The sequence below is a fragment of the Clarias gariepinus genome, chromosome 3, assembly GCF_024256425.1.
Source record: "Clarias gariepinus isolate MV-2021 ecotype Netherlands chromosome 3, CGAR_prim_01v2, whole genome shotgun sequence".
Lineage (NCBI taxonomy): Eukaryota > Metazoa > Chordata > Actinopteri > Siluriformes > Clariidae > Clarias > Clarias gariepinus.
In genome coordinates, this window is record NC_071102.1 from 23,838,817 (window position 1) to 23,960,890 (window position 122,074).

Genomic DNA, 122,074 nt, shown 5'->3' on the forward strand with positions numbered 1-122,074 from the left:
GGGTTTCCAATAGATTTTAATAAATATGTTTTTAAAAAACATTGCAGCTTGTATTGTGCTCATTGCTATATAGAATAAAAATAAAAAGAGTGATATCATTTTTTTTAAATGTGCAAGCAGTAGTACCTTACCTTATTTTACCTCATGTTATCTTCCAGCCTGCATCTGGCATTTCAGCTCTTACTGCCATCTTGTGGCTCGTTTTAGTAAATCCAAAAATGACCATGTGTTGTATAATATTTTTTTTTACTGCTGTGCATAATTTCATGATTGCATAATTTCACGTTGCCGTTGTTGTTTGTTGTTTATTGTTGTGTTTATAGTCATCTGAGAGAATTTCTGTGATAAACGTTTATAGCTCATCACTAACATGTCGAACCAACATGATTAAGGTCATTAAGTTTATTATACTTAAATACTTTTATAAAAAAAAAGCAATATTCTATAGTTTTATCTGTTGCTAATTTAAAAAAAAATCAATTAATGTATTATTTTCAGTAGAAATTCAATTCAGAATTTGCGATAGTTGTGAGATGTTTCCAACAAACAGCGTTAACAAATGCAGGTGTTATGCAGACACACAGGTCTTATCTTGTAAAATGTTTAATATTCATTCAATTCAGACAATGGTATTGTGCGCAATGCAAAAATGTTAATGTAAATAATTAGACCTACAGTAATAGTCTGGAAGAAAAATAATATTGAACATAGACATGAGAATACTTACTGAGTTTTCTAATTTGATAAGGACATTTGATTGGATTTGATGAGTCTGTTTCTCCACACAGGATATCTCTGGAATATTTAACAGGATTCTTCACCCCATTCCAGTTTTTTTTTTTAGTGGAGTTTAGTTTAAAACACAAGCAGAACCATTTCTTTGGTATGTGAGGTATTTTGAATGGATCTGTGATATGTTGGATCATTTACTTAGGAGTTTCTGTGTTTGTAGTTTAACAGAGGTATATCTTTTTGCTGTACTGTATATTGCTGTATGTACAGTATTGGGATTCGTAAAAGTTCCTAATGACATTCAAGTCAAGGTTATTTCTTAAATGACCATGTACCCACTTATGCCAAAGCAACATGTAGTGTTTGGGATTGTTTTCTTTAGAAACAAATTCATATATTTCCAGACAGTGTGGCCATATGTCTTTTTTTTTTAATAATCAATCATAATTAAGGCGCTTAGTCACTTTAATACATTTCTATTTATTTATTTATTTAGAACTTAAGCATCAATTCTTATTGTGCACAGGTTCATCACATCCCCATCTTTTCCAACTTCTTAGTATTGGTTTAGAGATGTAACTACGTAATGCTATGTACATGATTTCACCAAAAACTGCTAGAATCTGGTGTATTTGGCATATATTACCTATGTGTTACCCATGAAACAGGAGGTCATACATTAATCAGCCATAATATTAAAACCATTAACAATAAACCACCTGGGTTTTGGGTTCCCCCTTGTGCCACAAGGGCGGGTCTGACCCCTAGGGGTGTGGTTCAGCAGGGCTACTGTTGTGCGCAGTGGTGGGTTTTTTTTTTATTGGGTGCTGTGCTGTTGGGCGTCCATGGATCTGACTTGTTTCCAATCGGTGCTCAATCGGATCAATTAGGATCTAAAGAGTTTGGAGCCCGGGTTGGCAGCCTAGAGCTTTTTGCCTGCTGGGTATAGTTGGTGATACAATGCTGTTCAGTTCCCCTTGCGGCGGTCACAATGTGATGGCTGATTGGTGTATAATCCTGTCAGAGCTTAATATAACATGTTCAAATATATGTAAGATGTGGACCATCCAATAATTAGAAAGCAAATATTCTGTAGAGAAATGTCCAGTTGTGAAGATATTTTTTTCCACCTAAACCATCTAACACATCTCACTTGACCTATGACCTTTGTAAAAACATACCCATAATTCTTGAGAAATTAAACATTGCTTCTCTCTGTGTGTCTCTCTCTCTGTCTCTCTCTCTTTCTCTTCCTCTGTGTAAGTGTGTGTGAGATAAATGCAGTCTTCATACACAAACATGTCGAGCAGGTTGTTGTAAAGAAACAGCATATAAAATACACAACATGCTCTAATAATCTGTCAGTAATTGGGGAGAAGAGAAATCCAAAACCCAAAACGCTGACAGTACTTGAAGGCACCAGTTTGATAGGCACTTATTAAGGTTTATAATCAGTTATATATTGTGACATAAAATACTATGAAAGATAGATACAAAAGATAGATAGGTCTGTTGTGCCTGACCTACTGAATAATCACTATACCTTAATAAACATGTCAATGCTGAGCCGAGACCAGATGCATAGATTTAGAAGTAGTTTCAGGGGTCTACACTATGCCTGATGTTAAAGCTATGAAAATCATATAGCTTCAGATAAGAAGGTTAAAGATTAAGCAATAAAATATCTTATTTAAAAAAGAAATCACATTGTAAAGAAATGATAAAGACATATAATTTGTTTCTTCTGGCCAATAGGCCTACTGTGGCCAAAACACATTTGTGACTGTGCAAAGTCCGGTCTGGTCTGACGTTTTTGCTTAAAGAAAACCTTATTACAGTAACACTGCGCAAATTCAGCTTACACAGTATTCATATACTTTTAAATGTATCATTGCTTTTAATATAATACTTTAAAAGAAATTGTCTATTTACTTTAAAATGACTTGAAGATTTGCACATCATCCCACATACATTCATTCAGCGACTTTGTATGAGGGTCTCATCTGGAAATCCCTTTTAAAACCCATTAAATTCACTGGATGAGGAGCCATATAACTTTACACGTGCTTGCATCACAGGTCCTCTCCTGGCTGGTATTGTGGTTCAGTAGCGGTAAAGTAGTCCTCCAGGAAGCCCTGCAGGTACTCGAAGGTGTGGCGCTCGTCTGCATCCTTCCTCCAACACTGCAGCATTAACTCGTGCAGAGACGCTGGACAGCCCTGTGGACATGGCATACGATAGCCACGTTCCACTTGTTCCAGGACCTCCCTGTTATTCATGCCTACACGCAGACAAAAAAAGCAAATCATGTCAGTATTTTTGCATAACAATGCATCAACTGGAAATATCTCTGAACGAAAAAGCCGTTCTTCTGCTTATGTACGGCTATTTTAAAGGAGCGATATGCAGTTTTTAGAGCTGTCTATAAGAGCAATTACAAGTGCATTGAAAACGTTGACAAGCTTTGATTTCACCCCTTTAAATTCCACATAAATACTTTTATATTTTTATTTTTTGAAGGCAATGTAAGTATTTGGTAATTGGCAAGTTTTTAAAGCAAAACCTTTTTACGAGACCACGGGGTTCCAAGTCATAGATTTTACTATTGGTACGCAAAGCACTTTAAGTTTATTGCTGTCAGTATAAAATATTACAAAGATTAACATTTATTGCAAACTGATGCTTGTAAATAAAAAGATAAGACGACAAGAGGAAATAAAAGCAAACAAGACTAAATCAAGAAGCATTTTGAGCCGCTTGAAATGTGCCTCCATAATGACACACACACACACACACTCACACACACAGACACAAACGCATGCTGAATATACCTGGGTATGGCACTCTGCCTTTTGTAATGAGTTCAGTCAGTAGGATGCCAAAAGACCACACGTCTGATTTGATGGTAAATTTGCCATAGAGAGCCGCCTCTGGGGCGGTCCACTTTATCGGGAATTTGGCTCCTGTGGAAAACCGAAGTACAGCATTAGTTCAACACAAACAAAGTGAGAAAGCAGCATAAGAATAAAGAAGTACAATAGAATGTAGCAGTAAAAAGGAATGAATAAGTAATCCCATTTGAGGTTAGGGCAAAGCGAAAGAGTGGAAGTTGAGTGGAATAGAGGAAAAAACAAGTGCAAAAAAAAAACAATTCAGTGAGAACAGTTGAGTGTTGGGTGGAGTCAGAGGACTGAGTGACCTTGTCTGGCGGTGTATTCATTGTCTTCGATGAGTCTGGCCAGCCCAAAGTCGGCAATCTTACAGACCAAGCTATCTCCCACCAGGATGTTGGCTGCTCTCAGGTCTCTGTGGATGTAGTTCATTCTCTCGATGTACGCCATCCCAGCTGCAATCTGTTAGAAACACATGCATCATGTTATCACTACAAAATACCTCAAACACATACCTAATAATGTATCACATTAAAAATAATAGTAATAATAATAATAGTAATAATAATAATAATAATAATACAAGACAAATATTTTTTTATCACACACTAACTTTTCATTACATTGTGTTAAGAAGACAGACGGTCCTTAACTTGCCCTCAAATGAACTTTTTGTATGTACATTATGTTTGCTTTTAGATTTATTAATATTCCATCCATCCATCTAGGAACCTCTGTAGTCCAACTAGGGATAATGGAGGTCAATGGTGAAGGTCGTGGAAGGACTTATGGTCAACATTGACACGCTACGGGCAATTTGGGAACGCCAATTAGTCTAATCTGCATGTCTTTGGACAGTGGGAGGAAACCAGAGTACCCTGGAGGAAACCTCCCAAGTACGGTGAGAACATGCACACAGACCTGACGCGGGAATCGAACCCGGGACCTGGAGGCAGAAGGCGCTAAGCCCTTATTATTATTATTATTATTATTATATGTCTTTTGCTATTAGACAAGACTGCAAAAAAATATGCTTAATATTCCTCCTGTACTCCCTTTATTAACATCATAACACACTGTTTAACATTAACTTTTTACGCATTATATATTACACATAAAGTAGACGTGTGATTCATGAGTTATTACAATAAGGCCTGGAACAATACTGTGTATAAATAATAGCGTTTAAAGTTTTAACCTGTGCAGCCATGTCAACAAGTTGAGGCAGCTTCAGATTTCTGCCATCTCCATCTTTGAGGAAGTCTAACAGGCTTCCTGAAACACAAACAAGTGGTTTTAATGTGATTAGCCTATGTTGGGGAAATTCATTGTGTGTGTGTGTGTGTGTGTGTGTGTGTGTGGGTGGGTGTGTGTGTGTTGTTCATGTGTGTATATGTTTACCTTGACTCATGAACTCTGTGATGATGTAGATTGGTTCTTCTGACACCACAGCATACAGCTGAACAAGTTTATCATGACGGAGTCTCTTCATGATCTGGGCCTCATCTAGGAAAGCCTCTGGAGACATGGTGCCTGGCTTCAGAGTCTTCACAGCCACTTTAGTAGTGCCGTTCCACATCCCTACAGACAATCAAAGTGTGAAGCAGTGTGACAAACACAGAGACACAGGGTTTATAAGTTAAGAGAGGGAGTTTGGGGAATTCGGAGAAGATGAGGGGTAAATGGTGGATATTGAAGGTTATTATAGACGAATATGAGGCAAGGACAAAATAGACAGAATGGACGGACACATGCACAAGCAGTGGCTACAGAGCTTTAGAAAAAGGAAGGTAATAAACTGGGGGATTTCATGCAAAAACATCAGTCACTATGATGGTACCTTCAAAGTTGGATTTAATTTTTTTTTTTTTTATTGTGGGGGAATGCATGTAACTGTAGAGACACGTCATCAAGGCCTTCAAGGGAACAATTGCAAAAAAAAAAGCCACTCTATGAATTGCTATTAGAATAGAATATGTGCTGTAAAAAGTTACTATTCCTAGTTGGTCTTCAACAATCAGTGTACCATGAAGGACATGTCTCTTGTGCCGTTTGGTAGAGGTCATCAAGGCTTGACCTTTAGGACGGCTGTTACACTCTGAGAGTACACCAATGTTTTTGCTACACTGTAAAACAAAATGAACACTAAGCACAAAAACTTGAGGATCCACATAAATAGTGCAAATAGACTTGTGAAAAACCAATGACTCTGCCCTAGGTTGCTAAGCAGCATCTTCTCAATGTTATCTATAGCTTTTCTCACAAAACTGTTTTTAAAAACACAGCGCAGATGTGCAACAAGGACAAATCCTGGTTTAAAGCATGGAAATACTTTATAATACGCGCTAGACTATATAAGCATAAGACACAAAAACACGGCCTCCACCAGACACAGACAGCAACGTTGAAGCTAGCGGGGACAGACACTGGGGACAGACACTGGCTCCAGACACCGATGCTAAGGATAACTATCTCACCCATCCAGACGTCACCAAAGCAACCCTGACCCAACTTCCTCTTGAGTTGCAGGGTGTCCCGGGGTATCTCCCAAGCATCTTTGCCCAAACCAAGGGTCTGGGGTGTGGAATTTGGACATGGAGTGGTCAAGTAGTAACATAAACCATCATGAGTACCTGAGGAAGGGTGTAAAAGAAAAACAAAGAAAGGGAGAAGGAAAAGGGTGGAGATGGAAAAAAAGAGTGAAATAGTGTAGCATGCAATGATACAAGGATTAGAGGAAGACAAAGGCAACTGCACAGCCTTGGGGTGATCCTCATGCTGCAGCTCAGCCATTTAACACTGAAGCATAACATGAGAATACAGCTGATCATCCCACTGTGCTTGTTGCTGGTAATCTTCCCCTTTAACATGCCCCAGTTCAGCGCGGTTCCTACCCATCCACACTTCACCAAATTGCCCGTTGCCCAGTTTCTTAATTAGCTGAAGTGACTCCCTTGGTATCTCCCAAACATCCTTAGTCTTCACAGACAGGTCAGCTAGTTTAGGCATACCTCGCCTACAGCTGCCCATCAGACGGCAGCAAAGCCCTGCTGCACGATCTGAGTCGAAGAGCATACAGAAAGAGGGACATTTATATACACACAAACACACACACACACACACAAACATTGCACATAAAGAAAATCAGACAAAGAAAACAAGATAACACCAAGAAAGACAAAATTCAAGTTACATACAGCAGAAAGTTGAAAAAAACTCAAGGAAGCACAACATAGCTCTGATACATGCGAACGAACAAAGAACAGATGAGTACTATCATAGGACAGAAGATGTGGCCTTGTTTTAGCTAAGGTCCACACTTTGTATTGACATTTGCACCCTGTTAATTGAGTTGATTGCATGTATTGTATATACAGTACATACAGGGTGTTTATGTCTGACTATGACCAGTCCTGAAATCAAAAGTGAAAAAAAAGGGAAATAAAAACAGAAAAAAGCATGTTGACTTTAAAAAAAAAAAGAACAAACTTTTTTAGAAAGCATGACAGAGGAGGAAGACGAGACAATGTAAAAAAAGTTGATTGACCCCAAGTACACAATGTTACCATAAAGTGGTAGACACTTTAGACACTCGGGTCACGAAAGCTGGAGTTAAGCAACCAACATTATACACACTTAAATACACACTTGTTGACCTATTATTAGGAACTTCTGTATACCTAAGACGTTACAGGTGTGAGAGGTCACAGGAGAATGACTGGACTGGGTTCGAGGGGACAGGATCCCACTCCTGCCAGTCAAGGACAGCTCAAACAATGTCTTGTCTTTAACTGTCCAGTTCCATATGAGAAGCTTTCCTGTCCACCATGTTTTTTGGGGTTTTTTTTTTTTTTTGCAACCTTTGCATCAGGATGATCCAGTCTGGATATTCTTTTACAAAATTTGTATATTCATTAATAAGACATCTCCATTATTAGAACTGTCACTCTTTTGAGTAAACTCTAGAGGGTGAAGTGTGTAAAAACCCCTTGAGATCAGCAGTTCTTGCTAATACTCAAATTAGCTTTCTGGCACCCACGACACTTCCATAGTCAAAGTCACTGAGATCACTAATTATAAATAAAGCTGCTTACTTATATCTTTATTAATTCATATGTTGTGTTGCTGCTACATGATTGATTAATTGATTGGATAATGGCAACTGTTCCTAATGAAGTGGCCATGAATGTATAGGTTAGGTCATTTTTATAGAAAAACCTACATACAATTTTACAGCTTCTCAGGTCGTCGGATATAACTACCAACCCCTAAACAGTATATGAAAAGCAATTTACATTGAGTAAACGTATAAAACTCTGTACTAACATACTACGTATATGCACCCAGAATAGAGAACATCGACACCACAAAGTGTGTTTCACTGTGCATGCAGAAGTGTATCGTGAATTTCAGTGGGCAGGAAGAACTATTTCGGCTGACCTGAATAATGTTGCACCAGTTGCTGAACAGTTTCGAACTGGCTCCGGGTTGTGATGTAATACCCGCCGTTATCGAGCTTCCTGATTTTATAATGCTTTACATGGTCACCCTTTGCCTCATCCCAGTCTTTGATAGACAGTGAGTATGCTCCTGAGGGACAGAAAGAAAGGCAAAATACAACAATAAAAGTAAATCATACATCTGGAACAGGCCCATTGAGAGCAAGGGTGAAAGATGCAGAATAGAAGTGAGAGATATCCCTTACCTTTAGTGGTCTCACTCTCTCTTATCAAGAAGGTCCCTCTGGGGTTGTTCTGGCCCAGGAGCTGCCTTTCTGCATCCTTACGGCCCATCTTACCGAAATACCACCTACGTAATTACATTGCTATAATAAGTATATATCTATACAATAAAATAAAAACATACACATTTTAGTCTACTTTGTAGAAGTGTAATCGCTAACTGCAGCCCTTATGTCTGCCAGCCAGTCCCTATCCATTTTTTGAGCCATTTCTTCCATACAATGTTAATCCCAAAAGTAATAATTTTCAATACAAATGTGACTTATAGAATAGCCCACGTCCCAAATAATATCTGTCTCTATGATGGTGAAAGTGTCTATAAAATGTGTTTAATCTCGACAAATGGGCTACAGTCAGTAACCAATATGGTAACTGTATTTGTTAAAATGGACAGTGGGCATAGCTATGAGTTAGCTGTAGTAGTTTAATGTATAACGTGTTACTCACTCTTCAGCCTGTATGGAATCCACAGGGGCCACATAGTTACTGGGAATGTATCCAGACTTCCCTGTGTCCAGAGATCGTGCTTCCCACCAATCACCTTCGCTGTAAAAGCAAAACAACAGGTTCTCACGGCTTCATACCCACAGAGTGGCAGTTGTAATGCACCATGATATGAACCTGTCTAGCATGTAAAGTTTAACCTTTCCTGTTTTTTTTAGGTGTTGGGTTACTGACCAGATTGCTGGGGTCCTCAATGGCATCAGTCCCCAATACCATAAAGTTGACACTGTCAGAACCTTGTGTGAGGTCCTTAACTGTATCTGCTCCAGGGATGCCATATCCAGGCTATATTATATCATGTGCACTAACTCCAACTTCCTATGGTATATGCAAATTTTACTATACTGTAAGGCTTTCTTCCTCTTTTAACCACCTGCAGCAGTGGCAATTATTTTGATACCTTTTTTTTCTGTAACAAGTGTGAGATACGTCAAGACTTTTAACCGACAACCGAACAATTTACTATTTGATATAAATATCAAATATACGGAACACTAGTACTACGGAACAATAGTATTGGAACACTATTCTTATCAAATACCACCTCATGTGGTCACTTCTCAATTGGTAGACCATCAGACTTTTAATCTGGGGGTCCAGGGTACAAGTCCCTGTTCAGGCGTGACTTTCTTTTTGGAAAAAAAAAGAATTTGGAGGAAGTTGTTTTTGGCGTCCAAGAAGACCATCTTGGATTAAGAATCTCTCAAAAGTGAAAACTTTGAAATTGCTGGCACCTTGCCATGGATTCCCACACTTCAACAAGCCAGTGGTGGCTCAATTGGTTAAGGCTGTGGGTTACTGGGCTATTGATTGAAAGGGCAGGGGTTCGAGTCCAGGCTTCCACTGTTCAGCACGGATCTTAACCCTGAGCTTCCTTTCCAATGTTAAAATTCTTGACTTTGCTGAATGTACCATGTGCATGGTCAGAAGAAGGTATATATTATACTTAATGTGCATGGCAAATTTTATATTGTATGCAATGAGTGTTTTCTTAAGTTTACTCACGTGTTATTGATAATGTGGAACTTTTCTCCCTTCTGAAAGCTCAGGTCATCTTCTGTTCGAGCCTCATAATCATATAGAGATATAAACATTGTCACCCCTCCTCCTGTAAGCAGGCAACCAGTAGCATACACACACACACATTAGCAATAGGGTTAAATTGGAATGTGCGGTCATTCTACATTTTTGCTATAATAACATAAATACACAAACCTGTGATGGCAGCTGACCGTGGCTGGCTCGGGTTGGAGGGGAAGCTGGATGTTGGAAAAGCACTAGAGGTGGAGATTGTGTTGGGGAAATCATTGAAGTTTGGGATGAGGCCGGCCCCTGAGTTCTGGGTGGGGTCAGCAATGTAACGCGAACTGTCCGTCGCCTGAGTCCCGCCCACTGCATCACATGTGTCACTATAGGACACAGCGGACGCTTTGGAGGCCTTCTTCTGCTTACAGCAAGCACAGCCCATACTAATCTTGATTTTCACAGAATATCGCTCATCACCCTGGAAACAGAGCTTCTGCCCAAGAGAGAAGAAAGAAAGCAGACATAAGGAAAAAAATAACTACAGATGCAACACGTTAAAATGAAAGACACTAAAGCTCGGATTAAAAAAATTATTGTATTTAAATAAAAAGGTTTCTACTGGTGTATTTGGCAATGTTTCACTTAATAGTCTAGAGAGAAGTGTATGAGGCAATAAAACATACTGCTGTTTTTGATAATTATTAAAAAATTAATATTTGTGAAACCCATAAAGCTGACAGTAGCGTTCTCGATTTCCCAGTCTTATTTAAAAATAAATCAATCAGGATCTTACCAGATTTTCAAATCATCTGTTCATCCACACCATCTCCCTAGATGAAGAAAGAAATAGTCAGAAAGACAGAAAGTGAAAGAGAGTTCGAGTTTCTGACTTTTTGTGGCTTCCTCTTTTTCTCCCGAGTTCGAGAAATAGGAAGTTGCTTTTCTCTAGCGCGGCATTACGATTTAAAATGTACAGTATACAGATCTTTTTTTTCAGTTTGGTTGGCCATCACTATCTGACTGACCATCAGTGGAGAAACAGGATGTCACTGCTACCCGTATTTCCTGGCGGTCCCGCTAAACCCTCCCCCTGTTTCCTGTACAGAAAGACTACGCGTTTCAGTGAGCCGAAACAGAGGTGGCTGCTTCTGATTTTTAAATATACCAATCTAAGATCAGAAGCACCATCACCACACTTATCTCACACCACAGCATAGTGTGAGAAACAGAGTCACAGCTTACGAACAGCATCAGAATTAGCACTGGAAGATGTGAAAGCTCTTGCAATATAAAAAGAATGTTACACCTTTTTTATTCATGTTTCTTGATGCACAGTAAAACCCAGGATATGTTGAACCGTATCATGCGTATCTAAATGATAAATATTTCAGTATAGAAGCATAAAAGAGTTTTTGTTTAAACCCCCATTAAAACTCTATAGCAACAAATACAGCTACATGTCTCTTTTTTTGAAAAGCTAAACAGCAGAGCGGTGCTTATGAATCTTATTGCAGCTAATGGACTACTATACTAATGTTATTTCTCTTAAAAATAAAATTATAAATAAATAAAAAAAATATATATATAAAAAATATATATATAGTATAAAATATATAGATATATACTTCAAATTAAAAAATTAAGGTAATGAGCAACCTAATGTCTAAGGTTGGTTCTTAGTCTTCGCACTCTGATCTAGCGATACCTCACCATATTTTACATAAAATAAATAAATCGTACATCGCGTATACTGTATTTTCTCTCTCTTTCTGAAAATGTGATTACAAACTAATAGTCATACATGTTTTCTGAAATGTTCCTTTTGTTAAACTTCTCGATAGCGTTATTGAATAGATCTTACTTTTATTGATCTTACACCTCTGTGGATGCATCCAAATTTGCAGACTCAAGGAATGCTTACTGATTTTTGTAGAATATTTAACAACAAAACAAATTAATTAAGAATTAAGAAATTATGACGTGCACACTGCCGTTACAAACTATAAAGCATTTTCATGTTAAAAACATATCTCATATATGATAAAAAATACACATCTCTGAAGCTCCTGAGTACAAAATACCCATGAGAAAAAGAAAGATGCACCAGAAAAGTGTTTTTATAAAGCTGTTTTTGTCATCTTATCAAAAAACAATGCTTAGCTTAAAAATAAAATGGTATAGATATTAATAAAAAGATGTATGTGATAGCAATGAACAAGTCAAAATGACATCCAGGCAGAAAAATAGCATAAGAATGAAAAAGGCTTTAACGTTTTTAGAACTATTGTTTTTGCACGATGCATTTTTTTACTGCCTAATGCACGCTATCATTGAATGAATAAGTAGTTAGATGAGGAGGTAAAAAGTTGAAAGTGGAGCACCTTTAAAAAAAATGTACAAAAATAAATGAAGACTTTACAAGTTAAAGCATTTGGTTATTGTGCCATTGCTTATGATAGCGGTGCTTCAGTAAGACAAAGAGCAAGTCACAGACAAGGTGGAGCCACAAAAGCCACGTTCGGATTACAGGAACATATGAGCTTTCTATTTAAGACAAAGTGCAATGTATGTGAAATGTTATTTTGTAACATGTGTCAAATAAAAATGATTAAAGTAAATGAAGAGTGCTTAGAGCTACAGTAACAGCTAAAAGTGAGTTAACATGGACCAATTATATCGTGGTCCAAATAATCCTTTTTTTTTTAAAGATGTTTTTAACTTTTTTGTGAAATAAGATTGTTTTAAATAATGTCTCTATAGTTGGACTGTACACACAAGTCATAAGTAAGCAGACACCCTGTAGAACACACTCTTTTGAAACATATTACATACATGTTGAAATATCTGTGATGTCCGATTCTGTCGTTAACTTGTTGGTTCATGCTGTATTTCCCCTGTTTGTGTGAGAAAAGGTTTTTTGCTACTGTGACATCACAGAATGAAATTCCTAGTACAATTGCACTAGTGTTTAAAAGTCAAACAATTTTCGACTATGTTGAACATAAGTGTAATAGGCAGGTTTCACTATTAGGTCACAAAAACCTTTTTTTTTCCCATTCACCATTTGTCAGCATTGTTTAAAGATATATATAGAAAAATGACAAATCCAGCATGAAATTCAGGAAGATACCGAAAGATACCAATAGAAAGTTTTGCATTGTATTTACTTTTACTTCCTACTTATCGCTGCTATTCAGTACATTATAAAACTAAATTCAAAACTAAAAATTTGTCTATTAAATAATATATATTTATTTATCATCAGTTAATTTAATTATAATAGATTATGCACCTTTATAAATAATTACATGTTATTTTTAATAAGTCTCTAGTATATAATAGATTTAATCTCTAATATCTAACAGCAGTAAAACCATGAACACCACATATTGATTCATAAATTTTCTTTTACATTTCCACGAAATTCATGAAAATTCATTTACTTACTCCAAGAGGATAAAAAAAGAATAAGGAATAAAAAAAATATCTTGTTTGCTACAGTTATATTTATCTATCCAGTTTCTGAGAGCTATCTATTAGAATGTAAGACAGTGTGAGCATCATTGTAGTGTCAGTAACCAGCAGCTACCATCAGGGTTTACCATCAGTAATCAAACTATTGGAATTGGCGAAGTGTATGGTTCTTTATATTTCTATATCTGCAATGGAAGACATCATACCCCTGATTTAAATGCAAATGTAATAATAAGGGAATTAGAGCCTGGTTACTTAATGTTGCAAGTAATGTTGTCCTGAACCATCGTAAGTTATAAGGACTTGCTTAAAATTAATTATACGGAGTGGTACGTACTATATCACTTAGATACCACCTTGTTCACTCTCCGTCTATTCCACCTGGCAGGAAGCTGCCTGGGTAGGCAGAATTTTAGAGCAGTATTTGCATGAGATAATGTCTGGCACTTTTAAGAGGGCAGAACAAGAACAACTGCCTTCTACAGTTCCTCATTTTAGACAAATTTGAAAGGAAGATCATATTGCTCAGTGTCGGTAATCTAACAGATCAGCTTACCGTACAATTCTTTTTTTTTATTATGATAATTAACATATTCTCATGTATATACCTATGAATATGTAAGGTACAAGTATAACACTAAGGCAGTGTTGTGTGGCAGATATGAAATGATCTTCTGGAGAGTTTGGAGCAAGAAACTTTGTCAGATATCATACGAGGACTGCAATAGCAGTCGTGTATACGTTTTAGACACGCATACCTAAATAAAATACCCAACTTCTTCTTTTATGAAGTTAACATTCCTCACACCCACAGATTAAAATTACAAATATACATTCTATAAATGAATACATGATGCTCTATCACTGCCGGTCATTCCTTAAACAAAACTGATGATAATATAAATGCCACCTATGTTTTTCTTTCTTAAAGTGAAATATCACAATGTAAATGTAGGCCAAACCTAAAACAGACGCTCGCTATGATACTTATATTACAACATGCCAACATAGTCGATTTTTATGTTCTTATACAATAACAGGTATTTCTATTCTTGTAAATCTTGTATCATCTGCCTAGATGTACAGTAAATGTGAAATGTAAGAACTGTTTTTTGGCAACGCCCTAGTATATATTGTGTTAAGAATAAATTCATCTCCAAATTATGACTTTAAAAAAAAAAAGATTTTACAGTACAATTGTGACACAGAGCTCAGCAATGTCCATGATACGGGATATGAATTTTACTATATCATTATTAGTTATAAAGCTAATATATCATTATTTTTAATATAATTGTAGCCCTGATTATTGTATTATGTTTCAGCATAAATTTTAAATAGAATAAAAAGTGATCATTTCATATATCCAAATATCATATATCCAAATATTGAGAAAAAAAAAAAAAGACAACCGCAGCATTGGGATTTGCAGGTAATTTCTTTCATTCTTTTTTTTTCTCACCAAAACTTACAAACAGCAACAAACCTCTCACGGTCACACCCTTTCCTGTCCAATCATTTCCACTAGATAAGAATTCTCCCTGTGGATCTTGGACACATGCTCACACACCTCTTTCAAGTGTGTGAATCATTATATGCACAGATGTTTACATCTTTGCCTACATTCTTGCGTTTTTGGCACTCTGATTCCTCTCTCCAGCTTCCTTACACCACTCCTTGCTCTCTAGCTGTTTTCTTCCTTTCGCCCCTTCCTGCGACAAAAGACCGGAAATGCAACAAATCCTGGGACAATCCTACACCATATGAATGATTATATATATATATATATATATATATATATATATATATATATATATATAATCGTAATCGTAATTGAATTATTTCGACCTATCATAACTATAAAGAAAACTTTCTTTTTCTATTTCACCTGCCTTCCTACACATTCTCAGTTTTTTTTTTTTCCCTCACACTTTTCCTGCCTGCCCTGTACCCCTTGCCTCTCCCCTTCCATTCTCTCTCTCTCCCTCTGGGACAGGAAGTTCCCTCCCCCTAACAGGAAGACTTGTGTGAGTGGAGCTGGAATGATAGGATACAGGGAAGTGAGCAGTCATTCTGCAGTGTTCATGCATGAAAACACACACACATACACACCAAATTCATTGTTCTGACAATAATTAAGTGTGCATACTAGTGTATGAGTTTACTCCTGGTTATGCATTGTCATATGGAGTATAAAGCATTTCCTATTCTAACAACACATCAGATATGTGTGAAAACACAACTGCTGCACCAGCATATAAAAATACTGCAGTGTTGCTTGAACATGGAGCAACGAAACAAGTGAAGTCCACTAGAAAAGTGTCACACACTCAACAACTTCCTTTTTACACATGAAAGTGTAGATTTTCAGTTGATGAATTATGAAACGAGTAAAAATATTTGTGGAAACCATTATCAGTACTACGTTCAGGTTTGGACTGTGCTGTAACTTGGCGGAAAGCCTGAACTGTCGGGTAATCCCACAGAAATGCCTCTTTCATACAAATGTATAGTAAGATTTTCATCTCGGAGCCATTTTAAGTACATTGCACAGGTCAGTTCAAGCTTGCTTGTGTTCGGACATTTCCCCCCGCGTTAGGAAAGAGACACAGGGCCGGGCCCACTTCCTCCCGTTGCGCCAGGAGGCCACAGTCAGGAAGTGACCTCGTAAAACGACAGGAAATGATGAACCTGGCCTAATCTGGTTCCAGTGACATTCCATTCTGTTTTCGCCCCAAAGCTATTAACTGTAATCGTCATTTCAGTATTTTCATTTAAGCACATTTCGACTACGCAACAGCTCAATTAACACTGAATATGGGCGTGTGCATGTGAACATTCTTGTGAACAGTAAAGGTTATCCAGGCAACGTTACCAGAAGCAGAATGGATGGATTGATTTATAGATAGATGGATGGATGGATAGATGGATGGTAAGCATGAAAAACATTACTTTTACAGATTCCAAGGTTACCTAGCAAATTGCATTGGAAGTGCTGCATTTCCAGCAACAGGTATGAAAGCCTATAGAAGATACAGAAGACAGGTGCCATTTAAGACCATTTAAAAAGAAAAAAAATCGAAAAGGGTAGAGGTTATCCACATCCGGAGTGAAAGGACGCGGGCATCATCAGAACCTGAGAGTCACACCTACATACAGTTACTCTATCAGTTTCATCAGAGTTCCAGGGTCAGTTAAAACAAGAAGAAGGGGCAAGGAGGGCTATTAAAACTTGAGCAAACATTGCATTCGTCTAAATGCATAACAGTGGAATATGTTTTCTCAGAGACAGACTGTAGTTCACACTCAAAGAGAAACAATACCCTCAACACAACAGGGAAGTGATACTAACCCATCAGCATGCACTCCGGCGCACAACGCCTGACCCGGGTCCCTGTGCCGGAGTTCGAACCGAGAGCCAAGTGTGGTTTTTACACACACCTTGTACGTACAATCACATCAGTATGAACAACACATTGATGTCTATGTGGACCGGATGAGCCAATCGGAGTCCTCGCGCGTTATTCTTCTCTCCCCGGTTTGGGACGCGTTTATACGTGTCGATACGTTCGATGCCCTTATTTTTATTCGCTTCGGTTTAACAAACAAATCAGAAGCATGAAACTCTGAGACTCACCTGAACGAACTTGATTTCCGGATCCCCTTAATTCCGCTATTCCGCTTTTTACGACTTGAAAGAGAAATCGCCGGCTCGGACCGCAGACGCGCTCGCGCTCTGTCAGGAAGGGCTGAAGTCTGCGCGCGCGCTCCTGTCCAGCGCGTGCTGGGGGCGGAATTGTCTCGTAATTCTCCACCCCTTGAAAACAAATTCACTCACACACACACACACAGACACCACACACAGCCAACACACACACGTTCAGAAACCAAAGGGGTGATCATGCAAATTCCACCCACACAGACCAGAAGTTAGAGTCTAAACCCCAAACCCGGAGGTGCAACTCAACAGTGCCAGCTGTTCACCAGGGTCTATGCTTGTAGGGTGTTCTCAATGTGCATTGGTTAGGACCTACTGTACCAAAAGTGGTCCAAGCAAGGACAAGTGGTAAACCATCAACTGCGTCATGGAGAGTGAAAGCTGGCCTGGTGATCCCACCGCAGAGCTACTGCTGAACAATTTGACTGAAATTTTAATAAAAAATAAAAGAAAAATGTGTCAGAACACATCGTGCATACCAGTATGTGTAGTGGTGGTGGTGGCACGGTGGTTTAGTGTGAGTAGCACTGTCATCTGGCATCCCCAGGGTCCGGTTGCATGTTTTCCCTGTGCTTGGTGGGTTTCCTCCAGGGTCTCCGGTTTCTATTTGGCGTTTCCAAATTGCCCATAGTGTGTAAATGAGTGTGTGTGTGTGTGTGTGTGTGTGTGTGTGCCCGCCCTGTGATGGATTGGCACGCTGTCCAGGGTGTACCCTGCCTCGTGCCCTAACCCTTCTGGGACAGACTCCAGGTCCCCGCGACCCTGAATACAGGATAAAGTGGGATAGAAGATGAGTGAGTGTTCCTAAGCAGCCTATTCAACACCAACAACAGATTAGAAAACTGCACAAATGAGCAGGTGTGTTCCTTATAACCTGGTCTGTTTTTTATCCAAATCAAAGTAACAGGAAAAACATACATTGTTTATAATATTTTCAAACAACTATGTTTGTCCATTTAAAACATTATAACATCAAGTGTAAAAAATATTGTAAAAATAATAATAATAATAATGAATTAATAATAAAAAAAAGTATACTTCTGGCTGAAAATTTGTGCAACTCCATTAATGAAAATAAATGGATAATAAAAGGAGGCGTCGACTGTAGAGGTTCCTTGCCCTACAAAAGTCAACAAAAGGTTACTGGCCCTTCTTAAGAAAATTTCTTATATTCCAATTCAAACAAATTTCCAAATCCCTTAAAAGCAAAATGTTAGAAATAAGTAAAGCTGCAAACAGTACATTCACCAGAGTGCTGAATGTCCGACAACACTTCTGGGACAAAGTTCTGACAGCCCCCCTCCCCCACCGCCAACAATTGAACAATATTATGTTTAGAGTTAAAAATCATTGTACAGCAAAAAATATAAATAAAAAATCAAATGTAAAACATGGTTTCTGTCTCAGTGCCTAGAAAAAGTAAAACATCAAAATGATCAAACCTTTTGCGGGACAATGGCTTGGTAGACCTGAAGCTTAAAGAAAGTCGAATAATGCAATAAAACAATGAGACTAACTCACACAAACACTATAAACAGAAACACTTTTGTAGTATAAAGCAAAGAGCCAAAATTTCCATCTTACTACACAAATACCAGCAAAAATGCCCACACAGTCCTTTAAGAGACCCATTTAAAAGTTGTGGGCAGGGACTGCAAAGGGTGACAAATTTTTTGACAAAGTGTGACAAAAGATTTCGACAAATTCCAAAATAGACCACAACACGATGTATACAGTAGAAGTGGCCTTTGTATGGCTTGATCATATGAATCCCATGTGGGACTATTGCAGGCTATACTAAAATAGGCCAATATCGATTTTCCCAACATTGGCCCAGTGCAGGTTTTCTATGTGCAGCCTGTCTACCAAACCCATGCATGATCACTATAGGCTAGCCTGTATGAGCACATTCCATCCATCTATCTAGGAATCTCTGTAGTCTAATTAGTGACCATGGAGGACAATGTTGATTACTGTTGTATTTCTTTTTCTATTTCTATGACCATGATAGGACCTCCGATCAATATATACTATAACATGCAGATTCCGAGGCAGTAATTGCTTCTAGATGTCCACACAGCTGAGTCTCTGGCAATCTTTAAACGACAACTTAAGACATAGTAGTTGAAGTAGTACTTGGTTTCCCAAAAATTCCTTCCCAACAGTGTTTGACTGACGGTACTTTGTTAGTAACCTAATACCCCAGTGTAAGGATCTAACAGATGGAAACTTAAGCACTTATGTAAGATGCTCTGGATAAGAATGTAAATGTAAATTAACCCTAACCACTAAGCCACCATGCCGCCATCAGCACATTAATGATGCTCATATCAGCCCACTGGAGATTTGCATATCAACATGATATTGCCCAATCACCATGGTATTTGCCCAACAAGGCCACTAGGGATTTGCACATTGGTGTATCATGGGTCCCACAGCATGGGCTGATTTAAGGTTTGCACATTGGTACTCCCATCTGGCTATTCTAATACTGATGTGGGCATGCTTGCTTAGGTAGCACTGCTAAATTTAAATTAAAGATGGTTCTACCAACTGTTAAACGCTCAGGGTTGTGCACTTTTTTTTACTGTTATCAGTTAACCAGTATGTTTAATAACAACTTGTTTAGCCTGAATAATTTGTCAATTATTATGACTAATTATGACAAATTGCATTTTATGGTCTGTAAAAGTAATGAATGCAAAAATGCATGAAATATTACAAAAATGCAATTCACAAACATTTGCTCGTAACTGTTTCTGGGAAAGTTTCATGTTGATGGGTTTTTGATTATGAACATAATTGCTCTGACCGAGGAGGGGAAAAAATTGGCAACTGGTGTTAATACCATGAAAAAAAATAATCAGGAAATTAATTAGACTGTGCACTGAAAAATAATTTTGAATTTCACTGCATTTGGGTACATGCAGCTAAATCCCCAGTGATAACTAAGTGTACTGTAATCTGCGTCACAAGTGATTTTATTGCAGTTTTTTTTGTTGTCCTCTAGTGGCCGCTCGCCGTCACTGCAAGCCATTGTAGATGTAATAGTAAAGGTACAAAGTACATAAAATACACTGCAATAATGTGCTTGAAAATAGTAAGTATAAATTGGAAACGTTTTTTTATATAAACTGCAGTAAGTAAAACAGTAAGAAGGTAATTGTACTTTCACCTTAGTCCATCATGAACAGTAAAAAAATATTTTATTGAACATAAACATACAATAAGTTTCAGATGTTTTCACCAAGAAAAAAAGTGCTTTGTTTCTTTCCGTAATCAGGCTAGCTGGAGTCCAGTCAGTATGGAGACTGTTTTTGCTATGTGCCTCAGGGACATAGTGGAGAGAATACTGCACTAGAAAAGTTACACACATTCACAGTTTGATAAGAGAGGTCAGTGAAAAAAAACAAACAAAAAAAAACATCAGAATTGCTTCCCAACCCCGTGTATGATCAAGCAGCAGCAGAATGTCCATGTAATTACAAGACGAAAAGAAACGTTTGCAGTGTGTGTGTATGTGCAAGAAAAAGAGCTTGCAGTAGTGCGTAATATTTTCTATCACAAGGTTCTATTATAGAATGTGCGAGATTAAACTGAATATTGCACTAGGTTTTTTTTTTTTGTATATTTCGTTATTGCTGATAGGGATTTTTAAGCTAATGCTTGTGTGCTAGGTCATGTAGCGGGTGATGGCTCGGAGTGCATAAAGTAAAGCTGCCTGCAGTCTCGCCTCCATCAGCAGCAAGTTCACGTGAACCTACAGAGAGAGAGAAAGAAAAAAAAGAATCATTATAATCAGAAACTCAGTTTTATCTTCTTGTCATTTTTAATTTCCATCTCTTTTGACCATGACTCCTCTGCACAAAATGAGGCCTGCTTAAAAGTTCACTTTATATAGCTAAGCTAGAAGAGTATTAGATCAAGTATGAATGGATTTCAATTACACTGTGTAAACACTCTACAGGGCAGAAAGAACTGCTGCCTCACCATATTCTAAAAGATCCATCACACAATCATTGGCATTTAGTCATTTTGGCCAAGGTTTTTAAAGTAATATAATAAATAAATTGATTCATGGACTGTGACAGTATATTTCGGATGGCTTGAAAAAATGTAATACAATAGTTAAAAAAAATAAATTCAGACGAGATAAGTGCATTAGACTGATGGCTATAACTTGTCTTGTTTGATGTAAAATAAAACTTTCTTAAAATTCCTCTTTTAGCTAAAAAATAGAGGATTAATAAAAAAGGGAAAAAAATCACTATCCATCATAAAGTATATTTGCTGAACATTTCTTCCGTATTTCTGTGCATCACATCTAAAATCAGTAACTATTTTCATTTCTGATATCTTTGAAACATCTCACACACACACACACACCTACCTTTTCTGATTGGCGGAACTGTCTCCAGAAATTGGAGTACATTCTAAAGGTCGTCTTTTCCGGATGACATGCGACAGTCTTGATATACACCTTCATGTTACGTTCTAACAGCTGGTTGACTTCGCCGTAGTCGTAATCATCGTACCTGCAAACGTTTTGATACTTTATTCACCCTAAAATTTTCCAATTTCACTCCTGTATCGAGACTCCGCAGAGTTGTTGTGGTATTAATACAGGTAAGTAACTGACCTGATGCCATATATGCAGTGTATGTAGTTCCAGACAGCTTTCCGGAGGGGGGAGGTGTCCACGTCTGTGTGCATGGCCATGGTGTGATATGTCAGGGCGCAAACCACCTGGAACTTCTCTTCCAGCAACTGAGCCATCTCTCCATACAGCCTGTTCATCAGAGAGAAGCCGTGGTCCTCCCACGAGTAGTCCTGGGCATTAACATATTGATGAAAATGAGCTCAGAGAGAAAGCATTACTCACATTTAGGACAAAGATATAAATGTTCGGGAGATTTAAAAATATTATGTATGTACATATAACATATATTCTGACTGATCATCTTTACACTAACCAGCCATAAAATTCTATCTTGATAAGAGTGTGTAGGTCCCTCTTGTGGCCCTAAAACAGGTATGAACTGTCGATGAGGAATCTTGAGGCCAAGTCAACACCTTGAACTCTTTGTCATGTTCCTCAAATGATTCGTGAACAAATCTGTTTCCATGAAGGGGTTTATTTCTTCAGCACCATTGTTTAGAATTACATGTCAAAGTAACAACCACATGAATGGCATGAACATTGCCCAGAGCTTTTGCACCTGGTCATGTACATGACGTAAAAGAAAACGTTATGCATTCATCAGTCCTGACCATAATCTTCCATTGCTCTGTGGTCCACTTCTGATGCACATGTGCCCAGTTTTGACGCTTTCAGTGGTCGACACGGGCCAGCGTGGGCACTAGAGAAAACTTAAAATAGCATTTACAATAGAGGTGAACCAATCGACCAGCCAGTGACCAGAATTGGCTGGTTTTCAGTTTAATTGGTCATGACCGGCAATCAGCCTCAGATATAAATGTGCAGAAGCTCCCAAGTGGTGCAACAGAAACATTTTCATGGCATCACATTTTCAAAAATCACACACTGTAAAAGCCTCCAATATGCCTTTTTCTCCAAACTCTGAGGGAATTATTCTCAAACTCACTCATTACACACACACACCTGTCTCAAAACACAGTGAGTGCCAATTAGTCTAAAATCGCATGCCTTCAAAGCAGCGCCCGCCTTAGAAGACGACCTTTCCACATTAAGTAAAATGTCGCCGTTTCTCTATAATCCTACAGGTAAACTATAACTAATGTTATAAGGAGCGGGCTAAATTTATTTACTTATTAAACTTTTTTTAAAGATTTAAAATTGGTAATAAAATCAGATGGAACTGTGATTTATAAAATCGTTATCCTTTTAGAATCGCAATTTCAATCGAATAAATCAGAATATCATCATATCAGGAAGTGACTGGTGATTTCCATCCCTAATGGGTCGCTCTGAGCACTGTGTGTTCTGGCACTGTCTAATGGAGCCAGCAATAACATTCAGTAATTTGACACACAGTAGGACTACACAAGCCAGCCTTCACTTTTCCCACATGCACTGCACATGAGTCCTGGTCGTCCATGATTTTCCCTCTTTGGACCACTTTTCGGGAGGTTCTGACCACCGCAAGATGAGAAGATCCCACAAGAGCTGGAGTTTGGGAGTGGCTCCGACCCAGCTGTCTGGCGATCACAAATCAACTTTTGTCAAAGTCGGTCAAGACTTTATGCTTGCCCATTTTTTCCTGCTTCCAAAACAACAATATCAGGGACAAAATTGTCACTTGCTGCCTAATATATCCCGTACACTTCCAGGTGTCATTAGAACAACATAATCAATGTTTTACCTGTCAGTGATCAAAATAATTTTTTTTTTTTTTCAAATCAAAAAAAACTTTTTAAAATTATTTTCTGAAACTACAGTCTAGTTTTACATATGAATGTGTGTGTGCGCCATACCTGTGCTCTCATGGTGGGTGGCGCCTGCTCTCCTCTTGGACTAAAGTCCTGATAAATGAAATCTGCATCCCGGACAAACCGTGAAACAGAATCTGGAAGAACAGAACGGCCCACTGGTGGGAGAAAGAGATTAGTTTTTTCCATATTCACAGGAATTTTTTTTTTTTTATAAAAATGGATGTTGGCTGAAGTTAATCAAAATCCTTTATTAAATCTTTTTCCTAAATGGCCGTCATATCTTTCCTTTTTGCTTGCTTTCTTATTTACTTTTAACCCAGCTGATTGCTTTAGGTAATCTGTTAACTTCCCAAAAAAAGAATGCGTTTTAGTATGCAAATTTGGGACTAAACATCATATAGTGTTTTACTGGACAAGTAGGTCACTGTGTAGATTGTTTACACAACCGTAGAGCAGGGACATACACTCACAGAACATCCACACACACTATAAAATCATTCGGATCATCAAATGTAAATGGAGGGACGAAATGTCAAGTCAGAGACTATGACTACTGGACTTTGCACTTTTTTTGTTTTTTTAAGAAACTGCTGATCTCCTGAAATTTTTCTGCACAACAATCAATAGAGTGGGAAGAAAGGAAAAAAAAAATCACTAAGTGACAGTTTTGTGGTAGAAACAGCAAATTAAACAGAACGGCACAATCAAAACAGCCTGACTTGTTGAAGCTCCCGAAAAACTCAAATAACCGTTCCTTACATCTGTGCGGCGAGCAGAGAAGCATCTCTGAGCATGTTTGATGTGCTAGACTCTCACCAAGAAGACCACATCAAGTTCCTCTTTTGTTAACCAACTACAGGAAACTGAAGCTACAGTGAGCTACAGTACTTACTGAAACCATCCGGCATTTGACTAAGCGCCAATAAGTGTACAGTGAACAGATAATAATTCTATTCTCGTTAACATACCCTCACATTCAAATTAGAAAACTAGCCTTATTTATAATACACCACCTTCAGCTGGTTCCAGTAAACTTTCAGTTCTCTCTCTCTCAAAGCGGGTAACCATTTCCTCCTGGGTGAACTCCTCTTCTTGCTGCTGAACCATCATCATCTTCTCCATCAACAGCTGCACTTCATTTACAGCCTCAGTCCACTGCATGAACACCAGACACATATACAGGTAAAGTGCTGTTCAAATGTATAACATTTTTAGCGATTAAAGTTTAAAGTAAAGGGGAAAAAAAAGCAACACCTTGTGTCGATGGGCACGGCCATCCTGAGAAGGCAGGGTTGAATTGTTTTCTGCAGAGGATGGTGGAGGAGACGTCTGTTCAGCTGCTGAGTCTGGCTCTGGGTGAATGCCACAGCCCCAGATAAAGGAGGCCAGAGAGTGGGCGTGGCTTATGAGGACCACGGCTTGGATGAGCTCTGCTAATGACCAGCGAGGTTCTGCTCCTGGACACACAAGTTCCTGTGGATGTAAAGGGTAGACGCACTGCTGGGAGATCATTTACCATTTCAATACTTTTTGGAGAATATTATTATTTTTTATTCAATTAAACATTTTTAACCATAAAGATTTACATCACTGTATTGAAACTCTCTTTGTTTTGTATTCCTACATAAGACATGACACATAATATTCCTAGGCATAGGAAGTAAGAAATAATAATAAAATAAAAAAAAACAAGTACTGTCTATGGAATTATTGTGGAAAAACAAGATAATCATCATGCACTCAATTTAAACATATTTCACCATAGCCTGCACTGTAATATACTCTGGGTGGGTTTCTGATAAAGTTAATAATTCATAAAGATATTTATACTCACTGAAGCATAATAGATTAGCATCAGTAATTACTGTAATTATACTGTAAAACGGTTTTCCAGTTGGCTTGTTTATTTTGACCTACATAATAGGATGATGAAACAGAACCCTTTAATTGCAGTTGAATGCTTGTTTTTTTTTTACCGACATGGATCAGAGCAAGAATGCCAGCCCTGCATTTGAACACACATATGCACTCCTTAAGCACTGTAATTTAGAACTCAAGTGTTTTTTTTTTTGTTAGTTTATTTTTAACCAAATATTCTCTAAATGAGTCAGAGGCAAATCATTAAAGCTGTACATGTTATGTATTATACAGTGCCACGCCAAAAAAAAAAAATAATAAAGAATAAATTATAAATAAATTACCAATGCTGATGAAAAAAAAAAAAAAAACATGAATGAATGTGATCAGAGATCACTTAAAACACATCGTAAGACACTGGCAGAAGAAGTCACAGCTAGAATCAATAATACAGGTAATCCCCAACTTAAGAACGAGTTCTATTCTGGGAGTAGGTTTGTAAGTCGGATTTGTTCTTAAGTTGGTATTTACATTTACATTTACATTTGGGCATTTGGCAGACGCTCTTATCCAGAGCGACTTACATTTTTATCTCATTATACATCTGAGCAGTTGAGGGTTAAGGGCCTTGCTCAAGGGCCCAACAGTGGCAACTTGGTGGTTGTGGGGTTTGAACCTGGGATCTTCAGAACCATAGTCCAATGCCTTAACCGCTGAGCTACCCCCGGCCCGATTGGTATCTGCTGCACTGCAGTGTCTATTTTTTTGTACAATACACGTGAGCTAATACCGCAATTTGTTCGCATGTACAAATGTTTATAGAACTGTTTTCCGTTTGTAGAATCTGCAGAAATTTGCAATTCAAAGGTTCGTAGGTCGGAGACTACCTGTAGCGAATTTAAGAGCATTTCTGCATGCAACGAATTAAAAAACACTGGAGTCGCTTTAATTGGTTAGGTCCAGGCTGAGCAAAGTAATATGGCAAAAAAACCTAAGTCAGCTGACTACCTGAATGAACTAAATGACGCAGAAGGTAGCCTGGGGCAGGCATGCAATTTAATTTCCATGCACACAGACCCTGGCAATGCGAAGCCACAGTGTTAACCACAACGCTATCATGCTGCCATCTTATAGTACAAGCTTTTCTGATTTAAATTACCATTAAAGAAAGAAGGCTGCAAAAAATTGAATTAAAATGCAGTATATGGAGATTGTTTTCGTTGCCTTTCACTCCTCTAGAAAGGCTTTTCACAAAATTTTGGATTGTGTGTGTGAGTGAGTGTGTGCGCGTGCACATGTTCATTTATCTACAAGGACATAAGCAATATTAGTGAAATCGTGTGCAAAAGACTGGGATGCGGCCTGTGTTTGAAATTCATCCCTACATTACACAATGTGGTCGAGGCAGGACATGCAATGTTTGTCCACACACCATTTCTTCACCTTTTGCACAAGGACATTGTTATACTGGAACAGGTTTGGTTCTCTTAGGGCCAGAGATGGGAATTTGTAATGCTGCAGTATACAAAGATACCCAAAACAATTATGTGCTTCCAAGCACAAAGCAGCAGTCAGGGGAAGAGAAACAAATGAGAGTGATGATCAACGTAAACATACTTTTGGGCATATGTATGTGACAATTAAATCTCATCACTTTTATACAGAGGTACCTTGGCATACAAACACCCTACCCTAAGAATTCTCACCTTAAGAACAGAAATTTTGCTTCTAAATACGAAGCATCCGAACCGAACGCCGACTAAAGCGAGTTTACATATTTTTTTTGTTTTGTTTTTTAAGATTTAGTGAAGACATAGCACTATAGGTCCCAAGAATATTAGCAAGGAAAAACTGAGCCACTTTCAGTTTAATTTTTAAGGCAGCCGGTCCGAAGAGAAATCATAAATGAAGGTTAAGTGAGGTTTAATGTCATATTTTTTTATTTCATATTTACATGTCTTTTGTAAATGTTTTGTAAAAATGGTAATATTTTGGGCAGGAACATTCTGAAACGTATTACCTGCGTTCACATTATTTCCTATGGCAAAAATGCGTTTCACAATACGAATTCTGGCCTCCGGAAGGGATTAAGTTCGTATGCCAAGGTGCCGCTGTGTACTGTATAATATTGCAACACATTTTGCAGTAGTATATTTAAAAGGTGGCACTCTAATAAGCAGTTAAACTTTGTCCTCAGACATCTTACTGGCACAGGTTCAACTTTTACGGTGCCAGCATTCAAATACTGTAATTGCTATCCAAGGCATTTGTTATGATCACAAAACAAATCGAAAAACAAAAGCCACACCCAGCAGGGTTTCGATGCAGCGGGTGGCTGTATTAGTGTCAAATGTGCATCGAGTGTTTGAGAGTCTTAAAAACAAAGTGATAAAATTTTATTGTACATTTTCAGTTTATGTAGAACAGTTCAGATCAGACTTACTTAAACCGTTTTACACAAGATGCAATGCTGCACATTGGCACGAGTGCACCCTGACCCATTTTCGTTTGATATTACAGTTGCGGTTGCCTGTGGCACTGAATTTGTGTCAATTCACTAGTTGGATAAATATACCATGCAAATATCAGTACTGCAAAATTAATATGAACATGCATTACTGTGATCACTTAAATTTTAACAAATTTTACACGTTAGACTGCGCCAGGAGGGGTGGCTGTTAAAGCAAGGCTGAAATACTGAGAAATACTCAGTAAAAACGTTTCACTATAATGCATTTGTCAAAAATGAACGTTTAAGGTCAGAGTGATGAGAAAAGCTTCATAAAATATTCTTCATTAATATACTACTCATGTCAAATATTATAAAAAGGCAGAAGCCAAAAAGCAACCGTCTCTGTATGCTGTTTGTATTGTATACAAGACACAATATTTACATGCTGCTTTTTTGCACACCTGCTGATACAGACCTTAAACCGACCGAACATCAACAAAAATTTTCGTTTCATACAAGAAGACTATGTGTACTGTATGTTTACAAGGTCTTATACCTGTATGTGTGCCTGGGTGATAAGCCACGGCCGATGTGCTAGAAGTTTGTTGAGTGTCTGCAGACACTGGAGCTTTTGAGGAGCACAATGAATACCTCTGAGCCAGGACTCGTCGCCACCAGCCAGCAGAAACGCAGAGCTGTGTAACTGCACCAGGTAGGAACACTGATGACGAGCAGACGCCTGCGGAAACAAAGCGAATGCATTATGACGATCAGGCAAAGAAAACTTGGCGTATCGATCAGAAAAACACCAAATATGGCAACATCTCATACCATTATGATAATATAGTGTCTCCATGATAGTGGCAAGGGCCCATCCGGCTGCAGCAAAGCATTCTGGGTGCGCAAGAAGCAGTTCAGGTAGGTGGGATGCATCCCCATTACTGCAGTGACGTTATCAGCATGAGTGACTGACAACAGAGTGTCTGCCAGCACCTCCTGCCCTGCGGCCTTATTCAGAATCTAAGGGACATAAATCAAAGCCTGGTAAACATGTTTATACGCCAAAGAATACTTCAAATCACTTCACATTCCTGCCTAATATAAGTATTATTTATGTGGCTAAATTTAAGGTACATTGTACATGCTGCTGTCTCGTGTAGTGGAATGCTGGCCTGGTGTATGATTGTCTTTTGTCTCTAAATATGCATGAGTTGCTATGTGTAGTCTTAATAACGGACCTGCATGTAAAAATTTCATTGTGCTTGCACATCACAGTGAGATTTGACTTTACATTTGACTATACATACTGATGAAACAAGCTCAAGTTATGTCATGTTGAGATCTTAACACATGAAACGCACATATTTTGGCAAATTAACATTTTAAACCCGGCAGACGCTTTTATGCAAAGCGATCTAAAGTGGCACTAAATGCTCTAAAGGGTGGCACCACATAACTAGGACAAAGTTGACAAAACTGTCCAATATATATTCTAAACAGAATACTAACACCAAAGTTCATTACTGTATTGATGTGTGTGTATGCCAAAAGTGTCTTTTGTTTTTACGAGAAAATACACACCACTTCAGCTGGAATGAAGGCACTGGGCCCAGAGGACAACGGCTGAAGGACCTCTAAAGCACCCTCCTCCTAGAAGAAACAGACAGAGAGATGAATGAACATAAGCAAGAAAGACAAGCAGAGGAAAGAACAGGGATAAAGAGACAGAAATAGATAAAGAGAAGAAGACAGGGAGAAATCGACAAGGACAAGCAGAAAAAGAGAAATAAGAATGGTGACAGGGAGATAAGTGAAGGGAAAGAGAAGGGGAGCATGACGACAAAATGAAGGGGAACAGAGAGACAAGGAGAGGACTAGGGATAGGGACAGAAAAAAATAAGGAGATGAAGAGAATGTGATGGAGAGAGAGAGAGAGAGAGAGAGAGAGAGAGAGAGATAAGCATAAACAAACAAACATGCACAGTCGGTCAGGGAGATAAAGAAAAATGCAAACACAGACAAGAATTTTTTTTTTTTTTTAAACAGGTACAGAAAGACCAGGAAGAAACAGAAACAAGGAATACTTTAAGACAGGGAAAGTGGCACAAGGGTGGAATGAAGGAGTAAGGGACCAAACGAGATAAAGAAACAAGGACAGAAAGAGCAATTTTTAAAAAATCAAGCAAGTTTCAATGAAAACACCAAGGTAAAGAGACAAGGAAGACGGGGTAAGGAGGAGCTTGAGAGACGGGGAGATAGAAGGGAGAGACAAGAGACAGAAATTGGGAGATGGGGAGAGACAAGAGACAGAAATCGGAAGACAGGGAGAGATAGAAATCAAGAGACGGGGAGAGACAAGCAACAAAAAGAGACAGACGGGGAGAGACAAGAGACAGAAAGAGACAAACGGGGAGAGACAAGAGACAGATGGAGAGAGACAAAAGACAGACGGGGAGAGACAAGGAGAAACAAGAGAGAGAGGGAGAGAAAAAGAAAAAAAAGAGACAGAGGGAGTGACAAAAAGAAGAGAGGGAGAGACAAGAGACAAAGAGAGTGAGACAGGGATAGAAAGAGAGGGAAAGAAAGAGACAGTGAGAGGCAAGAGATAAACAGAGGGGGACAGGCAGAGAGAGAGAGAGAGAGAGAGAGAGAGAGACAAAGAGAAGGAGACAGGAGAAGGAAGACAAGGTGTCTCTCAGACACTACCTGGACAACTCGTTTTATTCGCACCTCTGGTTTATAGGGACTAACAGAGAGCGAATGTCGAACCAGCAATTTTCACGTAAACATGATGATTAATTAATATGTAAGCAGAGATAAGACTCAGTGCTGATAAAGGCAGTAAACTGCGCAGCGCCTGAAGCTCCTGTCTGTGCGGAGACTCCTGGTCACTGAAACATCGTTAAACACCGATGACATGCTAAAAATCTTACCGCTATCTCTTTATAAACTCACCTTCATCAGACGAGCTCATGTGCTACAATTACAGGATAAATTTGAAAGGTCTGTGCGTGTCGATGTTTCCAGAAGCTGAGGAGTGAGCCAAGTGAATTAAACTCAGCACAGACTCAGAGTGCGGAAAACAGGAAGTGGATATGGGAGGGGGCGTGGTCAACCTGAACACACCGCGAACAGCTGTTGCATCATAAGCGCGAGCTGCAAAGTGACGCAACCGACCTGCAACCGGGGGTGCGTTTAGTAATGAGAGGGATAGCGTAACGATTTTTCTAGGCTGATGAGTGTACAAAATAAATAATTAGACAGACAGACCGTGTCTTAAGACCGTCCGGTTGCTCTGAAACGCTCCTTTATGTACGCGGTATATTCGCGAGCGCTCTCGGTACTGAATAAGCAGCCCGTCGTATCGTAAGATCTCGCGATATTTGGAAATACCCGCGCTCAATTTGAACGAGATTGTGGCATATACAGTACACTATAGTACTTCAGCGTGCACTAGGAAAGTTCTGTCACAGCGCTGCTAAAAGAATTTATTTATTCGAGTTATTGATTATTATTTTGCGTTTAATTTATGGATGTTTTTGCTTTATTTTTTTTTTACTTAGTGTAACTTTCTATTGTTCATGTAATTTCTCTGCGTATAGTCCATTAGAGGTGGCTTAGTGGTTAGCACGGTCACCTTGCACATTAAAAACAGAAACAAAAATTAAAACGAATAATAATAATTGTATCTCTAGGGTTTGATACCCACCTCTGGTTTTTGTACATGGAGTTTGCATGTTCTCCCCGTGCTTGGTGGGTTTCCTCCAGGTACTCTGGTTATCTCCCACAGTCCAAATACATGCTAATTGGTGTTCCCAAATTGCCAGTAGTGTGTAAATGAAAGTGTGTGTGTGTGTGTGTGTGCCTTGCGGTGAATTGTCCCTCTGTTCAGGTTGTAGCCTGCCCCCTAAGTCTCCTAGGATAGGCTCCAAAGCCCCCAGGAGACCTAAGGCACGAGGCAGAGTACAACCTGGATAGGGTGCCGATCCACCGCAGGGCAAACACACACTTACATACATTTACACAATCATTTACACAATACAGGCATGCCAATAACACCTAATCTAAACCCCTAATCTGCATGTCTTTGGACTCTCTGGAGGGAGACTAAAGTACCCGGAGGAAACCCACCAAGCATGGGGAAAACATACAAACTTCATGCACACAACCCTGAGGTGGAAATCAAACCCTCGAGGTACAATTATTATTATTATTATTATTAGTTTTTATTGTTGTTTCTGTTGTATTATATCTAACTTCGCTTTGCATAATTATTCCAATTGTTGCAGTTGAACCTTATTTGTTGTATATATTATCTTCATAAATAATCTCCTTATAAAAATATAAATAATATATAAATATACAATATCCTTTTTACTATAGGCCTAGAGGGTAAACTAGATTAATTTGTGTACATCTTAATTAGTGTAAAACACTGTGTAACCTATTTAACGCAGAAACAAACACGTGCACACAGCTTTCTATGCTAGTCTACTCCATTTTGCCTTTGTCACCTGGAGATCCTAAAGTCTCCTCAGTGGAGTTTTATTTCTGGTCACTTACCAGAATTAAAGCTGAGCTGGCAAACTAAATTATTAAAATGACTTTGGCTCATACAGTGAGTTCACTGAAGAAAAAAAAAATAAGGGGACCATGGACCTAAAGGCCTCCTGGGTTAAAACTGATAGAACACTTTTTTCACTTATTTGTTTTACTCTAGAAATGTCTATTACAGGGAATTTTACATTTTTGACCAAAATGTATGTTATATACAGTACTATACAAATATACAATAAAACATTTTATATTAAAATATAAATTTATGATGCACCAAACAGATGTATGTATCCAATGTTGTAAACATTAAAGCACTTTTTGTAAGTCGCTCTGGATAAGAGCGTCTGCCAAATGCCTAAATGTAAATGTAAATGTAAATGTAAATCAACTAAGCAATATCAATTTGCTCAGTGACCACCCTCTGTCTAAAATATCTTTAGTTTTCTCAGAAAACCAACTACACTGCAGATGTATGAGGGAAGCTGCTACAGTCATTCATGGGACTTTGGATGTCACACTAGTTTCTGCTTGAGAAGGTAGAATCAGCCACTGTTACATTTATTTATTTATTTTATGAAAAGCCTATAATCGGCATTGCACTGTTTTATTAGTTTTATGTCACATTTTTCCTCTAATGTTTTTAATGAATGTTTGAAAGTCAAAAAAGTGTATTAAAAATAGGGCACCTAAGACTTTTGCTCAGTGCATGACAGGCACAGTGTGTGCCTTAAAAATGTTTCTTTAGCAATATAATAATTTCAGTCATAGAATTTTCACCACAGTACTCCACAATTAGTACGTGTGTTCACAATTCTAAAATGCCAAGACCAATCTCACTCATTTACCAGGCACAACCAGGGTGTATTCTGTCTCGTTCAAGGCCACTGTGACCCACTGTAAAAACAGTGGATGTTTTTCTTGTCGTGCCCAATCATATGAATGTGATTCAAATAATACAGTAACCGCTGTGTTACTGAACATTCTGAAGGTAAAACGATCTGTTCACGCCACTACAAATTAACAAATCTGCTTCTCTGCAGTTCGGCAGCACAAAAGGCAGCTCTACGGACTGACTTTACCGCACCGTGCTGCATAAACATGGCACAGTGCAGTAGAAAACAGTTACTTTGCTATTTGCTTTTTTTCTATGCCATCAAGGATACACACACACAAACACACACAAAAAAATATCAATACATACAGACACAATAAGACAAACACAACAGATTTTTATTGAATTATAACAAGCAGTTAGATCTTAAAATGCTTGTCTAGTGTGTGTTTTTAAGTTTTAGTGTATGTGTGTGTTGTGTAATTTAATATCTTATCTCCTTGCTGTTTTTTTTTCAAGAAAGGAAACAAGCATTCACATATTTATTTCAAGTCAGAATTTATATTAAATTAATATTATATATATATATATATCTATATAAAATCCAGTATATTGTTTTGTTTGGTCACAAGTTAAAGTAAAAGAAGAAGTCACTGGCAGATAGAAGAACGAGTGAGAGATAGATTTACAAAAACAGCTTGTGGTAAAAGAGGAAAATTGCATTAAGATGGTAGAGGCTGATGTTTGAATAGCACCCATGTTTTCTATTAATTTTTAAATATAACACTTTCATCAGGGAGTAATAGTTTTGTATTGAACATGCACATATCTCTTCCCTGTGAAAGTGAAATCACGTATAAATAAAAACACCTTGATGATCACTGCTTCAGCCCTGGGAAATATAGTGATTTAAAGCAGACCTAGAGAGAAAACTGAAGAGAAAGGCAGCGAGAGGAGACAGACGTCACAGGAGGTGACTCAGCAGTAGTGAGTGAAATGGTGAGAAGTTGAGACGAGCAGAGCGCTCATCTCTCACACAATTTTGTTTTCCAGGGCAGAGATCCTCTTTGTTATTGCCTCCAGTAATTAGATTGTCAAAGAAAATTATTATCAACAAAATGTACAACATTTATAGTGCAGACTGTAACTGTACACTTTTGCAAAAAATGTTTAAATAATTACAAACCAGCAGTAAAAATCTTCCAACATGTAATATCTGTAATGGCAATTGTCTTAATTTTCTTTATTTTTTAAACTATTCACTATCATCATCATCTCCAATCCTGGTAGTGCCTTCTTTTATGGCCCTGGTTGCCATCAGAACAAAATTAATTAAGCCATCTGGAGCAACACAATCCTCTAATGTGCAAAAACATTAAGATGAATTTATAATTTTAAATGCATAATTTTGGTCGAAAGTTCATATACAGATCAAGAACATGAATGTCATGGCAATATTGGACAATGATTTCTTTGAACTGGTGTTTTTCTCTGGAAGAATTGTTGTACAACATACATTTTAAGTAAGATTTATAGAGAATTTGGAGTACATGATCTACATGATTTAATTGATCTATTCTGTATTTTATGTACACTGGCCTTTCTGAAATCTACACAGGGTTAAAATAATACATACCATTGATTTAGATTATTAATTCCTTTGCCAAGCCTAAGACTATTTAGATTCCTGTTAATGATTATAATCCACTATAGCTGGTAAATTCTCTGTGCCAACATAAAAGGGTTTGTTTTACAGCACTCATTGGATTGACCAATACACAGTACAATGGCAAGTCCAAGGAGCTCGGTGCAGAATGAAGGATAGGAGGATTTATACAATATAGGAATGTCTCTTGTAGCCATTCCTAATCAAACTCATATACATGGGCTAACTTTTGCAGCTTAGGACAAATAAAAAGGCTTTGGGAGGAAGGTTTTGACCAGAGGTATGTTTGGTGAGGCATTCAAGCCCAAGAACACTGTACCAACTGTTGAGCATGGTGGTGGTAGCATCACACTTTTGGGGGCGTTTCTCTTCAGGTGGAACTGGTGCATTGCAAAATTGAATGAAGAAATTAAGATGGTGGACTATGTCAGAATTCTTCAGCATAACCTCAAGTCATCAGTTAGATGATTGGATAACCTGGGCAAAATTGAATGTTCTAACAGAACAATGACCCTGAAGAAACACAGCCGGTTATGTAAGGGATGAAGCTTTTAAAGCCCTTAATCTAAATCAGCAACTCTGTCAAGAAAAGTGGTCAAATATCCAACCACAGATCTTCCAGAAGCTTGTTGGCAACCAAAAGCTTGTGTTAAAGGTGAACATTACTAAAAAAAAAACCTTCAACCAAGTATTAGGTGCGCTGTATATATGCAGTATACATAAAGGTCTTTATATTATTTAATATTTTACATATTATTGCCATGACATTCACTTTCATGAATGTATGGAAGCTTCTAACCACAGCTGCATCTATATAATAAAAAAAAAATTAGCAGCAATATCAAATTTTTGTAAACTCGATGATACCTTAATAGATAATTTTTTTATTTTTTTTTACACACATGCGCACACTTACCCATTTGGACCTGTAACCGTTTAACAGAAACAGAAAAAAGGATATATTTCTTTGATAATGCCTGGAGTGCCTCCTCCACTTTTTTCTGGAACTTTGTAAGAGACTGACATTCGCAGGGATTCTCAGGTACTGCAAGTGCAAGAACAGGCAAATTAGCAACCATAGGTCTATAGTGTATGGAATGTTTTTTTGTCTTACGTAGGGGTTTTACCTGGACAAGTGTTGATTTGCAGCTTTTTGCCGATCTCGTTCATGGCTTTGAAGTCAGCAGTATAGAAATAGTTTCCAGGTTCTGAGGCGATTTCCTTCAACTCGTCTTCGACTGCGTTTCCAACTCCTACAGCATACATCTTAAAGCCTAAAAAAAAAAAAAAAAAGACATTTTGAGAAACCAAATATTCCTTGAGCTCCAGTGTTATACTAAAGTCCAAATAACTAACTGTCCAGTATTGTTACCGTTGTCCTTGGCCTTCTTTGCAGCATCTCCAATGTAGTCTTGTGACCTGCCGTCAGTGAAGACGATGCCCACCTTGGCTGCCCCAGGCCTAGCACCATGGCCGGTACTAAAGCTTTTTTCCACCATGAAGTTGAGAGCCTGTCCAGTCATGGTTCCACGCTCCATGTAGTCCATCTTCCTCACGCCCTCCTTGACGTCTTTCTTGTTGTTGTACTTTCCAAGAGAAAACTCCTGTTTGACAGCACTAGAGTACTGCACCAGACCCACATGAACGTTTCTCTCTGACACATCCAGCTTGTCCACCATCTGGTTGATAAACTTCTTTACCAGCTCAAAGTTTTCTGGCCTTACACTTTTTGATCCATCAATCAGGAAGACCACATCTGTGGCAGCATCACTGCAGGCTGAGACAGCAAGAAGATGGAGCAGTTACAGGTGGATGCTTAAAGCAGTTATGGACATGGGAGGCCTTTTATTGCCTTCAGGTTAAACATTTAGCCAGTACACATGCATACTTACCGCTGCAGGAACGGCCATCTTCCCTGAGTGTGTAGCCCTCCCGGCAGGCACACTTGAACGATCCAGGTACACTGATGCAAATGTGCTCACAGTCATGATCACCTGTTGCGCACAAGTCGGACACTGTGCGGCCATGGGTGTCACGCACATACAGTACACACAGGATGGCAGGTGGGGTGAGTTAGAAAGGAGAGATAAATACTATGTTAAAAGAGAAATAAAAGAGTAAGACTTTGGGTCACATTTAATTATTTGCTGTGCTCTGTTCAGAAAACAGCAAATCCTTAAAACAGACTTATCAGAGGACCATGCACCTGAGGGGAAGTAGGCACCAGGCGCACCTTTTCTCCAGGTTATAATGTACAGTAGTTACAAGTGCCTGTTGCTCTGATACAAGTTTTCTATAGCACTGGTTCTCAAATCTTTCTGTTCTATATTTCTGATTAGTTTGGCAAGGACCAAAGGTTGAGAACCACTGCACTACAAGAGCTACATTCATAACATCGATCACCTGTGGTTTACTTGCCCCACGCCACCCCACAAGGGTGGTGTGAAATGAGCACTTAAAGGCAGCATGCTCCCAGTAACACCATGCCTTCTTTTGACTATATAGGGTTACAAATTTACTTTTGATGATGCTGAATTGATGACGGTGATCCTGCTTGGGGAGTCCATCCTTCCGTCCCTTCCTTACATTTTTTTTTTCCTCGCATACTCACCACAAAAGGCTTCCTTGAACTTCTGGGTGAGCTTCTCGATGAAGCTGTAGCTCTCCACATAATCAGTGTGCTCATCCAAAGGCTCACTGGCTATCTGCCTGAGCGTGTTCATGTCCACTCGGCCCACACCGATGGCATATATCTCAATGCCTGAGTCCCGTGCCTTGGCTGCAATGTCACGGATATTGTCCTGTGGCCGCCCATCTGTCACAATGATTGCTACCTGTGCTCACGTAGAAAAGGAATAATATTATAGAATTGTAAGAATATGCAATTTTTGTGTATTTAAGGCTGCTCATAGAGAATTCCTGACCTTGCTGATACCAGGGGATTTGGTTCGCGCACCCTCTGCTTCACTGAAGGCCACGTTCATAGCAAACTGGATAGCCAAGCCAGTCATAGTGCCAGAGGAGAGCGGCTCGATTTTGGATACCGCCTTGATCAGTGCAGGCTTTGTCTTGTAGGACTTCAGTGACACTTCATTCTTCACCCTGCTGGCATAGTTCACAACACTCACACGTGTGGCATCGGGACCCACATCCAGACCGTCTATTATTTTATTAAGGAACACCTTGACCTGCTCGAACTCGGAAGGCCGCACACTCCGAGAGCTGTCAATAATGAACACCAGGTCAGTAGGTTTGGTCTGACACAGTCCCGATGCTATGAGGGAAAAGGGAAAAAAATGACAAGAATTGAGATCATTCAACTGAAATTTTAATTAGTACAGTCAAAAGCGTCTACATAGAGCTGCAATCAAGGTGTCTATGGTAAGAGTGAAAAATTAAACCAAAATGTCCAATAGACAAATACAACTAGAATTAACAGCGACAGAATACACATATAACACGTACATGTCAGAAGGTTACTCGTCAGGAAATATGCAGCTGATTAAGCTAAAACATTTAACAAAATAAACACTGAGCCAATACTTTCAGTGTTTATTCACAAACACTGTCTATATTAGTTCTGGGTAACGTGATCGCTTTGAGTCCTATAGTGGGGTCTGTGTGAGTGTGAGTGTGTGGGAGGGGTGGCGGGGTGTGGGGGGCATGAGACTTAAGCTGGCAAGACTCATAATAACTGCCATTGATTATACACACTACCGCAGGTATTTGCACACAGGTCCACATACACACCTGGTGTAAAGGACCTCTTTGTACATGACTGTAGAAATGACAGGAATAAGTTTCTGTAGATTTTTGAGGATTATTTTGCCCCGCTTCTTCGTCAGCCACTGTACCAACTGTATATATATATATATATATATATATATATATATATATATATATCATGCTTTCTATCAATAATATTCTCGAGAATTTTAAATCTTATGTATAGGTGTAAGACAGAAGCAAAGTGAGGAAAACCAATAAACCAATGAGAGCCCCATAAGGGGAATATAAGGATGTTTTGGTTGTTGCTCCTGGTTGCAATATTTATGATACACAGTGGATCTGTATGTAATGTGTCCAGTGACATTGGTACACTGGATATATACACTGAAAGACATCCCAAACATACATAGAAAATATTCTTCAATACACTTATTGAAGCACACACACACACGTGGACTCGTCAGGTTCTGCACTCTGCCAAGACACACACATAACACCTACATATACTATATATATATATATATATATATATATATATATAAAACGCATACATTAGGGCTTTTAAAGGGTCAATATATATATATAGTTTTATCTTAATTTTTTTGCTTCTTCATAAGCTCTACAGGAAACTATAAATCATTAACTATACTTTTTTATTTACAGCGGAAAACACTTCTTATGCACTGTTCTTCATGTAAGCTCTCTATTTGTCTGTGTAATTCTCACCCTCTTCAAGTGCTTAGCTCTATTTGAAATCACTTTGGATTTGGAACCCAAATAAATTAACATAAATTTATATACCATACATACAAAAATGACAAATGTACACCAGTAAGTGCTAATCATGTGCACTCAATTAAACCTCAGCATTGACTCAGACATTTTAAAACGACAACAAAAAATGCATTTTCTTCTTTGCACAGGTGTATATGTATTCATTAATATGGATATAGTTGTTTATATCAGATATACACCTTTAAAAAGTGTTATACCTTAGAAAAAGGTTCTATCTACCGCCCTAAAGGATTCTTCAGTTTGTTCTATACAGAATAAGGCACATTTATTTGCCTTATTCTGTATAAAACTCTACAAAATAAGATTTCTCTTAAGAGAGCTAAAGCTTAGATGTAATCATCTGATTCTATATATTCATATATATTAGTTGTTTTTCTCACCCATGGCAGCAGCTTCAACCAATCGATGGTCCAGCGTGGCTTGAGCCCCCAGTATGCACAGTAGCATCACAAACCCTAGCAACGCCATACTGTATGTAGTACGAGTTCTAATGACAGTCTCAGTAACTAGCTGCACAGTGATTTAGATAGAGTGAAAGACTCTCAGGTTATCAGTGCACACAAGTACAGATACACTTCAGGTCTAAAGACGTCCCTCCTCATCGACAAGGTGTGTCTATAAGAGTTTATTGGAGAGGAGGGAGGGAATACCTGCAACAAAAATTACAGTTTGGCTAGGAAAGACAAACATACCTTGATCTATGTAATGTGTACGTGTGTGTGTGTGTGTAAGGTGGACCAGGTTCGTTTGGGGCTCTGGAAGGGTCTTTGACTTGGGGTCTGACTCAAATAAACATTCCGATGAATCTCTCTTTTCTGGCCAGGTTTCCTCTCAAGGTAATATCACACACACATTGATTTATCCACAGGATGTACGCAGGAATTATGAGTGCACTACCAACACAGGTAGCCCTGTTTAAGCTTGTAAGTGATCGTGTGTAAAGTGTGGGTACCATATAGAGCCTTGTAAGTTCAGTATATGAGAGCGTGCATGTATGTGTATGTATTGGTGTGCACACATGTGAAGCTGAAAGAACTTTTAGGAAAATGTTGGGATCCAATTATGGATTCACTGCATGCAAGCTAAAGAGAGACGTACAGACCCTGTATAAATAGTTTAAAATGGTTTAGTTGATAGTTCAATTGGTCTTTATAATTTGTGAGAGCTATTTACAATACAATGTTGGTCAATGTGCAGTAAATCCAAGTTCAGCATTGGTCAGACTCCTGAAAACAAGCTCAAATGTACACAGCAAACTCACACACAAACACCCATTTTGACCTGGCTTGGTAGGTTTTTTGCCCACTGCCAATAAGTCATAAGTCATACACTCAGTCCAAACCTTCTCCAAAATAAATCATATTTTCACACATTTATTTGCCTTATATCTGCCAGTATGCTAAAAACTAACATATAAAACGCCCAGAGAAACAAACTGTTCTGCTAAAACTTCCCGTAAAAGTTCCTGTAAAACTTCTCTGTTTGTCCAGGTAAATATATCTCTGTCAGATTAAATATTTCAAATACTTAAATTCTCTATAGGAACACCTGCATGCTGGAAATACTATCCATGTACTCTGTAGTAAAAATGCCTAGACAATATAACATTTGAAATTCATGATGTTTATTTTGTATAATTATACCTTTTTTCATTTTTTGATTTTTCCATAAACTTTACATGAAATCAGTTTTTTTTATTTCAAAAACTGAAGAAAAAAAAAAAAACAGCCTTAGCCTAAAGTTAACCAAATGTGGAAAAGTAGTTCATAAACTTGATAACATTCATATGTCTTTCTACTTCCGAGTACATCATATTGCTTCATTTATTTTAACCTCTAATTAAAACATAAAAGACCATATAGAATGTGATCTACTGTATCTTTGCCATTTCTGAGGTCCATAATCAGGCTTTTGTGTTGGCAGAAATCATGACCGGTTTAAAAACTTTTGTTCAGGTTCAAACCAACAGGAAGTATCAGTACAAGATTATAGTAATTTAAAATGAACTGTGGTAAAAATGGAAATAATACTGGTGTAAAGCATATAAAACCAATGAAAGCATTCCTGTGTATATTAAGCATTGTAGCCAGGAACAGTGGAATTTTGTGTCTTTTTATTTGTTCATAGATATGTGCCTCTGTGTATGATGCTGGTATACAACTGCATCATACACAAAGAATGCACAGAATGAAGTGCTTGAGATAAGTTTGTGTGCTTGCTTTATGCCTCCTGATACTTAGGGAGCATGGCCTCGGGTTTCATCTTCAGCGCCTCATCATAGGAGGGAAGTTTCACCTGTGATATAAATACAATGAATGTAGATTCAATACATGAGATTTATAATATTAGAGAATCAAATCTGAAAATCTGATTTAATCTGATGAAATAAGAGAATGAAAAGTCAGTGGATAAAAAAGAAAGGACGAGGAAAATTTAATGTATTTATAAATAGGGGGGAAAAAAAACAGGTGCACAAGTAGGTTTGTGCTACAGATATAGTAATTTCAATGTACATCTTAAAACCCACTCACCATCACAGAGCTTTCAGCCTCTGAGATACACTCTCCCTTCAGTGCATAGTAACAGCGAGTGGACACATGGAGCATATACACCTACACAAAAAAAGTCGTAAGTCCAAGTCGTAAATTATACACACTACCAGTCAAAATTTCTTTCTACACTGTAAAACAATACTGAGGATATTGCAATAATATGCAATATTCACTTTTCAACAGATGATATTTAGATCTATCTGCTACTTATGCTCTGTAAATCCTTCATAACGGCTCTAATCTGAGGTGCTGTTTGTTAATTAGTGATTTCTGAGGCTGGTGACTCTAAATGAACTTCTCTGCAGCAGAGATAAATTTTGGTCTTGCTTTCCTGGGAAGATCTTTATGAGAGCCAGTTTCATCATGGTCCATGATGGGTTTTGCAATTGCACTTGACGATACTGTTCTTGCATAAACGGTTTCAGACCCCCCGACCTTCGGGTCTTAAAATAACAACTGACCGTTGTTGTTGTTACTTTATTACCTAATGTCATATGTGTTATTTCATAGTTTTGATTAAAATCCAGTATTGTTCCAGAATGAAGAAAATAAATTCAAACTTGTGTCTGGTACTATACACAGAGAGATTGGTAAACAATAACCTCACGATAAAAAATAAAAGACACACACGATAAAAATGCTTAAACTAGTTCCCCTTTCTTAAATTAAATTCTCTATAACTGCACATACAGTAAGGATTTAATTTCATGTCAAGACAGAGCTCTTTTTGACTAAGTATAACTCCTAGCTCCACCTCCCTCCACCTTTCCTGTCTCTCAAACATTGCTCTTCTGTTTTGACCCAGCTGTAAAGCTGAAAAAGACCCCTACCGTAACAGTCAGCACCTATTGACAAAGGAGATGATGTCGTTTCTGGCTAAGCCCTTTTTTATTTTTATTAATATTTTTTTAGACGCCTAGCTGCTTAGAACATGAAGACGTGAATGTGCGATTGCGTGCAAACTACAGGAAACTTCTGTGTGGGAAGTGACATTAACTGTGGTGCACATCAAATTCTGAAATAGCTACAGATACCCAGATAGACATTTGGTCAAAAACCACACAAAGTATGAAGACCAAACCTTCAGCAGTATGTACATCACAAAGAGGACTCCGAATATCAAGGTGATGCGGCTCAGTTCCTCTCCATCCAACCCAACACCACCTTTGAGGTTTGACTGCAAAGGCATAGACATACATTAAGAGAGACAACACTTCATGTTATTTCTGTTGTCCTGTGGTTTAACATTAGCCATAAGTGTCAGTTGCTCAAAGAACTATTGATTATGAGCATGGCAGAGTGATATGTACCACTCCCAACACAAAATTGAACCACCAGTGCTTACAGCGTTATGTACCACTATACTGCTTATGTAATGTCAATTTACTTTACTTAGCTTTTCCTAGGGTTTTTAAGGGATTTGAATATTTCTCAGCTTTCAAGGCTTAAGAGAGTCATATATAGCAATACATGAGAGGTCTGCTAATAACAGAACAGACTGCACAGGGAAAGAAAAATTATCGCAAAATATTGATATAATAAGCAGAAAAGGCCATAAGTGATGATGATGACCTGAGGCAAGATAACCTAGCTGACTAAACAGTACGTCATGGCTTGGTGTTAGCAATGGGAAAGAAAGCAAAGGCGTTATTATTTGTGGTCAGGACATCTGATGCCAAGGGACTTAAAGTGAAGAAAAGCTGTTTGGAGCGTAAATATTGCATTGGGCAGGTACAAGTTTCTTACAGCCAGCCGTAGAGCGTCTTCATATGTGGGAGTGCCGGGAAGTCCAAATCGAGCATCAAACAGGGAGAGAAGACTCAAAGCCACATCAAGAAACATGAACAGCATAAACGGCATCACACACATTGGCCCCTATGATGAGAGAGAAATAGATGTTACGAATATATTCCCCTCATATACATATGCACACAAGCAGACACACAGGAAGAGAAGTAAATTTGTGTGTCTAATGTTCATGACCCAAGCCCATGTGTGGGTTGTGAAACAAGAGTTTTAGTATTCCCTGTTACACCAGATTTTTCTTTGTGACTCAATTTTATAGCAAATTGTGATGCATACAGCAGACTCATCAGCAGAGAACAGATATTAGAATATGTTCCAGTGTGCACGCACACAATTCTGAAATAATACGTAAACACGCATTCAGGGAATTATTTAAATTAAAATCTTAACGCTGTTGTGGTTCTTCACATTTCTCTAACACGAACTGCTGAGATCAATTTAGTGTTAAATATACTGACTTAACATCATAAGACAAGACAAGTGTATTTGAACCATTTAGATTTCATACATAGCCTGTCCATTATAAAAATACACACACACTTACCTTACGGTGAGACAGCATTACCAGTACACTGGAGAACGACATCAGAAGCAGTGTAATGAAGTTGGTGGTAATTTCAACTACAGACAAATATAAAAATAAAATACAAAAAACACAGTGTAACTAAACTGTATATATTTTTTATTATTATTATTTTTTTTTTTATTATTATTATTTTTTATGTGTATTATGCCATGATGAAATCATTAATAGAAAGATTGATCATTATTTTTCGGGTTAATCAAATTCCCAAAAATAATTTTGACAAGTAAAAGGTGTCAAAAAATAAAATAAAATAAAACATCTGTTCATGTTTCTAAGCACATTGGATTTTTTTTTTCATGATTCAAGTAATGAGATATTCTCATGAAATTAAAGTGTATTAGAATAGTATGATAACTAAGTATTTCATTACAAAGAGCTTATAAGTTATTTATTTTCTAGAATTTTGATGATCTGATAGATAAGTTTCTAGTGAAGTACTCACAGACGCAATTGCCATGGTTACGTTTCATTTCAGTAAGGGACACGGTGATTGGATCTTTCTCTTGGATTATTCCACTGGTCATATCCACAGCCACCAGCAGATTATACACCTACACACACATGCACACAGCTAGAATGAATTTGAGTTAGAGGGAATCAATTCATGAGTATGGTCTGTGTCTTTGGATCTGTGTACTCTGGCAGTAGGCATGTTTTCTTTTCTCTCTGTGGGCCAATACTAACAGAACCAGCACCCTGTGAACAGCGATTCATTCAGAAAAGCATGTAAAATTCTAAATTGAATAACACATACAGACAAGACAGAGATAGTGATGAAAAGCGTGCCATGGGTCAGTGTTTTGTCAGGGTATTTTAAGTGAGATCGAGCCGACTGAGGTTGCCAGTGAAACTGCTGACCCAGACGTGTTCTCGTTTAGAGTTTCGTCCAGCACACAGTGGATGTTGCACCGCAGTTCTATCTCCACCGCAGTTGGAGATAGAAAGTCCCTTTCTATCTCCAACATTAACTACTTATTATTATTATTATTATTATGTGGGCCTAGGTTCTAGTTCCTCAAACTTTGAACACCAAGTCAAACAGTGCTGCTAATGTGACTGTATATGGGTGTGTTGCTTATTCAAAATGTCTCCTTGCTACGTCTCTGCACAGCTCATTCTGTGCATCAGACCAACGTCAACTTCCCCTTCTGCCGCTAACTAAAATGAACTGATACCGTCAGAGCTGTTGATCAAACGATGATAATACACAAAAACAGGAAGAGCAAAGAACTAAAGTAAAGTACAAATTCATACACCCTTAAGTTTTTTTTTTTTCTGCAGTCAAATCTACGGACACACATCAGAAATCTACACGCAAACACATTGAAGAAGACATTTTAAGCTAAACTAAGTCACTGTATGTGACTCTTGATCCAGGTGCTGTAAAATGCTTTGTGTGGATGTAGGTAGATAAACATTACCAAGTAGAAGATGGCAGAAGCTCGGGTGGCCGTGTTGACATGGCAGCAGAGGGACCGTGATCCAGGCATGTTTCTCCGGTTTGCTTACACACACACCGTATGAGACAAACACTGACAGACACAGCCTTACAAACCACTTTCACACTTCCTGAAGCTGCTACGCATGCACAAAACACCGAGAGGTTTCGCACATGCATTGTCACACTACACTGTAGGCCAAAGCTGCGATACACATAGGAGAATTTAAAACTTTTTCACAAATAAAATGCTCGAAATGACACCAGTGTAACAACCTTATGGGGATTTCGTTGCTACAATTCTTTGAGAAAGAGTTAATTAGTATTTGTATCCTTTTAGGATCATTCTGTTATAGTATTTTTATTAGTTTTTTGCCCCACCCCCACTCTGTTTGGTACACAATTTAGATGAAATAGCTGAAAATGGTGTTCGAGTCAGCAAAGCTGTCTGAACTTAATATGAAGACATAAGAACAAGTTAGTATTAGTAGTCTACCCAAAGTTGCATTGGGAGCACAGTTGTTTTGCCACATGCGAAGAAACTGCAATAATGGTTATAATGTAAATATAAAGTTCTTCAGTAAAAGTGTTAAACAGTATACTTGCAAAATGTTGAAACCACTGAGAAAACATGTTCAAATTTTTCTTAAAGTTTGGAGAAACAGAGCCCTCTAGTGATTACATAATGCCCATGTCAGATCTTCCATTACAAATACTGACAGAACTCAAAAAAGACAAAAAAAAAATCATCTAGCCAGACTCATGTTTACTCTTCATTTGTCCATTACATCCACTGACACACACTAATCAAATGAAAAGACACAAGCTGAACTGATAAGAGATTAAGGGCACTTTAATTAAGCCTGCTGTCAACAACGAAAAAAATTGCACAAACTACAGAAACACACAAACATACTGCAGACTCAGATTCCTCTATTAGTGCTGAAGGCCCTGAAACACACAACAGGAAGTCATTTCACACAGGAATACACCCCCCACATAACCACAATTTTATCAACTTCTCAGAAGTCACTCGCATGCATTTAAGCAGAGACACATGAAAGCAGTGGTTTTATTTTTTAAATAAATCTCAAATGTAAACTATTAATTTATATATTTTTTATCATTAACCAAGGCAGTGAGTGAGTAGATTGGGGTCAAGCATTCAAACGTGCTATATATTATTTCAAGCGTTTAGTTACTATGAAACACATCCCAAGTGTTTTATTCCAAAAATCATGTCTACTGTATACTGTATATTCTTTAAAAATTCTTGGAATACCTTTCATGTGCTATTACTGTATAACCCACTCCTGAAATAATTATTTTTAAACAATCCTACAATCTTTTGCAAAAATTAATTGCAGTGTAAAATTGTTACCGAAGATGAATTACTGAAAATAACTTTTATTACTTTCAACTGAACCAGGAAAAATAATTTATAAAAGATGAATGAACACCATTACTGCATCAAATACCCTCCTATTTTATCATCATGTCTAAACACTAACTTCTATTGGTACAAGAGTGAAAACCACCTGCTCCTGCAACTTTTATTTTGTCCCAATGTGCCTCTCTCTTAAAAAATATGCTGTGAACCCAAGTATGTAAAATACTGGAGTTTTCTTCAGGAACCACTTAGGGAATTATTTGTACCCTTAAATATTAGCTTTAGTTACTCTTGTGCACAGTACAAAATCCCAAAAAGCACAAAGACGTGTCTCATGTTTTGAGTGATTAACCCTACTACCCTTTATCACAAAAATATATAAGCAACACTCAAGGCTAGTTCTGTTTTAGTAAGTGTTATGAAAAACAAAAATAATTTAGCACCATATAGCTTCCTTAAAGTACTCAGAACAGTCTACTTACACAGCCACACATTCACACACACACCTGTCAGAAGTGAATGGGTGAGAAATCACAGTGGAATATGGTGTCTGCCTCGCTAACTTTGACAAGCTGACTGTGTCCCGTTTCCTCCAGCTCTGTTTTGACACTGGCCAACAAAGGGTCAGGGGTGGCAGTTTTAGCCAGGCTGGGACATGTTCCCCCCTGAGGTGTAATGTAAGACTGGGGCGGGACCAGTGGAGGGTAGTGGCTCTCCCGACCATGGGATGAGAACTGGGGCTTTAGCATTGCGTGTGGAACTGAATGGCTGTACATGTCACCAGTCCATGGGTATGCCTGCAGTGCTGTGCAGACACAAGCAAAACATACAAATTTATCACAAAAGATCCTTTAGCAGAGCGAATGCATTTTCGCGAATGCATTTTCACACATGCACTTTTCTTACCCTGTAGCCCAGGCTGCAGTAGTATCTGGCTACTGTTTTGGCACTGAAAGTAGGCATGTCCTCCGTTGGTGCAGGGCAGCATGCTGCTACCAGGTCCTGGGTTCAGGGTCATACAGGAAGTTGCAGTGCCCTCACTCGAGTTCGGGGTCAGATATGGAGATGGAGTGAGGTATGATAATCGTGAATATTGTGGCAATAGTGTGTTCGGCTGCTGTTGAAGTATGTTACTGCTTTGTTGGGAAAGGAGTGTGTTAGGTTGCTGAGACAGTACTGAGCTGGACTGTTGGGGACATGCCATGAACTGGTAAGACTGATTATTTCCAAGACCAGAGGCAACAGCCTCATATTTAGCTGATGAGCCCACAGAATCAAAGGTAAACCTGCAATACAATAATTGTTTTTGTAATCTATCATAAATAAGCGAGGAAATTTATCTGTTTTGTGTTATTTATCAAAAACAGTGTAAGCATTTATTTTTGTCTTGCAAATAATAAAGTGTTGCAGCTTGCCATCTAGTGGTGTATGAGGGGGGTGCAGCTGTTGATGCTGCTGGTACTCACCCAGTGTCGGGGCGCATGCCGATTGACTGAGGCTCACTGTGCTCCGGTGTGTCCAGCAGTACAGACAGTGTGTGTGTAGGGGGGTTGTATGCAGCAAAGAAGGGTAGAGAGGCACGGCGCAGAGGTGGGGGACTCTGCATGAGGTGATGCTTACAATCCCCTGTGCTCCCCTGGGACGCTGTAGTTGAAACATCCATGTAGCCCAGAACACACAACAACACAACAATAACCAACCAGGATATGGAATTCAAGTGATGATTTACTGGAGTTAATGTAAACATAGGGTATTAACAGTAGTATTAGGTGTAATTTGGACAACTACGTAATGTAAATCTCACTTTTACACAGAAAATTAGAAAAGACTAAATCCAAATATTATAGTTGCATTTCCTTACATATCCACATTACTTCTTGTGAGACAAACAAACTGAGCTATCTGAATATAAATCAAGCTGTATACGTGGTAGTGGTGTAGGAGACACCTGGTGGGCTTTTGCAGCTGGTCAGCAATGTACTGTAAGGAGGGAGTGTGTTTCCTGTTTGGGGTGGTAGGGGTGCAATCGCAGGACCTGTGAAAATAGGAGGCCTACAAAACAGTTAACACAGGCACAATGCATACTGAATATGTATACTGTGAAAACAGCTTTAGTTTCACAAAAAACCTGTAGATTGGAGGTTGAGCAGGTCCCTGTGTCCGGGTGGCGGGAGGTTTTCTTGTTGTCATTTTGGAGGTTTTACGCCATTTGGCACGCCGATTCTGAAACCACACCTTAAAAAACAAACAAAAAAAAAACAAAACATGTGCTTTTATCTTCCCAATTTTTTATGAGCATCATCAAAAAAATAAAATAAATGAATACATAAAAAAAGAAAAAGAGAGACATTTGGAGGTGATTCACAGGACTGACCATGACCCTCTGGGGTGTGACACCAACTGATATTGCAATCTCTTTCCGCTTGTCCGCATCAGGATAGTGATCATCTTGAAACATCCTCTCTAGCTCCTCCAGCTGATCTACAAAGACATACAGAAGCTGTGTTCTTTTTCAATGACTCCATATGATACTTCCAATCAGAAGTCAAGCATCTTAACCACTGAGCTACTACTGAGCTTTAAGTTGATTGGAAGACAGTTTTGCCTTAAATGGAAAGCTCTAATGGGACTTTTTTTTTATTTTTTATATAAAACCAGAGTGTGGATTATTTTTGACTCATCCTCAGATATCTGTCTGTATACATATTATAATTTCCATCAAGTTGTTTTTGGGAGAGGTAACCCAGTTGGTCCGAGATAGAATGGTGAAACATTGCAGACACAAGGTGTTTACATGGTTCCAGATTAATCTATTTACACATTTACTCACTCACCAGTGCTGTAAGAGGTCCTGGTTTTCTTTTTGGGTGCTGGCGCCATCAGAGCTGTGTTGCTGACACATGGTAAGGGCTGGGAACCGCTCTCTGGAGGTGCTGATTTTAACGGCGCAGACCTGCTTGTGAAGCGGGTGTAGCGGCGTGTAGTGTACACCTGTTGCAGAGTCACCTCCACTTGCCCAGGATGAGCAAGTGTTTTGGACTTTGAGGGGCTCCTTTCATATACCTGCTTGCTCAAACAGGGGGCCTGGCCCACTGGCATGGACACTAAACTCTGGGTCTGAACCACTGGTTGTGTTTGTAGCTGAAGCACAGAGGGATTTCTAGGTGGGAGTGTGAGATGTAAAGGATTCTGGGAGGGGGAAGATATTAAGGGGGTCTGCGAAAGGGTTAGAGACTTGGCAGGACACAGCAGGAGCTCCTCATTTACACTCCTTTCAACAGACTCCTCACATAGCATCACTAGATTTACTGGGCTACTCTTCTCCTCCTGAGCTGGAGGGATCACATCAATCACCTTTACATCACACTTGCTTTTATTCTCCACTCTCTTTTCTACTTTACTTCTGCCCATTTCAAACACCATATCTTCTTCACAACTATCTTCATCATCATCATCACTCTCAACAAATCCTTTTGCCACTGTTTCTGTTTTTTCACTTTCCTCTTCATTTATAGAAATCAATTTATGGTTTCTTTTTAGCTCTGCTTCTTCGTCCACATTCTTTTGCTGTTCACTGATTCCGAGTGCCAGACAGGGTGTCTCATCTTCCTCCTCACATAAAGGACACAGACTGTCTGTAAACAAAGGACATGGTTTACTGATGAGCTATGAACCTTTTATCAGGTTTGTAGTTTTGGAAGACAATAATTAGGACTGCACTCTGATATCAGGTAACATCTCTAGAGTGTGTAATCATGTGCAATTCATACTAATGTAACAATCCATATCACTATACATTTTATTACAGCCTTAACTTTAAGCTAAAAAAAAAAATGTAGAAAACATAGTTGGGGTTTGTGTTAACAGTTGTTCCTACTACTCATAAAGCTATGCCCAAAATAAAAAAAAAGTATACACTATAGAATGAAGCTATGTTTTAAAATAACATACTGTATAAAGGCTTCCGTTAGACTCAGATTTTCTGAATTTGTTTCCGAATCGAAAAGCTATAAACTAACTTCCGGAAAGCTATTAACTAATTACCTCCTTCAATTATGTAATTATTAAATAATTTGTGGTCTAATTTAGGGTAATTTACGCACCGTAATCACTAGCAAACAGGGAGTCCTCGGCCATCTTGTTTATAACTCAAACTACCTATCTGTATTAGCTTAGAGCTAAAAGTACCAGCTAAACGCCAAGGTTCAATCTAAACCAGGTAATTAGTGAGGGTTAATTCTAGTTAACCTGAAACAGCTGGCAAAGTGTCGTCACGTGTCCAGTGTAAGGCGCGCGCCATGCCCAGCACGCGCACCACCTCACGGGTCTCTATGCTGTATCGCTCTCGCGCGCTCTTTCTGTCTCTCTCTTTCTCTTTCTGTGTGTGCGCGCGGTCTGTCTGTCACTGGCTGTGTATGTGTCTATGGGGGGAGGGGGGTAGAAAATGGGAAAATAAAGTCCATATTTCTAATGGGAAAAAAAATATATTAAAACAAATTGTGCATGTAATTTACATTGAACGCACATTACTTAAAGAAAAATGGGCTGGGCAGCTTTTTCAGGAAATCATTTTTGATATAGCCAAGAACCTCCTGAAGTCCTCCAGTGTGTCCTCCAGCATTTTCCAGGACGTTGGCTAGGACAATGTGGACCTCATGAACGGGCTCCGACAAGTCCTGATCTCACTCCATGTGATTTCTTTTTCTCCGACGAGCTACGCAAAGGAGAAGGTGTACAGGACAAAGCCTCAAGGACTTACTGGAGGCAGTAAATGTATAATTTGTTGTATTAGAAATAGGGTCTGGAGCCTATCCCAGGAGACTTGGGGCATGAGTCAGGTCTCCCTAGTCCACATCCCTGTCCGGTGTGCCAATCTATTGCAGGACACGGACGCACATAGAGAACGGGCACTTTGGAATGTCAGTTAACCTAATCTGCATGTCCTTGAAATGTGGGAGGAAACTGGAGCACCCAGAGGAAACCCACCAAGCACGGGGAGAACATGCAAACTTCCCCGAGGCGAATATCGAACCCTCAACCCTGGAGATGCAAAGACACAGTGCAGCCTTGACCAGCAATTATTTTATTTATTATTAAGATGGGGTATATTAATGTATACCTACTGTAAATGATATACACACCATAAGTGAAAGACATTCCTAAAAACAGTGGTTAGCACTTTTGTCTCACACCTCTAGGGTTAAGGGTTCAAGACACACCTTCAGGTCTGTGTGCATGGAGTTTGCATGTTTGATGGGTTTTCTCGAGCTCCTTCAGTTTCCTCCTACAGTTTAAATACATGCAGGTCAAATGGCTTTTCCAAGATTTACCCTGGGATCCAGGCCCCATCCCCCCCCCCCCCCCGCCACTACAGTATAATCCGTATGAAGAATAAGTTAGTATATCAAGCGTTGGTCCTGTAGGGCCACAAGGCCTCTTCATTTAACAGGAATTACCTTTTTTTTTTATCTTTTTTTTTAATCCACCCCATAATTTAGAAACCTAAATATGATGAATAAAAAAAATAGAGTGTTCTGAGATGTTTTTTTTAGAATAGATTATATTTGTATTTATTATTATTCTTAACTAGGAAAAATTTAGCCCACCACAAACTTAACTGTAGATATTACAGTCTACAGTGTCCCAAAAGTCTCCACATATTAGGTAAATTAATGCTTTTTAGCAAATATCTTTTAAAGTTTTTCATACTTTATTTTGCAAATAAACGATGTATTGAACTCATTCTCTTTGCTGGATCGGGAAAGTGCCTCATGTGTTAATTTCCCCTATATGGAGACTTTTGGGTATTGGGTCAGCAAGAAAGCTACATGTTGGCATTTCTATAGCTTAGCAGTCATTTATCTTATAGTGTGCTGGTAATCATTATTGAAAGTTTTGAAATGCCTTAAGCGTTCTTGCCTTTTTCTTTTTAGTTTGTTGTGTCTCAGCAGAAAGGTCCAACATTTGGCTGTAAACTCATAACAGGATGCCTGACTGCTAATGGCATACCTGCTGCTGAGGGTTGAGTGGGACAAGGTGTTGGAACATCCAGTAACCGCATTGTCAAGCAAGATGTTGTGTAAGTCTGGAGTCTATTTTTATTTAAAGTATCTTAATCACATTTTACGTTTTTGACATACTTAAAAAAATTAGCAGACATTAACTGCAGTTGAGGATAGTACATTTGATTCAATACATTTGTGGTATCACTCTTTCATCGTCTCATCATCTTATACTAATATACTAACTTCTATACTATCACTTTATCCTGTATACAGGGTCGCGGGGGACTGGAGCATATCCCAGGAGACTTGGGGCACGAGACAAGGTACACTCTGGAGATGGTGCCAATCCATCGCAGGGCACACACACTACAGGCAATTTGGAAACACCAGTTGTCCTAAACAGCATGTCTTTGGACTGTGGGAGGAAACCGGGTACCCGGAGGAATCCCACCAAGCACGGGGAGAACTTGCAAACTCCATGCGCACACAGGCGGGAATGGAACCTGGCCCAGAATCGAACCCAGACCATGGAGCTGCAAGGCGACTGTGCTTACCACTAAGCCAACGTGCAGCTGATAGTGGACTCAGATTTCTATATTTTTCTATATTCATACTTTAGTCTCATTATGAATGCATATTATTATTCTTTTTTGGTTAATAACATAAATGAAGAGTATACAACCACTAAATAAACACAAGAGACCCACGAGTACCCAATCAGGTCTTTTATTTAGAACAGAGTGGTATATTAGTGACAGAATGTCGCCCCCATATACACAAACCAAATGAGAAGAAATAAAACCCCTCTGCTCTTAAAAATGCGCACGTATAAAACACAATGGGCAACCTTCACATCAAAACCATGCTGGCCTGTGATTGCACACAAACACAGAAAGGCCTGCCTTTTATTTGGCCATGGGTAGAAAGTGACAGGTTAAGGTAGATGGCAGGGAAAAATAGCAATCAACCAAACCAAACTCCACTAAGACAAATCCATCCATTCAGGTTTAACACACAGTGACCACCAGACACTGCCCAGTGAATAAATGTGTGTTGATGTTGGGAGGCTGGTGGGTGTGCATTTGCGGTGTGTTGGCATTAAAATTCAATGAATTTAGGACATTATAAGCCACTGTAAGCTTGTAGCCATGCTGGAAATAGCTACATATGTTTAAAAATGTTTGGAGAATGTCGAAAAATTTAACTAATAGTCATGATGATTGTGAAGGCAATATATTATTATTATTATTATTATTATTAATATTTATGAGTGATTGCTACAAGTGTGACAATATTGTTAGTGCACAAAATCACAAAAGGTGCATGATCTGAATGTTGTCATAAGGAAGGACCTAGTTATAAAGCACACTGTGTGGTGAGTGTGTGTGCGCGAACATGCGCACGTGCATGAGTGCACGTGTGTTTTACAGTAATTAGTTCTATAAATGACAGCAGTAGGATGTGTCCGGGAAGTTATTTTAATGAAGTGAGATCACAGTTAGTGCAATCATTTTACCCATAAAACATGAAGCATTATTTGTATTGGAGTGTCTTGCTTTTGTACCATCAATTATTCTGCTAACTGAACCATAAAAACAAAAAAAGAAATCCTTATCTATGAAAAAAAAAAACATCATGATGGAAGAAAGGCTGAAAAAAGATAAGAACATCATACATTTCAGTCAGTGCATGGGCGGAGACATGCACACACATGATCTAACAGATTCATAGGTTGTAAGGTGCACTGGTGTCATACTGTACATCCACATCACATGATTACTTCACCACCCTAGTTTTTTTAAAATTATTATTTAAATCAGGGGGTCAGACTGTAATTTATTCACCAAATTGAACTAATGAAAGCTCTGGCGGTTAATTGAGTTATGAACTGGATTACAAATAAACCCGAATTCTGCTGTGGTGTCTGATATTCCTGCTTTAAATCAGCACACAAGAAGCTTTCCATTTGTGTGTTACTTAATCTATTGATGGAAGTATTACAGCTCTATATTAACGTGGTGTGTACATATATATATATATATAAAATGGGTAGGTTCGAGTTAAGAAATGTGGTTTAGTGCAGTCGAATAGAGTCCTAGCCCTGGCCTGGTCAACTCCCCTCATAGTGATATGTCATGAATTAGTTAGCTTACCTCCCAGTGAATTGCTACAGTGGGCAGTGAGGAACGTATTAAGTAAGCACCGCTCAGTGCTCTAACGTTGTGCTATGGTCTCGCTCATCTCATCAGCCACCGCTGTAACACAGGGAATGATACATGACAAACATGTAACGCCACTACAGCGTTCGTTAAGGTTACAATAAGGCGAGGCAGTGGAAATCTCCATGAGAGAGAGAGTGTGTGTGTGTGTGAGCGTGTGTGTGTGTGTACATTCTCCCTCAAGCAGCACTGGAGAGTGACAGCATTATGGGTGTGTCGATGGTAATAGCTGCGTTATTGCTACATCATGCACTTTCACCTAACTCTAACTGTGCAGCCGTTTCGTTTTTTTTTATTATTATTATTGACCTCGATGTCCAGCACTTTGAGACGATGTTGCAACATAATCAAAAACAACGTGACGAAACCTTATGACCTTCTCCGGATATTTTTTTTCCCCAACAAAATACCTTAAACTGACATTTCACTGTATTAAATGCAGGTCTTCTCGAGAACCATGACTTCCTGAGCCATGTCTCGTGGACACCGTCCATGCCTTTTAACTCTTAATTCATTCTGAGGACTGGACCACTAATGGTGTAGTATTGTGTACGTGTGTGTTTGTGTGTATACTGTAAATGCGTGATGGTGACTGAGTGTCAATGAGGAAGTCAGACACATTCTTGCGCGCTTGTGCTTTTTACCTGATAAAACATCAATAAAATACTGGAAACATAAGGAATGTTTTTTTTTTCTTTTTTCTTCTTCTTCCCCACTGAAGTAACGGACAAGAGGGTAATAAAGTCCCGGTTTACTTTTACTGAAACATCGGTACTGATTGATTTTTTTTGACGTGAATTATGTGTGCGCAGATGTTTACCACGGTAAAGGCATGATCTCAAAAAAAGCATGATCAACTGAAATAAACGTAATTAAAAAAAAAAAATTTTTAAAAGAGTTGATATTTACACCAGTAAAACTTTTACTGCACAGCTAAATAGATATCCTTCACTACTAATATTATCATCTCTTACCATCCATTCAGAACTGCTGATATATTACTGATTTTTTTTTTTTTTTACTATTGATAACTAATTATTGTCTTTGTACAGAACAGAGAAAAGGCTAATCCTGTTTTGTTGCATGCGCACCATCACAGCAAACAGCAAATGTTTCCTTAATGTTTATGTGCTGTGTCAATCAAAGTTTTTAAAACCTCCCTGCTCAGAAGATAAGGATTTCTAGTCATTTAGGCCAGTCTTGCTGACATACACTCTCACCAACAGAGGGAGTCGCACCATGTGCTAGTGTCTGTGTGTGTGTGTGTGTGTGTGGCTCTGGCTGTGTAACTGGGCTTACTAAGGTCAGGGATGGCAGCGACTTCACGACACCGCAGCCTTACACACACACACACACACACACACACTATTCTGTGGTCATGCTCAGCTTCTAGCACCAGGGGAATGGAAGGCACAACGCGACCCTTGTGACAGAAGCATGACCGTTTCAGAATAGTTTCGTCGCAGCCTCGAAATTCCTTTTCCACCTCTCTTCCTCTCTCATCCTGCCTTTATCGTTTTTTTTCTCTCTTTCCTTTGACCCATTTTGTCCCACCAGCCTTCTCAAACTTCTCAGAGCTTTCTCCCTCCTCACTCCCTCTGTCATGCTTCTCGACTTCCATGCTCTCAGCTGGAGAGGAATATTGTGCATTTATAGAACATGTGTCTTTACAAAAGGTTTGATGTCATAATTTTATAGAACAACAATCTTAAACATATCAATAGCAACATGTAATTAAAAAAGGTGTTTTTCTTTTTTTCTTTTTTTTTTGTATGTATGGAGTCCCTATCCCTCCCTAGCAGATCTGCAAAATTCTGTCCAAAGCCTTTTTTTTTTTTTTTTTTTAATAATCTTTTTATCCCATTCAAAACAAAGTTCGCAGAGTGGCAGGCACTCTCATGGAGAAAGGAGGGAGTCAGGAAAAAACAGAGACAGAAATGACAGGAAGAAAGGAGGGTCAGAGGGAGAAGAGGCTAAGAAGGATGGACGGATGCAAAAAACAAAAAAACAATGAAGAAGAGTGTGTAGATTTTTTGTTAGGCATAGAATTCCTCTTGCTTGTCTGGTTTCTGATAAGTGACTGTGGCTTGTTTGGGTTCCTCCAGAGTGTAGCTGCCTTCATCCTTCTTTTTCATCCGATATACAAGTAGCATGACCAGGAATGCAGCGAAGAGTGCGCCGACTACACCTCCGACAATCACCGCTAGACAAAAAAGAAAAGAAAAAAGGGAACAAAAAAATCTGTTTAATTATTAGAGCACGTACAAAAGACGTTACATTGGCTTTGATTTTGTACGATTCGTTCCTTGCGCAAATTCTACGTTTTGTGCTTCCACGTGACGATGTCGAAAGTTTCGTCACTGAGCATGATGGAGAGTGAATGCAGAAGTTTTGTAAGATGAGCTGGGCAGATTCGGCTTTGCTTTAAAAAGCCATGTCCCCCGCTCATGCTGGGGGAAATGCTGTCACGCAAAAAGTCAAAAGTGAGGTGTGAATTCATAGGAAGTTAATTAGGGAAATGTCGAAGCTTCTAGCGTGACCTTTCTCCCACACTTTGGTTATGTCATAACGTCACTTAAGCACATTCTTCCCTTCTTTTAACTCCCTAATTTGGTTACCTGCCAATTCCCACCCACTCGCCAGCTCTCAGCTATCACACCACAGCTACCAACGGGGTGGTTGAAGGCTACAGTGCTTTCTCCCATGAAGCCAGCTGCTGGATCTTTCTAGCTGCTCCTCATGCTGTGTAACAAACACTCTTGGAAAAAAATGTGCTATCTGACCTCTTCCATACAAATTAGTTTACAGAGGCTCATGATTGGTTAGTGTTTACCTAAATCACACCGGAGAGGCACATCCCTCCTGCACAGTTAAAATGCATAGATTCCATAGACATTCATGGCTGTGGCATGATTACACACCCAGGTTCCTGGTATGGTATACCATACCGTAAAACTATAAAAAAAAGTTTTTCCTCTGTCGAGAGACCTGTTTCCAACAACAACTGCACAACAACAAAAAAAACTTCCTTTTCATTCTGGTAACACGTGTGCAATTGCACGTCTGCAAAATACGCAGTTTCACTACTGCATATTTTGTTCAACCATGTTTAACTTTTTTTCATGTCTGAAAATGATTCCTCATGCTCCCAGGAACACTCTTTCAAAATTCGATCCCTGGAATATGGCGGTGACATCAGGGAAGAAAAAAAAATCCATTAACCTGGTCTTTCTGAACCTTTCGTCAGCTGACTTCTGAAGCAACCTCAGATCATAATACTACATTTTTTCATGTGCCTCCCTGCTTACCCTGATGCACCCATCATATGGGAATAGGGTCAATCTGGACTCATCAGACCACATGACCTTTTACAATTGCTCCAAAATCCTGTCTTTATGTTCGCTAGCAAACATCACCTTTTTCTTCCTGATAAGAAAATCACTTGTTAGTGAGACTAATGTCCACGGAGCTCTTTATTCCCATTCGTGTGAATACACACTGTACTGTGCGTTTATGCTTTTAGTTTCTCTATTTAACATAGCCGTGATTTCTGCTACCGGTTATTTACAGTATGATGCAACTTCAAGAAGCACTTAAGTGATCTTTACACTTTTACAGATTTTATTATTTAATTAATCATATTCCTTCTACAAAGCTGATGTAGTTCAGCACTAGGCCCTTCCGACAGCTCCTAACTGAATTCCACTAATTTGGGCATTTTTATTTCGTTACTCGATAAAGGCCAACAATCCGACACTTTTGAAAATGAGTGCATAAAACCTTTTTTTGGGGGGAGGGGGAATTAAATACCACAAATATTTATAAGATACACTCAGTAGACAGTTTATTAGATACTTACCTCATAGCCATACTCTCAGGCACATTTATTTTGGTAAATGAATTTACTATATAGAAATATTGGCAGGAATACAGTTTGTACATATAAGGAAGTATGCATTCTAGTTCCTTTTCTGATACACTGCGCCCTTTCAGAAGGGGGTCAAATTATTAGCCTGCATCAAGCACCTAAAACAATTAAGGAGATTTGCAATTACCGGTATTGGGTTAAGAACTGTCTGACACCTTATTAAAAACTTATAAGGACTCTGCTGAACCTTCAACTTTGTGGAAATGTGGTTAGCAAAAAAAACAAAAAAACAAGCATGAACGAGATCACTTTAAAGAAAAATGCATGTTAATGAGACTAATCAGAAGAAGAAAAAAAAACCCATCCAAATCTGCTAGGGAGAATCTGCTAAAGATCGGGCTCTATTCCAGAGTGATGTGCGCGTCAGGGTAAGAAGGGAAGCGCATGAAGCGATGTACCCGTCACGCATAGTGCTCACTGTACAAGCCTCCACACCGTTTCATGGCATTAAAATAAAGTCAGTTAAAGACCCAGATGTACTGAATGACCAGCGTATCACATCTATAAACTTTTTTTTCTTCCCTGATGGAAAATATTCAAGTTGTGAAAATGTGTTTCTACGGACATGAGGGATCATTTTCAAACAGACACATTTTCGCCACCACATTGTGCACCACAATCAACCCTAAAGGCGGTCAATGAAATCTTGGGAGTGTGCGATCTATTATGGTTGATACTCTACTCTTTCTGCATATGATTATGATCATTCGATCCAAGGACATAATGGCTACATGGTTGCATAGCAAAGGCTCGATCACTGACAAGTCCTGTCCTGCTTGCTCCTGTATTACAGTATATGCCTCAAATAGCCTTAAAATATACTTAGGAATTACGGTTATTATGTAATGAAAAATGTTTTAGACAATTCGACCTTACTGACCAGTGTTGGGGGACGTTACTTTTTTAAAGTAACTAATTACATTACAAAATTACCGTCTTTAAAAAGTAATCAGTTACATTACAGCGTTACTTTCAGTGGTACTTTTCCATTGCAGAAAATGAAAACTCCTTTGTGCTTCCTCATGCATGTTGTTTTCGTCAAGGCCTTTATAATTATTCTACAATCATCACTCAGCGAAGTTTGGCCTACTACTAGGTGGCCGAAAGTAGAGTTCATCATGATTCATCGCGAGTTTTGGCGCTGTGATTAGGTTTCCATCCTTCTGCATGTTGGTCCTCGCATAGTCAAACCGCATAGGTGAGATAGGGGTATAACAGCAGAAATAACAGATGGGGGGGGTATCAGGGTTGTAGGACGACTTTTACACACACACACACACACACAATAACGGATTGGGAATGACTGCTGTCTGTCTCACGGATTACATAAATTGTCTGAATAACTGATTACATTTTTGAAAAAATAACTGAGTACTTAAATGGCGGACCTAACGCGTTAGATTACTCATTACATCAAAAAAATTCAAGTACTCTAACAATTTTTTTTTCTCTTTACATGCTTTCTCTACATAATCCGTAAGCATGGTATTAGTTTTCATTGTTATGCTGACGACACACAGTTATACGTGTCAGCAAAACCAGATGAGAAAAACCAGCTTACTAAAGTTGAGCAATGTGTGCAGGACAAGAGATCGGATGTTAATTAATTTCCTTCTGCTTAATCCAGATAAGACAGAAGTTCTAGTCATAGGACCACATACAGCTAGAAGCAAGCTTTCTGATCACACTGTGATTTTAAATGACCTTTCTGTTACATCAAGTGCAACAGTAAAAGACCTCGGTGTGATTATAGGTTCCAGCCTTTCCTTTGAAGCTCATGTAGGTAATATTATCAGGATAGCATTCTTTCACCTCAGAAATATTGCCAAGATAAGAAATATATTGTTACTAAATTATAAAAAATTGAGAAAAATTAGTTTATGCTTTTATGACCTCTAGGTTGGACTATTGTAATGCCTTACTGTTTGGTTGTTCAAATAGGTGCATAAACAAGCTTTAGCTAGTCCAGAATGCAGCAGCGAGAGTCCTCACTAGAACCAGAAGATACGAGCACATCACCCCTATTTTATCTTCACTGCATTGGCTCCCTGTGAAATATCGCATTGATTTTAAAATACTACTTTGGACATATGAAGCATTAAATGGTCTCACGCCGCAGTACCTGAGCGAACTGCTAGTGTCTTACGATCCGCCACGCCTACTTTGATCAAAGGATGCAGGCTGCTTATCAGTATCGCGTATTATGAAAACTACAGCAAGGGGCAGAGCTTTTTCTTACAAAGCCCCAAAGTTATGGAATAGTCTTCCAAATAGTATTCGGGACTCAGACACAGTCTCAGTGTTTAAGTCCAGGCTAAAAATCTATTTATTTAGCCAAGCATTTTTATAAATAGATTTGCCATAGGTAAAGAAGCAGATCTGGGGGACTCATGGACGTATTATGGTGAACTGGTATGTTTGGATGCTTGTTTGTTGACGGTGAGGTGATTGGTCGCTTTACATCTCAGCAAGCCCTCATGTTTGTGTTTCCTTCTGGCTCTTCCTTTTAGTTATGCTGTTATGTGTAGTTAGTCCTGCCGGAGTCTCTGCTTGCACTCTGCACTAAATATACCTTCACTTTATACATTGTTTGACTGTGACCATACCTAACTATTATCTCTCCTTCTCTTCTGCTTTCTCCTCTTCTCCTCTCTCTTTTAACCTCTTCCTGTCTCTCTGTCAAGTTATAAATGTCGCTCCTAGTGATCCAGACCCCCTCTGCCCTCTGGACCTGTCTGACTCGTCCTGGTGTCCTGCTTCTGGTTGCAGATCTTGTCGCATGGATGCCCCGTGTGGTCTCCCTGGGATGCGTGTGGTGACTGGGGACGATTCCACTTTTCCACGAAGACGGTCCTGTCCTTGGCTGATGCAGACAGCTGTTCTCTGAGGACTTGTGACTTCAGTTGCTCGATAGTTCAGGACTGGAGTTTCCTACAGTCTACCCGAGCCTCCAATAAGCCTGAACTTCCAGTCTCACACAGTATGAATGCAGATCAATCCCAGCTATCCGTTCACCCAAATGAGGATGGGTTCCCTGTTGAGTCTGGTTCCCCTCAAGGTTTCTTCCTGTTATCATCTCAGGGAGTTTTTTCTTGCCACTGTCGCCGTCGTCCTCGGCTTGCTCATCAGGGACAGTCTTATCATTTTGATTTATACACGTTCACATCTCAAACGTAAATAATTCTTTTGATTGTGTACAGCTGCTTTGCGACAATGTCAATTGTTAAAAGCGCTATACAAATAAAACTTCATTTTGAATTGAATTGTAACACGTTACACCCAACAGTGACTGTGACCTTGACCATGTATGGATCAGGACAAAATTCAATGAGTTCATCTGTTGTCGATACTTTCACATGAAACCTACAAGCATTTAACCACTTGTTCTTGAGACATCATGCCAACTACTAAAATCTCAGACAGATTTACATCTGGAAAACAAATACACCGGAGGCGTAATGAGGCGCTGACAAAAGAAAGAAACATGGAAATCAAACTTAATACCTTATTGCAACAACTGTGGATTTTTAGAATGGAATGGAAATTTGATATCTTGTACATCTTTTTTTAATATATTTTATTCTTAGATTATTGCTCCTTATGTATGATTTGAAATATGCTACTGTGGTTTCTGTGTCTTACAGTTCTCTCCCCTACACAAGCACATAAACACAAGTCAGCAGAAGCTTGTTGGAGATCGATGATAATTCCATATATGGTGTAAAATTTGACTGTGTGTATTAAAAGACACTATAATCAAGCTGACGTTTAAAGATCACAAGAGCGCTGGTCAAGACGCTAGACAGAGTAGACTAAGGAAGTACTGTACACGCTGTTATAAAAAGAGCAAGCTAAGAGGAAGCTTCTGCACAGCTGCATACCTTTAATAGACCCAATTCCTTCAAACAATCAGCATGTTCCTCACCTATCAAAACTTCTTTTCTTTCCAGGATGTTCCTCTGAGGAAGCTGAGCAGCTGAACTTCCTGCATCTATTGTGTTGCCAGCCAAATCAGGACCCGTCCCCACATCATTTTTGCCATGGCCCACTTCATTTCCTCGTCGTCCTTCATCCTCGCGGATCTCAGAGTCCCCACTGGGACCAACAACTGCAACTTCATTATTTAGGTCAGCGTCTGGAGTTTTTATCTGATGAACAAAAAAAAAAAAAAAAGCATGTAAAAAGCAAATGTAAAACTCTAGAGGCTTTGAGATTTAGTCACATTCGGTCTATATGCCTATATAAGTCCCAAACGAAATTACGAAAATAAACACTTTTTATGAGTTTTTATATGCTCTTGTGACTGTTAATATTATAAGCTTTTGCTTTCTTATTTGTAACAACACAAACATAAACAAATCATATTAAGATGTTAGATGAATATACAGTTCGTTATTCTGATTACTTGTTCTCATGAGGTTGCGCTTAAAAATCAGCAACAAGCTGCTTCCTTAGAAATACTTTTAAATAACATTCTCTACCTGCTGTTTATTTCTGTAAATTACTACCAATGCATATTTTTCTGTTGTTATCATTTTAAAACAGTGGGCTTTCCTGAATATCATTAGCGTCTCACTGTAATAATGAAACAAATAATAAAAACTCATGTTTTTGTTTTTTTTGTTTTGATTTCCACCCGAAGACTATCACGTTTTTTACGCTAAGCCACGTGACGCCAGCCAGCCGCGTCTCTTTTTATACATCCAGAGGACAGCGCTATCCGCTAATTCCGCTTGATTGCGCTCACAGGCGTCCGCAATTGGCTGTAGAGCCGTCAATGATGTGAGGGCGCTTTAAATGCCTCTGATCCCTCCCCTCTGAGAGAGCTCGGCCAATCAGCTCTCTCTCTAGGCCCCCAGCTGCAGGAGGCTACAGGACTCGGAATCAAGATCTCCGGATGATAGGACGACCAATTTACCGCTGCACCACTCGGGTTTATGGCGTTGTGTCATTACCTGCACTGTAGAGGTGGGCACTGGGTGTGTACTTTCAGTGGCTGTGGCTGTGCTGGGTGTGGTCTGAGGTTTCCGTGGTCGTGGAGGAGTGATACTGGGCATCGGTTGAGGTTTCCGTGACCGCGGAGAGTGAGTACTGGGTGTGGGGGCGAGAGCCGTGATCGGCAATGCCGTAGTGGAAGCAATAGTGATGGGAGCCGCATCGGTGGTTGTTCTGTCACCGTTGACGAAGTCCTCTGTGTTGAGTGATTCCAAAAAGTAGGAATCTGTAGAGAAGAATATACCGTCCGCTTTGTCTGTGGTGCCAGGGTCCTCCGTATCCTCATCGGGAGTGGGGGTCTCATCCGTACTTATAGAGTTTGTGGTCTTTATTGAAATAAAGGGGATTCTGGGTGCAACTGTACTCCTCGCCCTCGCTCTCTCCTTTTCACGTTCGAGTTCTCTTTCACGTTCACGTTCTCTTTCACGTTCTCGCTCCCTCTCTTTTTCTCTCTCCCTTTCTCGTTCCCTCTCCCTCTCTCGTTCCCTCTCCCTCTCTCGCTCCCTCTCCCTCTCTCGTTCTCTTTCCCGCTCTCTCTCCATTTCCAGCTCCCTCTTTTTTTCCATCTCCAGCTCCAGTTCCCTTTCGCTGTCCATACCGCTCTCCCTTTCTGTTTCTGGCGCCGGGGAGCTGCTGGGCTCTGCAGCAGGTGGGGCCGAAGGGGCAGGTCCAGTGGCCTGTGTGGTTGAAAGTGGGAGGGGTTCTTTTGTGGGGAAGGACGGACTCCGTTCAGTGGCGTCTACCTCAATCGCTGAGTCTAAATGCAGAGAGAGAGAGAGAGAGAGAGAGAGAGAGCAAGGATCAATATCCACTACTTTAACTCGCGATACGATATCTTGATAAAATTTCCTGCATGGCTACAGTGTAGTTCGTGAACAATTATGTGGAGCAATTTGAGCTTCTCCCTCTCAGCACGCAACATTCATCACTAACACTGACATCATGTAATCTACGCATGAATATATAATGACCTACAATGTGTGTATACACATGCGCACACACACACACACACACACACACACACATAGATACACACACACATATGATGCATGATCTTATTACCAGAAATCTGATTAAAGACTGCAAATCAGACTGATCAGGATAAAAATGCACACACACACACACACACACTGCAAGTTATTTACAGAACAGATGAAATATATAATGTCGAATATTTTGCTGCCAGTGTGCGTTTATACTGCGTCAGAGCTGAAATCCTTATAAGTGCATGGCAAAAGGGTGTTGTGCTTTCATGTGTGTGACGGGGACGGGGGGCGGGGGGGTCTAGAAAGACGACAAGGTGTTGAGCGAGTCATACCAGCTGGTGTGGGAACTGAGTCCACACAGGACTTTTAAATAAGGCAGCTGCCCAACCATCAATTCACACTCATCTAGATTTGCAGCCCCATTGTCACAAACTCATTTTCTCACACATATACAGTGATAACGCTTGTCTCTCCCTGAGGGCATCAAATTTGTGTCACGTGATAATATTTGCGTCACTTTACAGATGGGTAATCCTGATAGTGGTCTTGAACCCTTAGGCCTGGTTGTTCTTTGTCAGAAGTGCTGTCCATCAAACAATGACTGGTGCGATGCACGAACGAAGCGGAATACCTGAAGTCAAGGCCTGGCCTTGGACGGGATTTTCAATTTGAATCTCGACTCATTTATGCTTCTTTTGTTCTGGTCTAGTATTACGGTAACAAAGCAGGTCTTGACTATAACCCTTGGTTACAATTTATATATATTGTTTATAAACCATCGCAACCATTCCATTTTATCCGGGCTTGCGATCATCACTGTACTGGCAGTGGCTGGGATTTTGGGCATTTGGCGGGAATTGAACCCAGGCCTTAAGGGTCTTGACTATAATCCTTGTTTACAATATATTTTTTGTTTATAATTAATTTATTTCATTTCTTTGCTCGTTGCACATTGCACATGAGGTAACTTTCAATAAGACTCTTTCATGCCTGGACATTTCTATTGAAATCCCACTTCATCTGCATATTAACGTTTCTATATCTTTCTATATTTGTACACAAATCATCTCTCCTCCATATTTGTACAGCTAGATTTTTTTCCTTTATTGTATATTTTGTCTCATCTTCTATAGATATATTTTTCTTATCTTAGCTGAATTTATTTTTTATTTTATTTATGTTTATTCATATTCAATTTCTATTAATAATCTTTTATTTTAAAGGTCACTGGCGGTCGTTTAAGCATTTCACTGCATTTCGTATGTGACAAATAAAATTTTTAATTTAAATTTTAATGCTTAACAGTTACTGAACAGCTTATGGCCATGTTGTCCTTAGTATTTCTGACCATCCAATCTGCACACAACTTCGGCACAGGTTTATGCTCGTTTCCCCTTCCTCCATCTCAACCATCCCATTATTATCCCGGCTTGCGATCGGCACTGCATCGGCAGTGGGTGGGGTTTGGGTATTGCTTGGGAATTGAAACCCGACCAATTAGGGCCGAGGTCGAAGTGACTGTTTGGTTTCATAGTAGTAGCTTGGCATTGCCACTTCACTACTGTTACTACTAAACATCTTCACTCTTCACTTTTTTATTTGAAAAAGGGAGGAGTAAACACATACATCACTGACCATTTATCTTTACCCACCTCTAAATGTTTAACGTCACTGACTTCTATATATATAAAAAAAAGAACTACAGTTAATGAACTACGCCCAATTTTTTTTATTACGTGTCTCTACTGTTGTTTCATTACTTGGTTTGGTCCACTTGCTGCATCCACAACCAGGCCAACAGTGCACCAGTTGATGACTACACATACAGAGCAAAGTCATGGAGGTTTTTTTACACGATACTTTAAAAGTGCAGTTAGCTAAGCTATTCTCTTTTTAACACTTCACCTCATTAACACATTTGGTTTTTCTGATTCGGAAAATACTGTAATTAAAAACCTTCGGGGACTTGTTTTTTCTTTTCCCATAAGGTCAGTGTTCTGGTGTTTTAACACAAATTGATTACGGAGAAACATTCTGCACACACACACACACACACGCAGAAAAATACACGAATACTCACAGCCTGAGCCTGAACCAGAGAAATAATCCTCGTCATCATAGAGATCATCTCCAGAGCTCTCCTGATCTACTGGGCGTGATGAGCGACGCTGTGTCTAGAAGAGAAGACAAAGCAAAGAAATTTTTTTTTTCTTTTAAGGAAAAGAACCTTATCAGAATAATCTTTAATGGCAATTATGTTCTGTATACTGATCATGCACATACTGTACACTGAGCATATCTAATTGATACATTATACAGATTTTCTCTCTTCTTTAATGATTTAGATTTACTAGTTCAAAAGCAGAGATTTGAGGTCTTTTGGGGTCATTCAACCCCGAACAATGCTGAAAAAAACACTATTCAGTTCGATACAACTAGCGAGAACGAATAAAGTAAAAAGCTCTTAGAAAGTTATTAAAGTTCATTTGGCTTAATTCATAAATAACATTACATATTCTTTCCCAGATGTGTGTGTGTGTGAGCGAACGAGAGAGAAAACAGAGGGGTCTAGCGTGGGGAGCCATTTTATATGGAGGCCCGTTGCTAGGGGCAACCCTTGCCTTTAACCCAGTTTCCCAATTAAGCTGGGATACAAATCCAGCAAAAAGAAAAAGCTTCCCTCACACCTAAGGTGTCAGCTCGGTCTCCAGCAACACAGCGAGGAATCCTCTTTGTCACCAACACTATGCTGGTGCTAGACCTGGTGCATTAGCAAATCTTTTTAAGAACCTCCCTGCATTGCCAGCGGTTGAAGAGCCAGAAGATTATGTAATCAGATTTGGGAGTTTACAAAAGAACTGCATAAATATAATAACGTTTAAGATCGTGAAGATATTTATTTTTCAGCACGACTTAGTGTCTGTACATGTCTCCTAAAAATAGGACAAAACTATATTTGAAATGCATGCTTTTATGGCTTTTGCCTATTAATTCTGAGCATATACAGTTGTGGCGGGTATTAAGGTGGCAGCGAAAAATGACTGTTTGTTTCCCCAGATGATCAACTAATTTCACTGTTGCACTATTAACTCTTATTCAACTCCTAACACTCTGCATTTCTTATTTTAACGGTGGTCATTTCATACCAGCAGCATTTTATTGGTGTTAGAGAACCTATCTCCTGGAGTACCAGCTGGACAAAGCAGTTAAGTGTGAGCTTAATAACCAGCATTGGCATCTTGGGGGGAAAAGGCTATTAGAACAACACAGACCTTTCAGTTCCTATATTTGGGTCTGCAGCCAATAATTTTATTACAAGCATTATGTGCAGGATTGTCTTTTTACATATTCATATAGTTTCGGGTCACAATGTACTATAGCATGGATAAGCTTCCAAGTGCATGAGTGCATATTTACAGAGGTCATTTAAAGTGTCTCACCTAGGTGAAAAAGTAATTCTAAGCTATGTTTTTTGTTAACATGCATACACATTTAAATTTCTTTTAGATAAAAAGAAAAACATTTGCTGAATAAAATTTCGTGCCTTTTTATGTAGTGTCCGTAACTTTCTTGAATTCAAATCTGTTAATGATCTTAATGGTCATTCAGATTAAACTTGGCCAATTTAGATTTCACATGAAAAGACATAAACCTGAAAAAGTATAAATTTATTAAGAAATTGCAACATGAATATGACATCGTCAGGGACACTACAGACTTTTTTGGGAAGAAAAATCCTCAATTTTGCTTTAATTTAACCACAGATTTTTACAGCCCATATGCAAATTTTAGTATTTTAGTATTTTAAGAAATATATATATATATATATATGATATAAATCAATTGCATTTACAATTATTCTTGTTTGAAGTGAGACAGTATAACACTGAAATATTTCCATTTTTGAGGCACGTATAAAATCATCTCTCCAACACGGCTGACGTTAGCAACTTAAAATTTTTAGAAAAGCGAGATTAGTCACTTGCACTTATATGTTGCATAAACTCCAGAAAGAGCTTCTTTGGCCACACACATTTTCTGTATTATATGTAGAACTTACTAACGCTAACGCTGCTACCTATTAGCCACTGTAATATTCTCATCATTTATCATTTAATGCTAATCGTTCTTACTTTTAGGTAGAAATGTGTTGGTTTGGGTTGTGCTGCATTTTAACTTCATGGTCTTTGTTACTGTTTTGACTTATTATTATTACTATTATTATTATTATTATTATTATTTTCAGCCCTGCTTGATTTCATACATATTATAATCTGAGGTTAACTGCTATTCATATTGGCGTGTCTATGAGTTGCTAGTAAAACAGCGAGTATGCTTTTTAACAATGCTTCCTGCTTTTTTCCTGCCAAAACCATGAGACATCAGCGGCATCTCTCTGCCCCCCTGACTTTTTACATCCCGCCCTCTTCCAGCTGCCTCTGCCTCTCTTCACTCCTGCCCGTCTTTCAGCTGCCTCTGCCCTTCTTTCATTCCTTTGCTCTTTGACTCCATCATTCTTTATGATCTCACTCCCCTTCCCCCTGGTTTTTATCCCAGTAGGAACCCAAAATCGTTATATGAAGCACAACACATCCCCCTCCAACCAACGCACAATTTGGCTAGAAAAAGATCAGGCAGCCCGCAAACATTTTGCCAAATGACATTTTTAAGACGAGCGATTTTGTTAAAGCTATAGAGCGAAAAAGCACATGCATGTCTACCACACCAGGCCAGTTCCGTTATCTGCACGCGAATATCAGAGAGAGATCTACAAAATGACATTGACTCTTTTTTTTCCAACTAATTTTTTAATGCACTCCAGTGAGTGTAAATAAAATGCTTTAATCCTACCATGAATTTCATTTTAATAATCTGTTTATGAAGAGCCTTCTGCATAGCTACAGATAAGAAACAGAATCACAAAAAATGTCATGACCAACCAAACGGCCTCCAACCTCTTAACCATCTGTGCCTCTGTGCCTCTACTATATACTCTATGTGTCGGTGTAACCTCATCTGTAATGACAGAGCATGTTTTTACTGTTATTTGGCATAATGCATGATTAAGGGGTAGACCAGGCCCTGACTATAGGGGTGTGTGTGTGTGTGTGTGTGTGTGTGTGTGTGTGTTTGTGTGTATGAGAAGCAGGACAGTTTAACTGTAAAATTCTTATGAATTTCCCAACGATCCATGGGAACGTATGTCTCCCCCTTCTTTGTTCATCAGACTTCCTTTCTGCTGCTAAGATAAATTGGTTTGATTCACTCTTTTTCCGGATTGGCTCCTGACAACAGCTGTGAAAGCGAAACAAAGACGTCGAGAGCGGGATGGTGGCAGAGACGGAGCAGAAGGCAGGGATCACTACTGTGTAATGAAGGCGGCTATTAAACTCAGTAAAGGTCACTAGGTACGGACCTCATTACGGGAGAGCAAAGTGATCGATCATTAGCAAAAATGTGGGATGTGTAATCTCTCTAAGCACTTCTACATGATCGGTTATCATGCATGAAGTTTTAAAGGGTATCTGTGTGTATGCGAGAGACAGAGTATAGAGTGTAGAGTTGACAGTAAGCATTGGAAATCCTTAATCCCAGCAGCAAGCAATGCCGTAATCCTCTGGGATTAGAACCATGTCAGATGGTTACACAGTACATCTAAGCAAAAAGTTCTTTTGTTATAGTATTCATTGTGTTGTCAAAAGGATTCGGATATTTTATTAATATATGCAGTATGTAGCATATTCAAAGACTTAACTAAAAAAAAAATTTAAAAAAAAGTTTGTTCTGCATGTGGTGGTATAAAACTTTGCCGCCAAAGTTAAATCTGGTATCGCAGTTTGAATCTCTTTGTAATATTAGGCATCACTGCAGGTGAGCTTCACTTCATCCAAGACATCTACACCAGAAGAAGCACAAGGAGAGCTCTGAGGATCATAGAAGACCCGAGCCACAGCGTCTTTACAATACTACCTTCGGGTAGACGCTACACCAGAATCAGAGGACACACAATCAGGCTCGGGAACAGTGTCATCACATAGGCAGTAGCGATGGGTCGTTCATGAATGATTCGTTCTTTTTGAATAAGTCTTTTACGTGACTAAGAAGAGCGAGTAGTCTCAGAGAGTGATTAGTTAATTTTCTACTGGGCGCGCATGTGCAAAACATCGCAAAACCTCTGTAGGTTATGTACAGGAATCAGAAATGAGTAGTCACCTCCCGAGTCTTTTGGTCCGAGTCGTTCGTTCCTTTGTCACGTGACTCCCATAGACGCTCTGCAGTGCAATAGATTCAAAAGAACAAACTAGAAGATACGAGAGGTGAGCTGCTCATTCTGTTTATTATAATATGTCCTTAGCTCCATTGTAATATTTTCATTACTGAAACTAGAGCCAAAATTTGTGTATGTAGACGTATTGGGAGACGTCTGTTGATTGAAAATGTAACATTTTAATTTTATTTCTGATCAAATGAATGAAGTTAACTAAATGACTCAAAAAAATATTTTTTAACCCTAGATTAAAAAAACCGAGTCACTAAAATGATTGAAACTTCCCATCACTAATAGGCAGTACAGCTGCTTAAACAGCAACCACGACAATCACATCAGTAAAGAACAATAACATTCTACCTAAACAGTGTAATGTTTCTCACTACTCTATTGCTTTATACCAGACTTGTAAAAACTTTTTTTTTTTTCATTGCGAACAGAATGTTACGATCACAGAAATAATTGTTTGGTTTGTTTGTTTGTTCTATTACTTTTATCATTTCTTTTAGTAGTCCTAGTATATACGGTATTATAAAAAAAAAAATTGTTGTTGAGTTCTTTTTTTTTCGTTCTATGCAATTCACTTCTCGTTTATACTTTAACTGCGATGTGACAATAAAACTAAATATGAACCTAAACCTGACACTATTCAAGGTAAATTCAAAATATATAGAGTGAGCACATATACTGTTTATTACCCCAAATCTATGATATGTACAATTACTTCCTTTATTGCCAATTATATAATAATAATAATCAAAAATTCATCAATTGGTCAATATGGGTCGGAGTTCAATTCCTGTCTCGGGTCTGTGTTCATGGAGTTTGCGTGATTGGTGGGTTTCCTCCGGGTTTCTCCGGTTTCCTCCCACAGTCCAAAGACATGCAGTTTAGGTTAATTGGTGTTCCCAAATTGCCTGTAGTGTATGAAAAAGCATGTGTGTGTGTGTCCTGGATTGTAATTGACCAAAATATATACTTTCTACCTGAACAGAATCCTGTGGGTGTGTCAGATCGCACGGCATCATTGTGGCAGCATAAAAACTCAGCATTAGGTATTAGAAAAGCATGCCATGTAGAAATGAGAGCGCGGCAGTCTTTTTTTATGAGCATGCTCCTGCAAAGCATTTAAATCGGGTAAGATTGTGGTTTGCGAATGGTTTGCCAATCATCGTGACTTCCCATCCCTGGTTATTTAAAAAGTTACACTGATCGACAGAGACTGGATCTACAATCAGGGAACTCATATCTGGTTTAATAAAATGGAATTAAATAAGCTTTACTGTCCCTTCATTCAACTGTCTAATAACATGTGACAAGAAGCTAATTAAAGAATTTAGGTCTGGAACTTTAACTGGTGAATCTCTGCGAGATCCGATCCATCTTTCTTCCTCCCTTTTACGGTCTCTCATGAGATTTTATCATGCAAACATACACAGCCTGGCCAATAGGATTAATTATTTCACTATTATTTCATTGGACCACCCTCTGCTTTGATTACGCCAAGCTTATGCTTATGTCCACTGTCCATTTACGCCCCAAAGTCACATTAATTTCTCTCCAAGATCTGGTATTGATGCAAGTCGGACCGCTGTGTAAAATCTTGTCTTCAGCGCATCCCAGGTTTAGGTCTGGACGCTGCGGTGGCCAATCCAAGTGTGAGAATAATGTCTCATGCTCCCTGACCCACTCTTTTCACAATGTGGCCCCTGGGATTCGCTCCTGATTAATGATTAATAATTCGGGGAACTGCTCTACTATCTCAATCTGTTAAATTAATAATGCAACTTTGCTTTTATTCAAATTTTCTGCCCAAGTACTTGAGGGAGATCCTGATTAATATAGAGACGGTTCTCCCAAGTTTGTTGTTAAAAACGTTGCTATAGTAACATTTTAAGATGTATTATCTTGGTAATGACCCTTCACACTCCTTTTCTCCTTCTGCCTCTCACTCACACACTGATGCACAAACACACACAACCCTGTGTGGGACAACACCCCGCCTTTACAGGTTCAGTGGGGGTTCAAGTTGCACCAAGCTGTTCCTTGATTGAAGAGGTGATCTTTGTGCGCGCGCGTGTGTGTGTGTGTGTGTGTATATATATATATATATATATATATATATATATATATATATACACACACACTAATGGGGTTTTGTATAATATGAGCAAAACCCCATTAGTGCATGTTTATTTAAAAAAGTTAGTGCTGTATATGTATACGTGTGTGTGTGTGTTTGCAATGCAATGTCGTCTTGAATGCCCTCTTTCTTTCATGCACTTGGGTTGGAGTTTCCTGTGTATCATAACTTCTCTCATGTTCCTAAGAAACTTTCCAAAGGGGCTAAAAAATGCAGGCAGGGTCTTGGGGATTGTTGGCTTTGTGCGTGTGTGTGTGTGCGCATTCGTGTGTCCCATCTTTGTGCCTGTGAACAACCCTCCCCCCTTCCCTTTCCCATAAGCCCCTGCTGTTAAGGGTACAAATCTATAAAAGAGAGGAGAAAGAGAGAGAGAGAGAGAGAGAGAGAGAGAAACGGACAGACAGGCAGACAGACAGACAAAGAAAAGGCCACAAGGATAGAAGGAGAGGAGAACAATCGAGAGTCAAATAGGAGGGTGAAAGGTCAACGCTTTGATGTCAACTGCTAAAAATATTAAAAAGTATAATGATTGGGAATTGCAAACATCCACCAGAGCGTTTATGACAAGTAATGAAATATATGCTAAATGTCGAATGGAAGTGCAAACCCAGAGGACCAACAGAGGAAAGTCATTTCCGTTGCATAATTTAAAAATGTTCATTACTGCAGTTATATGAAACTGACTATTGGATGACTTTGAATAAGAACCTTGGCAATGTTATTATAGGAAATAACCTGCCAACCCTCCAGGACCGGTTCGGCTTCAGAGCCAAAAGAGAGGATGGTAAAAAAAAATAAAAAATCACTCACCTCACACCCTATCTGCCATAAATGTGTACTGCTTCACTGTGACAGCACCTTTATATTGACATGTAACCAAACCATCGGGCAACAGAACACCCTGATCGATATTCGCGGCATTCCAACCCTCCACGATATCTGGTGGCCCATACTATCACTAATGTCTCCCAAACGTGTAATTTCAGACACGTAATAATCATTCATGTAAAGAGAGACTACTACGAGGGTGAGTCAAAAATGATCCGCACCCCGGCTGTAGATTTTACAGCTGATCTGTAATGCACGAATGCACTGCTGTCTTCACTTCTTCATCAGAAGTGAATCTCTGTCCTCGTAGGGCTGCACTCAGGGGACCGACCAGGTGAAAGTCTGATGATAAAGCGAGTTTAGGACTATAGGGAGGACGCTTTTACAACTCAAAACAACGTTTTTGGATATCCGAAGCCCTCGGATATCAGTCCTCTGAGCACTGTTCAAATATAGACCCTTGAGAATCACAGAAAACTGTAAGCATTAATGAATTTTCCAGCTGATGGTTGATTTTTTCCTGGTCGGTGATTGAGGATCTTTCCGTTCTATACTCTGCCTTTTACTCTCAGGCTGATGAAGCCGTGTCTTATTACCAGTAACGATTCTTTTTAATAAACTTTCACCTTCCTTAGAATATCATCCGGATTTGCAGATTGCAGATATCCAAGTGTTTCTGTTTATGCTCTTCCATGAGTTGAGTCAACACCAGGAACATCCTCAGACCATAAAAATTTAACTTTTGTGGAAATCGCAAGTGGGGCATCCATATACTGTATGTACAAATATGCAACTTTATATGCTTTGTCTGGCTAAAAAACAAAAGCTGACTAAACACACTAATATTTTTTTTCCGGTTGCCTTTAGCTTTGATTCTGGCCCATAATGTGATGTCCAGCAGTTCATGTGTGAAACTGATTCCTCATGCTCTCAGAAGCACTATTTCACAATTTGAATCCTGGAATACGGTCGTGCCATCAGGGAAGAAAAACCTCCATAGATGTGATATCACCTGGTCATTCAGTACATTAAGGTCTTCATCTGACTTTTTATTGCTACATAACGTTGCTGAGTCTAGACCTAAACACAACACTGTCTCCAGAGACTCGTACAGTGGAGACGACGCATGATGCATGTCTGTCAAATTGTATCATTACAACCTGAAGCTTCTGGATTTGTCATGTCTAATGTAAAATAAACTAATTAGCTTCATGTTAGTTAACCACAACAAGGTGGCAAATAATGATGTTGGAACAGCTTCCTAGCAATATCTGGGTCTCCATTTACACTGCCAGACCCTCAGCAATTTAATTAACTACAGGTTAAATATATCCCAATATACCGTTAAAAAAAGATAGCCAGCTTGCCACTACGGTTCTGGAGCCATAAAGTCCCCTGTTATATCAGACAGCATAGGCCCTAAATCATAGAGTGTATTTCCAGATAAAGCCTGAATATAACAAGCTTGCTCTGATGGCAGCAGGTAGCATTAGCTCGCTATGCTAAACACGCTTAAACTACAGTAAAATGCCTAAAGCTAAACGTTCTAATGCATGTCTTGCACAGCAAATAATTCATACACCGTGACATGCTACAATTGCGTGTAAAAGAGGAAACAAGTTAAACCTAATGCAACATCTGAGCACACACGCGATGAAGTTAAAAGTAGAGAGATGCACCGTCCTTAACAGCTTGCGGACATCAGCTGGCAGTGTGGGTGTCTCCGGCCCCAGTCAGCCCGAGCAAATTCAGAAGAGGTGTCGGGTTTTGCGAATAAGCGATTAGGCCAATATGTTCATATTTCTGCAAAGAAGCTGGTTTGCTACATACCGAGAATACCAACTACTTTGCTGTTATTGGTGTGAAATGACTAAAGTTGGGTTACGTTATATGTAAATTAGTTGTGTTTCGTATCTACTTATATTTATGGATACTTTAAATATATCGTGGGCGGCACAGTGGTGTAGTGGTTAGCACTGTCGCCTTGTACCTTCCGGGTTCTCGGCCAGGTTCGATTCCCGTCTCTGTGTGCATGGAGTTTGCATGCTCCCCCCGTGCTTGGTGGGTTTCCTCCAGGTACTCTGGTTTTCTCACACAGGCCAAAGACATGCAGGTTAGGCTAACTGACATTCCCAAATTGCCCGTAGTGTATGAATGAGTGTGTGAGAGTGTGTGTGTGTGTGCCCTGCGTTGGATTAGCACCCTATCCACAGTATAGACGACGATGAGTAAGTAAGAGTAAATATATTGTTTATATTACTTTTTTTTCAATAATGTTATCCAGCGTTTTTTATGGCTCTCTTTTTTTTAAGTCACTATTCAATCAATTCATTTATCGATCGAAACCCGACCCTATGTCTTTATTTCATTGTTCTGCTAAGACACAAAGAATATAATGCTGTACTGGATTTTGGACTGGATGTTTCCTCTGAACGCAAACATGATAAACAGAAAAGAAACCTTTTCGTTCCAACTGAAAAAAAACAAAAAACAAAACACTAATCTTAAGGCTTTGCTGTCTGTTCTTTTGTGCAAGTTGTACTTTGACTAGACAATCTATGTTTAGTTGATCTATTTTTAGTTTCTTCTCTAAATGCACATTTAGGTGGGGAAAAAAAGGATAGACTAAATAATCCGCCTCATTCGCATTCATGACATTAGTGACTGATCATTTAAGCTGCCACTTTTCAATCTCAGCCATGTAAATGAAAATCGAGTCTAAGTAATGTGTAGTCAACTGTTACTGAGAGTGACCTAGATGAATCTATAGTCTGGGCTTGAAAGAAATCAGCGATGTTCTTCTTCTACTTCTTTGTCGTTCCATGTATTTCTCTTTTATTATCCCTAGTTGGTTTCACAAAAGTCCAAAACATGCAAACTCCATGTGTACACAGCCCCGAGACAGAAATCGAACCCAGACCCCAGTGGAATTAGGCGACATCGCTAACCACTAAGCCACCGTGCCGCCTAGTCCAAAAATCCGCCTCGTTAAGACAATTGTTAACAGCAAATGATCTGTTGTAGGAGCCGAAATTAAAGATCCATTGATGGGAATCAGTCCCATGTGATCCCTTTATATCCGTCAATTGAAAAAGTGCTGTGTGTGTCAGAGGATCAAATGGTACTTTAAGAAAATAGAGCAGACAGACCAAAAAGCTTTCTACGATCCACACGACCTGGGAACTGAAGCCACAGATCAACAGTGAAGACACAGGAAAACAACTGAGATCCAGGGATTATCTGTCTATATACAGTACAGCAGCTTTTCTTGTGTCTATTTGGGCTTTGAAATGGTTTCCAGTAAGGTTATGTAAACAATGCCCTGATTGCTAAATGAACAGTTCCGACTCGCAAGTAATCTGAAAATTAGGGCCTGTCAGACTGGCTCCAGCAGCCCGTTTCCTTTCCTCCTCGATTGCTATTTTTATTGTCTGCTGCGGCTGTAACCTCTCTAACATCTGGCAGATCCATGTCTGTTTTTAAGATCCACTGCTAACACACTGTCACTCACTTGAAATAAAAGAAACGCACTCGACAGATCATCCGAAACCAATTCTGCTGTCATCGAATCACGTGTGTGTCTGTGCGTCAGGCTGCGATGAAAGTCAGATTTGTTTTCTAAACGAGTCGCACATGAGCAGAATTTAGCTCTCTAAGATCATGTGGATTAGCAGCAAAATGTTAAACCACATCATAGCTAACAAACAAGTCTGTCAGAGTGAGTCTGAGTCTAATTTGCATCATCTTGCATATTGCATATCATTTGCATATCTTCCAGTTTTTGACTTGATGCAATAGGAATTAGAACATTTATTTTTCCAAATGTTATTTTTTAGTCAGATTCAAGTCTGACGTGATGATGTTTGACATTTCTTGCATCGACTAGAACAACAGTTCAGACGGATTTCTTTTTCAAAAGAATAAACGTCAATCAAAGCTATACAAAGCTATAAATGCTAGATCAAATCTCATTGACTTTCAGGAATCCTCTCCTTCTCCATCCTGCTCCCGATTCGTCAGCGTGTCCTTTTTACTCTTAGTTAAAACTAATGTCCGCTTCGAGGGATCCGATCACGAGAAGACAGCTGAGACAGATAGCGGTTCGCATCTAGCGGCTTCACGTGTCTTTCATTTGTCTCCAGTTAAATACCGGGTCTGAACACGGCCTTATTTGTGTCAATCCTTTTTCTTTGGCTAAGGCTCAGCTGGCATTTTCTTGGGCATACAGAGCTATCTGCTGTGTAGTGAGTCAATACAGTAAATTGGAAGTCTTTTGGGGGTTCTCGCTGTGTGTTATTGGGTATAAATAAAAGATAGCAGGTTTTCGCATGGATACCGGGCCCAGGATGTTGAAAAACGACAATTAAATTTGATTTAAAAAATTGAAAAAAATGACAGCTCAAGTTCTTTTAAATATCCCAATAACAGAAAAAAAAAAGTTGAAGTGAGTAATGATTTCCGTGCTCAAGACACCTATCCTGCTTCTTATATTATTCTTTCTGTGTATGTGCGTATACTTCATGGCCTTGGATACGTCCAGTGTCCATGTCTCTCTCTCTGTCTTTCTCTCTCTCTCTCTCTCTCTTTGTCTCTCCAGTCCGTGCTCGGCTATTCTAAGCACTTTAATAACTACACTTTAAAATGTTTCCCTCGCTCACTGTCTCCATGTCTGTCTTCCACTTTGTCCTGCATATAGCAGGTGATTCTGTTCTCAATCTTTCAGCTCTACACTCTTCGAGTTAGTCACAGAGTAATCTCCATTACCGGCATGACCGCATAGGAGGATGTGCGTTTGTGTGTGTGTGCGAGTGTGTGTGTGTGAGTGTGAGTGTGAGTGTGTCTCAGTTTTCACAGATCGATCGATATTACTTTCCATACACGATATGTTAAGTGAACAAATTCTGATTTAGTAGATGAGAGGAAATAAGACTGACAGAGATCGATTACCTGTCTGCCTCTCTTCTTTCCTTTCGTGTCTCACTCAGGCACGCACGCACACACACCTCGCCTGCTTTGCGTTCGTGCACATACATATACATACACGTGCAAGTATATATTTTGCTATTCGCGTATTCTGCTGTGCGACTGAAAATTTAAAAAATATATATTTTATTGACATGTCTGAATTATATCGTTCTTCCAATAAGTGTTTTGTTTCTCAGCTGACTCAGACTCGACTGGGATTTAGCTCCTTTATAAGATTAATGCTTTGCTTTTCTAGCTTGTATTATCTTGTCGTAGTGTGTGTGACACTGAAAGAAATCAATTTCTGTGTAAGGACAAAAAACTAAGAAGGAAGAGGAAAAAAATCATTAAAAACTCAGTTCTAATGAAAGTCCAAGAGCAGCTGTTGATGCTGGCAGTTCTCTTTTTTTTTTTTTGGACACTTTTCATAACTCTTTTAGCCAACGGAGATAGTGTAAAACGTACAAATCTGTAGAATTCAGTTTAGCAGAACTAAAAAAAAAAAAGAGTTTGTGGTCATTAATAATCACTCACTCATTCATCGTCTATACCGCTTTATCGTGTATACAGGGCGCCCTGGAGTCTATCCCAGGAGACTTTGGGCACGGGGCGGGGCGCCAATCCATTCCAGGACACACCCACACACACTCATTCATAAACTACGGGCAATTTGGGAACGTCACCTAGCCTAATCTGCATGTCCTTGGATTGTGTGAGGAAACCGGAGAATCCGGAGGAAACCCACCCAGCACGGGGAGAACATGCAAACTCCATGCACACAGACCCCGAGGCGGGAATTAAACCCGGATCCTGTAGGTGAAAGTTGACAGTGCTAACCAGCGCTAACCACTTAGCCTCCTGTCACCAAAAAATAGTTTTTGAATAAATCTTACAGCTTTTTTCATACGTGTCTCATCCTAGACCTTCGTTATCAATTTTTTTTAAATAACTGCCCTTAGATCTCCCTTACATATGCTTTTTTTTCTAGGTTCGGATGCAAACTATAGATTCTTGTCCGTGTTAATCCGCGTCAAGTGTTAACTTTTTTTATGCAAAGTCCCTTGGCATGACTATGTAAGGCAGATGAATTAATGTAAATGTAAATTACAGGCTATCGCTGGTCAGACTAATCATTCTATTTCTAAGATCCTTGTCTGAGTGACAGCTCGGGATCTTGCGCTGTCATTTCCTGTCACATCACCGTCCACACCTGAGACTTCTGAAGGCCCGACAAAGGCAATCCAATATGTCAAAAAATAATTGGCAGGCCTTTTTTTTTTTTTTGTCTCCAGTCCATCAGGACATCTTATCACCCGAGCTAAGTGCGTCTTGTACTTGGTCAATCTGAGGATGTGAGAAAGAATAGAAGATTTCATCACAAATGACAACCTGACGAAATAGAATAGGCGAAAAACGTTCATGATTTCAATTTGTAGCTTGGAGATATTGATATTCTTTTTTTTTATCATCTTTACCTTTCAAAATTCAGAATTTTTTATATAATGGGTATAATGGGTGGATCGATGACCAGTTTCGAAAGCAATGCCTTAGCCAGTTTAAGAGCTTCCTATGAGATTCAGACAGTTTAAAGATTATGGCACCGATGCTCAGGTTAACGTTATGAATTTTAAACATACAGTATATATCATACACCTTGCCTTTATTCATACAGACACAACTGGCGGATGCGACGCTGCTGCTGACTGAGCCGCATCTGCTTATTCATGCTGATTTATATTCCATTTCGCATGAGTATCCAAGCACAGCATAATTACATCTGCATTCATTCAGACAAACAAAAAGACAGACAAAAGCTGTATGCACAAAAAAAAAGTCATACAGTATACTTAAACACTAAGAATATTTACATGTATTAAATTGTGCCATGATGATCAAAGCAAAAAGCACGATATCAAACAGCGGTGTGTGTGGATTCTATTCAATGAAAACATTCAGGATGCGGATTATTGCTTTAAGTACGGTATTCTATTGTTCGTACTGTAAGCTGCAGCCAACAGGGAGGATATACAACACTTCCTACAACACCTTCATCGGCTTTTGTTTTCGATATGAATGTCATTACTGAAAATCATGTGTACTCGTTCCACGATAAGATAAAACACAACGGTTACAATCTAAACCAATTACAATCATAATCAAATCATTAAAAAACCATATATGGCAATCGGCCATTCTGCGGCCTTCGTAACTCGGCATAAAATGACTTGACCTGGCTTACATGCGGTGCTCTACAACCATCACAGCAGCAGCAGCACCAACCGTTTCACTTGATTTTTACTTCAAGCCTTCAGATAACTGCATAATCAACCGACTGTGCAGTAATGCTCTCCAGGGCATACTTTAGCTCATCTCATCCCTGTGTTCGTTTAAATATAAGCATCTCTAAACCAATCTTCCGAACAGCACAACAACTGTCTGGCGGCAACTCGTCAGATACGCAATTTTCAAAATGTAATAGAAGAGCGAAATGAATTATTCCTCCAGGGGAGCTCCAAGGTAAAGTGTAGAAGCAATGTACCCTTATGAGGTTTAGTCTCCACTCCCAGTTGGGCCACACTCTATCCATGACATACTGTGCTTGGAAAACCAATACCGAGAACTCTCAGAGGAAGAGAATGATGCAAGATTTGCTAACCTTACTGACGGATAAAAAAGACGCATGCTAGATCATATTAACAGATCTACAGCTATAAACTCATTTAAAAAGTAGAAAACAAAAACTATGCTGTATTATATCGGTTTCCCTGGTTTTCTGTTGCCTTTATTAGCTGTAGATGGGAATTACTGTACAATAGGGTGCCATTTTAAGCCCCACCCCTTACAATGGCTCCCAGAGTTCTATTAAAGTTAACATTGTCATGACATCACTTCCAAGCTGTTCACTTAGTACGGGCATTAATGGACAAATTAAATGTGCTTAACAATTGTTTTTACTCGTGGATGTAGAGGACTCGAAATAGTTCACATCTCAACAGAACTAAAATCAGCTTCTGTACGCACCATAATATATACACCATATGTATATTAGTATGTACAAGGTTGTGTGTGTGTGTGTGTGTGTGTGTGTGTGTGTGTGCAATAGAGATACATCGCATGTACAGTACATACACATAATATTTAGATCTGGGCTTTTTTATTTGTTCCATCAGTTCTATATACTGTAGCTATAGAGATAGCAGCTGTCAGTTCTCTAATGATTTGTCCCGTCGGAATTGAATGTACTGTCAAATCGTATGAGTCAGAATTCAAATCAGCATTTGTTATGGTGTGAAAAGTAGCCAGCCAGTCTCCACATTCATTGACGCATAAGAAACTGTTGTGGTTGCCAACAATGTGGGTTGTGTAGTTTTAAACAGTAATGACAAGATGTATCGCAAAGCTTTATATCTATAGATTTCTAATAAATAGATTGGAAATTCTGAATTCATAGTATTCCAAAAAAAACAAAAAAAACTCAAACTACTGTATTAGAATTTAAATGATAGTGGTTTTAATTTAAAATACATTTCATAACCAATCCTTTACTCTTAATTTATGATTTAAATCGCGTACCTTAACACACACACACACACACACACTTTTTCATATCTAGTGACACTTTAGAAAACAATTTAGAATTGTTTAGTTTAAACAATTCACCAACTGACAAGTTTTAGGAGGTGGGAGGAAACCAGAGTGCCCAGTGGACATCACCAAATTATTACTAAACTCCCATGGCTCCCATCATCAGGCCCAGACACATTCCTCAATCTTGTCAACGCCTCCCTTTTACAGTATATTATTTTTACCACTAATTTATAGTGTTTAATAGATAATATGTTCATCACTTGTTTAGGATGTTTATTTTATATATATATATATATATATATATATATATATATATATATATATATATATATATAATAAACTGGGAATTTAGGGGTTAATAGTCTTAATCTGCTAAGATATATAATGCAGCAAGAGTTTTCACTGGTGACATCATACCTCTTTAAGCCTACCCTGTCCCCTGTGTGGCAAACGTTGCACAGTAGTACTGTATGTAGTAGTGTTAGTTTGTGTGCTTCATCATCTGGAGTTTGCATCTGTAGTGTCTCTAACCCACCACCCCAACACATTGTTTTTTTTTTTTTTTTATAAAAACACGCAGTCCAAAGTCTGTAGGCTAACTGGTGTTTCCAAATTGTTCATAGTGTATGATTCGGTGTGTGAGTGGGTGTGCGCGTGTGCCCTGTGCTGTGATGATGGGCTGGCACTAGAGCTGTGAATCACAGCCAGACTGTCGATTCAATTTGATTTTTAGGCTTTGCAGTTTTCCATTCAAATCGATTCAATAGCACTTTGTCTGATTTATTTCAAGCAGCTATATTGAAACAGATTAAAAAACACTAAAATATTCAATAAACATAAAAAAAAAAATCTCCACAATGTTTTAATGTTTAAATGTAATGTCCCGAACAAAGCAATGACCTTTTTGCTTTTTCTTCACCAGCCAATCTTCTGTTCCACACTCCAGTCCAGGAGGTGGGTTAATGCTCCAACCACCCATCAAGAAAGAAGAAAAAGAAGCAATACTCTCACAAAACGTGAGTATGTGATTTATATTTTCTGCAGATTCTGTTGTGTGTATATATATATATATGTATAAGGAATTTGTTTAGTTTAGTTAGCCTAAATGGGTTACATTCATCACTGAATGGGTTACATTCAATCCCACTGACCCTACAAAGGAGAGGAAAGACTTATAATGAACGAATTAAAATGCACTCCATTCTGTACGGCATGCCCTGTGGCTAATAAGCGGCCATATTCAATTCAGCTACTTCTTTGTGGATAATGAAGAAAAGGCAACTTACGAACGAGTTCCGTTCCGAAAGCTTGTCCATAAGTTCAATTTGTTCGTAAGTCTAATCGACATTGTCTAGATACAGGGATACAAACGATGTCTGCCATCTTTTCACTTCGTTTTATTTTCTCAATTATTTTCACTTTTGTCTTCATCGTCACTGGTTGGTGCATGTATTGAACATGTATGTTCGCAACTACGAAAGTTTCTAACTCAAATATTCGCATGTAGGGCACTTACTGTACAGCCACACAAATAAGCTTTTTTCACAGCCCACATTTAGAAGCTACTATGTTAAATTAATTGGTTAAAAAAATTGGGTAGATGCACTTGATAGACGCATATGATACACACATCATACTTTCAACAGCAAAACATACCTGATAAAATTCACCACTAGCTCATAGAAAAGTGCTGCACATTCACATTTACAGGCTGCCGATTTGATCTGTTACATTATCAAGCTCTTTGCCAGAATGTGTTAGGCAGGGTTACCTTTCATTTGCAAAGATGCCAAATCCCTTTGCACATATGCATATGGTGCTCCCAATCTCACTCCAAAAAAAAAAAAAGCTTTGAATTTTCACAGAATTTCCCTCGGCGTGCTAAAGCTGCAGCTAAAGTTAAACTCCACATTATGAAAGAGAGAGAAGAGAAGTGACAGGGAAAAGTGCAAACGTCGACATTATGCTGTGAAACCCTGCAATCCGACAAAGCAGAAAGATTCTTATTGAAAAACAATTCGCCGTTGTGGAACATGTGATTTCTGTGCCCATTTGCATTTTGAGAGGAAAGCATGTTTTCTTTCATCCCTGAAGAGAAAAAAACCAGGCTGTCTGTACCAGACAGCCGAGATGACGGTCAGACATACAATCAAGCTGGAAAATAAAGACTTTTCTTCTTCCTAATATGGTGTATGTGTTTAGCCATAATGAAAGATCTCAACTGCAGCTCTCGGCCATGCTTCCAAAAGATAGAACTTTTTACCGAAGTTAATAATAAATGTTTTCAATAGCCTGGGTTATGCAATCACACCGGGGATCTAATCATTTGGGAGATTTTAGTCTGTCTTTAGCAACTAACCTGGACAAGGCCTAGCACGATTCCAGGAACTTACTAGATCTGGTCAGGTGTGAACAGAATATCAAACAGCACCAAGATTAAAAACAATATCTTCATGAAAAAAAGTGTCCCGTATCACACTTTTGTTTAGAACAGCTCAGTTAAAACAAGAGCAACTGTCGCCATTTGCTTTCTAGATTCAGGATTCAGGATTACAGGCCTTAAGGACCCCTAACTATGCTTATGATCTGCTCGGATCTCATACAGAGAGAGATAGAGAAAGAGATAAGAGCCCACACACACACACATATACCAGTTTATATTACATTTATCTTCTTCTCGTTATACTGTAATCCATCACATGGAAAACTTTTCATTCACAGCTCCTGCTTCAATATTTCTTCTGTATGCCATCTCAGGGGAGTTTTCTAATCTCCTTTGCACTCTCACCTCTGTTTTGCTCATTAAAGGTCTAGACATGGATTTGTGTAAACCTGCTTTGTTTCAAGGGCGGTGTTTAGAAGCAGATTTTTATTAATCTTACTGTATATGGTGAACTGTTTATACACCCATAACCTGGCAGTCAGTTAAAAATATGCATGTGAATAGATGTTTAGCTGTTTCATACATATATATATATTAAAAACCTGAAACATTTATTTATGCCTGGGATTGCACTTAGTGTAAATGCCACCATAACAACCAGAGGCGGGTCCTGATAAAGTAAAACATGTAGATAGTATTAACTCAGCATATTAGCAAGGTTTTCGGTCTCAGCAAAATGCCATATAATTTCACTCAAACAGCATGTGCGTCTCAAAATACATTAAGATGCCTTTTACATCCTCACAACTAACCTTGTAATCGACGTGCGCCCGTCGTGATATTAGATGCGATTGCGAAAAAAGATATATAATATCAATACTTGCACAGTCTATCATCTGTCCTTTAGTGTCATTTGTATTCGAATTATTAAGTGCGTTTTCAGTCAATCTACTTTTAGATCTACATTTCTCCACCAAGGGCATTTGAAGGGGAAATAATCATAGAGTAAGCCCACCTCGTTCACACCACACTGAATAAACCAAGTATCAGCCCCAATGCAGACCAGACTAGTGTCTTTCTCTGTATTAACACCTAACATGCCTGATACATTTACTACATAAATCTTGTCACAAAACAATCAGCCTCAGGATCACTTCTTCACTTAACATCGTTCCATGTAGTGTTCTTAGATTTGCTGCACAACAATCTGAAATCTCCCTCTAGACATTTCTCAACAGCAAATGATCTGTTGTGGATACCGACAATAAAACCTTATATTGATGTCTTCTTATCTTTAAAAGACCAGGGGTCCCCGAGAGCCCTCCTAGTCCGTTTATACCAGGTGCTTGTAATCTTTTTGAGCTTTTATTATTATACGTGTGTAAAATGTACTCGGTTTCTTCAAAGGTGTAGTCTCACATGTAACAACCAATTTAACATAAACAAAGCCATGTACGCATTCTTATACTGAATGTAAGAGCATTCATGGCTTGTTGTTTAAAGGATGTTTAAACTAATTACCAACAAGAAACTCAGAAATTCATATTGTCTTCATGTGTCGACCAGTATTTGCGTTGTTATATACAAGGTTTATCATTGTTTATCAACAAGCTATATGTTAGATTAATATTGGATTATTGTTATATGAATGGAATCAAGTTCCTAGGTTTTAAAAGATATTCATAATTTGAATACTGTACCTTCATATTTTTTCAGTATTGATGCTGATTTAATTTTTTTTGTTATACATATAATACAGAAAAGGTGTGCGCCAATTTTATATATGCAGCATAACAGCTGTCTCACTTCAAACAATAATAATTTTAAATAAAATGTATTTATATTACTTTATTAAGTCTTGATACTTAAATCGGTGTAAGCTTCTAGAGGCAAATGACCTGTAAAAAACGTTTGCTCAAATTAAAGCATTACATGCTAAATGAAAGATTTTTTTTCCACAAATAAATCTGTAGTGTCCGTAACCGAGTCACATTCATGTTGCAATATCTTCGAAATTCGTATTGGTATTTTAGAATAATACACTTTTTCAGGTTTATATCTTTTCATGTGAAATCACATGAATAAACATCAATGAAAGATTTGAATTTTAAAAAGTTACGGACACTACATCAAAGGGCATAAAATTCTATTTAGCAAATGTGTTTCTTTTTATCTGATAAAAATATGAACGTGTATGCATAGTTACAAAAATATGAGGCATGAATCGGAAGGTAAGAAGCATTAAGTGTTATAAAAACCGGTGTTATGTGATCCTTCCTGAAAATTCACTTTTTTACCTAGGTGAGACACTTTTTAGCTCCGCTACCATGTTTTGGCCATTTATATACATTATACGTATATAAGATTTCTTACTTCTTTAATAAGCTACTTGCATATGTGCCTGTCTATTCATTTAGACATTTATATTATTTAATACATTGTGAATAACTTACATTTTTGGCTTTTGTATTTACTCTTGTATAACTCTTGTATTTGCGTATTTATGAATCTATTTAGATTTTTCTCTGAAGCCTCGGACCAGATTTTTATCGTGCGTTGGCTCAGAATTATTACATCTCCCCCACTGGGATACTGTGTTGTCTGAAACGGTTCCCAAACACTCACTGTGCCCCACCCTGCCACCGGAAAGTTAACTGTACCGCAATTTTCCCCAGAGTGCACTGCCACGCCCCGACCTCTTGTTAAACCAATTATACAAGCCAAGTCCTATATCTCCACGGAAATGCAACGCTTGCTCCGCCCCGCTCTCAGCCAGAGGCCATGAGAATATCTGCAGAACAAACAGACACACATTCACAGTGTGAATTTCACACAAACACACGCACACACAGATATACAGTACAGTCTCCCCTTCTCTTTCTGTGCAAGGAGTGGCGTATCGGCTGAGCTAGATTCATATTCATATTTAAACAGCATATTGATGTAACGTTTGAAATTCATCGTGGCTTTGGAGCCGCTCCCACCTATGCCCTCTAATTTGGAGGCTTATTATAGCTCAGCAAACGCACTCACGAATGCACCGAATTTTGGGCCACATGGGCACTTCAGGAGAGCACGACTACCCTCTCACACCGCAGCTTTTCAGGGACTCGTCATTAACAAAACCACATCTGAAACGGAGCGGAGTGTTATCTGTGGAGACTCTCAGGGATGTTTAAACACACATACACCCACGCAGACAGACTATCGTTTACATCCGCCTCTCCTCCAGCCCTCCCTCCCCTTATATGTCTGTGTGTGTGTGTGTGTGTGTGTATTTCTGTCAGGTACAGATGGGGAGGATTTCCCCTCCCCCAATCAGAATGGGGCATCATCTGAATTAACGTGCATGCACACACACACGAGAGAGAGAGAGAGACACAGAGAGAGACTGAGAGAGAGGAATAGTGTAAAGCTGTGACTGTACTGTGCTCAGTGGTTGTCATGGTGACTGTAGTGAGCAGGTAGAGAGCCGAGTCTCCTGGGAAAGAGCAAGCAGCATTGCACTTCTCCATCCACCCTCACTGTCTCTCTCTCTCTCACACTCACTCCTCCTCTCTCTGCGTCCCCCGATCTCTTTCCCTCTTTCCATTTTCTCTATAATTGGATTATATTTGGATCGGGTTCTACCTCACTTGTAAATCGCTTTGGATAAAAGCGCCTGCCAAATAAATAAATGTAAACGTATAATTACTGCTTTCAGTGTATTGAAAACAAGGTGTAGATGAAAAACAACCAAATATTGTAATAGCTTAATCATAATAAGCTGTGTAATTCACAAGCCTGTTCTGCCACGGACCTGAATCAAAGGTTCTATTTGTGTAAAAGATAAAGCCTTGGAGTATTGATGTTGTGACCCAGATTTCACCTGCTAGCATCCATCACCTTGGGGCCTGCCTCAGCGGCAGAGAAGTGCAGAGCAGTGGGTGGAGGTACAGAAGAGGAAGTGAGACGGTGCCATGCTTACGGCGGGGGTGACACCACTGAGCTACCTGCCCTGACACCTCTAAATGAACAGCTCTTTCCTAGATATATGCGCTGGTAATGTGCGCATTATTTTTCGGATTAAACTATATACAGTATGTTTGTTCAAATGTATAGGAGTCATTGATTTACATTGATTCACAACCGTTTCGTCATGCTTTTAACAAGCTCGTAGATACACCTTTTACTGGGATTTTATAAAACACTATAGAATACAGGAAGCCTAGAATTTTTTTCATAATGGAGAAAAACGATAGGATTATATTTCAATAGCAGCATGTGGTCATAATGGAAGAAATCATAACGCAGGATGGAGAAATAAAAGATCAAGATGCATCAAGATGCATTAAGAATCATTTTATAATCACATTATGGCACCTTGCATAAAAATGTAATCAAATCGTGGGATGCCTAGAGTTTTCCAGCTTGGCTACTAAAGCAAGCACAATGCACCGCTCTCTTAATAAAAGTGAGTAAAGCAATTACCAAATCTAAATTTTTTTTTTTTTTTTAAACATCCAAGTGAGACTTGATCCACCTTATGCATTTGTATTCTGTATTACACTTTTCTGGGGTATAATCTTGATTAGAAAAGATGCTGTCATGAGAAACCACATATCTTAGACATTTTTCCAAAGCCACTGCAAATAACAAATTGTGTCATTTTCCATCATAATTTCTACCTGATTGTTATTACAAATCCCACTTACTTTATATGAATGCACAAATATAAAATGACTATAATGATGCTAATATAGTGCAGCATGTCTCTTATTATTGTAGGACATGATTGTGTCTGTGTGGTCTGTAAAAAAAAGGAAAAAAAAAGTCAGGGGTAGAAATTCTCTGCTTCACACATTCCTCTCTCCCATTTTCCCATTTTCTCTCTCTCCTCCTCCTGTCCCTCTATGGTTGTCTTTGTCATCTGCAGCACAAAACACTGATTCAGTATCGACCAACATGAATTTAAGCACGCAACTACACACACACATACAGAAAGCACAGACAAAAAGGAAGAGGGTATGTATGCTTAGCAACATTTCTAGATCTAAATTAAACCCTGTTTTTTGGCAGAAAGGACTGTATAGGATATTGCACCAGCAAACTTCCTTTAAAGAGGCCTCAACATCTGACTGCTAAAATCTTTTCCCTGGACAAGGGTCAGAAGTTCCCTTTCTGAGCTTCAAGCCCAATCCGAGTGGTAAGATTGGAGGGGGGAAAAAGAAGAAAAAATGTGTCTAGTTAATGAGAAAGATTATCTATAAGATTTATAAAATTACAAAATTATTCTTTGTGCATCTTGATTTTGGTGTACTGTTAAAGCCTAAAGCATTACGAGATTTTCCATTACGATCACTCGCTGCTTTTTGAACATAAAACTATCGTTTTCATCCACCACGAAAACACAGTGCTTAATGCGCCCTATTTTTAAAAATATCCACTGAAACCTGAAAAGTCCATTTTGTCCCTCTTTCTTTCTATCCAGATCTCAGGAAATCCTCACGCATCTCACAATTCACAACCTGAATAAAGAGTTAAAAATTAATGTTAAGATTTAACCTTCACTCTATTATTTTTAAGCAAAAAAAATAAAGATAATATACTGAACTGAACAAAGTTCCATCGCTCTTCTTTATTCGTCATTTGTTTGTTTGTTTGAAAGTCAACATAAATAAGCTTGTAATTGACCTGTGAAACTAATGTTTAACTAAAGGGTTGCTTTAATCAGACTACTGTTAGAAAGCAGAGAGCATTTCCCACCCTACACTATTGTTTATTTAGTTGGAATTACATAATTGCACGCATTTTGCATTGCATGCAGTGGGGAAGTGTTTGCCCTGCCCATCTCAGACATCACACACACACACACACACACACACAGCAGTGCGTTCCACAGGTAACTCAATACCTTGAAGCCCACATGTGTTTACACCCTAGCAGTTTAGTGCGGTTCCGGATGGAGCCCACGTACAATATCTGGTCAGTTCCTCTCAGCCCCTGCGAGTCCCAATGACGTCATCCTCCCTCGCGCTAGCCCGCAGCCGTTCCGCTGCACCCCACCGCCTTGGCTATCTATTCTATTGCACCTACCCCACCCCTCCACCCTACCTCGGGCTAATAAACCCCGAATCCCACAACCACAGGGGCGCCACGGCCTCCTTTTATCCGACCAGGCCAAACGGGCGTAATTAGACGAGACGTGCTAATTATGGCCTATCCCATCAGCGCGCGCACGCACACGCACACGCACATAGACAGAAGCTACTACGCATTAACACACACACACGGACCAGACATGAGGGGGGCGCGGGGCAGTTTAGTGTGTGTGTGTGTGTGTGTGTGTGTGTCCCTGACCTATAATGCCCACCAGGCCAGTCTTAAAGCCACACGTTGGTGGTAACGGAACCCCGCAGGTGACGTCTCCACAGAGCCCTCGTGCGCACGCCGTGGTGTGTATGCGGTGAGGCAAAGAAGAAAAAAAACGAGCTTTACAACTGAGCACCACGCTGATAAAAATCATACACATACACACACTGCGCGCGCACGAACACGTACAGGTGCTGAAACCGAGGTCTCGCGCGGCCACGTTTGTCTGCGGATAACAATAGAGAGAGCGCGAGAGAGAGAGAGAGAGAGAGAGAGAGAGCGCGCGCGCCTGCTCGGCTTACCGACACTGAGTGCGCGAGCAGCAGCGCCACCGCCATCCAGCCCGGCAGCTTCATGGCAGCAGAAACACCGATCACCGGAGAGCCCGCGCGCCCCCGCTTCTTCTCCTCCAAAAAAGAAAAAATAAACAGAACAAAAAAAAAATCACTCAAATCTGGTCAGTTTTCGGGATCCGAGTTCAGTCGGGACATCCGTGCTGCTCTGTCCTGTCCTCTCCGGTCCTGCCCAGCCCGGGATCGTGCTGAATCTAATCCCCGCTCAGGCGACACGAAGACGGAGAGAGGAGCGGTGACGCACGGCCTGCCGGTCTCTCACTGAGTTTTGGGTCCTGTTGGACTCACAATTAGCAAGATCCAGCCCTCTCTCTCTCTCCCTTTCTCTCTCTCCTCAAGAGGCTGTGCGCCGGGCCGGGTGGGTTCTCCTAATGAGGATTAGAGCGCCCCCTGCAGCCCGCCCCGGCAATCTGTTACAACCGGGATTCTCGGATTCTCCGCTTATCCTGCCCTCTATCACAGCACGAGTGTGTGTGTGTGTGTGTGTGTGTGTGTGTGGATCTTGGGGGAAACCAAATGTCCACAATTCAGTATCTGACTTTGTTTTGAAGGCTTTCGAACAAATTTTTTTTTATGTTAGACTTTCATTTATACATTATATATATTCTATCTTTCCTATTGCACTTTTGTAAATTCACTCCCTCACTCATCGTCTACACTGAGTCTGGGGCCTATCCTAGAAGACAGGATGCCAATCCATCCATACACACTACAGGCAATTTGGAAACGCCGATTAGCCAATTAGCCTATCCTGTGGAGGAAACCCGCTAAGCATGGGGAGAACATGCAGACAGACAGTTCAGAGGCGGGAATCGAACCCAGACCTCAGAGGTGTGAGGCGACAGTGCTAACCACTATGCCACCGTCAATCAATATTGTAAATAATTTTTCTTTTTGTTAAGTTGATGCTAGGGATCTATTTTTTTCTATTGCAACTTTCGTACATTCACTCACTCACTCACTCACTCACTCACTGATCATCTACGTCACTTAATCCTGTATATAGGATCTGGTGGGCTGGAGCCTATCCCAGGACATTTAGATTGGGCGAGAGTGGGGGTACACCCTGGAAGGAGTGCCAATCCATCGCAGGGATCACACATTTTCACATGCTCATTCACATTTTTTTTTAAGTTACTGTTATGGTTCAATCTTTAACTTAAAACAGTGTTTAATTCATACGATTTATATTTTTCTTTTGTAAATTGTAAATAGTACATTTGTACACTTACCCCTAAATAAAATTTGAGTTAGAATTTAAAATTTGAATGTTAGATTTAAAGGAAAGGCTTAACATTAATTAGCAGCATGAATAATTATGTTAACGGAAAGTCTTTAAATGAATAGGATGATGACCGAGGGCGAGTGTGTGAGATGTCTCCATGCATCAATTTATGATGAATAACAACTGCTCTGACAGACAAGGATCCTGAATGTAAATGACAGGATTCATATTTTATCCTTCAGGTCAGGTTATGTGGATCACACAATTGAAAGACTCTGTACTTTATTGTCACTGTGTTTGACACAATGAAATTCTATTAGTGACATGCCAAGCTGATGCCTAAACATTAAAATATTACAGGATCTGTACCAATACAGATTACAATAAATAGAAAATAAATAGAGTAAAAGAAAAAGCTCCACAAGTGCAAAAACACAACACAAAAAATATTGCTTAGACAAGACGAAAGCCAAATATTGCACATTGTGGATTATTGCACATATTTTTGCATGTAAATTATGTGTGCGCACAATGTAGGAACAGATGGTTTTATCTTTGTTATTAGTCTACATAAGCTTTTATATAAAACATTTATATAATGGAAAGGTTTCCAAAGTCTAGTAACTGAAAAGTCATTCAGACATTATATATTATGTTTTATTAGTCAACACTGACTAAGCAAGGAAGACATTTTAAAATGCAGTGTCAGAACAGAGGAGGCACAGTGGCTCAGTGGTTAACACTGGTTAATCTTTTCTCTGGTGTCAATTTCGCTTCTGATCTGTGTGCATGATCCATCTGTGCTTTGTGGGTTGCTTCGTTCCCCCCCACAGGATACTAGATGTTGCAGTTACTTTCCAGAGTCCAAAGATGCGTATTTAAGGTTAAATAGTGTTTTCCGAATTGTCTATAGTGTATGATTAGGTGTGTGAGTGTGTGTCTCTGAGCCCTTTAAGTGGTTGAGTGGACACTAGGGAACTTACTTAGATAGGCTACAGACCCCTGCGAACCTTCACAGGATGAATGATATTGAAAAAATGTCCTAATCAAATTGTCCCAAGTTGTCCCTGTTGGGCTTTTAAGCAAGGCCCTTAACCCTCAGATGTATGAAGAGAAATAAATGCCTTACATGTATTAGAAACAAATAACTCCAGTTAAGCAGAATGATGTAGTTTTACTAACCATCCCCAACTTCCAAATCACCTGGTGAAATAAGATATATCCTGATACTTATGGCAATACCATGATCAAGAAGGTGTTTCGCCCAAGGCAAGGCAAGGCTCAGCCATTAAACTCAGCCTGTGCTGATTCTTGCAAATTCCCCAAATGTGGGAAGCTAGACTGCATAATTCCTCATAGTGGGGGGCTGCCTTTGTGCTCGTCCTGACATGTTGAGCAGTGGTGGATCACATGATTAAGGCTCTGGTGTACTAATTTGAAGGTCAGGGGTTCAAGCCATTAGCACCACCAATATGCCACTGTTGAGCCACGCCCTTAATGCTGTATTTTTGCGCTCTGACCTCAACTTCTAACTGGGATATGTGGATTTTTTTTTTTTTTAAATAAATCACTGTGCTGTAAGGTACATGTGACAAAAAATTGAATATTAATAATTTAAAATATAAATAATAGAAAAACTTAATAATAATGGACTAAGGGCGTGTTTCCTAGAAATTCCAAATCTCTATGAAGACAGGAAAAAGCAGCGATTATCTTTTAAATGTCACTGCATTAGAGCAAACTAATGAAAAACTTAATGAAGAAAATGACTCACTTGAATGTTAAGTTCTGATGCATTATGTCTAATAGCAAAGTAAATGCTAATCATGAAAAGGATTTATTCTGCCTTTTATTAGTCTACTCGTGAAAAGCAGAAGAAATGAGATAGATTGGTTAAATGTAACTCTAGGATAGTGTCATTATCCACGCTTTCACAGCTCAGAATAAGCAATCAGCCACACAGTGACATTACCAGCCAGGCACCAAGATGTCAAAACAAAATAAATCATCTATAAGGAATTACAAAATTGTAACTCTTACAAAACTATAATTACATCATCATTATTATTATGAACAATATTATCTAATGCTTTGAGCTCCATCTTCATTCACAGAATGCTTTGAAGGGGAACATGTATACACCTATTCATTCATGTAATTATGTAATCACCCAGTAGTGGTGCTGCAGTGCATTGCATTGCATAAACCCAGCCAGATACGGGCCAGCTGCTCCTGGTACTGTTCATGTCAAGCATCGGAACGCAAAAAAAACGTGATTTCTGTGTCTCATGATTGTTGGTGCCAGATGGTCTGGGTCGAGTATTTTTATGAATAAGGAGATCCTGAGAGATTCATGCACAGCATTCTCTAGAGGTGACTTAGCATGGTGAAATAAAAAAATAATAATAAATCCACTGAGTGGTAGTTCTGGGGATGGATAAGAGAGGTCGACGGATAATTCCCATAACGGTTCGAGCTGACAAAGGCTTTCATTATATATCACATAATAATAAAATTCTTTACACTTTTTAGAGACCTATTATCATCATTATCTATACAGGGTCACGGAGCCTATCCCAGGAGACCTAGGGCTTGAGGCGGAGTACACCCCGAACAAGGTGCCAATCCATCGCAGGGCACACATACACACACTCATTAACACACTGTGGGCAAATGTCTTTGGACTGTGGGAGGAAACCGGAATAACCGGAAGAAACCCACCCAGCACAAGGAAAAAAAACTTCATGCAGGAATCAAACCCAGACCCTGGAGGTGCAGAAAAACAGTGCTAACCACTAAGCCACCGTGCTGACAGAGACGCTAAAGGTTTCCTTTATGGGAACATATTACCCTCAGGTTCATCTCATAATATGGACTATAAAGTATGTGTTTAACAAAATGTTAATGTTTGCAGCACCAGTCTGTGAACATCATTTATTTATTTTTTGGGGGGATTTAGTCGTGTTTAATTCGTCCCCGTCACTAGGGGGCCCTACATTAAAGCTACTACTACCACTCAGTCAGGAGGGCCGAACGTGTTTTCTCCGAACCATGTGACGACAGCTGAACGCATCTTTTCGAACTGCTCGCTCACGGACCGTTGGGGGCGGAGTAACACACTCAGAGGACAGCGCTATCGGCTTCTTCCGCTTGCGTGAGCCCACAGGCACCCCTGATTGGCTGTAGCTCTCATCCCTCCCCTCTGAGAGAGCTCGGCCAATCAACTTTCTCTAGAGTCCTGGGATTACCCGGGAATCGAACTCGCGATCTCCAGAAGATAAAGGATGATAGGACAAGCACTTTACCACTGCGCCACTCGGAGGCCCGTGAACATCATTTTTGAAAGCTCAGAGAAACAATGAATGGATTTGCGAAGCCTAATCCCTGGAGCCTATCCCAGGAGGCTTAGGGCACCTGGACAGGGTGCCATTTCATCGCAGGGCACACACACATACATACACTCACACACCCGAGTACCCGGAGGAAACCCACCGAGCATGGGAAGAACATCCCAGGTTCAAACCCCACAACCACCAAGTTGCCACTGTTGGGCCTTTGAGCAAGGCCCTTAACCCTCAACTGCTCAGATGTGTAATGAGATAAAAATGTAAGTCGCTCTGGATAAGGGTGTCAGCCAAAATGCCTAAAATGCCTAAATGTACACGAGACGGGAATCGAGCCTGACCGGGAATCGAACCCGGACCCCGGAGGTGCATAATGAATGCTCTTTTTTTTTGTACAAGTCCATAATGCACTACTAATCCTTTTTAATAATGAGGAGTGAATACTGGTACCTATATACCGCTACAGTTTGGGCCCTTGAGCAGGGCCATTATCCCTATGACAATTAAAAGCTTCTTATTCTGAAAAGAAATTGGCATGATGAACAGAATAGATTTTTTTTAGGAGATTGCATTATCTAGTAATAAAAATAGTAAACATGGAGATTTGTTTAGGTGATATAAACAGTTATTAAATAGAGGAAAGGTTATACCATGAGGCAGTGAAACCACCAGGGGATCCCTGTAAGGATCCTCTTTATTTTCATATCATGGATACTTCAAGGTAAACTCCAGACTTGATTACATGATTGATACAGATTTTTCAGCTGGATTGTCACGATAAAGGTGCTTTTCTAATGCTTGTCCAAGCATTCATTATTTTCCTGGCAATAATAAAAACTTCCAAATAGAGTGGCGCTACAAATCCTCAAGAGAATAGAGAAGAAATTAGCTAAGAATTAAATGTTTACACCAGATATTTTCAATTTATCATCAGACTTTCTCTTGCACTGTAAAGTTTATTTAAGGGTGACTTCATGCAGTCGGCGAAAAAAAGAAGAGCAGCTTTCCCAGGACACATGTGACAGAACGGGTCTCAGGGGACTCGGTGCCTTGGCATGTCTTCTAAGTGCTCAGTGGATGACACATACTGCGGCTTTCCAGCTGGCCGGATTCTTATGACCTGTTATATAATCGACTAACCCTAAAAGAGAAAGATCTTCATCAGATTACACTGACTTTTGGTAAATAAATTATTATTTTCTGTACTCTTCATTTGAACAGATTTGGGTCTTGTTTGAAACTTTAATTTAAAAAGTTAAAGTATGAGCATCTGCTTTGCATTTACATTTAGCCACTTAGGAGATGCTCTTCTCTAGAATGACTTACAATTTATGTAAGTGATGCAAAATGTAAGATGACTCTGTAAACAATCTCAAAGATAAGTTTACACACATGCTAAACTAGTTGGGCATTAGTGGCACAGTCGCAGGCTTCTTGCTAGCCACTAGGGGTGCAGTGCACGCTGTCCCAAGAACCTAACAGGAGCTGCTAAAAGAACAAGTGCTGGGTAGTGACAAAAAGACATTTTAAAAATTAGTTGTACAAAAGGGCGGCTTAAAATGTGCCATGACTAAACCCCATCTTAAAATCAGTGGAGCTACAATTAATAAAAAAAAGATTCCCCTGCAAATCAGTTGTAACCAAGATAGAGACCCTCATCACCAGTGTGACGACCTACAGCCACGCAAGGTTTTACACCAATGACTAAAAGGCTTCTGTCCAATAAATAGATATATAAATTACTGTTTATAAAGATCATATAATATACATACTGTTTATGTACATTTAGTAATGTAAATGTGATGCATTTAACCCCAAAAACACCACAACTGTAAAACCATTCAGCATATTGGTGGTAGCATCATGCTTTGGAGCTGCTTTGCCACCAGTGGAACTGGTGCATTGCATAAAGTGGATAATATAATTTACATTTTGCTCTATTTGTAATTATTTATAATAACCTTTAATCAGCTAAATGATTAAAAAAACATGGGCAAGACCCATAGCAAAGCTGGGTGTGGAATGGATAAGTAAGGCAGTCTCAACCCTAATAAAAAACAAAAACAAAACTTGATTTAACTTTTCAGTGAATTGTGGGTTGTTTAAAAACAAATTGCACTTTCTTACATGATCTGTCTGTGGACCACAGATGCGTTTTATACGGAGTCCACAAACTGTCACTGTGGAAACAAATCCTAGTTAAAGAAATCATGGATCATATCCCATCAAGGTTGGTTTCATCAAATGGTTAATGTTATAATGCCTAAGAGACAGGGGACATTTTGCTCCAAGTCTGTCCTACCTTCATTTAAGATGTACACCTTTATAAAATAAAAAAAATCCACATTACTGCCAGAAGAAGAAAAAGAAGTGTTTAATGCCTAATACCTTTTTTTAATATGGCTTATGTTTTCATTCATCATTTTGGCACCAAACCCATTCAGTTAATTCAAAATGTTTGCTCTCCAACATTTAAGAGCATTTTCACATTGCTCCACTTAAACATTCATCAGTAAAACATTACCTCCTCTTCAACTACTGTCGTTGTAAAAGTGCTTTGACGATCTGTCTGGTGAACTAGACTTATAATTTAAATGTTACATCTGCCTTCGTGAATATTGCATAACAACCAGGCAACAAACTATCAATGAGTGAATTATTATTCTACTTGTGTCTGGTGTTGTGAGCAGGTTCCACTGTTCATCTTTGTTAAAGCAGACTGAGAGTGACAGTTATACTCAAATGTAAAGATACTATTTAATCATGAATGTTAGCTTCATATGCAATTTACAAACGAAATAAGGGCATGCACTTATGCTCAAAGAAACTTTAGCAGAAAAGGAAAACTGCTCAAGAACATAATAGTAATGCTACAGCATGAACAAACAACCTTTATATTAAAAAAAAAAATAAAAAAAATCAACAGAAGAATGGAAGGAAGAGTCAGGGACATTTCTTTTTTTAAATTTTGAGCTTTTTATCCATGTTTTGTTTCAAAATAAAGATCACACATCGTTTAGAGACAATCTACAACTGGAGTTACAAAAAATAGTTGCCCAGGCAGAAAGCACACACAGCATCTGTTAACTATACACATTATGGTTACAAGTGTGCTCGCATAAAGAGATCATAGGAAATATACACAAGGCTGTTTAAATATACACCGCAGAGTGTTCCAAATTAAATGTTACAATCACTTACAAGTAGACAAAAGAATGGCAAATCTGTACACACCTTGCAACTCGGGCAATCTACGCATCACACACATACACACGCTCGCTGCTATCTGCCCCAGAGCAAGGGAGGGACTATAAAAGATCTTTAAAAAAAAGGGGATGAGCAAATGTGAAAAAATGGCTGGTGAATGGCTAAAAGCAGAGTGCCCATGTTTGTCTTCTTTGTACATCTACGCCATTTTAATCCAAAGGGCTTCAAAACCAACAAAAATCTGATATTACAATTTACAATATACAACAACTCATAACTCAAACAACAACCAAAAAGGTGAGAATTTACACTGAAATGCACAAGATTCTTTTTTTTCCCCCATTTTGTTTTTTTTTCGTTCTCATACCAAAAAGGGCTGTAGAAGCGAGTCCACATTTACAATAGCCAAGGTTTACAAATGTACAATTATACAATTAGAAGTATGTATTCACTACTAGGGTAATTATAGGTACAGATTGGACATCAAAAACCAGAAAAAACTACAAAGTTTTATATATATATTTATATATATGCAAAGTTCTACACCAAGTATGCACTAAATATTTATAGAAGCAAGACCAAAAACGTCTCCCATGCTAAATGTCTGCACCATGTTAGCAATAGAGTGTGTGTGTTAGCATGTAAGGTGTTCATGTTATGAAGGTGTGTTAGAAATGTGTGTAGTAGCAATAAAGTTTAAATGCAGAAGCCTCCATGATTCAAACTGGGATCAAATCAAATTTTGTCATCTCGTACATACAGAAACAGAAGAGGAGGAACAAAGTTTTTTTTTTTCTTTTTAGTAGTAGTGGGAAAGGGACTAGATGAGTAGAGATAACAAGAACAAGCTCACAAGGACCTGGAGAAGGAGGGAGAAGGAGAGAAGAGCATTCAGCAAAAACTAGAGGAGGATTTACAAATGATCCCAGACCAACAGCTCTAGGCTGGGTGTGGATGAGCTCTCCTCAATGCATCAATAGGAAGAATTTACATGATGCCGTTGGGTGGAGCACAAAGTGGGCCAAGATCTACTCCGTTCTTCATGTAATACTTCTCCAGCTTGGCCAGAATGTGCTTTCCATAAGTGTACTTCCGCAGGGTTCCAATATGAGGCCGGATCTTTAACAAAAAAAAAAAACCAATTATCCACACTATAAAGCACAGTTAATCTGGTAAATACAGGATGAAGAAAATGAATGCATATGGATTTTTCAGGTTTAAATCCCTCACCTTGTGCATGACTATCTTGCGCTGTGTCGGCTCAGCGACGTCGATCATTTTTTGCACGACGTAGTTGGCGTACTGGTCCTTCATCATGGTGTATAAGGCACTGTGGGGCCCGTCCGCCATACTGCACACTTCATCGATCAGCATGGCCCGTTCCGCACGCAGCGAGTGTGTCACACACTTCTCCACCACATTACTGAAGAAAAAGGGGGCAACCTTAATTAATGACATGCTGTCTTGTAACCACAACAACATGATGTCGATATTCTTAACGTTAATGATATCACACAGTGTAGGGAATTCAGTCAATAACAATCCACCATATTGTTTGGAAACAAAGACTTACAAGGGTTTAAAAAAAAAAAAAAAAAAACACACACACCACACCCACTTTAGCAGGGTAGCGTTACAAATATATTTTTTTTTATTAATACACAGCCAAGATGTTCCTGCATACTGCTGAAATAAGCTAAGCTAATATCTATTAACCCTGCTGACCTCATTTCCAAGATCACACTAGCCGTTTTATTTTTGTTACTGTCTGCTTACCAGGGGGGTAAATAAATAAAAAAAAAAAAAAAATCTTGCTGCATGTCCTGGTGTTTGCTAATTACCTGGCAAATTTGTGCTGGCTGAGTCCCAAAACATTTCCTCTGATCTCTGCAACGATCTTGCTCTTATCTTCTGCACGACCATGTTCCAGCACATGCTGAATTACATAGTTGCCATACTGATCCTACACAAACAAGATACAAGCAAAAAAAAATGTATTACTCAAATGATGTATTTTTGGGGAGGGGGGGAAACAAGATATACAGCATTATTACACTGTAGGGCATCAGTGACAAAGCAAAAAATAAAAAACATTCAACGTACTTGAACCAGTTGCTCAGTGTGTTGGTGTAGCTCTTCCAGAATTGGCAGTGTCTGCTCGGGAAGACAGTGCTCCAGAATACGCTGGATCACTCTGCAGCCGTAGGGGTGTGTGGACAGAGCAAACACCTGCACAACACATGCACAGTAAATACACACGAACGCCTTTCATCTTTGAGAGCCACTTCAATCACTGTTACAACATCAAAGCAAAATCCATTTACACACACACTCTTCTCTGGGGGCTTTATGTAAACCTGACATTTAACCATAGTCTGCGGCCAGTTGCTATGGTGACCCACCTGTCCCTTGAAAGCATCAATGATAAACTGGAGAGCATGGGGCTGCACACACTCGATGCACTTTTGTACTACATGGTTTCCGTTCTGATCCTTCACACACTTCAGCACGTGGCCGTCCAGCTCCCGTACCATATCGCTCTGCGGCGCACACACATCGACACAAGCGTCACTCTTAGAACCGTATGTTTTAAACCTTCTGAGACAGAAGGAAAAACGGTGGTGGAGTTGCACTTACGATGACTTGCTGGTCGGAGGGGATGAACTCCAGCGCTTTCTGGATCACCCTGCAGCCATACATCTGCAGAGCCAGAGACAGCACGTGGCCACGGATCCTCTCGGCGAGAGCCAACTTCTGATCCAGACTGCCAAACTATACGAACGCACAAAAATGTCATTTGTACTTAGTAAAGTTACAATTAGTTCTTAAATGATCCAACATAACATCCAGTAGCTGTATGGTCTTATTAGCAACACTCTTTAAAACCTACTGTCATGCTTTTTAAAAAATTAAATAAATAAAATAAATTTTATGAAATGGTAAAATTCTCGTTCATGATTTTAGAAATGGTGCAAATCTCCTTCATTAATGCCATATGTAGTGTAAAAAAAAAGAAAGAAAAAAAGGCAATTAAGTATATTATATGATTCCTAAACACAAGTCCCATTGAACGTTACACTGCTAATTTATTTTTATTTAACAATTAAAAATAAACATCTTAAGCTTTTATCCTCATACAATATTGAACACATGAAAATTAAAACCATGATTATAGGGAGCATAGACGAAGGCCAGACAGGTCGTCGATTTTCTTTTCAAAGCTTGTTCTAGTTAGTCATGCACTTTAAAACATTGACTGAACTTTATTAAAAAAATTATTTGATTTGTTTTCCCCATACTTATCGCCTAACTTGCATGTCTGAAGCAACGTTGTAGTCTACAGTCAAGACAACCGTGAAATAAATTTGTCAAACTTGAAGACGGTGCTGAAGCACTATTGAACTGATTTGTTCTTCATATTCAGAAAAAAACATTTTACTACTAACTGACGTGTGCGACAGGTGAAAAACTAAGCCAAGTGAACAAGCCACCTCAACACTTAGTGAAACATTACAAAAGAATGCAAAGCAATGTGTATCGATATTCTTGTAGCAACACCATTATAAATCAGGTAACTGAAATTCAAAACAAATGTTTAGCAGACTGCTAAACCAAAACTGTCACGTATGCAAGAGACATGCAATTAAATTTAAGGCTGTGATTATAGACCCCAAAACACAAAAGACACGTTGAAGCCTCAGAACAAAAGGAAACTGACTTACCTCAAAGAACTTCTGAATGACATAATTTCCGAAAACATCAACCATGAGTTGGTAGGCAGCCTGCAGAATCTCGCTGAAGACCAGCTGACGCTCTGCAGAACTTGCTCTTTCCAATTTCAGCTGAATGAACCTGAACGGACACAAGCAGTACCGTCAGAAATACAGCAGCGTCATTTGTACAGACAGCCATCACTCCTCAAGCACACTTAGATCTGCTTCTAAACAGATCTGATGTCATTCTATCACAACACAAAGGCAAAGCACCCTAGTAAAAGAAAGTAAACAAGTTTAATCAATAAAAAAAAAGGAGACGAAACTGCGCACCTGGAGCCATGCTGGTCCTGAGAGAACTCCATCACATGGCCTGCAATCTCACGCAGTTGGAGGTTTGGGTAACGGTTGTTACGGAAGTCCTCGAGCAGGCGGCTGCGCCCAGATGGCATCACATCAGACATGCTGTAACGGAGGCGTGACGATGGGAAGAGCTGGCTGCTGGGACTAAAGAGCGAAGAGCCAGTAGTGGCATTTCGGTACTTTGCCTCAGCTCCAGGGGCGGCGGAAATGAAGCGTCCACTGCCATTGGTCAGTCCTCCTGTAAGAACAGATTGAAAAAGATTAAGACTTGAAGGAAAAAAAAAAAAACCTAGCGGAAATATTTTTAAACATTCCACACATATACTAAGTGAAGTAAAATTTCTTACATTTCAAAGTCACTGCTTAGCCCCGTTTAAAGTTATCCTAGCAGGAGCAGCATAGCAGGTTTTTTTGTGCATATTCCAGAAGCTAAACGTATTCTGGAGCACAGTAATAAATAAATAAAAACTTAGAACAAAGAACACTTTGAGATAACTCCCAGTTATTGGAGTTAATCTGGTGGATTTTCCTAATTATTTGGCAAACCCTATCAAGCGGCAGCATTTCCGTAATAAAAATATTCCGAATTCCACTTGATGTTGCAAATGGAAAGCTGCTCTAAGGTAACTGAAATCCTAAGATAGCAGGTTGTCTGGATATATATATCAGTTAACTTTTTATTTGTATTTAGCCTTTTCAAACAAGAAATGTGAAATAAACTATCAAATAATTAAAACTCTCAGACTCAGCTCATTAGCAGAATTAGCAAAAGCGCGCGCGCGCGCGCACACACTCGCCTTTACAGCCCCCACCCACCCACAACTACTTTCGGGTAAAGGCGAGTGTGTGCACGTGCACTTCTGCTAATAAGCCGAGTCTGAGAGTTTTAATTATTACACACGCAGCCCCCACCCACCCCCAACTCCTTTCAGCTTTGCACACAGACACACACACACTCAGCTCTGTCGCAAAACACGAGAGGAGAAAAAAAAAAATGGATCTTTACCCTCTATGAGACTTGCTTTTGCTTTATACGCGCGCTGTACAAACACTCTAACAAACACAAAATTAAATGTGTTTTACACACACATGGTCACAGTGTTATTGTAAACAGTACACGCGTGCACGGATGTTGATTATACCAGTGAGAGACGAGCACTAAGACCCAGCAGGGGAGACGATTATCTACAATTCCGCAGCACAAGGGAGAGAAAAACCATTGGCTATATATTCAAATGTATATCGAAAATGTGTTTAAAAATCATGTCACCGTTATTGAAAAAAATTCTATCGCGATATATATTGATATTGAATTGTCGTCCAGCCCTAATGGCAGTATATAATTTGTCATGTGTTTTAACAGTTAACTATTAAGAATAAAATTTTCTAACACAAATATTTATGTAAATTAAGCTACATTTCCATATAAAATATAATCTTGTATACATATTTTTAGTACTGTAGAGACAATAAAGCAACTGTGCAAACTTGGAAAACACGGCTTGGGAGGATGAATTATTACTTTATTTGCTCTACAGTACTTATACAAAAGAAAACGACAACGCGGACCAAAGAAAACACGTTTTCATGAATGACAGTATATAAAGGGGTAACATTGGGACACTGCGAGAGACAGCAGTACAGTCTTTACCGAAATTAAAGTGTTTTGGGAGCATATCTAGAGGCATAGTTAGGATAAAATCCAAAATTTGCAGGTACTCTAGGAACATGACTCATGCAAATTTCGGGGGTCAATTGTACCGAAAAAATATACAATAGCCTACTTTTAATCTCCACTGTATATACATTTTGTGGTACACACCAAGATTGAGACTGCTGGAGGATCCATGGGTTGAAAGGGAAGGTGGAGGAGTTAGAGAATGTGATGGCGCCTGAGTGGGAAGTGGCATGCCAACAGGGCCAGGGGAGGAGCTGAAACCAAGTCCGTTGTAGAACCCTCCATGGCCAATTGGAGTGAGGCTGCTGGGGGTGCGCTTGTACAGATCAGAACTTCCAGTCAGGGAGTCCCGGCGAGAGCCACTGGAGCTAGAGTTCGCAACTGTGAACAGACAAGCATATTAGGGTTTTTTATGAACATAAAATTGATAAATCTTTGTACTAAAATGTATTTTATGACTCAAGTGTGCAAAAGAAGTCTCCTGCATTCACATACACGAACCTGCTGTTCCAAAACCTCCAAGTGTTGCCCCCAGTGTCGCTCCAAGGGATGATGATGGGTTAGCATTGAATCCAAGAGAGGAGCTTCCTGGTTGGGCAGAACCCTGAGAGAACAGGGATGAGCTCTGCGAGGAGGAGCTTGGAGAGCCGCTCCCATAGAAGGAGCTTCCACCAAGAGCCCCGGCTCCCTGCTGACCTGGACCCTGCTGGGAACTCAGTGCACGAAACGCCCCGTTGGCAGCACCCCCAAGGCCTGCATTAGCTCCACTGGCAGAGGCAGCAGCTGCAGCCACTGTAAGGAGGAGAAAAAGAAGAAAAAAAAGGTCCAAAAGATCAGAAAGGAGAGACAGCAAGCGCGCGAGAGAGAGATTGCACAAATCAAAATGAAATCGAAGGGGCTTATCATATTTCAAGCGACGCTGTAATGCATAGTAATGCAACAGACGGATGGCTGAAGAAACTAAATGCTAAAATGCATACCGGCAGCAGTGGGGCTGATTATGACAGAAGCAGGAGCCATGAGTCGGACTGGGCCGCTGCGAGCTCCTGTGTTCACCACCAGAGCTCCAGTCTGATCATAATATGCAGCGGGAGCAAGCACTGGGTAGCCTGGCACACAAGAATGGATGCAATGTCAAATTCCTTGACATTTATGACTGATGTATATTTAAATAAATGTCAAAGTCAATATGCGTCAGTATCTTTAAAAAAAAAAAAAAAAAAAAAAAAAAAAAAACACTTACCAGGAACACCAGCTGCCAAACCTTGTCCAAATGCCAAAGCAGAGTTCACTGCTGCAGCTGCTACAAGCTGGTCCGTCTGCTGGCCCTGCTGACCCTGGCTCGGGGTCAGGGGACGTTGGTTGCCTCGAGTCTGCATTACCTAAAGACCACATGCAGAGTTTAAAATAACAGGAAAAACATGCCAACATAAAACATAGTTGAGCCGTCAATTAGTATCGCTTAATTGAAAAACGGTTTTGCACACTTTGTCCGACTTGTAAATACACACAGGATCAATTATGGGATGATTACAGAGTTAAGATCGTTGTGGGGGTTCCTTAAAAACCGACTTAAAAATCACAAACAAGGATTTAAAGCAATGGGTCTCGATCCTGGAGGACCATGTGCCCTGCAATTTGAGTGTTTTTTCGTCCTGCACGACTCCCACTTCCATTCAGAAAAGGCTGGTAATTTGCTGATTACTTAAATCAGGTGTGCTGGAAGCTGAGAAAACACCAACATGTGCAGGGTAGGTGGTATTGCGGGATCAGGGTTGAGAACCACTGCTGCTAAAATCAGGCCGACTCCCATGGCATCAGCGTGAAAAAGTAGTACTACAAAAAGGACTATGCCAGATTTCTAGTGATGCCAAGGTACAGGCATCAATAACAGAAGCCTTTCCACTTCGCCTATCTTTGCTTTTAAGAATACACCATGAGACCCACGAAAGGACACAAAAATAAGCAGCACACTAACAAAGAGAATGCATTTACCTTCAACAAGGCCTACAGTTTTAAATTAGGATTAGCTGGCTACCTTGCGCTTAATTTAATTAGGTTAATCCCATTGTAAAGAACATTACCATACAACTCACATTACATAATGTTATTATACTATTTATGTAAAACTGCATTTCTTACTTTTAAAAAAAAATCTGAAATTTTTCGTTGGTTTATCCTACAGGGGAAAAAAAAAAACCTGTAGGAGAGGGGAAAAAAATTCTGCCTGAACCACTGAAGTGGAGGCGTGCACTGGGATTAGGATCCCGTGAGACCCCAACAAAGAAAAGCTACACTCGGAGTCTTGGACACAGCTGGCGTCTCATGTGGTAACTCTGCAACGGGCTTTATTTATTAACTCCATCTTCGTCAAGGTGGCCGTGGTCTACATAGGTAATTTATTTACGTTTTGGGAAACAGATCTTTTAGTCTTCATTAGAGAATATCACAGGCAAACACAAATATAACAAAAAAAATAATAAGTATGACTTCTGCAAACTTCTGCAGACATGGGATAAAAAAAAAAAAAAAAAAAAAAAGGAGACTGAAACTGAAATCCACACCTGCTGTTGGTTCTGCTGACTCTGTGCCGATTGCTGCTGATTGGCTGAGTTGGAGGGGGCAGGAGCCTGTTGTTGGAACAGGTTGGCTGGATACACGCCCCATGGAGTAACTCCATAATACTGAGGGGGCATCACAGCTGGACCTATAGCAGTACACAGAAATAACTATAATGATATGTCCAAAAAAAAAAAAAAAAATTGCTGTTGTTGGTTATTAAAATGAATGAGCTGTACATTTCTCTGATCTTACCAAGTGTGGCAGCAGCAGCAAGGCCGGCAGCGTAGGGGTCCGTGCCAGGTGGGGCCGCACTAATGATGTAAGGGTTGGGCATAAATGCAGCAGGAGCCAATCCTGAAACACACAAACATCATGAAGCAAAGGAGTTTGCAGACATTATGGCAGCAAACTTTTTTTTTGGGTCCATTTATTTGTCCAGCAGCCAATGCACTTCCATAATATGACTAATCGTTTCTAATAACTGATCAGGTTACAGACATGCGCACCCACCGATGTGTGGCTGTTGGGCTGCAGCAATGGCATACTGCTGTTGCTGCGCGGCTGTGAGCTGCTGCACGGCCAGTGCACTGGGTCTCTGAAACAGCTGAAATACATATCAATACAAATAAATTAACACTTAAAGAATTTTCTGCATGCACCACCTCATCAACTAAGGCAGAAGTCTAACAGGAAAGCTTTATTCTTTTCTTTTTTTTAAGCATGAACTGAAAAAACAAACACAGAATTGCCACATAACTGACAATGTGAGGGCTGTATAAACAAAATTCACAGCATGATAAAAGAAGGGCCCCATAAAACAGGTTTTAAATACTTAACCAAAGTGCCTTAAAACTTAAGTGCCTTGTGAATTAATGAGTCTACTTTTTTATAACATGTTCTTACCAAAAGCTCTTATCAAAATGTTCTTTTAAGGTGATGTTTTATACAGTAATATTTTTGTCCTCCATTTTATTTTCAGTTATCACACTAATTTGTATGACATTTTGATTCCTTACGCTATTTTAATCAATGTTTTTTCCCCCGATGATTTTCACCAATTTTCTTATTAACATTGTAAAGCACTTAAGTCAACCATTTTGTTGTTATATAAAGTGCTATACAAATAAAATTCACTTGACTTAAAAGCCACACTAAAATGTGGGATTTTACAGATTGAATGCTTTTTTTAGCCAACAAGTTTTTGTTTTTTTATGAAGTGCCTCTTTCACAATTACAGACACAACGCTTTAACTGACCTTTAGCACTGCCTTCAACACAAAGTAAAAAATAAAGAAATAAATAAAAAGGCATAAGAGAGCCATCAAGTTTTGAGGGCACAAATACAACAGACTTTATGGGCATGATCTGACAACAATGGAGCATCTCTCATTGAATGATTATTTCATGGACTGCCAATGATGCAAATGGTGTTTAAGCATGAGAATTTAAAAAAAAAACCAGACAGCATGTTCCACAGTAACTATATTACTTTTACTTTTTAATTTAATTTAATTTAATCTTTTTTTTTTTAAACTAGTAGCTAGAAGGCCTACAGTAAAGGGACAGTAAAAATTAGCTTAAAGCAAAAGACAAAAAGAAGACATTTTTATTTGAAGGCATCCATGCACCTTGGAATTTTAAGAGAAGACAAAAAGCTTTTTACCTGCTGAGGAGAGTTGTAATCAAAAAGGCCAACAGTAGCTGCTGTTGAATCAAGAGGCAGCTGGCTGCCGGTATAATCAAACTGTAAAGTCTCCATGGAAACAGATTCCATGGGGTCAAGGGTCACGTTTTGGGGCTCAACATTAGGGAACTCTTCAGCTGGTTTTGGTCCTGTTCCTCCAGTCATTTCAGGTCCGCCCAACTCCACCTCGGGTCCAGCAGGAGGACAGTTACCAGGGGTACGGCTGAAACATGGAGTAATAAGAAGCCTGCTTTAAAAAAACGGTTCTCTTTAAGCACACAGGAATTCAGCATGAACGATACTATATATGTGTGAGCATTGTTTGTTGGGGTGGGGATGTGTGTACCTGAAGTCCTTCACATCAACATCAAGCCCGTTCTGACTAGGCAGTCCGTTAGGGTTGTCCATAGGATCAGGCTCAGATTCCTTTAATTCTTTTCTCTCTGGGTCGAATGTGGTTTTTGGTTTTGCCTCTGCTCTCTTTTCAGCATCATCAGTTTCAGCATCTCTCGACCCCTAAAACAAGCATGCAACTCTAGTTAGTTTAAGTCGAAGACACTTTGAACAAACATGATTTTACGAATAAGGATATAATTAAGCTTGTTAAAAACTGTGAGCACGAACACAGGGGGTGGAACAAGGACCACTTACAAAGGCTCCTTTACGTAGACACGAGTCAAGTTTCTCAGCAGGGGATGAGCTCAGGACATATTCCACCATAGAGACACCTAGACCACCACTCTCAGAGCGAGGAGAGAGCACAGACCCTGCCTCACCGACGCCGTGAAAACCCTGACCTGGCCGACGCTGCACCATAATTGGTTGAGACACTGAATGATCTAGGGATCATACAACCACATACACATTAACATCATAAACATATTAACAAAAACTTAAAACATTATTAAACCATAAATACACACAATTACCAGAGGCTCCCCATGCACTGTCTCTCCACTGGTCTAGGAATATCCCTTTTGGTCCATCTTTCCCTGAATCGTCAGATTCCCAGAATTTCTTTCCTGTAAGGAGCTGCTGTAGGAGAGACAATGTTTAAAAATAAATAAAAATATCAGAAAGAAAGTAGGTAATAAGATGATTATTGACATAATGATTAAGGATGTGGACTCTAACCTCTCCCATGACTCTTCCCTCTAGGGCGAGTGCCTGAAAGTCGTGGTTGAGTTCATCCATTGACCGCACCTGACAGACACACAAACACACAGGTGCTAAGTTCACAGAACATGACAGACAAACAAAAGAATAGCAGTGATATCCGGTTCCTGTCAAACCATCCACAGTTCGTGTACAGTCCAGTAACACTAACCTGGTTGTCAGCATGGATGTTATCACCGGTAGGCCAGCGGTGTTTGCCATTGTTGTACCCAGGCTGATCACCATGCTGCCGCTGAAAGAAATAATCTACCATGGCATCGTCTTGAGAGCGCCCTGCACCCTGGGTGGGGGGAGGAGCTTGTGGGGCAGGGCCAGGTTGAGGGGCATGGCCCGCGGGACTCAGCACCACAGGCATATTGGGTAATGGCCTGTCAGGGGGAGGCAGTCTGAGGTGGGGGCTGAACGAATCCTGCCAGAGCACAGCTTTTCTCTTCAACACGCACGCTACGCTCATTCCACCAGAGCCTGCAAAAAAGCAATGAAATGGATAGAACGTTAAAGATTAATTCAAGACTGTTCTAAATGCTAGAGCCAACTAAACTTAATTAAACTCAAAGTTGTACTAAGTTCAATTCAAATGTTCTGTCCAAGTCTTCCGCCGAACATTAACAAAATCACTCACTCAATACAGAGGAAACTAAAGGTCAGACATTTTGTTTTTAAAACAACTCAAACTTTAAAATCACAGCCAAAGTTCATGTTAAAAGTGTAAAAAGGTCAGCATAAATGAACCAAAAACCAAACTCAAGTAATAGGCGATGACCAAATGTTAAATTCCACAATCTAACATGCCAAAACTAGCCAAAATTAAAAATAAAAAAAGATGTGCTAAACAGGACAGTGTCATTTTTAAAAATATATATTTTTATTTCCTCCATTTCCTTTTTTTTCCTTCTCAACATTCCAAATGTGTGTTACAGGCCATAACTAAAATTAGTAAAAATAACTAAATAAGTAAGTAAGTAAATAAACTGACCAAGTGGGGGAAATACATACTATACAAGACAAAAAAAAAAAAAAGTATTTCATGTGTATTTTCAACATTCTAAATGTGTGCCACAGAAAATGTATTAGGCTAATAGTTTGTAATAGATAAATGTACTGTAGCAAAAGCTGTTAAGACAGAAGGGATACTTAAAGACATCTAAATTCTATGACATTTTAAATATGCGTGCGTCCTACTGAAGAATCCCAAATGCTGATGCCAGATAATAATCGTAGACATCTTTGAAATAAGCATGTTCAGCAGATTTATAATTAATGTAAACACGAAAGGCACTTTAGCGAAATTATGATAATAGGGAATAATACAGAGTGCTGCTCATACTCGCATGATGTGCCAAGCAGAAAGGCAGACCAATTAATGGATTACCACTAAATGTTGGTCAAATCCACTATACTGATCAACTACTAAGTGCACACTTTTAAGCAAACAATCTGATACCAATCTAAAAGTCAGCAAGTCCAATTAATATGAAACAACTGCACGAAAGGAAAATTATAAATTTAAACAACAAAGTCCCTACCGTGAGTACCTTTTAGCCCAGATGTAAATCAGTTTTGGTTATGACATGCTTTTGCCTCAACTATATAAACAGAGAACAAATTAGGAACTGTGTTTTGCCATTTGCTACAGTTATAACAGTAAGAGGAGAACTTTACTGGTGGACTGAATTTTCCGGTCTGGTATTAGTTCATAGCATGAACAGACACTAGATACTTGGACTAGGTCCCCTCCTCCCAACTGTTCTAATATATTCGCCCATACAACCCTGAGCTACTGGACTCTACTATTACTATATCCTACTATCTGACTCTACCACTGCTATTAGGATTTACCCCCAACCTCTAAAGACAGGGGGAGCGGACTTCATTTTATCTCAATCTGTACAACATATTCAACGGTGAAGTTGCAGTTTTATTAAAATACTGCCCAGAGAACAAGAAAATAACATTATCATTAACAGTGGCTATTTTAACACAGTTGGGCTTTTTAAATCTAATGCCATAGTCCTTTTACAAAAAGGACCCCCCCCCCCCCCAAATTAACATGGGTAGACTGATTTTTTTTTATAAACTTTGAATAGATTCAATCTTTCTAAAAAATATATATATATTTTTTTTTTATTTTGCTAAAACACCCAGTCTAGTCAGAAGTGACAGCTTAATAGAGACAAACCTACTCAAATTCTGTCCCCTATTGAGTGTACATCCATATAAAATTTGCATAGGAAAACCTAGACAAAACATTTTTGCCTATTTTAACATTAACAACTAATTCAGTCAAATACTACAAACCGTGAGCAAAAAGCCAAGTTTATAAGTAGATTATCAACAGCGCTGGATTTTTGTTATGGCAGAAAAAGAAACAAATCTAACACGCCTTGAACTTAGTGATAATAAATCTACCACAAGACAGGTTGATACATTTCTTACAAAAAAAAAATAAATACAAGTTATGTGTGTTCTTGACTCTGTGTTGCTGGAGTAAAATGCTTTCATTTTGACCTGTTTATTACAAAAGCTGACTACAGCGGCAACCGAATGAGAACATGGAATAAAATCAAGTTAGTAGAAAGAGGTCATATGAAAATATTTTAAACCTACGATAACCAGTCATTTGATATACGACTGGTATTATATTCTTGAAAGTATATGTGCTTGATCCAGACACAAAGGTTCAGTTTGAACAGTTTTGCTTAACAGCATTAAAAAAAACAATTTCTTAACGACTCTGGGAATGTCTGTCAATTCATAATTTACTAAAAGCTGAATATAATGCCAAAATAACTAACACGAGTGCATTGAAACACACTGACCTTCTGAACTTTTAAACTGAAAACTTGATGACCTTGCTCAACATTAAAAAAAAGTGCCTTAGAGTACAAACATCCACAAATATATTCTTTTGAGAAGAACATGTATAAATAATATACGTGCTTACAAGTTACATCAAAATGACAAGGGGGTGGGGGAGGGGTAGTTTAAGGCTACTTATCCTATAAAAAGAAATTCTGACCACCCCTAAAATTTTTATTTATTTTCTTTAGTATCCAAGATGTCATCCCTTTTCTGTGCAACAACTTTCTAATAATAAACACACCATCTGTAGAGGAAAAGGTGAGGTATTCTGCTAAAATTAGTAGTCATTACAACTAACACGATACTTCTATTTTTAATATTAAAAAGAAAATGAAGCTGGTGGAACATGATGTGTCTGTTTTAAACCTGCAACTGTGGAAGACTTTTTTTTGTTAAACAATACTAATCTATTTCCCAAAATAGTCTCAGCATAACAACCTGGCATCACCCCACATATAATCTAAAAATCTGTAACATATACATTTAATGCCATTTAAACACGCCTTTTCCTGCCCCTCTTAGTAAGCAGGTTTTTAAAAACAGACCTATAAAGTTATCAGCACGTTAATTTTTTTATTTTTGTTTATTTTAATTATAAAAAGAATAAAAATACATAGGAGATCTTCAATTTGGGTAGCTATCACCAAGTTTCCCCAACAACTGCACCACCCAGTATGCAAAAGTCCAGTTTAACAACCTGACAAATTTCAGCTCTGCTTTTGTTCGACACACTTAATTGCTATGGCAAGGAGTGTTTAGGGTGGACTCCCTCCTCTCAGGGTTCACATGTTTCTCAACAATATCAATTCTGGCATTTCCTTGAAACAGGAAAAAAATAAACTTGGATTTTCTTTCGTCTGATTTCTCGTCTTCTGGTTTCTGTCATCCGGGAAAAGCACATCAAATTTCCAAAGAAAAGAAGATAACCAGTACCCGAGAGATTCTGCTGGATAACGTGGCTGGCTTTAATTAGTGAGCGAGCTTTAAGTATGTCTTTATTTAAAAAAAAAAAAAAAAAAATTTACGACCAAACATGTTTTTCAATGTGACTCACTCTGGCACTGCACAAAGTTAATAATACCATGTTGAATTTTACCACCAATGCTAATGTACAACACTACTGTTAAGTTATAATAACCCTCAAAAAATGTGTCCTTTCCCTTACTTGCCCCCCACCACTGAAATTGCCTTTAATCAAGTAAACCACAAAGTTTTTATCTGCTTTAAAGTGACTAAATACAAAATATGTTTATTATTATTATTACTGCAAATCCTAGTATAGCTAGAACTCTTAGATGGTTTAGAGAACACATTGTTTACAACAGGATTGTTAACTTTGACTTAGTATAGCTAGTTTGAAATGGTTTCTCAGAGGAGGGTTCGATCCTTCAAGTTTACAACAAAACCTTTCTGTAACGCTATTGGGCAGTATCCATGTTTTACGCCAGAAGGTATTTCAACAGAAACAAAAGCAAAGACAGTACAAAGTGAACACTTTTGCATGTATTGTTCACACCGAGAGACGACAACAAGAAAAAAAACTGCTCCTGCTCATATTCTGGAAACACTTCATTATACGCAAGACAAACTGGTAAAAGCAGTTTATCTGCCTTACTTGTAAGCTGCTTTGGATAAACGGGCATGACAAACGAATTAAATGTAAATGCAAACAATGTCCTGTAATGTAAAAAAATTTTTTAGAGCCATGTTATAATTATAAATGTTGGATAGTACAGAATTTCATGGGAATTCCCCCTAAAAAGTGATGGAGTCTGAGGGGGAAATCGAGCATGCAACTGTTGAGTTTCATTACACATCATCATAACCCATCGTCCTGAACACACAGCATAGCCACAAGTGGAAAGAAAGGGGTAAAGGTCTAGTGTGACGAGTCACATGTTACCGAGAACTCACCGCAATTACGTGTTTATTATAGAGTCCACACATTAAAGAAAATAAATAAAAATTCAGATCACGCCAAATGATCTGTGAGACAGCAAAACTGATCAGTTGTCTATTAGACAAAAACTAAGCCAAGAATTCAAAAGATATAGTTCTGTGTGCAACTTAACAGCTGAAGTACAAGGGGTAGCAACCTTCAAGAATACGTCTCTCACACACACACACACACACACACAGCAGCAAAAAATAAAAATGAAACCATATCATCTGTAAGCATGCGCCTCATGGTAATACAGAGTGTACTCTAAAGTCACCGTCTATAAAGGAAATAAATCCTTTTTAGCAAAATAATTCCAAAAGTATAATTTACAGTTGCAATTTCATTTTTAAACATTAACCGAGTTGCCTTTTACACTCATGGTAAGCTTGTGTTGTTAATACATCTAGGGCACTTTAAATGATCTCCTTTAAAATGGTCTGTCATTTTTTCCCTTGTACAACATGGCCTCAAGAAAAAAAAATTGGACTCGGATCTAAGATAGATGTATATGCTTAAAATAATAATTTGCAAAAATGAGTATTGTAACCACCCCTTATATATGGAGACGCCTGGGACACTCTGCACATTTTAGTAGTAAAGAACAAAAAAACATCCCAGTTTGAACTCATGTGATGCATCTTAGACGTGGAAGTAAATTTTAACAATCCAGGCCCATTAATTTGGATTGTGTAAAGGCAAAAGCTAGTAGTAAACATATTGACATTAACTGTTATAAAACTTGGTGCTAAAAAGATTATCACTATTGTAAATTACAGTTATGTAAATTCATGTACAAAAGCTAGCAAACTATAAATGGTGCAAAAACAGAACAGGGAGCCTGATGCAATGCTGTGCAAAAGAACACACATCAGGCATTCTTGCCATTACATTAACTGTCCTTGTACAAATATTTTAGCATGCACTGGGTATAGAGTGCACTTTTTTAAAATAATCGATCCCATTTTCAGATAACGAAACTATGAGATTAAGAAATGGGTGTATTTTCCATCCTGTAACTGAATTTTTTTCTTCTCACAAGTACAGTGCTACCTCGGCTTATGAACACCCCGCTGCAGGTTTTTTTCTCCTTAAGTACTGAAATGTTGCAAGAAACTTGCCTCGGCACACAAGCAAACAATGGAAAGCAAAACAAAGCAAGTTTACTTTATGTTTTATGCAAGATTTGGATTAAGTGAAGACATAGCACCATGGGTCCCAAGGATGTTATATCAAGAATGGTAGCAAGAAAAAACCGGAGCCGCTTTCAGTTTCATTGAAAAAGCAGGAAAGAGGTGGGAAAAGGATTAATAATTGGTTAATTGAGGGTTAATATCAATTAGTTTAATATTCTTCCTCATTTACATGTTTTTCCTAAATGGTTTTATATGCAAAAATATGATTATAGTGTTGGAAATTTGAAACATTGCGAATATTTTTGGGTGGCTGAAACAGATTATCTGCGTTTACAGTATTTCCTATGGGGAAGCGCATTTTGCAATACGAATTCTAATCTTAGAACGGATTCAATTTTTATGCCGAGGTACCGACTGTGCGTCTTATCGCGAGATCATGTGCACGTTGAAAATCGCGTATAGTATAAGTATCGCGATACATTTCTGCCATATCGCCAACCACTTACACAAACCCTTTGACGTTTTGCTGGGGAAAAAACGTTCAAATACTTTTAAGCTTGAGGAATAGCAATACACAAGTTTGTGGACATGAAAGGACAAAAAAAAAAAAAACAGGCTGAAAAGGAAAAGAGCCGGAAAATACCGCACCGAGATCCCCCCCCCACACGCCTCCCGGAAGTGGATACTGAAACCACAACGGGGTTAATCATTATCTATACATGCCGTTGAACTTTTTTTACGCAAAAAAAAAAAAAAATCTAATTAAGATCTTTAGTTTTGCGTAAATGTGCAAACAAACACGGCCGCACGCGCGAGTCTTTGTCAAGTCGCAGCTAGCAAAACTCGCCGCTAAGATAGCGTTAGCAACCAGGAAAGAAAAAAAAACACTTACACGGCGCATAGCAACCATAAAACACCGCGGTTTATAAGAAAGTACACGTTCTACGTGTATCAAATGTACCTCATAATGTATACAAAATGTTAAAAACACGGATCCGAGACGTTTTGTTAGCGAACCCGTCTCTAATAATACACGGCCTGCCTGCCCCCCTCCTCCTCCTCCTCTCCTTCCTCTACAAACACGCTAAAAAAAAAAAAAAGAACAAAACCACGACGCAAAAACACACACACAAAGCTGAGTATTAAATACCATTTTTTTTTAAAGCGGATACCTGGACAGGCGGCTAACGTGTACGTGCTAGGCTACAGGTCGTCCCGCTGCTGCTAACAAAAGGCCCGAGATGTCTGGACAGGAAGAGCGGCACAACACCAGGAGAGAACCGGAGGGAGGAGGGGGAGGCGACACCTCCAAATATCGCGCTCCGAATCGACCGTTTTCGCGACGTCGCTTCTCGGAAATAACCGCGCGAAAGAGTGCACAGGACGCACGCGAGTCTGGAAATCTAGCACGTTGTTGTACTCACAGGTGGAGAATGCGGATGGTGACGGATTTCAGCCCCGGTTTCGCTGCGGCTCCCTAGCTTTCACACCAACAACATGGCGGCTCGCTCTAAGCAGGCGCTCGCAAGGCATCATGGGTAAGAACGAAAAGGAACGTGCGCGACGAGGGGAGTGTCGCGAGCTCGGTCCTTTGTTATCGCCGAGAAAACACACACACCATACACACATACATACACACACACGTTTTCTAACAGGATTAGGAAATGTTTTACGACTAAGACCAACACGCGTTATTTGAACGCGTTTGAACTGTTTAATCACCATAAAGGTGTAGAACTCAACACCTCCTCAGAACTCTGCTCCCAGTCTTTTGTTGTCCTGAAGTCTTTACACTACGATCAGCCATAACATTATGACCACCTGCCTAATATTGAGTAGGTCCACACTTTTGTCACTAAAAAAGTAATGCGCTGTATGTGTGTGTGTTCTGACACCTTCCTGTCCATCAACCTTTTCATCAAAGGTTAAACCGAACTAATATCTGCAGTTCTGGAGTTGCTCTGACCCAGTCGTCTAGCCATCACAATTTGTTCCTTCTCACACTAGGTATATTTTCAATATGTTATTACAATGGCGACTCTGTGTGAAGTGTGTGGGATATATTAGGCAGCAAGTAACCCCTTTATTCCTCTGAACTTGAAAAAATGAGCAAGCGTAAGGATTTGAGTGAGTTGTGGTTGTAATAGTAAAGTGTAATACATACCTTACAGCATGGTGACATTATATTTTCGCATATCCCAGTTAGAAAGCTGGGGTCATAGTGCAGGGTCAGCTGATAGGGTTAAGCTATTGCCTTGCTCAATACTCAACTTGCCAGTGCTGGGGCCTGAACCCTCGACCTTCCGATCAGTAATCCACAGCCTTAACCAATTGAGCCACCACCACCCTGTGTTAATACTGGTTCCAAAAGAAACCTGTAAGAACACACAGGTCATTACTTTTATGGTTGCTAAATGGGAGGACCTGCTCAATATTAGGCAGGTCGTCATAATGTTATAGCTGATCAGTGTATAACACTATTATAAGACCAGCTTAGAGAGCCTGTACATTTTATTTCCTGAACTTGAATATAAGCACCAGGAAGAAGTACTAAAATGCAAACTCAAGCATTAAAGCTGTGATCATCCAGCTGTGATTTCTGTCTAATTTAAGCCGTGGATCAATGAAACAATGTCCTGCCTTATTTAGCACAAGAAAGAGGAAGTGGTGTGCCCCAGCTGTTTGGTTTATACCACACTCCGAGAAGGGGGTCAGGAGAACACATTTACATGAATATTATATCTCAGCCCTAGGCTTGTCATCACATAGTCTGACTGGCTTCATACCATACAACACGAACATAAACAGTTTTTAAAATTGATTACAACATGTTGTAACAAATAGAGAAGTGGATTATACCATTTTTTTTATGTAACTTGTCAAGTGCATAAGCTTACATATTCAGTGGTGGCCAAAAGTGTTAAACCAACATTTGCCATGTATTATACAGTAGTTCTGTCTGTGCATGACACAGGTAATGACATTAATTAGATCTGGATAAAGAGTTGTGGTAATTAGAATCAGCTGCTTTAGTTAATGAATGGAAGAAATATGTGGCAGGACTTTTAGTTTCTAAAGCCAGAGTGTCCATCTTTGCACAAAAATGGCCAGAGCTAAAGAATTTTCAAGAGAAATGTGAACGTCTGTGGCAAATCTCTGTACATGATCTGTACATGGGTACTGCAGACAACTTTTTGATTCTATGCCCAGCCTGATCCAGCGGGTTTTGAAGAATAAAGGACTTCTAATGCTAAATAATGATGGTTGTATAGCAATTCCACTGCTTAAAAAAAAAACCTCTTATAAACTCTTTAAACTCTCTTTAAATTCTTATAATCTAGTTGGTTATCAAAACATTGAATTTACTTTTGCCTTAATACTTTTATGCTTCTACTGTCCACTACAAAGGGTGATATGTTGAATCTAGGCAAATTTAGAAAAGTATGTATATACACACATATGCATTGTATAGTATATATTATACATGAATATACAAACACAAGAACTAATTGAAGACCTATACTTGTGTTATAAAATGTATGCACGAAAAAGGGATTAACATTTTTTGAGCAAGTAATGTTAAGTTATTGATACATTATTAACACTTTGCTAGGTGGCAAGAGTTGAGGGTTCGATTTGTGCCTCTGGCCTGTGTACGTGGAGTTTGCATGTTCTTTATGTGCTTGATGGGTTTCCTCCGGATATTCTGGTTTATCCCAGTCTAAAGACATGCATATTAGGTTAACTGGCATGTGTGTGTGTGTGCCCTGCAATGGACTGGCACCCTGTCCAGGTATATAGTATATACTGTGTACTAAACATTGTATATGTATGTGTACACTGTTTAGCCATAAAATTAAAACCACTAATATTATAACCACCTAGGTTTTGGGTTCCCTTGGCCCCCACATGCCCAGGGTGGCTTTGGCCCTTCAGGGCGTGACTCAGAGGGTCTCTGGGGGTGATGTGTGGTGTCTGGTACCATGATGTTGGCAGTGGATTCTTTGAGTGCTGTGGGTTGAGGGTGGAGACCCATGGATCGGACTTGTTTGTACAATGAGTGCTTAGTTAGATTGTGATTTGGGGAATATGGAGGCTAGGTTGGCAGCCTTAAGGTCTTGGTACCTTCAAGATCCACAGGTCTAAGGCCACTTAATTTTTCACATGGTGTACCAGGAAAAGTTACAGCACAAAGATAATTTAAAGGAACACATTTAAAGTGCAGTTTAATGCATAACACCAGATGTGCTACCACTAAGTTCATCATGAGTGGGAGAGATAATTCTGTGTTTGTTTACAAGTATTGGATGTTTTGCAAATGAAGTTTGCTAACAGTGTTAATTTATTCTTATGGATGGAGACTTTCCGGACACAATGCACACATGATCAAAACTCTTAATATCCCTTTAAGACAGTTTGGAGGAGGCATGCTTAAAATGTAGTGTTTTGAAAATGTTTGTAAAAAGATCAGCACATTGAGAAAAATTAGTGTTGTGAAAAAGTATTAGATTTTTTTTGTAGTTGCATATTTGTCACACTTAAATGTTTTAGATCAACAAGCATGTTTTAATATTACACTTTTCATTTAATAAGGGAAAAAATATGTTAATAACCTCCCAATAAATTGTCAATGATGAACTGTGATTAAAAACACTGAAAGCCATTGCCCACAAATCTTTGTTAATTGATGGAACCATGAATTCTGTCCTCTTCCAGAAAATCCTGAGGGAGAAAGTCCAGCCATTAGATCATGACCTCAAGCTCAAGTGCACTTTGGTTATGCAGCAGGACAACGATCCGAAACACACCAGCAAGTTGACCTTTTGAATGGTTTATAAAAAAGAAAAAATTAAAAAAGGGTTTTGGAGAAGCATAGTCCAAGTCCAGAATTAAAACCTGTTTAAAAACCCTCCAATTCGACTGATTTAAAACAATTCTGCAAATAAGAGTGGGCCAAAAATCCCTCCACAGCGATGCGAAAGACTCTTTTTATAACTTATCGCAAACGCTTG

At 39.1% G+C, this 122,074-nt stretch overlaps 7 protein-coding genes across 17 annotated transcripts; all 7 read right to left on the bottom strand.

Annotated features, from left to right (window-relative positions):
- Positions 1–1,192: 1,192 nt before the first annotated feature.
- Positions 1,193–17,156, bottom strand: yrk (Yes-related kinase). 2 transcript variants are annotated; one of them, XM_053491623.1, is made up of 13 exons: positions 17,007–17,156; positions 10,689–10,725; positions 10,085–10,388; positions 9,875–9,977; positions 8,813–8,911; positions 8,329–8,432; positions 8,064–8,213; positions 6,518–6,682; positions 5,025–5,204; positions 4,822–4,898; positions 3,932–4,085; positions 3,564–3,695; positions 1,193–3,013 (listed from the first exon to the last, which is right to left on the bottom strand). In XM_053491623.1, exons 3-13 carry the CDS (start codon positions 10,335–10,337, stop codon positions 2,805–2,807), a joined length of 1,626 nt encoding a protein of 541 aa, XP_053347598.1. In that variant the 5' UTR covers positions 10,338–10,388; positions 10,689–10,725; positions 17,007–17,156; the 3' UTR covers positions 1,193–2,804. The 2 variants fall into 2 exon arrangements, with proteins under 2 accessions (XP_053347598.1, XP_053347599.1); XM_053491624.1 differs by lacking the exon at positions 6,518–6,682 and adding an exon at positions 6,101–6,256 and having other exon boundaries at positions 17,007–17,155.
- Positions 17,157–20,276: 3,120 nt separating this feature from the next.
- sesn2 (sestrin 2) lies at positions 20,277–31,043 on the bottom strand. Of its 2 annotated transcripts, XM_053491626.1 has the most exons (10): positions 30,766–31,026; positions 29,392–29,460; positions 28,642–28,830; positions 28,367–28,549; positions 24,756–24,974; positions 24,515–24,656; positions 23,544–23,656; positions 21,727–21,917; positions 21,478–21,622; positions 20,277–20,847 (listed from the first exon to the last, which is right to left on the bottom strand). In XM_053491626.1, the coding sequence occupies exons 1-10, from the start codon at positions 30,769–30,771 to the stop codon at positions 20,761–20,763; spliced, it is 1,344 nt and encodes a 447-aa protein (XP_053347601.1). In that variant the 5' UTR covers positions 30,772–31,026; the 3' UTR covers positions 20,277–20,760. The 2 variants fall into 2 exon arrangements, with proteins under 2 accessions (XP_053347601.1, XP_053347602.1); XM_053491627.1 differs by lacking the exons at positions 20,277–20,847; positions 21,478–21,622; positions 21,727–21,917 and adding an exon at positions 22,785–23,267 and having other exon boundaries at positions 30,766–31,043.
- Positions 31,044–33,576: 2,533 nt separating this feature from the next.
- Positions 33,577–39,970, bottom strand: matn1 (matrilin 1). Of its 2 annotated transcripts, XM_053492752.1 has the most exons (8): positions 39,770–39,970; positions 37,790–38,139; positions 37,477–37,699; positions 36,758–36,880; positions 36,238–36,642; positions 35,993–36,139; positions 35,827–35,910; positions 33,577–34,281 (listed from the first exon to the last, which is right to left on the bottom strand). In XM_053492752.1, the coding sequence occupies exons 1-8, from the start codon at positions 39,855–39,857 to the stop codon at positions 34,232–34,234; spliced, it is 1,470 nt and encodes a 489-aa protein (XP_053348727.1). In that variant the 5' UTR covers positions 39,858–39,970; the 3' UTR covers positions 33,577–34,231. The 2 variants fall into 2 exon arrangements, with proteins under 2 accessions (XP_053348727.1, XP_053348729.1); XM_053492754.1 differs by lacking the exon at positions 36,758–36,880.
- A 1,517-nt stretch (positions 39,971–41,487) lies between these two features.
- LOC128519150 (lysosomal-associated transmembrane protein 4A) lies at positions 41,488–45,914 on the bottom strand. The gene is made up of 7 exons (XM_053492755.1): positions 45,755–45,914; positions 44,776–44,884; positions 44,292–44,368; positions 43,688–43,816; positions 43,023–43,118; positions 41,921–42,001; positions 41,488–41,684 (listed from the first exon to the last, which is right to left on the bottom strand). Exons 1-7 carry the CDS (start codon positions 45,821–45,823, stop codon positions 41,610–41,612), a joined length of 636 nt encoding a protein of 211 aa, XP_053348730.1. The 5' UTR covers positions 45,824–45,914; the 3' UTR covers positions 41,488–41,609.
- A 689-nt stretch (positions 45,915–46,603) lies between these two features.
- Positions 46,604–51,346, bottom strand: LOC128519148 (homeobox protein NOBOX-like). Its single transcript, XM_053492751.1, has 9 exons — positions 51,265–51,346; positions 49,996–50,796; positions 49,536–49,642; positions 49,290–49,396; positions 49,110–49,213; positions 48,628–48,805; positions 48,068–48,447; positions 47,668–47,966; positions 46,604–46,722 (listed from the first exon to the last, which is right to left on the bottom strand). Exons 1-8 carry the CDS (start codon positions 51,296–51,298, stop codon positions 47,671–47,673), a joined length of 2,007 nt encoding a protein of 668 aa, XP_053348726.1. The 5' UTR covers positions 51,299–51,346; the 3' UTR covers positions 46,604–46,722; positions 47,668–47,670.
- Positions 51,347–54,969: 3,623 nt separating this feature from the next.
- sdc3 (syndecan 3) lies at positions 54,970–92,487 on the bottom strand. Its single transcript, XM_053492884.1, has 5 exons — positions 92,123–92,487; positions 67,375–67,468; positions 64,269–65,065; positions 63,239–63,461; positions 54,970–57,588 (listed from the first exon to the last, which is right to left on the bottom strand). The coding sequence occupies exons 1-5, from the start codon at positions 92,174–92,176 to the stop codon at positions 57,422–57,424; spliced, it is 1,335 nt and encodes a 444-aa protein (XP_053348859.1). The 5' UTR covers positions 92,177–92,487; the 3' UTR covers positions 54,970–57,421.
- Positions 92,488–100,055: 7,568 nt separating this feature from the next.
- On the bottom strand, positions 100,056–118,600 carry pum1 (pumilio RNA-binding family member 1). 8 transcript variants are annotated; one of them, XM_053492093.1, is made up of 22 exons: positions 118,487–118,600; positions 111,277–111,590; positions 111,084–111,152; positions 110,879–110,981; positions 110,601–110,788; positions 110,296–110,465; positions 109,929–110,172; positions 108,776–108,869; positions 108,518–108,619; positions 108,268–108,410; positions 106,947–107,085; positions 106,684–106,812; positions 106,205–106,495; positions 105,848–106,084; positions 103,996–104,263; positions 103,672–103,801; positions 102,587–102,721; positions 102,352–102,489; positions 102,053–102,178; positions 101,791–101,912; positions 101,180–101,372; positions 100,056–101,068 (listed from the first exon to the last, which is right to left on the bottom strand). In XM_053492093.1, the coding sequence occupies exons 2-22, from the start codon at positions 111,577–111,579 to the stop codon at positions 100,937–100,939; spliced, it is 3,456 nt and encodes a 1,151-aa protein (XP_053348068.1). In that variant the 5' UTR covers positions 111,580–111,590; positions 118,487–118,600; the 3' UTR covers positions 100,056–100,936. The 8 variants fall into 8 exon arrangements, with proteins under 8 accessions (XP_053348068.1, XP_053348062.1, XP_053348066.1 ...); XM_053492087.1 differs by having other exon boundaries at positions 106,199–106,495; positions 109,929–110,196; positions 110,879–110,984; XM_053492091.1 differs by lacking the exon at positions 118,487–118,600 and adding an exon at positions 118,235–118,357 and having other exon boundaries at positions 106,199–106,495.
- Between the last annotated feature and the right edge of the window lie 3,474 nt (positions 118,601–122,074).

Excerpts from the sequence above, each read along its gene's own strand:
- yrk (XM_053491623.1), bottom strand. The coding sequence starts at position 10,337 with ATGGGCTGTGCTTGCTGTAAGCAGAAGAAGGCCTCCAAAGCGTCCGCT. Across the intron at positions 9,978-10,084 it reads ACGGTCAGCTGCCATCACAG|GAGGAGGGGTGACAATGTTT; the intron begins GTTTGTGTATTT and ends GCCTGCTTACAG. Across the intron at positions 8,433-8,812 it reads GATTCCATACAGGCTGAAGA|GTGGTATTTCGGTAAGATGG; the intron begins GTGAGTAACACG and ends GTAATTACGTAG.
- sesn2 (XM_053491626.1), bottom strand. Across the intron at positions 28,831-29,391 it reads CCTTCATTCCAGCTGAAGTG|ATTCTGAATAAGGCCGCAGG; the intron begins GTGTGTATTTTC and ends TATGTCCCTTAG. Across the intron at positions 24,657-24,755 it reads GCCGTGCCCATCGACACAAG|TGGACTGAGGCTGTAAATGA; the intron begins GTGTTGCTTTTT and ends GTGTTCATGCAG.
- matn1 (XM_053492752.1), bottom strand. The coding sequence starts at position 39,857 with ATGGCGTTGCTAGGGTTTGTGATGCTACTGTGCATACTGGGGGCTCAA. Across the intron at positions 38,140-39,769 it reads GGTTGAAGCTGCTGCCATGG|CATCGGGACTGTGTCAGACC; the intron begins GTGAGAAAAACA and ends TTTCCCTCATAG. Across the intron at positions 35,911-35,992 it reads GCAAATCAACACTTGTCCAG|TACCTGAGAATCCCTGCGAA; the intron begins GTAAAACCCCTA and ends TTGCACTTGCAG.
- LOC128519150 (XM_053492755.1), bottom strand. The coding sequence starts at position 45,823 with ATGCCTGGATCACGGTCCCTCTGCTGCCATGTCAACACGGCCACCCGA. Across the intron at positions 44,369-44,775 it reads TAACCATGGCAATTGCGTCT|TTGAAATTACCACCAACTTC; the intron begins GTGAGTACTTCA and ends ATTTGTCTGTAG. Across the intron at positions 41,685-41,920 it reads AGGCTGAAAGCTCTGTGATG|GTGAAACTTCCCTCCTATGA; the intron begins GTGAGTGGGTTT and ends TTTATATCACAG.
- LOC128519148 (XM_053492751.1), bottom strand. The coding sequence starts at position 51,298 with ATGGCCGAGGACTCCCTGTTTGCTAGTGATTACG. Across the intron at positions 48,448-48,627 it reads GGCATGCGCCCCGACACTGG|GTTTACCTTTGATTCTGTGG; the intron begins GTGAGTACCAGC and ends ATTGTATTGCAG. Across the intron at positions 47,967-48,067 it reads ACTGCAGCCTGGGCTACAGG|CACTGCAGGCATACCCATGG; the intron begins GTAAGAAAAGTG and ends GTGTCTGCACAG.
- sdc3 (XM_053492884.1), bottom strand. The coding sequence starts at position 92,176 with ATGAAGCTGCCGGGCTGGATGGCGGTGGCGCTGCTGCTCGCGCACTCA. Across the intron at positions 63,462-64,268 it reads TGCCCACCTCTACAGTGCAG|ATAAAAACTCCAGACGCTGA; the intron begins GTAATGACACAA and ends TTTGTTCATCAG. Across the intron at positions 57,589-63,238 it reads AAGAAAAGAAGTTTTGATAG|CGGTGATTGTCGGAGGTGTA; the intron begins GTGAGGAACATG and ends TTTTTTGTCTAG.
- pum1 (XM_053492087.1), bottom strand. The coding sequence starts at position 111,579 with ATGAGCGTAGCGTGCGTGTTGAAGAGAAAAGCTGTGCTCTGGCAGGAT. Across the intron at positions 102,722-103,671 it reads TCATTCAGAAGTTCTTTGAG|TTTGGCAGTCTGGATCAGAA; the intron begins GTAAGTCAGTTT and ends GCGTTCGTATAG. Across the intron at positions 101,373-101,790 it reads AGCCAGCACAAATTTGCCAG|TAATGTGGTGGAGAAGTGTG; the intron begins GTAATTAGCAAA and ends CTTTTTCTTCAG.